Source organism: Melanerpes formicivorus, unplaced genomic scaffold, assembly GCF_026170545.1.
Source record: "Melanerpes formicivorus ecotype bairdi unplaced genomic scaffold, bMelFor1.0.p_v2 SCAF_37, whole genome shotgun sequence".
Lineage (NCBI taxonomy): Eukaryota > Metazoa > Chordata > Aves > Piciformes > Picidae > Melanerpes > Melanerpes formicivorus.
In genome coordinates this window covers 4,263,946-4,408,124 of record NW_027142389.1, presented here as the reverse complement: position 1 = coordinate 4,408,124, position 144,179 = coordinate 4,263,946, and the positions used below count along the sequence as shown (strand labels likewise).

General features: G+C 43.4%; 2 long non-coding RNA genes across 2 annotated transcripts; both read left to right on the top strand.

The window, feature by feature from the left end:
* Positions 1-8,746: 8,746 nt before the first annotated feature.
* On the top strand, positions 8,747-50,970 carry LOC137450764 (uncharacterized). Its single transcript, XR_010989628.1, has 9 exons — positions 8,747-9,028; positions 10,500-10,574; positions 12,685-12,758; positions 12,854-12,987; positions 42,230-42,545; positions 42,651-42,714; positions 45,201-45,283; positions 48,239-48,451; positions 49,917-50,970. It is a non-coding gene; the product is annotated as an uncharacterized lncRNA (long non-coding RNA).
* A 29,511-nt stretch (positions 50,971-80,481) lies between these two features.
* LOC137450680 (uncharacterized) lies at positions 80,482-128,232 on the top strand. The gene is made up of 3 exons (XR_010989615.1): positions 80,482-80,658; positions 127,642-127,746; positions 128,008-128,232. It is a non-coding gene; the product is annotated as an uncharacterized lncRNA (long non-coding RNA).
* The last annotated feature ends 15,947 nt before the right edge of the window (positions 128,233-144,179 follow it).

Sequence of the window (144,179 nt, the reverse complement as noted above, 5' to 3'; positions counted from 1 at the left end):
CCTTGGTCAAGGGGAAGAGATTCAGCCCCCTATTTCCCCTTTCACTGAACTTTTAACAATTTGGGGATCTTGGGCACAATCCTTCAAGATGCTGAGTACTCCCATGGGCACGTAAAGCAGGGTAGCAGATGGCCTGTGATACTTCCTAGGACTGGGGGCTTCATTAGCTGCAATTTAAAACACAAAATACTTTAAAAACACTTCTCAAAATATTTTTCTTGGCTTAGGAAGTATTTTTGCCCTTTTTATGAGAGGAGCAACTGCAGTGTCTCTTAGCTGCTGTGACATTCGCTGTAAGCCTAGCTGCACACAGCAGCCCTGGTACGTTCTTTCTGGCTATTAAAGGCTCATTAAAAAAATTAAAGTCTCCACAATTTACAATATTTTCCATTGAAATAGCATGTTAACACATTTCTTTAATCAGTGTGTAACTGTCAAGGGAAAGAACAATTCATCTAGTATATGCATACATTAGGAAAAAAAATGATCAGATTTAATGTTATTTGTTTTATATTCAGGGCTTTTTCTTTCCTTTTTTTTGGGGGGGGGGAGGGGGGAGGGGAGAGGGAAGGAATTCCTGCAGGGAAATGGTTAATCTATTTTTAACTAAAGCTTACTTTTGTAATCTATCCAGTGCTTAGAGTTCTGTCATTGATCTATGATTTATGTGATTTAAACCACCTCTTGGCTGTAACATTGGTTTCTATCCAAGATGCTGAGCTGAATACTAATTACGAGATCAAATTTATGCTGTTGGGCTAAGCAGCTGAAGGAGCTTTCCGTGCAGGACTCCCTTAAACCATGCCACTGTGGAGCTGTAGTGAAATATTTGGTGAGAGGGGGGAGGGGGATAAAATGCTGGAAAAGGCAAAAAAAAACCCAACCCTATATATATATTGTAGGAAAACCAAAGGTCTCCTTTGAAAGCTTTCTTTTTAGTTCTCCTGACTGGCCGTGCAGCGCTCCATGCAGATATTCAGTGTGTGTAAGCCTGCGACTAGGCACATGGCTCTGTTTTTACAGCAGAATCTCACTAATTCACCCTAACGATTGGGAAACCCACTGAGAAAAGCCAAATGGCACGAGTGAGCAAACAAATAAATAAGATTGAGGATATTTTATTCCAAGATGTATTTTATGCCTTTATTTTGACAAGTATCATGTTGTCAGAATGATTTATGGTATTTCATAGCGTACCAGTAAATGCACTGTAGTATGGTTTCTTACAGTAAGGAAGTCTTACTAACAATAGCTTTGCTTTACCTCTCCTTAAAGCATTTTTAATGAGAAATAAGCTGAGACTACCAATTTTATAGAAAACATAGGTCTTAGGCTTTCCTTCAGTGAGGATCCTTCCATTCCTTTTCATCACCTTTGAAGAGGAAGCCTGAATGGCAGCAATTTTCTTGCGTGTAGGGTAGACAAAACACGTCCCAAGAGCTCTGAATCCAAACCCCAGTTTAAATAAAAATGAAATTTTCTATGGGAGTTTTGCTGATTTTAACCAGATTTGAGAGGAAATGTCTCCCAGTGCACCATTTGACTTTCATCTCTGTTGGTATAGTGTTGAAGTGTTTCATGCTGCTGCTGCTGAAATGGTTTGATCTGTTCAGCTTTCCTGGGTTTTAAAATTTAAACATTTTTATTTACAGTGTAGTTCTCCTGCTTGCTGCCTGCTCTGTCTCGTGTTTTGCTACATGTGGGCAATGTGAGCATCTTCAGATGACCACTGTGCATGATTAAAATGGAACATTTTTGCTATTCTGCTCTCGTGAGACCCCACATGGAGCCCTGCATCCAAGTCTGGTGCCCCCAGCATAAGAGGGACATGGTGCTGCTGGAGCAGGTCCAGAGGAGGGCCATAATGATGATCAGAGGGCTGGAAAACCCCCACTATGAGTACAGGCTGAGAGAGTTAGAGCTGTTCAGCCTGGAGATGAGAAAGCTCCAGGGAGACCTTAGAGCAGCCTTCCAGTACCTGAGAGGATCCTACAAGAAAGCTGGGAAGGGACATTTTGCAAGGGCCTGTAGTGATGGGACAAGAGAGAACAGTTTTGAGCTTGAGGAGGGCAGATTTAGACTGAAGATTAGGAAGAAATTCTTTACAGTGGGGGTGCTGAGACACTGGAACAGCTTGTCCAGCGGGTGTTCAAGGCCAGGCTGGAAGAGACCTTGAGCAACCTGGGCTAATAGAAGGTGTCATTGCTCATGGCAAAGGGGTTGGAACTGGATGGTCTTTGAGGTCCCTTCCAACACAAACCATTCTTTGAATCTATGAATCAAACATTTTCACAGACTTCAGTTTTGCAGGAACCCTTTAAGATTTCATTTACCTTCTGCATTTGTACCAATATTGGAATCAAATAGAACAGAAACTCCAGCTTGTGACTATTTCTCCTGTCTTTTCACTTTGGAGTTGTGCATGCCCTTAGGGATCTGGAGACACAACCTTGGCCAGCCTATATAAAGGATGCAAGTGGCATGGTTGGATGTACACAAGGACAAGGACTGGGGTCGTCTCTTGTGGATTTGGAGCTCTGTGAGGGCTGTGTTGCCATCAGTGAGAATCATTGCCTTGAAGCTCTTGGATGGGCTGTGTGTGCTCACTGCCTTTCCCCTGGCAGAGGTCACAGCAGTGTGCCTGCAGGCAGCAGGCCATCCCGCTCCGTCCCTAGGAGGCCTGTTAGCAGGGAATTAGTTCCCTTTTATCCTCATCCTTGCTCACTTTAAAAACAAAACCCAAACCAAACACAAACAAAACAAAACCAAAAAAACAAGCAGAAAGAAAACAAACAGAAAACCTTGACCAAGTTTTTTCCAAGGGCATTTTTAGACTAAGAATCTCTGCTGTGTATCTGCTCCTTGTTATCTTCCTCATCTCTCATTTCTCTCATTTTGTAGCAGGGAGTAACTCGTATTTCAGTTGCAGTTGCTTTTGTTGGGGTTTTATTTTGGCTTTTAAATTTATATTTATTTATACTCCACTGGATGTCACATTTGCTCTTTAATGTGCATTGTTGTGAATCTGTGATGCAAATAATGCACATTAGGTTACGTTTGGGTAGAAGTTTGTGACTACATTTGTGTGTCTGTGATGCTGCACTGAGATGTGCTTGGGAACAGTTTGATTAAGGGGAGCCACAGTTCGCAATCCCATTTGTGTGCCTCGCTCTCCTGTGATGCCATCCTTACCCCACCTCATTTATAGGTACAGCAGCCTACAGGCCTAAATGCTGCCGGTAGGAAATGCAGTGAATTGCCTGACAGCCTTATGTCTGCAAAAGAGAGGTTATTAATCAAACCTGGGAGAGCCCAGGGACGCTGAAGCCTCCGCACGTTGTGGCTGTGATTGCAGCGGGGTCACTTTGCCTGCCGACGGTAGCTGCTGGGTGTGAGACACGTCCCCTTCCTGCTTATGCAGGGAAATAATTTGTACCATCAGAGATGTTGTTGATCTTGAAGAAGAGTAGGTAAAACAATAAAAGTGAAGATGGGTCTTGGGTTAATTGCTGTCATGGTCTGAGGGACTTCAAAGGAATTATTTTACCGCAAGCCTCATTAAATGGATTGGATTTTTTACTAAGCTGAACAGGTGGCTGAGTGCTCCAAAGGGAAAAGTTTGAAGATGGGAACCACCTCCATGACTCCCCATACCCATGAAGTTGCCAGGGTGAAGGGAAGCTCCCACTCCAGAGACACCCAAGGAGGGCTGAGGGGTAGCCATGTGGCAGGAGGCTTGAGGAGCTGCAGAGTCCAAGTCATCCCAGAGGTTTCCACATCCTCAGCAGATGGTTTCTCATTTTTGGGTTTCTTTGAAGTGTGGGCTCATGGGACTGATGCTGTGGATACCATACAGGACTTTGTGGCCTCAGGGCAGTTGTGCTGCAGGGCCAGGGCTCTGGATGCTATGGGAGACTTTCTTCCCTGCCCCAGGGCTTGTTTGATTACACTGTGTCTTTTACAAAGCTCTTACAGAGCAAAAAGGAGAGAAGTGCTATATAAAATCTAATAAAGTAACATTCTAGAGTAAACATCTTTCATATTCTGAATATATATATATGTGCTAAATATTTGTTCTGCTTTCCCTTTACTTTGCTTGCAGTAGAACTGCTAAATTAACAATTGTGCTTTCGACAATAATGTGGGGGGATCCCCCCTGAAAGCACAGGAGCTAAAATCATGTTGATTTAACATGTAAGTGTGTTTACACAGGTATGCTTGAAATGTCATTTATGCCTGCTGGACAAAAGGCTATTTTGTGCACCTCCACACAGACAAGTGTGTAATTAGTGCACAACAGAATTTAGGGGAGGGGAGAGGATTTTGGAAACCTGGAATAGATTGCGGTAAATTTGAGCTTCCCTTCCTCTTGGTGCTGGGAGGTTGTTTTATACCCTCAGGAGAGCCCCATTATATCCTTGATAGACTACTTCTCCCTGGTTGGGAAGAGGAATTTAAGGGATTCTTGTTCAGTTTTGTTACTATACTCCATAAATGTGGTCTGGGATGTGCTTGCTGGCTGCTGTTGGGAAGCCTTGCTGACATCAAATATCCCATGGCTCCGTCCCTCCTTTCAGAAGCATCATGTACATGAGCTCTAATGTGTCTGGTGAGGCCTCTCCTGTTCTTCCCACCTAATGCCAGTTTGTCTGCACAAAGCTATCTATGAAGCCAGTTAAAGCTTTGTTGAGCTGCCACTTTAACCTATTAAAACACAGTAAATTTTCTCCACCTCACTTCAGGAAAAGCTTTGGAATGGAATTTCTACAAACATCACATTTTCTGTTCACCAACAACCCTGCAGCTGAAGTTTGGACAGTCTGCTGCTGAGTGGGTTTGCTGGAGCGTGCTGCTTGCTGTTCTGCTGCTGAGTGGGTTTGCTGGAGGGTGCTGCTCGCTGTAACACCCAGTTCTGTCTTCCTGTAACACCCAATTAGGCTCTCGTTTCATAAGAGCAAACAAAATTTTGCTCTTCCAAAACTTCTATGATTTATGGAAAAGGGAGAAAACCCCCACGCTGGATGATGACACCAATGTGCTGAGTGCTGCTCTGCTTTCCTTCTCACTCATGACTAGGGAAGTTCAGACCTTCCCTGTTTTTCACTACTCAGGGATGCTTACTGTGAAAATGTAAAAATTCTTGAAGAGCAGAAAGTTCAAAGAAACTCAGGCTGCTGAATGCTCAGAAAGAGAAAGACCCACTATACAAATCAGTTGCTTGCCCTTGGGAATGCAGTTATCATCACCATCATCAACAACAACAAAATGCCTCTAGTTAAGTTCCAGAGAAATCTAAGCTGCAATCAACACGGCAATATTTGGGATGCCCAAACGTAAGTACCAGCACCAGAAGACCTGATGTGTTTCTAAAGCACTCAGTTTTCCCAGAAAACAGGTACAAGTTAGGATATAACTTATAAATAAGCATAAGAGCTCTGTAATTTTTGCAAGCCAGTGGAAATTAATAAAATCTAGGGCTAGGCTATCCGACAGAACCGAGCAGCCAAAGTGTGTGTCACCACCCGCAGAGTGGCTGACATGATCAATGATGATGGATCCCAACTCCGCCGAAGTTCTTCAGGGATAATAGCAGCATAAAGGAATTTCTATAGGGTACATGAATGTGCCTGAAACAGAACAGTATATTGAAGGCTGTGTATTATGCTGAGAATGACAAATATTTATGATTGGAAGGACTCTGAGTTTGGGGTAATCGAATTTTGTTTGCGTTTTGTCAGTTCTTTAATCTCCTGTCTTAAGGTCCCATCCAGAGCTTAAAAAAGAGAGGTTGATTCTTATAATTGTACTACACAGTTAGTGAACACCCTCTTGCCTCAAGAAAATCAGCAGTGCCTGGTATTACACAGGTGGCTTTCTACTAGAGTAAAGATTGTTCTCCTAAAGGAGCAGCTGGTGAAAATGGAGCCTGAGTGGCAGGGAGGGCTGCAGCTTAGCTCAACTCAACCCTTTCCTACTAACGGGAAAGAAAGATCCCACCATGCAGTGCCAGTTGGATTTAGTGAGCTTGGCACTCATGCAATTGCAGATGAGGTTCAGAAATTTATTTTTACAAGTGATTAATAAAAGCCTGTGGCTGTAGTATTTGTGGCTAAATGTGGCAGCTGAAGAAAAACATGGGTGTAAGTACACCGAGTTGACAGAGTGCTGGTCTCTGTGTGTCTTGGCTTTGCAGGGTTAGAACCCTGGGCATCAAGGATTAAGGACTCAAACCAGGCCATTAGCAGCTTCCAGTCAGCCAGGAGCTCAAACTGGGAGGGCAAAAAGCCAGGACAGCTGCCCCCAACTAGCCCTAGCTGTTTCTCAGATTGCTCAATATAAAGGGGAAGTTTGCTGCTGATGGGGGGCTCCTCCCTTTCCTTTTCTCTCTCCCTCTGGAGGGGCTCACTCACCATTTGCTACCTGAGGACTGGGGTTTGTGACTGCTGTACATTCACCAAGCTAAGTATTACTTTGCATACTTTATACTGTCATTAGTTTTGAAGTGAGTTTTGCTGTTTTGTTAAGCCTGTTTTAGTTTCAGCCCCTGGGTCTTCTTTCCTTCCCTTATCTTCCTCCTCAGCTGAGGAGGAGTCATTGAGTGCTAGAACAGCTGCTATAGAGTGTGCCTGGATATGGGTTGAAGGTAGACATTGTGTAAAATGCCTCTGCTGCAGAGCTTCTGCCTTCCAGTTGTCTTTTTGTCTCTGGAGTGTTGTAGTCTTGCTTAAAAGAGAGTGAGAGATTCGGATGAAAGTTTCTCCAGAAGTTTGATGAATCCAATCTGTATTTTTCTCAGGTTTGGAAGAGGAGAAACTTTTGTGCAATGCTCAGATTGATTTGCAAGACCTTAAGGTTTCCAGCTTTCCCTAACCTTTGCTCACATACTGCAGCAATCTGCTCTTTGAACGTGTTGATCCTCCTAGGTCTGTAAGAGCCTTTGAGGCAGAGCTAATTTTTCCAGTGTTGACTATAGAGGCTTGTGATTTTAGAGCTGAATGTCCCTTTTTCAACCCTGCTACCACTGACCCACTGCATAGCAAGTATCTCACATTATAAAGTGGTTATTCACAGAGGGTCTGACCAGTGCTATCTGGAGGGTGGGAGATGCTTTCCTGGCAATGGGATGTGAACATTGGGGGGGCAGATCTTCATTCAGGATAAAAATCCTGCTTGGTCACTGCAGCTCAATGGATGTCTGTTAATTCATGTGGAAAATGCATGACCCTAGTGAGATCACAAAGTTCAGAGTCCTTGACAGAGTGCAATACTTTGCAGTCAAGATTGAAATGTCTTTCTCCCTGTATTTCCCTTGACTTTTGATTTTTCTGTGAGTCCTTTAAATTGTTTTTATGGCAAAACCTAGGATATTATCCAAGAAACCTTTGAGGAATGTTCTGTGTTCTTGTTTGTTTGTTTTTCTATTGGGTCATCGTATTTCCATATGAGTTGAAATACTGAGCTCTGAGAGCTCACCTGGATCCTCTGCTCATAGGCTGTTTGTGATGTGCAGAGATTAAGCTCCACTGATTCTGGTATAGATATTATTACTGCAGTGGCCATTGAGGACTTGATTTGCTTATTTTTGAGTGGTCTCAACCTTTTAATTTAGTTTTATCAAGATTTTGAGGTGAATTCTCCTAGTTGAAGTAGCGTCCTATGTCTGCAGGACAGATCAAGGGGTTTCTTTGCCTGCTTAGAATGTGATCTGAGTACTTTTCTTTTGTGTTTTGATGGTAAATTGAAATGTGGAATTGCCTTGTGCTGGAACAAATTCCCTGAGCAAGAGGATTTGCAGAGCTCCTTTGCATTGGTTCAGTGCTGCCAAGCATAGAATTGTAGATTCCCAAGTTGGAAGGAACACAAAGAATTATCTAGTCCAACCTTTCTCATCAAAAGCTAAAGAGACAAACATCTGGATAAGATGACCCAGCACCCTGAACCTTCAAAGTATCCTGTGCTGGTGACTCCACCACTTCTCTGGGGAGATTATTCCAATGGCTGATCACTTGTGTTGTGAAAATCAGAATCTCCACAGGAGTAACTTTTACCTGTGTTACCATTCATCTTTTCCATGTGACTTCTTGTGAAAAGGGAGTCTCCCTCTTCACTGTAGACACTCTTCAGGTGGTGCAGCTTTCCTCCACTTCTGTTGAGAGCAAGGAAGGTGTAGGGAAAGATGAATCAGCTGCACTTTGCATCCAAACTGGCTCAAAATCTTTCCTCCCTTTCTGCAGGAGTATTCTTCTCTTTGGGGCATCAGACTGCAATTAATACTACATCTGTTGTACACCTCACAAGGCAAAGGTAATTTGACTTGAGTTAAAAAACCAGTTCCCAGTTCAGCTGTGGGCTGTGTGCTGGGATAGGAATCACTTCTAGCAGACAGTGAGCCCCTGTGGCTGGGAGAGGACCTGCTCTCTGCTGTTCACAGGTGAAAGGTTCTAGCTGGAGTGAAAGCCAATCCTTTGTGTGCCACTGCCCTCACAGCAGTGGCGTTTCCCCCCATTATGGAATGTCTGGTGAGCCCATCTCCTCTGCCCTCACTGCCTTTGTCTCACCATCGAGTCCCTGCTCTGGGTTAGATCTGGGTTAGACCTGAGAACCAAGATCTGTTCCTAGCAGTAAGTCCATCAAATGTAAACTCTTATACTTATTTGGGAGCCATTTGTGGGGTTAGCAGGGTACTTAGAGTGAACACTTGTAGCTGTAGGCACATAATTACCCTGTTCACAAACAGAAACCCAGACCATGTGTTCTTCATACAGATTCCTTCATCTTTTACATAAATAGGAAGACTTTAGCTCCAAGCCAATGTCAAACCTGTGATCTCCTGGTTTACTTCACATTGTGTGTTTTCTTTCTGCTATTTTTACCTTCTCCAGCAGAAGGTGTGGTAGCCCTTCAGTGGAGCACTGTGGATGTGACCTTGGGTTCTCCTTTCTGAACCAATGAGTGCCCTGTTTGAGAAGCTTCCTTTTCTGCTTGCCTAAAAATAATTGCCCTGCTCTCTTGCACTTGCAGCTATTTGGTGAGTGAAGAAGAGACCTTCTTGAAACCAGCAGGCTCTACTCTATATCCAAGCTTCCTAGATTCCATTAACATTTTGTTAATGAAATAGTGCTTTGTCAAAGAGTCTTGGAAACTTAAAAGGGTATTTAAGCTTCTTCCATGAGTCAATACCATGTAATGTCAACATTACCACGAAGGGATAATTCAGAGATGTCACACAAAGTGTGTGTTATGCCACTTGCAGTCTAGCAAAACAGCTCAGCATTTATGTTGTTTAATCCATCTTCAAAAATCTTTTGTTCTGAAAAAGTTTGAGATCAATCTTGTCAGTATTTGCTGACACAAAGCTGATGTAAGTCTCTGGGCTCCTGTTGACTCTATCTGAGTCGTAATGATTTACCCCAGCCCTGAATTAAGCCCAAATTAGGCATATGAACAACTTGCTATCAAAGTTTGAAGGAATATAGAGCTGGAATAGCACACAGCCTGCCAATACAAATGTGGATCAAAGCAGAGGGAAGAAAACATTTTGCAATGATGTGGGGCAGTCCAGACACAATTTTAAGAGGCCTCAAGCAATTTGATGCTAAAGGGGCCTGCAGGATAGATAGAGAGGGAGTTTTTGTGAATGCTTGCAGTGATAGGAGGAGTGGCAATGGCTTCAAACTCCAAGAAGCTCAATTTAGAAATTCTTCACTGTGAGGGTGATGAGGCCCTGGAGCAAGCTATCCAGAGAAGTTGTGGAGGCTCCAAGCCTGGAAGTGTTCAAAGCTGGGTTGGATGGGGTCTTGAGCCAACCTGGTCTAGTAGGAGGTGTCCCCGCCCATGGTCAGGGGGTGTGTGTGTAATTAACTGATTAAGATCCTTTTCCACCCATTCTATGATTATCTAAACTCTGGATTTTTTGAGACATGTACTTCCCTGGCTAGAAGTCAATAGGGAGATTGAGCTCTAGCAGTGAGGTTCAGTGTGGGGACATGGGAGTTTATTACCAAATTGTACGTGCTGCAGGATCCTGAGTTTATGCTGCTGTCATGATGAGTGTGATCAAGGTACATGAATTCTCTCTTATTTCCCCTTCCTTTCTTTCTTTTTCTTTTTTAAAGTAATTCCATCATTGTACCTACCATGTAAGGGAGATTTTTCATCCTCCTGGTCATGGCAGTAATGCTGTTTGTTTGTTTTACCTTCTTACTTTTTAATCTCTTCCATTAAAGCTCTGTGTAGCTGCTGCAGTTGAATGTAATGAAAGGTAGCCTCAGTGCTCTTTGAAGAAAATAGACAGCCTAACTTCATACTTGGCTGAAGCCAAAAATGTTTTCCCATGATTATTTCTCACCTGCATTAAATCTATCCTGCTTCAGTCTTCCCAGATATATGAGCTCAGTTCTGCAATACATAAATTGATGTAAAGCTCTAAACATAATTCACACCTTTTGGTGGCAAAGGTTTGTATTTCATTCACATCCAGGATTTTTCTTTCCAACCAGGCATTTGGAGACCAAAAACATCCCAGACCTGCTAGAGGAGCTCAGCAGGAGCAGAGCCAGCACTGCACCAACCATGTGAGTGAGGGAAAATAGTCCTGATGTTGTGTTGCTATTGGTGGGTCAGACACACTGAGGTAATTTGCAAGTCCTTTCTGAGTAAGGGACACTTTCTGGCTTGATTGCACACAGCAGGAAGAAAAATAGTATGAGGCTCTTCATTTGTACTTTTGTGCTGTTTTACAACCCAGGAAACATACAGGGAATAAACCAATTGCTCTTTCTGGGAAGGCCTGTGGAGGGTTTGCAGTCTCATTGCTCCAGGTGAGGTCACTGCAGGAGCAACACAAATGTGAATAAAATAGGAAAAAAAGGAAGCACACTGCAAATACAGGCTTTGAAAAAATCTGAAACCAGGTTATACAGTGCAGTGTTTGTCCTACCTGCTTTATGCCCTGAAAGGGTCTCAAAATTTAGATTAGATTTAGCTCAGACAATTAGGAAGAAAGTTTCCTCTGTGGGTTGATGAGGCACTGGAACAGGTTGCCCAGAGAAACTCTGGAGGCACCAAGGTTAGAAGTGTTGCAAGTGTGGCTGGATGGGCCCTTGAGCAACCTGGTCTAGTAGGAAGCATCCCTGCCCACAGCAGGGGGTTTGGAACTAGATGATGTTTGAGATCCCTTCCAACCTAAACCATTGTGTGATCCTTCAAAAATGATTAGGTCTTCTTGAGAGATGCCTTGGAGCAAGCTATGCAATGTGTGAGTCTATGTAGTGCACTAATCTTACAGTGAAGTTAAGTTTTGGAATTGTCTCCTGGAACCCAGTCAATTTGATCAGGGCCTTAGAAGGAACAATGCATTTGCTGAGTAGAAACATGTGACAGACCACAAATATTACATAAGAAGTAGAACCATACATAAAGTTTATGATCCACCTTGGCCTTCTGCTGCTCTAAACCAAGCTGGGAGCAAGCAAGCTGAATCCAGAACACCACAGTCAGCGCTGCAGTAAAATGAAGCAGGTGGCAGTGGATGCAATGTTGAAATGGAGTTTGGAAGAAAACCAAAGCCAGGTACTTCTAAAATTGATACAGGGAGCATTGTAACTGTGGATGTGAAGTGCATTCAGACAGACTGTCCTAAAGGCTTTACAGCTTTTAAAGACAACCACAATACAGCTAAGAGGAGCCTGAGAGAGCAGTGTAGGATGTTATGCATTTTAATCTATTAGTTAAAAAAGGAAAAAAATAAGTCCTTGAAGACATTGAAAAACTGTAAGAGGTGGTAGAAGCTGCATCCAGAGATGGGGTTTGTATCTGCAGCAGTAGATGGCTAAAGGAAGTGGGAGATGGCTAGTGCCAGAGCTGTGATGGCAACGTGAGCAGGGATAGACCCCACTAACTGGAGGCAGTGGGATTAAATCCCATAGATGCAGCTGGCTCCTCTCTGTAGCCAGTTTGAGACTTCCTTGCATATGCAGAGCCACTTACACCTGGTGTTGCAAAGATTAAATTGTTTTGAAAAATAGCCAGGTGTCTGATAAGAAGCCTCCACAGATCATAGAATCATGGAATTGTCAGGGTTGGAAGGGACCTCAAGGATCATCCAGCTCCAACTCCCCTGCCATGTGCAGGGACACCTCACACTAGATCAGGTTGCTCACAGCCACATCCAGCCTGGCCTTAAAAACCTCCAGGGATGGGGCTTCTACCAGCTCCCTGGGCAACCTGTGCCAGTCTCTCACCACCCTAACGGTGAAGAACTTCTTCCTAACATCTGAGACCATTATATTCCTATGATACTAAAAAATCCATTTCACATTTCCTTAACTTCATCCATGACAACTAAACCTCTGTTGGTCTGCTTGTACATGAACCTGCATCTCTCCTTCTCTTAGTCCTCCAGGTACAAAATGGGAGAGCAGTGCTTTCTTCCATGCTTTTTGACATTTCTTGTGTAAAGGATAAATCTCTGGGGAAAGAAGCTCTAGGTTACTCTGTTTAGGCAGTACCTACCACATTAAAACCCTTGTGTTATCTAAAGGCTTCCAGGTCCAACCACAGCACAGGCAATTTTAACTTCTGAACCAAGGAGAATATTTCCTCTATGGCATTAAATTGAAAGAAAATGTTATTGCCTCCTTGTCATATATTAAACAACTGCTTATTCTAGCTTCCTTGTTTCAGGTGGTTTGAACAGAGGCCCATGGTAGTCCAACTTGCTGGAAACTTTTATGTTCAAACCAGGATGGATCTTATCTGTGAGTAAGTTTTTCTGGAGGCCATAATGTCTCCTGCAGTTTTGTGGGGTTATTTTTTGGTGTGTTTTATTTACTTATTTTTTTCCCCCCTAAAGGAGACATTGCTCTGTATGAGCCTGTGTGTGAGGGAGGGAGAGAAAGGGCGATGCCTAGAGGGTTTCAGCTATCACGCTGACTAAATATCCCTGGTTTTTACTTGGAGTCTTCTGAATATGAGATCCCACTACAGGTAGGTGAAGTGACCTCTTCGGGTTTGAATCTGCTCTTCTTTGGCAGATGCAAGGCTGGAGCTTTGAACAGGAACCCCCTCCTGCTCCATGCAAAGCTCTTTGAATTGCCCCTGATACGCTTCTAAGGCTCCCCGGTTGCGTGCCAGGCGCTTTGAAGATGAATGCCCCAGCATAAGGAAAACATGAAACAAAACCTACTCCCTTATGTCAGAGTGTGAGGCAGATTTCTCAAAGACCTTCAGTACAATGGTTGCTCTTTGGTGGGTGAGAGGAAATAGGCTGGTTCACCGGCTTCTAAAAGCAGAGCAGAATTGCACAGGGCTGTCCATTGGGTGGTAGATCAGGCAAAAGGGAGGCGTTGAGGGGGCCTCCACAATGTTCAAGTCTGGAAAAACTTATTTCAAGTTGACTTCATTGGATCTTCCTCGATGAAAATGAATTTATTATTGTCATTAATGTTTCTTCCTCCTGAAGTTTGCTGTGTTTTCAAGTTAACAGATATACCATGTCCTCTTGAGGGGGAATATTGTTTTTCTTTCTCCATGAAAATCATCACAGCCCAGCTCCTTAGGCTATATGTAACCATCATAGGTCCTTGGGAGAGTTGCAAAACAATGGAAATGTTTTCTTATCTGTCCTAGTATCAATACTTGTATGACAATTGGCATTAAACTGTCTGTTATTGTGGTTTTCAAACCCTACAGATCCATTCTTCTGACCCAGATGAGTGGTCAGCTATGATGCAAAAGTCTTCATTACCATCAAATGAATGAATTCATTTCCTGGAGGGGTTAATGTGTTTATAGAGTGAAAAATGGAAGTAATGTTCCAGGAGAGACTGGGTGTAGAAACAGAAGGGAAGAGGAACAGCAAAAGAGATTAAAAAAACCCCAACAAACCCCCAAAAGAATAAAGATTAGTTAATAGATTGGTGATACTCTTCTCATCTCTTTTGGATGACTCCTACAATGCAGATGCTTGAACTCCCTATAGAGCAAATGGAGAAATGCAGACCTCTCTGGGCCACAATTCTTTTCCATATATGATAGATCCCTCTTCCTTCCAATCAATTAATTGCCTCCTAAACCCATCTATTTCCCACCATTGACTTTAAAGGGATTTTAGATGACTAGCTCAGATATAGCTGTCTACACAGTAAGTGATTAAAGTTAGGTTAGATGAGCTGGCACACTACATGGATTTTTTTTTTATATATATATATTTTTCCCCCTTCTTTCATGCAAACCCTAAATCAAAAGGCATCTCATCAGAGTATTATAAAATACAGCCTGCAGAAGGGTAGTCTTCTGCTTCCATATTCTGGCATCTGAAGGGAGGAGGGAGACTCCCATCAATTTACAGAGAGGTAAAGATTTCATCTCCCTCTAGAAATCATGTATCTAATGGGAAATTCAGACATTTATGGGATTTGCTAAGCCAAGGCATAGCCAAGCATGTGGCTGTTTCTGCTTCTTTACAGTATTTTGGCAAAAGCAGAATAAAAGACTAAATTAGGATGTTTTGTTCTTCCCCCTCCACCTCTTTTTATTAAGCTAATGGCCCAACTTGTACCTGGAGGGGCAGACACAGTCTGTGTGACCTTAACAACTGAAACCCTCCTTCCCACCCCTCTCCCTGTGACTGCAAAACAAACACCTGCAGTTTGTCCCTGTTGATGAGGAACCACTCAAAGAAGAATTGACCTGTTTTCTAGAGAGAAATTCCCCCACAAAAAAACCCCAACCAAAACAAACAGGCCCAAACCCAAAGCAAAATCAAACAAAAAACCAAACCCACAAGCTGTGCCTGGTTTCTGTTTGCATGTTAAAAGCAGGTATGGCTCAAAGAGATTTAAGCAAGTTCCTGGCAATTGGCGAATGTTTCCCTCGGGTTTCAGAAGTTGGCAAACCTGATGCATTATATATATAAATATATCTATAAAGTTAATATGAATGTCAAGTACAAGAGAGAGCAAAGCAGGGGATGGCTTATTTTAGCTATAAATCAGGAAGGGACTCCCTGGGACACTGCATGTCTCTGTAGCCTCTAAATGTTAATTTCTTGCCATAATGGGTAAAGTCTCACATTATTATTTAAACATACAAATAAAGTGAGTGTCCCTTTCCCTATCTGTAAGTAATGTTCTTCTGCCAAATGATAGGCATGGCCATATTTTTTCTTAATGGAATCCACATCTCTTTTCCTCTGATAGTCCACTGCTGAATATTGATGGCTGCAATAATTGGCTCTTTATTGGTATATTGTCTTTTCTCTGGGATGCTTCCATTTATTTTTTTTTCTGCAGTAAATCTTTTTTTTGAGCTTTCCTTCTTTTGTGGTCTGGTACTTGGGGAAAGTTGATGATTCTGGAGCCAAGTGGAGAGCTGTGAATAAGTCTTGCTGCTTTGATTTGTTGTGGAAGTGATGTATTGGTAGCTGGTATCTCTCATTTTATCTTTTCTGGTGGAAATACCTCAGTTGCTGCTGACTATATTTAGCAAACGAGCTCAGCCTTCTCTCCTCTATCTGTTTTCCTCTATTTGTCTCTAGCTTGAAGGGTTGGTGGCACCCGATGGTGGATAAAGGCAAGCAAATCTAATAATGCCTTTCTAATATACCCATTTATCTGGTATCATACTTTATTTTAACTCTTAATGCAACTGTATAATCATTGCTCCATTACTATAATTGGATTTCAAAGTATATTTGTGCCATTTAATTACATCTATGGCGTTTCTATAAGCTTATTGAGAGTAATTAGTAATCTTATGATTTTTAGTGGAACCATTTTCTATCCACTGCGCTCATTTTTCTCTTCAAATTCTTCAACACATTTGCACCAATTTTCCTTTTTTACATCAGAATTTCTGGCATAAATAATCATTAAGATGATTTTTTTTTTTCTCTCCCCCACTGTGAATGTGAACAGAGCCTAAGCCAGCTTTCATTGAAGCCAATGGTAATCTTCTCATTTACTTCAGCAGAAACTGGATCGAGCTAATAGGTTTCAAATTGCATTCGAGGCAAAGTCACATCTTATCATGGAAATCTTTGTGTGGATGGAAGATCCAAAATGGATGATTGTTCCCAGATACTCTTGCCAGATACTCTTGCCAGATAATTTAGAGAGTCTCTTACCCAACTTTAACCCACAGCAACCCCATGCAGCGCTTCAGGCTGGGGTCGGAGTGGCTGGAGAGCTCCCAAAGAGAGAGGGACCTGGTGGTGCTGATTGACAGCTGGCTGAACACGAGCCAGCAGTGTGCCCAGGTGGCCAAGAAGGCCAATGGCATCCTGGAATGCATCAAGAATAATGTGGCCAGCAGGAGCAGGGAAGTCATTGTGCCCCTGTACTAAGCACTGGTTAGGCTACAGCTTGAGTACTGTGTCCAGTTCTGGGCCTCTCAGTTTAGGAAGGACATTGAGACTCTTGAAGTTGTCCAGAGAAGGGCAACGAGGCTGGGGAGAGGCCTTGAGCACAGCCCTGTGAGGAGAGGCTGAGGGAGCTGGGGGTGTTTAGCCTGGAGAAGAGGAGGCTCAGGAGAGACCTCATTGCTCTCTACAACTACCTGAAGGCAGGTTGTAGCCAGGAGGGGGTTGGTCTCTTCTCCCAGGCACCCAGCAGCAGAACAAGAGGACACAGTCTCAAGCTGTGACAGGGAAAGTTTAGACTCGAGGTGAGGAGAAAGTTCTTCACTGAGAGAGTCATTAGCCATTGGGATGTGCTGCCCAGGGAGGTGGTGGAGTCCCCATCCCTGGAGGTGTTCAAGAGGGCATTGGACGTGGCACTTGGTGCCATGGTTTATTCACGAGGTCTGTGGTGACAGGTTGGACTTGATGATCTTTGAGGTCTCTTCCAACCTTGGTGATTCTGTGATTTTATGAATGTCTAGCCCAGAAGTTATGGCATTAGAAGAACTCTTAATGTATATTAATATATATTAAAAATTTTAAAAAATTTTACCTGATCTTTCTGACAAATTAGAAACTCTTCCAGTTAAAGATTTTTATAAAGGGCCCAGAACTTTGCTTTCCAGGCATCAACTTGGCTATCTCTTCACCTCAATCAGAACACCTTGAAATGGGGCATTTTTTTCAGCTTTAAAAAAAGTATCTCTTTTTTTTTTTCTTTTTCAATTGAAATCCAAACACTCCAAATTTTCTTTATTTTTATTTATATATATATTTTTTTTTAACATCCTTTCTCTTGTGTCATTTCAGGCCTGGGTCAGGTCGTTAATATAATTGGTCCTCTTGCTGCTGAACATGAAACCCTGCAAGAGCTCCTATCTAAAAGTGTGATTCCAGGAAACTGCTTTCCCAAATAGGCACACATTTCTGGTGTTCCCTTCTCCCACCGTGTTCATTTTGCAGCGGGGAGGTGCAAACTGGAAGTGCCAAATCACATTCTAGTCAGTTTTATCTTTTAAACTACTGCGACTCGCTTGTTAAGGAGAGATTTTTCTCCTCTGCGCTGCTCCCACTCTCTTGATTAGAGGTTTGTTGCTTTGGTAATGTGTCTCTCCTTCAAGCAGTTAATGATTACACACAGCTCTCTAACCTGTAATTTTGGGGGAAGGTTATTAGGAAGGTGATATGGCAACAATTGTTTCCGTAGCTTAGAAATGTCCTTAGTCTTTGCTGGCCAGGACCTGGGGTTTAGAGTGGAAGCGATGCTGGTGTCAAGGATTAAAGATACTTTCCTGGGTTATTGATTCCCAAATCATGCCAATTTGTAAAGTTAGAAAGAATGTTGTGCAAGATGGTGAGTTGGTATTTAGTTCTCAATGAAAAATGAGAATAAATGGTGCCCAGGGAGAAGGTGACCTGCGGAGGCTCGAGGGTGAAGCCCCTTGGGCACCCAGGGAGAGACGTTCAGCTATTGGAGAGGTGTCCTATAACTCCTGGCGTGGCTTTTGAACCTCAGGAGCTTTAGCAAACTGGAGCATCTTTGGTTTCAGATAGGTGGACAATGGTGATTCATTTGTCCAGCCTCTTGATTAAAAGTACAGCACTGGAACAATTAGAATTAGAGATTTTGTCATTCTTTTAGCTCAAGACCCCAACTCAAATACTGCCTCCAGTTCTGGTGTTGCCAGCAGAAGGAGGACATGGAGCTGTTGAAGTAAGTCTAGAAGAGGCCATAAAGATGATCCAAGGGCTGGAACACCTCAGCTATGAGGATAGGCTGAGGCAGCTGGGGTTGCTCAGCATGGAGAAGAGAAGGCTCCTAGGGGACCTTAGAGCTGCCTTCCAATAGCTGAAAGGATCCTACAGGAAGGCTGCAGAAGACTTCATAGAGATAACACAAGGGAGAAAGGTTTGAAGATTAGGGAGAGTAGGTTTAGATTGGATCTTAGGATAGAAGTTCTTCAGTATGAAGGTGGTGGGACTGCAGAACAGGTTGTCCAGGGAGGCTGTGGATGCCTCCTCCCTGGGGCTGTTGAAGCCAGGTTTGAGGAGGCCTTAAGCAGTTGAGAAGTGTCCTTGCCCATGGTGGGGAGGTTGGAGCAGATGATCTCTGAGGTCCCTTCCAACCTATGTTATTTTATATTTATGAGCCTAGAGTGGAAAAGAAGCCCTTAACTTTAATAATTTCATTACTAATCATTTGAATGGAGGAGTGTGACCACCCATGCACCTGAAATTCAATCCCTAAATACTGCACTTATTAGCATGTTGAATGTCAATGCCTCTAGCACTGATAGGAGCCAGGTTCCCACGTCACAGGAACTCTCCCTGTCAGGGGCTGGATTTTTCCAGTGGATGCTTATTAGCAATTTTTACTGAAATTTTGTCAAAAAAAAACCAACCCCAAAACAAACAAAAACCTACTGGTGTTTTGCTACTTTAAAACCATGGCAACATCACAATGTTCTTTTAGAAATGACTCTATGAATTAATTGCAAATTACTTATTAATGAAACAAATATTCAGCTGTCACTTGAACTAAACTGCACGATATGCTTAATGATTATTTTTTGAGAAAACACTTTTGTGTGTGTTTGATCTGCCTGGTGCTAACAGCAGTAGAAAAAGAGGAAAACATTTGGTGTCAGAGCAGAAACTTGAAACTGGCGAGAAGGAGAAGGAAAACATCAATAACTGCAAAATAGTTGAAAAGCCCAAAGGAATGGTAGGTCCCTCATAATTATGTTGGAAACGTCAGAGGGTTGTGATCAGTGGTGCAGAGTCTGACTGGACACCTCTAGCTCAGTGTTCCTCAGGGGTCAGTACCGGGTCCAGTCTTCAACATCTTCATCAGTGACCTGTACGAAGGGACAGAGTGGATCCTCAGCCAGTTTACTGGTGATACAACACTGAGAGGAGTGGCTGAGGTACTGTCAGGCTCTGCTGCTGTCTACTGAGACCTGGACAGGCTGGAGTTGGGTAGAGGAGAACCTTGTGAGGTTCAACAAGGACAAATGTAGAGTCCTGCTCCTGGAAAGAAATAATCACTGCATCAGTGCAGGCTAGGGGCTGACAAGACAGAAAGCAGCTCTGTGGAGAAGGATGTGGGAGTCCTGGTGGACAAGTTCACTATAAGCCAGCAATGTGCCCTCATGGTCAAGAAGGCAAATAGTCTCCTTTGGTGCATTAGGAAGAATATGGCTAACAAGTTGAGGGAGGTTCTCCTTCCCCTCTCCTTTGCCCCAGTGAGGGCACATCTGGGCTACTGCATCCAGTTCTGTGCTTCTCCCCAGTTCAAGAGACGTAAACTGCAGGAGAGAGTACAGCAGAGGCTACAAAGATGATGAAGGGACTGGAGCATCTCTCTCTAAGGAAATGTTGAGAGGAAATCTGGCAGCAAAGGTTTTCCCAATGAGCAGGAAAGTATTCCCTTCATAGGTGTGGCTAAATGTTTGCAAGCTTAGGGATGTTTAGGGTGTCCCTAAAATGTAATATCATCTGTAATTCTGCAGGAGATAACAAAAATAAGTGCCACTAATTAGGGAACATACATTCCTCATGGCTCTGGTGTTAGAGACAACACCTCTGTGCTTCCCTGCACTGATCTTCCATGACCCACATGAACAGTGGTGACCCAAATGGGACCCTTTATGGGTCACTATGGTGTAACTGGTGGGGGGATTTTTCCTTTCCATAGGAAGCTTGCTGATGACCTGCATTTGTCCCCATGTGCTCTTCTTTGCAAGGGGCAGGTATAAATAAGCAATAAAGGCTTTCTGCTCCTCGCTGTGCCACTGATGCTGTTTACAAGAGCAGGAACATGGCGTGGTACACGAGCTAGGCTGGTCTGCCCGTCTGTCTTCTGGAGACATCTCAGGTGTCCTTCTGCTGGTTTTGCTGAATTATTTACCGCTTGGTAAGCATGTGCCTGCATGAGATATTTAAAGGGGGGAATCTGAGGTGAAAACCCCATCCATTTACCCAGAGCTGACAGTGGAATATTCATTATCACATTAAATCTAACCACAGTGAACACGATGGCTTCTGTTGATTATGTGCCTGCACAAGAGACTTCTTTGGTGGTAAACCTGTGTGCCAGGGATCTGAACAGAAAATCTAGTAAGTGGAAACCATTTTCTTTATGGCAAATTTGCCTTCTTGGAACTTATAGGACTTGACAGGTTTAAACTACACTTTAAACCTGCGGTGGATTATATGTTGTTTTTTTTTCTTACTGGCCACAAGCGATACTAGATGAGGACACATCACACACGTGCCCAATCCCAGCCACAGGCATGAGCTGAGATTTGTTATGCAAAGAAAAAATAAATGCAGATTTGGTATCTGGAGAGTGGCATGTATTTGTCTTGGGCTAATTCCAGTTTTGCAGGATTGGTGTGGAGGTCTCCTCTCCAGGAGAGCTGGGGCAAACAGCCCTGTCTGCAAACTCCTCCTCCCCCTTCATCCTGAATATGTGCTGGAGTGAAGTTAGCACAGCTTGGTGAGGTGTTTGAGGAACCCTTTGGCTATGTGATTGTAGAAAAGTTCAGTAAGCTGTGTGGGACTGACCCAAAAAGAGACATGGGGTATTTCCTCTCTCTTTTCATCCACCCCTCGTTCCACCCCTGGCATCCCCCTCCGCCAGCGATCCTGTCAGATTTAAAGACTGACTTAAATCTTCTCTGCGAGGCAGAGAAAAAAATGATGAGATGAAACAATTTGAAAGGCCACCTCTTGGGCAAGTTCTCGTCCTCCCAGGTCTGTAAATGAATTTTAGACTAAAATGGCATAGCGAGGGCTGGGTTTGGTGGGAGGTAGGCATGTGGAGAAATGGAGGAATAAAATATGTTTCTGTTAATGTTAAGACTGATGATTCACTCCCAATTAGTAATTCATTGAGATACGCAACTGATTGCATCAGCACAATGACTATAAAAAAAGGAGGGGGGGGGGGGGGAAGGTAAAATTAAGTTCTTCCATCCCATAATACTTACAGCAGACTTTTTCTTTTTGCTTTGACAAATGACATGTAAGGAATGATGTGACCAGAAGCCATGCTTGCCTAGTCATTAATGGCTGTTGATAAGGTTTGATTTGGAGTGCCGTTGCAATGAAGCTGTTGTCTTGCAGAAAGCTATGAGCTTTTTTCCCCTCAGAATGCTGGAGATACTTTATAGCTCATTCTTCTCCTCATGCCTCTTGTTTTCGTCTTTAGTTGGAAATGAAATGTCCTCAGTGAGGTAGAATAAAACGTGAACATACAGCAGAAACATATAGCAGATACAAAAGTGCCAAGCGCCTTCAGCTGTCACCGATGGGTGCATAGATGGGAAGAAAATGATCTGTAACTGCAGTTGAGAAGCAAAAGCCCCCTTATGTTTAATCAATATTTAAAGGAGGAATTACATGTACCACAAATCCCCTTTTATGTTGTACTTAAAATCTCCTTACCTGCTCTTCAGTTTTCATGGTTTTCCCTGTCTTCATTGCCCCTTAATTGTGTTTCAGCAGGATTTGCTTCCTCGCTGCCCATCTCCTCTTCTTGATGCCAGAACGCTATCCCAATATTTCCCTTCTACCACACTTTGATGCCAGACACCAGGAGATTCGGATTTTTTTTTCATCTGGGGTTTAACAGAAAAGAAAAATATCTGCTTTGAGGAAGTGCCAGACACTATTTCAAAGGAAAATGCCCAGAGTTAGGGCAAGGGAACAACAGGAAGAACACTCAACTCCTATTCAACTCAACATTCTACCCTGAGTATTGGTCGTGGCAGAGCAGCATTGCTGGGACTTGATGGCCATGATCTGCTCTGCTGCTGGCCATAGCAATGCTTCTTCTGGCTCCAGGGATCCAGACAGTGCTCTGCACCAACTCTGTGTTAGCAGGAGATTCATCCTCTGAGAACACCAAAAATACCAATCAATGACCAGAGAAGGCAGAGCTGTGCTCTCCTCTGGAGACCCACTTTGCTTATGTGAGTTGTCCGGTCTGTCTAATGAATTAGAAGCATCATTTTGAGCCTCTTCTTGAGTTTTATTAATCCTAGACACGTTGATTTGGTAATCTTTGTGTGTACATTTATCATATTTTCAGAGTTAAGGAAGACATTGTGTATGTGTCATACTAGTTTAGGAGCATAATGGTGGGTAAAGGCCTCCTTGAAAGGGGAGAATATTTTTTTCTTTCAGTTTCTTTTCTCTCCCAAACCAGTTATGTGCTGCCTTCTGTAGTTCATCTTGTAACTGTGGGTTAGTTCTTGGATCACTGACTGGAAGAGGTCTGGGAGCATAGCTGGAGATATCATGCTTTCTCTCACAACACTCTCTCTTGGCTGGGCGTTGAGCTTTCATGATAATTCATAAGAAGACATCCAATGTCTGCAGCAGCTCTGTTCTTGAGTTGTTTTTAAATCAAGCACAAAGTTTATTTTCTTGTATTTTTTTATTAATAAGTTTCCCAAAGTGAAGTTAATCCAAATTGTGCTGAATCTGTGCTGGTGGAAATTGGTCTTGCTTTTTTCAACTAATATCTGCATCATATCTCAAAATGCTGAGCATGGACCTGCCTTGTTGCAGAGAGCCAGAGAGTTTCCATCACAGTGGTGAAGACCACAAGCTCAGAAGATGCTCATTCATGCTCAGTGCTGTAACAGCAACATACATCAGGAGCTGGATATGCTAAAGCAGTGCCAGAAGTGCCAGCAGGGTTATGCCCTCTCCATCTCAAGGATGACTCTTGACTTTCTTCAGTCTGGTGCTGCATGAGCTGGTGTTGGTGGGAGCACACCAGAGGGAGATGTAGAAGTGGAGCTCAGGCAAGGGAGGGTTCATGGTGTGTAGGCAGGAGAGAAGGCAGGGGGATACCTGGAACAGGCTCTCAAAGGACGAGTTTAGAAAGAAATGGTTGAATGCTTGGAGGAAGATTAAAGAGGTCTTCAAGACACAGACGAGACAGCAAAAGGGAAGACATGAGGGAAGGCTGTAAAGAAGGCAGAAGGGGGTGGAGGAAGCCAAAGCAGAGGCAGTTGCTGAGGCTGACAGCTTGAACAATAAGAGGAAAGAGCTTGTTTGACTTTTGTTTGGTTAATGACTATGTGACAAAGAACCAACCACATGGCTAATTGTCTGTGGGGGAAGAGGCTTGAAATGGAAGCATGGGGCAGGTGTGTGAAGCAGATGAGAAGCTGCTATGAGGCCTGTCATGGAACCAGCAGAGATGGGGAGGTTAGAAAAGGGAAATGGCTTTAGAGTGGAAAGAAGATTTAGCAAGAATAAGAATAGTATGAGCTGGATGGAAAGTGTTGTTGTCACTATTATTATTATTTGAAGGTTGGCTTGCTTTGAATGTTGCAAATAACTTCTGTCAGAAAAGTATAACAAGTTTTAAACCTTGACTTTTAATTCTACTTCGTTTATTAGAGGAAAAACTGTTAGTTTTGTGTTCCTAATCTCATGTAAGTTGACAGGGTGAGAACATTCAGTGTGCTAGAGGTGGTTAAGATGATTAAACCACTGAAATCTGGTTCCACACTGAGCACATAAGGAGGGGGGGGGAAAAAAAGGCAATTAGTACCTTACCATACTAACAACACTACTAAAGGTAGTGATAATGCTTGTCTATTATTTATGGTTAATTTTAGAAGAGAGAGAGTTCACTTTTAGCCCAAAGCAGTAGGCAAGAGCATTGAAAAGAGAGGAAAAACCTTTTAACTGAGTAGAAATTTCAGTTGTGAGCTGTAGGGAAGTTGAGCTGGATGTTGAGGAAAAACTCACCAAGATAAAACCAATTTCAGTTTGGTAGCTCTGTACCGGTTCTGCAGTTTGGCAGCTGTCAACATCTCAAAATATCATCTCACCCAAACCGTTGAAAGAAAGAAACCCTTTGATTTTCCCCTTGAGACGCCCAAGCTGAAAATGGACTCTTTGTAGTCTCAGCCTCATTTCAGACAGTTTTCCTTTTTCTTGTTTTTTTTTTCTTCTTTTTCAACATTCTTGCTGGCAGAAACAACGAAATCATAAATAGAGTCTCTGTTAATTAAATAAGTTTTATCATTTTAACTTGCCTTTTAAAGTGGGGGGAAAAAAAAGTAAATCTCTAACATTTTCTCTTTTTATTACAAATCTTCAGGGACTAAGCATCACATTTCTTGCATCATTAATAATGCAAATTAGTTTTTGTTTGGCTCTCACATAAGTTTATAGTTAGAAGTAAATATTTAATGCCCAGATCTGGGAAATCAAATCACGTAGAGCAGAAATTTTACTTTATAGTTATTGAAAGCGAATGTAAGAAAGATGGGAGGCACCACACTTTCTGTTTGTTTAACCTTTCTTGCTCTTGCTTTTCTTTCACTAGGACTCTTTGTAACTTGTCATTAAAGGCTGTTATAGTCCTGCAGTATCTGTTTGTACTATCTTTACAGTAGCCACAGCATCCAGCATTTGGTATCATTATTAAGTAAAGGTTAAACGTATATGATCTACACAGGGTTGTAAGGATTATATTTTTGGTCCTGAGTAAGGACAGGAAACCAGGTGATTATTCAAAAGAATGCCTAGAAAGTTGTGGACTTTGAACACCTTTTTTTGTTGTTTTGATTTGTTTTTGTTTTAAGATTGCTTAATGAAGCAATAGTCGGATAGCCAAAATAGATTAAACTTCTCTCTGGGCTTCGAGAGGGTAAAATACTTTGACTTGCTTACTTGTTAGCACAAGGGTAGGCTGCAGTTAATGCATATATCCTATAGCAGGCTTTTCTGCTCTGTGTGTTTGCACATTATTCCTGCATATATTGTACCTCTCTCCCTGTGAAATGTCTGTGGGAATGAGACTATTGCAGACAAATTACAGGCGTTTCACCATGACATCTGTGCTTTCTGTGGTGATCCTTTATTTCATGTGGCTGTGTGGTGGGGAACAGAAACTAATAAGCATCCTGGTATTTTGTGTGTGAAATCTGATAGTGAAAAAGACACCAGAGAGCATTCTTCAGTGATAAAAAGTTTAAATAGACCAATTTATCAATCTGACAGAGATTTGACCTGAAAGTTAAAGTGTTTGAGTTAAGTGGGGATTGTGTAAAGAAAGTTGAGGCTGCGCTGCGGAGAGGCGGTTGTTTTCGTGAGTTATTAAATCAAAATAAAAGATATTGACAAAGCAATAAATTGCCTGAATCACCCCAGCTAATAGCTTTGGAGAGCACTGAAGGCATTCTCTGCTCTGAAGATGTGTGAAGCTTTTCCCTGTCTCATACTTTTGTACTTCTGCTCACACACGCTCTCGCCCTGGTTGGTTTCATAACAGACTTGGCACCAGATTGTTCCTGTGAATGCTTTGCTGGAGAACTTGCTCTGAGCAGTGTCATGGGGAGCAGGAGCAGTGGCATTGCTCTGCTCTCAGCAGGATTATTGAACTGTGCAGGTGGGCTCCTAATCACTCTCATGGGCACTGGAAAAAAAAATTAAAAAAAAATAAAAATAATGTCACTAATATCTTTAGTGGGAGAAGGGAGAGCATGAATCAGTGCTCCTTGCGCTCCTCGGGGGTCCTCAGCACCATTTCCAGGCTGCAGCTTTGTGGTATTTGGAGGGCAAGCAGCATCTGACAGTCCCCTTGGACAGGGATGCTTTGGGGAGCCATGAAGCAGTTAATGCCACCTGCTTAATGATGTCATGTAAACCCTTCACAGTGGCCATCACCTTCCTTGGAGAGGGGCTGAGTTTGCTCAGGAAGGGGGAAAGCAAATTGCCGTGGGACCTGCCGGGAGCGGGTGGGAAGCAGCTCTTTGCCCTCATGTTCATTAGCTGGGACCTGCATTTTCCTCCTACTCTGTAGGGTTGAGGGGTGAAGGGGGGGGCATACCCCCTACCTACAGCTTCCCCACCGAGGAGGGAATGAGGCTGGCTCTCTTTGGCTTGAAAACTACACAGATTTGAGACTATTTCCCCTCCTGCAGATTTTTCCACGGAGAGGAGCATAGAAGACATTACTATTTATAGTGCACAGTACGTGTACACAGCATGACATCCACTGGCTTTTCAAGCAAATATCCTACCAGTTTGAAGGGGGCAGGCTCTCCATCTCAGTATCCCCGAGGTGCCCTGTCCCCTCTCCTGAGGAGGTGGGCAATCATACAGGGGCAGCACCCATCCCTTCTTGTCTGGAGATTTCTTTCACTTCTTTTTATATGAAAATACTTGCCTCCCTGCTGTGGAGCTGCTGCTGAGGCTCAAAGTCAAAGCAACTTTTCAGTACAGATAATGTGAGTTTTAACAGAAGGGTGAAGGACCCAAAGCAGTGAAGCTACAAGGGGGCTGAAGAGCATCTGCAAAGTCTAGTTTGGGGATGGAACACTTATCTGTATGGGGGAAACTGAAGATGGAAAAGTGTGCTAGCTTAATCAAGGAGTTTGGGGGATTTTCAAGGCAATGAGGACTAAGAGTGGAGCTTGGGTTTCCCCACTGCCTGACTACTGAGTGTCATGACATCTCTTTGTATACAGATTCAGGAAACATCTTCATCTGAGCTCGATCCTTGATACAGAAAAGAGAGCTGATCATGGCAATAAAAATACCAGTGAGCAGTTGGGAAGGCCCAGCTCGAATTGTGCTCTGCCAATAGCTTTGCAATCTGTATAAATATGAGTGGAAAGACAAACAACTCTGATTTCTCTTTAAGAATGTGAGTATCCACTGTCAGAGATTTAAACTAGAGTGGTTTACTTGCACTGTATGTAAATTCCTTCTTGGCAAATAACCCATGTCCACTAGTACATGTGTATTTTGGGTCTTGTGTAGTCTTTGGGTCTTGGCGAAATACAATGAAATTTGATAGCACAGAGAAATACTTGCACGGAATGTCAATTTGTGTGTGTGTGTGCGTGCTTCTCACATATCCATAAAAGAGTTTACACATTTCTAATTACTCATTCAAAAAGAGACTTTGCAGCACTTTTAAAAGAGAGCCAATTTTTCTCCCTCCTGTGTTCTGTTTTTACAGCTTGTGGAAAGCTTATTTAACGAAAGTTTAAGTAATCAGCGAAAAGTCATTTCTGAGAAGAGACTGACAGATATGAAGCCTCTTTTCACACTTCATAAGAGGTGGAGATAGTAGCGATAAAATTTACAGCTCAATAGTACTCTGTTTAGCTTAAGTTATAGAATTATTAGTGTTTCGGGCACGTGATAGATTTTTAGGGTGGTTGGGTATTTTAAATGATTATATATGCTTTGTGTGGCTGAGCTGAAAGTGTGCAATACTAATAGCAACCTACTCTTCCAAACCCAGCAACCTGCACTCTCCCACGGGGCTGATGTTGCGCTAAAAATATGTGTTTGCAGCTGACTTTGCTTCATGATATATTAATAACAATACTAGTGATACTTTCCCCTCACAGAGGCTCACCCCTGGCTATGAAAGTATGAATTTGAGGGCTGTAGGAATGAGCAGTCAAGGTATGCCAGTAAGAAAGGAGTTGGGGGGGAGGGAGGTGGGGGTCAGCATGATCAGCATCTCTGCCCCAGCTCCTGCAGAGCAGGGACACACAAGTTTTACTGTGTGAGAGACCTTGCTTATGGGGTGGCTGAGAATAAGCAACTTCTTCTGCAGGTCATGACCAATGATGTGTTATAAAGAGCTGAGTAAAAGAGGAAGAAGTTGGCTGGATGGTGAGCCTTAAAAATGAGAAATCTCCATTTCAGCTCATAAAAATGGGCATTTTCGAGACAGTAACCTGCATTTGAGTGTGAGTCTTTCCAAATACTATGAGCTGCCCAGCTGTTATTACAAGTGGGTGGCACATAGAAATACTTAATGGTAACGTGTAAATAAGCAAACAAAAGCAATTATTAAAGGCAAGTAAATGTTACATTTTCTGTACCATCCTTTCAACCTTTGATTTTTAAAGTAGTTCTGTAGATGTGGCTGGCCACCCAGGGACAAAGAGCAGAAAGACTTTCATCATTCCTTAAAATAACATACATTGGGTGAGCTGGACTCCAGTCCCACTGCAGCTACTCTGAGGTTTGCATGGCTTTGAGTAGAGCAAGGACCAGATCAGGGAGGCATCCTGGTTGTGGCACACTGTGCCAGTGTGTGGGTTAAATAGGTGTAGTGTCACGCTTATATATTTTTATGCCATTGTTTATGTGTGCCTAATGCAGCCAGCCTCACTCTCACATCAGGTCAAAGCAGTGTCTTCACTGCATTTGCTGGTTGGTTGTGAATTGTGGGGACACTTTGTTATTGTACACAAACTGGTTTCTGTGGTAAAGGTTTGAGTTGTGAGGATGTTCAGCATTATCTAACCTAATGGAGTTCAACAAGGGCCACCCCATGCAGTGGTATGGGCTAGGGATTGACCTGCTAGAAAGCAGCTCCACAGAGAAGGACCTGGGATGGACTAGTTCCCCATTAGCCATCAATGTGCCAGTGGTCTTCTGGGGAGTCTTAAGAAGAGTGTGGCCTGCAGGTAGAGGGAGCTTCTCCTTTCCCTCTACTCTGTCCTAATGAGGCCACAAGTGAAGTACTGGGTCCAGTTCCAGGATTTCCAGTTCAAGAGAGATAAGGAGCTACTGAAGAGAGTCGAGCAGAGGCAACAAAGATGATGGACTGGAGCATCTCTCTGAGGAGGAACGGCTGAGCTGTCTGGGGTTGTTTAGCCTGGGCAAGAGCAGCCTGAGAGGGGATCTTCTCAATGCTTATCAATATCTAAAGGGCAGGGTGCAAGAGGATGGGACCAAACTCTTCTCAGTGCTGTCCAGCAACAGGACAAGGGGCAACAGGCACAAACAGGAACAGAAGGTTCCATCTGAACATGAGAAAAAACTTCTTATATGTGAGGGTGCCATGGACCATGCTGCCCAGAGAGGTTGTGGATTCTCCTTCTCTGGAGAGATTCCAAACCCATCTGGACTTTGTGATCCTGGGCAACCTGCTGTGGGTGACCCTGCTTTACCAGAACCTCAGACTAGATGATCTCCAGAGGTCCCTCCAACCCTTGCTATGCTGGGATTCTTGATCTCAGGCATAGTGCTAAGCCTAGAGAAATTACTATGAGGTACATTTTTATGTCTGCCACATCTGTGTGTGTTCAGGGTACCATGTGAGAGCTGATACAGCACCATTAGCTGCTGTACTAACAAGTGCTTTAAATACACAGCAAATTCTCCTGTGTAGTTATGCAGTGCAGGAAAATTGCTGCTTGTACCAGCCTGAGAATTCTCCCTGTTTGCCTCCAGCTTCACTTGCAACTCAGCCTAAGGTTTTCTGGGTGTTGAAATCTTAGATTTCAGGTAAGAATGCCAGTTCCAGGAGAAGTGCCTTGATTTGTCAGGCCCTACAGGTTTTCAGCTTGGCTTGTGAATACCAACGTTTCCTAAAGCCTGTTCAGCCGGCTCCAAGAGCCGTATTCGGGAGGCGTTCAGCGCGCCTGCATTCAAATGGTTAATTTGCACTATGTTCTGTTAAAGAAAAGGAAAACTGTCACCCTGTCATTTTAGAGTCTGACACTAAGCTTGTCAAAAGAGACAGCTGTTAAACTGAATTACTGTTGACATGCAGAGAAACGGCCCTTGCCAGATGTAAAGGACATCTGCGGCAATGAAGTGGTACAGGGTGGCTTTTAAAATGTGGTCATACTGGTATTTGAATAGAGCGTCTATGGCATTAAAACGTGGCCTTGACTCAGACAGTTTAAGGCAGCGAACCAGAGCCAATGGGAAGCACAAAGAAGGGCTGATCTGTTGCTGGATCCATAACTTATGCATGAATGTGAAAACAGCGCAGTGTCAAAGCCATTAAGCTCTTATCATGTATCCAGGAGGATGCGGGTTGGAAACACAGTAGGAAATATTTTGCGTTTCTGGGTCCTTGAATGCGTGGGTAGGTGAGGTGTAAATTCACAAGGTGGATTATGTGGGGAGTGAATAGAAATAAGGCTTCTTGTCTTTGGCAAACAACTGCTCTGACAAGGCTTGCAAAGGGCATTAAGCTTGGGAAGTGAGGGCTGGATGTGCCTTGTCCTTGTTTCCGATAAGGCTGCCAGCGTGCAGCACGCATGGGTGGGTACTGGGGAGGTTGTCCTTTGCTGAGGGGAGCAAATGGAAATGAAAATAGCTGCATGGAAGGGGCCTGGAAAATGTTGCCTGTGTATCTTAGCGTGATTTTTATTAAAAAGAGTTGGGATGTCAAAGCCATATAGTAAAAAAAATAAAACCCAACCAACAAACAAAACACAACCAACAACAGAAAAAGTAGATACGATAAACATTTTATAACATAGCAATGGAACCCAGAGCAGGGAATTCTGCACGTTATATAAGTGCCAGTCTTTGCATGTTTTTAGGGTAGAAATAATGCTATGTTGGAAAAGAGAGAAGAGAAAAGAAGAAGAAAAAAGTCTCAGTTAAGCAATTTTGCTAAGTGTGTGAAAAATGGAACATGTAGTCACTGCAAAATGAAATTGATGTTTGAAGCCCCAAAACCAAAATATCACAAAATAATTCAGGCCAAACATCATTTTGACTATGTTAGTGGATCATATCTTGATGATTTATTTGTATGTTTAGTGGTGGCAGAAACCAAGGGGTTTGCCATCTGTGGGAGAGAAGGCAAATGATATTTCTAAATCATCTAGACTAAGCTGCTCCATTCCACAAGAAAGCAGCAACAGCAACTTGCTTTAGGGCAGCAAGAATGCTAGACTCATAGAATTATTTTGGTTGGAAGAGACCTTTAAGATCATCAAGTCCAACCACTGAACCAGCACTGCCAGGTCCACCCTCAGCAGCACATCTATATGTCTTTTCAATCCTTCCGGGAATAGGGACCCCACCACTTTCCTGGACAGCCTCTTCCAGGGCTTGACAGTCCTTTGGGGGAAGAAATTGTTCCTCATGTTCAACCTAAGCCTCCCCTGGTGCAACTTGAGGCCATTTACTCTTGTTCCTTGGGAGAAGAGGCTGACCCCCAGCTCGCTACAACCTCTTTTCAGTAGCTGAGTGTGAGAGGTGTTTTCTTCTATGTAAGAGGAAGGTTTGCTTTTTTGAGCACTCGAGTTTCTCTGTGCAGAAAGGCTGATGCCAGATGGGGTAAACTTATTCCTCTTTGTTTTCTCAGAGGGTGGTGGAAAGTCTTTCAGGAGCTGAGATGATTTTAGCTGGTGTCCCTGCATTGCTCTGAGAGCATCCCTTTACCATGGAGAGCATTTAGCATCCCATGCTCCCCAAACTGCTTTGCTAGTGTTGCCCACCACACAAGAGCAAGAGGTGGAGGAGGTCTGTGCCCATGGTCCAGCTGGACAGCCTCCAGATTCCTGAAGTGAGGTGTGGTAGCACATGATTTATGGAGGGAACTCTACACAGTATGGAGAGCTGCTGGGTAATGCTTCTGTCATGTCTGACCAAAGGGCCACCTGCACATGTAACCAGAGAAGCACCCACTGGTCCAGATGGCCATGGCTGGATGGGTCACAGCAGGAGGCTGCTTTACAATACAAATATCTGTGATCTAGCACAGCCCATCATGAAACTGCATTTATCAGCAGCTGCCAGAGGTCTGCCATGTACAAGGAGGCAGTGAGTAGTGTCAGCATTTAACCATGCTGGCAGGGGCAGCAAGCAGAGAGTAGCTGTTGTGTTTGTGAAGGCTCCAGGAGTCAAGGACTTGTGCTTTGTCCCATTTTCTGTGAGGCTTTTGAGTGGAACCCTCAGGCTGACCATGCTCTCCTGGGGTCGGAGCACATCATTGTGTTTCGGGGCTCACAATGATGAAGAGTTTGTCCCCTGGAATAATTTTTATATGGAGAAGTGGAGAGCATCTCATTTCTCATCCCTCTGCGGACCACTGGGAGATTTTTGAGCTTTCAGCCTGGTGTGTTAAGAGCAAGACAGACCTAGGAGGAAATCTCAGGGAGTTTCTGCCTTCCTACTTGGCTGCTGTGTGTGCCCTTGTCTGTGCTGAGCCAGCACATCAGTACTGATGTGTCTGTAAAGGCAGTGCTGGGACAGGGCTCGGGTGGTCACCTTCACCTTGCCAATCTTACAGGAGCTGTTTGGGCAAAACATCAAACCCCTCTTCAGAAGGGAGTGTATGCTGCAACAAAACCAGCTGAAATCTCAAGGTCCATTCTTCACTGGTTTGGTGGAGCTGCAGCACAGTGTCTGGGGCTTTACCCAGTGCAGACTCACCTGCTAAAGTGTAACTGTGCTGTAATGATTAACTTTTTACAAACAAGCACAAGATGAAGCATTTAACCAAACAGGAACAAGCTTATTATTAGATGACAGCTTGCTCTGCAATAGCTCTTATAAAGTCATCATTATTTTATTAAAGCTCACCATGAAAAATCTTTCTCCTAATCTAAGCTCTGCCATACAGCTTCCAGTTTTGACTGACACCAAAACAGAGTAACTAACCTATAAATTATAATGTGTGATTTAAGTGATGGGTAAATACATTATTTGGAAGTCATCACAAGAAACATCACTCTGCAACATATGCTGTTTTAAGGAAGGAAAGTACACTTTACCAAGATAATAATAAGGCAGAATGAAGCTCTTTTGGTGAATACTCTCATCACATGCTTGTCTTAATTGTAATAATCAAACAAACCTGAGGGGGGAAAAAAAGACAATATCAACAGAACTTCACCAGAAACCCAGCCCCAGGTCAAAAATTAGGATCTGTGCATTCAGCTCAGAAATGCACCTCAGCTTTTTAAGTTGTTAAGCACATTTCTGTCACTGGAATCGCCTCCAAAATTCAGGTTTGTAAAGATGCTCCTACTCACCTGCTGAAAATGCATCTCTCTGGCTGGCTGGCACTCTCTTTCTCTTGTTTTAATCAAGTCAAGAAATGAAACTTTCTGGGGTTTGAGCATTGACTAAGAGATGCTCTCTGCCTGCTGTGTGCTGACACAGTGAGCAGGGCTGAATTTCTCCAGCTGATGATCTACCCCCAAGCTTTAGTTTCCCATTTCAGTATTACAGACAGCATGGGAACTAGGTCATTGAAGACAGAAAATAATGCACAATGGCTTGTTATAATCCATCCATTTGTCTGGGAAACTAGTGCTCTCCAGGGAGGGAAAGGACTTCTTGCTCTGTTTTAAACACCCTATTTCCAGTTTGGTCCTTGATGAGTACCTTTAATGGACTTTAATTTGGCTGTACAGGTCTTGGAGTGTAAGATGTGGCTCTTGCCTCTAAAGGTTGGCAGTATAAAATGAGTTAATATCATGTTCTGGGCTAGATCTGAGGGCACCTTATAAAAGACTAATGTATTTCTTGAATTCAGCATTTCTTCATGCTCAGATTGTGCTTTCTGTGAAGATTTTTCCTACATAAAGGTATTCTTCTCTTTTTCTCTTTCTCTGTGGTATGAATGGAAGAAAACTATATTTGCAAATTGAGGTGGTGGTGGTTACCCTTCCTCCCTTGGATCTTCGTGGCATGTATCTGGCCAACATCTAAAATTCAGTATCCAAGGCTGTGGACAGTAAAGGGCATGTCTCACAGAGATAAAATGAGACCAATGCAAATAAATAGCCTCCCAGCACGATGGGAACACTTTTCAATGTTGGAAACCATCAAAGGAGCTAAGCTATGCACGTATGCCATTGCTCCACGTACAGTCAAAATACGAGGCACCATTTACTCTGGAGTGACACAGTTTAACACTGCAGGGAATTTGGGATCTTCATAAACTATAACCCCACCTCCTCCTAAATATTTTTAGTAGTGCCAAATCCAAGCTAGTTCACGGTGTGACAAGGCTCAAGGTAAGTTGATGAGGAATCATTATTTTTCTTTAGTGTAGTTTTCCCCCTGTGTATAATTCTTGATGGCCAGCTGTAAACTTTTTGCTGACTGACTTGGTAAATGATGTTCTGTATAAATATATTGATATATACCTGACGTGGCTTAAGCTAAGGAAGAACCTGAGATGTGCCAAGGAGGAAGGTGGCTCCTTTTTCACCTTTGCACTGAGCATATTTCTTCTTTCAGTGTCTTTTTCATTAGCATTTAATCTTTCTGGAAGCACTGTGAAAAGCCAGGTAATATCTTTAGATCTGGCCCGTGCCCATAAAAGTGTTTTAAGAGGAGGCTGAGGGGAGACCTCATTGCTCTCTACAACTACTTGAAAGGAGATTGTGGAGAGGTCAGTGCTGTTCTCTTATCACAAGTAATTAGCGATAGAGCAAGAGGGAAAGACCTCAAGCTGCCACTAGGTAGGTTTAATCTGGACATTAAGGAGAATTTTTTTCATGGCAAGAGTGGACAGGCACTGGAACGTGCTCCCCAGGGAGTTGGAATCACCAGCCCTGGAGGTGTTTAAAGGTGATTTGGATGTGGTACTTGGGGATATGGTTTAGAGGTGAACCTTGTAGATTAGGGTTCTTGTTTGGACTTGGTGATCCTGAGGATCTTTTGCAACCTGTGTTTCTGTGATTAATTTCATGGATGCAACCCACATCTCCAAATATCAGCCTTACTAAATTAGAATGGGAGCAGCTCCTCCCCTCTGCTGTGGTGCAAGCCTGCCTGACTTAAAACAAATCTACAAGAGATAGGAGGAAATTAGCAAGGGTGAGCAGTGAATCAGGGGGAACAAACCATGTTCTTCCTGCTTTGTGTTCTCTTTATAAATGCTGTTTATTACACTGAACCAACTGACCATGCACTGAGTAGACTTTCTCTCTAAATTAAATGGGAAAGTAATTTTGGGTGTGCATTTCCTCATATCATTAGCCATCACGTTGTTATCGATTACCTGTTTTCCAGCAAAGGAACAAAAGTTTGGAGTTAGTTTTGCATTTTCTATGGGGATTTTTTGTATTTTAGAAGAGCTGTAGGTACAGGGAAGGATGAGGGAAGAGAAGTGCAGGTGTTGGTAGTGTTCACTGAGTAGATGATTTACAGATAAAGGAGTCCCTTGGGGCTGACTTGCAACCGGATGACCATCACACTTTGCATTTTATTTATCTGGCTACTTAGGGCTTCTCTCTGTTTCTCTTACATGAATTAATTCATGCTATACAGCACTCCTTGCTATAATCAATGTCTCATTACACCAAAACCCCGCAGGAAAGGTGAATTAAATGGAAAGTGTACAAGGGGAATGTTCAACTTTTATATTTCTAGTGACCCAGATATGCAGTGCTTGCTTTATGCTGAGTTCTTGTGGGTTACAGGAAAGGTTTTTACCTTGAACCACAGGGAGTTCAGATGGCTTAGAGTGTAGTGATATTTCCCATCCATACCAAATCCAGTCTATTTGTCATCAATATCCACAGGAAATAATAATCTGTTTATACATCACATCTCTCTGAGCTCTGTGAGGTTCTTGTTATGAATTCCTTCCAGCTGCTTTTCTCATTCCCGCAGAAGAATTGCATGTGAAGGGTTACCGCTCACCCATCAGTTACTCTAACAATTATTGACTGATAACCACTGGTAATTCCAACTCTCTGACAATCTTTGATAAGGATTTTGTGTAGTTATTATGCTCTAAAATGTCGCCTTGCCCATAAAGGTCTTGAACTTCAGGTTGGGTAGCTGACACCACCACCTTTTCTGGATCCTTGAATAGAGAGAGGTTAATAATATGGAACGTGGGGCTTCTACAGCTACAGAAAGGCTGTGGAAAACTCAGAGTTCAACTCCTGCAATCAAGGTTCCTTTTATTCTGCCCAATGATTTTTGAAGAAAGTTAAGAAAAGCCATGAATTAAAGCAATTAGAACAAGCTTAACAAAAAGCCTTATGGCTAAGCTCCTTTCCTTGGCATTCTTTGCACTGCTGGTTTTGCAGTACACCAGCTTTCAGTCCTGGTTTGTCCCCCCCCTCAAATCCCTGTTTGCCTCTGTTAGTTTCCTTGCATCTATTGTGGATTTATGTTTCTTTCAAGATCAATATGTCCCTGCATTCAGGCAAACTTGCACCATAGCAGAGCAGAGGAGCTGCCCCTGTTCCAGTTTAGCATGTGATCAGCTGCAAGACAGAGAGATTTCCCATGCTGGAAAGGGTCAAGACATCTAAACCAACAATAATTATTTTGCTTTAAAAATAATATGGTGGTAAAGGGAGAATAAGAAAGAGAGGAATGATTCCCTGTGCCTGGGAGGTATAATCCCCTGCACCAGTACAGGTTAGGGTCGACATGCTGGAAAGCATCTTCACAGAGGAGAACTTATGGATTGTGGTGGAAAAGAAGTCCACCAGGAGCCATTAATGTGCCTTTGTGGCCAAGAAGGCCAGTGGTCTCCTGAGGTACATTTGGTAGAGTGCAGTCAGCAGGTTCTTCTCCCCATCTACTCTGACCTAGTGAAGCCACATCTGAAATCCAGTTCTGGGCTCCCAAGTTTAAGAGAAACAAGGAGCTACTGAAATTGTGTAAATGTGGTGCTGAGGGTCATGGTTTAGTGGTGACTTGGCAGTGCTGGGTTAATTGCTGGACTTGATGATCTGAAAGGTGTCTGCCAAAAACGATTCTGTGATTCTATGATGCTGGTCAAGAGCTGATCTGTAAATTCTCAACTCACTGGAAACTCTGGCTGTTGTTTGACACAGGGGACATAATCTGGTCTAGTGGAGGGATCAGCCTCTAACTGATGTGTAGTCCCAAATTGTATTCTGCAACATACTGTTGGGCATTGCGTTTAGAAGAGGCCACTGGAAGGAGCAAGAAAGATGGAGAAAGTTCCAGGCAAGAGAAGCATGGCTGAAGTTGAGGAATAAATGGTTTTCTGGTGATGGGATGAAGAACATCAACTTGTGGAGGAGAACTGATGCTTAAAATGAAGGATTGCCACATCCTGAGTCAGCAAGCACTTGATGATTTCAAAAGTAACTATGAAGTTGAACCTGGGAGGACCTGGAGGCAGAACAGCAAAGTCACCAGAGAAAGGCAGCAGAGGAATTTGACAACAAATTCTGGAGAGAAAACACGGTGCCGTGAAGCAGGAGGACACTCAGGCACCTGTTGTGACAGCTGTGGCTAAGCATACAATGACCAGATCAGGGTGAATAATGAGAGAATCTGCTCATTTAAGAGTGTATATACAAACCCAGCAGGGACATGAAACTGTTTTGCTTTGTTTTACTGATAATGTGTTATTGGAGTCATGTCTCTGACTGTGTCCTAGAGTGGGTTCAAAACAATTACTTATATAACACAGGATACATTTAAGTCAGGGAGGACTGGGAAGGGAGAAATGTGTGTATCTCAAGTTCTAGTTAAGAAGCAAAATGAAATTATGTTTTTCTGAATAGATTCATTGATTTCCATTTTTCTGACACAGGGATATCCATCTCCAGGGCTGAATGTCCCTTGCAAAATTTGAGCTGCGTAGTAATTGGTGAATCAGATTAAGCCTCATATAGATACATCTCTTGCCAGCTGCTGGTTCCTACCCTGACCTGACCTGCCTTACTCAACACAGCAAACTCCTTAGAAATAAGCTCAGCTGTTGCCACCTCTTGAAGCTGGGGCTGACCTCTGGATGGCTCCAGCCTGGTCCATGATGTTTTGGGCTTGACTCTGTCCAGGGCAGACAAGCAGTCCCTGGCACAACCCCTCGTGTGCCACCTTCTTGTAATGCTCTGCTTTAGAAGCAGGCAGGTATCATCTGGATCAACTTTGGGGTTAAAGAGCCTGATTTTGAAGTGGCAAATTCATGGCTCTGGCAAAATTTTTTTCTATATGTGAAAGAAAATTACGTTTAACTGCTTTAGTAGAAGGGCAGGACTAGAGCATCTCCTGAGGTCCCTTGTAACCCTCACCCTTCTGTGAGCTGCTTCCCACTTAGAGAGCAGAGTGATATGCAGGACAACATCAGGGAAAACAAAAGGAAAGCTAAAACCCAAGACAGAAGTTCTCTGGGCACCAAGAAATAATATGGTCCAAGGCATCTGCCCTCACTGCAAAGCTGATCCCTGAATCGTGGTGTTCTGTGCAAGAATAACTGCTGCCACTTTCCTTTCAAACCAAAACCATGCTGAGGAACTTTGAATACAAAGGCAAGATTTGCAGGGTGTAAATACCTGGTGGGTGCAGCCAACCGGCACAAACTGTGCTTAGAGGGAGCTGGAGCTCACTCCCGCCTGGAGTGCGCTGTGCTTACAGATCATCACGTACAAGGAATAAATTACAGCAGAGTTTGTCAACTAATTTGGTGGAGGTATGAATTCTTTATCTATTAATCAATGTAAGGAAGCATGAAGCACCTATAAACCATTCATCTCACTTTAGCTTCTTGTTTAAATTTAATTAGAGTTGTTCTGGTTTGATTGGGAAAAATGGAGGTAGTTTGGAATATAGAGGCGTCAGGTGGAGTATTTTAGATAGCACACACTGCTGGGAGATCCTCAGGGCAAAGGGTCAAGTGGGTTGAACTCCTCTCCAAAATGAACAGCCATAAGAATCGCTTGCAGGGTAAGAACCCTCGCTCACAAGCAAATAAAGAAGATGCTCACAGTGCCAGCACTTCACCAAACTGAATGAAGGTTCTAACAGTGTGAATTAGTTCGTGTGTCTCTTATGCCTGCAGCAGTTCTCTCCTCTTTCATCACTTTCTCCATTCCTTTATTGTTACACATATGCACAAGGAGGATATTTAATAGGGAATCTTCATTTCTCTCCCTTTTATCCTTATCCTAACTTTTTCTGCTGCTATCAGTGTTCAAAATTCCATTACCCACAGTGGGAAGAGAGTCAGATCAATGCCTGGGTGGCTTTTTTTTTTTTTCCCCTTTTTTTAAATCCCTCACAATTTTTTTTTTTACCTTTTCTTCCTGTAATTTCCATGGGGATTACAGATAAGGCTGCAACACCTATGTGTAGTTATGGTGTGCTTTATACCGCACGTGTAGTACGTGGTACAGATAGTAGCAAGCATAGAAAGCCCCGATGGGTCACTTTCATTTCAGTTTAGTTTGACTTTAAATTGGTGACATGTGCTTCTTGGTTTGTTGGTTGGTTGTTTTTTTTCCCTAAAATAATTCTTTCAAATGCTTTGTAAAATGGAAATTCATTGCTGAGCCTCAGAGTCCTGCACACACAAACTTGAAAACTGCAGCTTGGACTGAAAGCCATGCAGTAAATGCGATATACATCGATGCATGCCTGTGACAGATAAATAGTGTTCTCTAGGTGATGCCTAGAAATCGTAATTAATTTCAGATCTGCCCTATTTTTGCCCACTTATGCAGATTTCAAATCTGTGCCTCTGCTGGTTTTGACACTGCACAGTGATGCATCCGAGCTTTCAGATGTCTGCCTCTTAGACTTGTGAAACGATAAAGCAAACAAACCCAACCGTTTCAGCCTTGTCAATCTAGTTCTCAGTGGACAGATGCCCCAGTGCTAGAAAAGCATCATCCCATGCAATACCTCTTGGCAGTGTCAAAAAAAAAAAGAAAGGAAAGAAAAAAAAAAATAGAAAAATAGAAAAAAGAGAAGCCAGAGACCTTCTAGATGTGAAAGCAAGCCTGGCTTCTCATCTCAAAAGCAAGCATGTTTAGGGCCAGGTTAGAGGCTCCTCGGGAAATGTGCATCATGACCTCAGCACGGGCTGTGCTCTTTTCTGCATGAGTAAGTGATTTCTGGTCTCTCAGATAATCAATCTGATCTGCTTCTGGAGCAAGCTGCCTCTGCAGAGTGATGGATTAATGGGTGAAGGTCCAGCTTTGTGCCTTGCGGTTTGCAGAATGAGCTGGCCTCGTCGTTAAGGTTTTGTGGTTTGTATCATTAATTAATTAAATGGTGTCATTAATTATGGATTTAAATATTTTATTAGATACTTATCCAGTGGGTATTGACTAAACCTTCTAAGAAAATGGGAGGTTTGGATTCTATGTTGGTACACCAGCAGGGACAGCCCTGTCCCACTGCTGTGTGGCCATGGCTCTGTACCCTTAAAAGCTACCACTGGAGGTCCCAGCACAGCTCTCCTCTTGAGCAAGGCATGGGAGGGGCAGGAGGCATAGGGCTGCTCTTCCTGAATACTGGGTTCACTTTTGGGCCCCTCACTACCCTGCTGAAGTGGGTTCAGAGAAAGGTTACAAAGCCCCCAGAGAAGGGTCCAGAGAACAAGTCTTGTGAGGAGTGGGATGGGGGTAGATGAAGGTACTGGAGTTTAGTTTGGAGAAAAACAGGTTGAGGGGAGACCTCACTCTGTACAACTATGTGAAAGGATGTTGCAGTGAGATGGGTATGGGTTTGTTCTGTTAAGTAGCAAACAATGGGATTAAAGGAAATGGCCTCAGGTTGTACCAGAAGAGGTTTAGCTTGGACATGATGAACAATTTCTTCTCTGAAAGGGTTGTCAAGCCCTGAAACAGGCTGCCCAGGGAAGTGGTCCAATCGTCATCCCTGGAGGTATTTAAAAAGATGTGTGGACATGGTGCTTAGGGAAATGGTTCAGCAGTGGACGTGGGAATGTCAGGTTAATGGTTGAACACACTGATCTTAAAGGTCTTTTCCAGCCTAAACAACTCTGTGGTTCTATGATTCCTGGCAAGTAGTCAGTCCATGTTCAGCTGGGCATCTGGAGACATTCTTGGTGAGGCACAGCTCCAGCCCAGTCCAGCCTCCTGAGGCTGTAACTGCTACTGTGCACGAACCCAGCCTGAAGGTTTCACAGGCTGGGTTTAAAACCAGGTAGAATGCTCTGGATTTGTCACACAGAAAACTGGCTGTGGCTGAGAAAGATGCTGAATTGGTTTGGTCCAGATGAGGTTTTCTTTTTGGCTAATGATTTGTTTTTAATGTCACACATGGTATCATGAGAAGTTGCAACATTCAGGCATTTTTAATGAATTCCTATTGCCTGCATATTAGTGAGAATATTTCCACTGCAGCAAACACCATAAACAGTTTCCACACCGGGGTATGTTATACTGCTACCAGAATTGGTTCCTCTGATGGTTCATTTCTTTTATGCTGAGAATTCAGGGCCAATTCAGCTTGGTTTTATGCATCATTAGAGATTTACAATTACTTTGCTATAGTTTCTTTCGGGAAGCCTATCTCTCATGGCTAATGCTATGGGAGCCCTGTTGTGTAGGGGTTGGTATCAGCCACCTTATAGCAATAAAGCATTTGAGGAGGATTTAGAATTATGAGTGGCTAAATTCTCCATGCAGTGACTGTAATGCTGTTATCCCTTGCTGAGCTTGGGTTGAAACTGGTATTTTTTTTTTTTCCTCCTCAAATTAGGAGAAAAAATAAAAGCTGTTTCTTCAAGAGGTTTTGAATCATTTCCATGTCACTTTTGTTGTTGTTGTTGTTGTTGAACTGCTGCAGACAGAAATGAGGAATTGTGAGAAATTCCATTTGGATTTTATGATGCCACAAATACGTTTAGATTGAGGAGGCCTTCTTCTTCTTACTTACTAATACATGTTTTTATCTCACTTTTAAAAGGTATAATCATTATTTGGCACTTTATTTTGGTTTTTGGGTTTTGCATGCGCTGCTACAGTCAATAAATAATAATAAGTCAATAAATGGAGTCAATAATTTCGCAGGCTCTGCTTTTGCACGCGGAGCAGTGGATCTGTGCGCCTTACAATCCACATCATTCACGTTTTGGACAAACACCACTGTTGTGCTGAAACAAACATGATAGGCAGTGAATAATGGTGGCCTGATCTAAAGGCCATTAAAATCAATGAAAAGATTTCAAATTAACTTTTACAGCCTTTAGATCAGGTCCTAAATGGGCAAATTACAGTTATGGTGTTTCCCATTTACATACCTGTGTGCTGCATTTAATGTATTTTATGGAGCTGAAATTACTTGGTGCTCTTTTTCATGCTTTTTTAGGATAAGAATTTGCCAAGGGCATCAACAGCAGTTTTCCCAGGCTTCAGCACAAGGATTATATACTCAAGCCACAAATGACTCAAATCTCTGAAAAAAAAGAGGACATGGTTATCAGCCAGGCTTTGACGACAGCAAGGACGGGAGCACTATCTGCCTTCCTCCATCAGAGATGCTCATTCCCTCTCATTAACATACTCAGGACATCAGCACCAGCCATCGCTCCCGGGGGAATAGCTTCAAACTTTTAAGGGAATATGCACAAAACCTCCCCCCTGCATTATTTCTAACAGATCAAATCGCATTTGTCTTGTGTGAGGTTAGCAGAGAGGCTGGGGCACGGTGGTGTGAGGGGAGGGATTGGAAGGTTGCGGGGAGTTTTCAAATCCATTGTTAGAACTCAGGCACCTTTCTTCTTTTACAGGGTTCTTCAATCCCGTTGAGGATGCACAGAGCTGATCTCTAAGTCTGTGATATCTGCTGCCACTGTAAGTGTGAAAGAGAGATGCCTCTACCTGCCTTTTCTTCTTGCCCTCTAATGAAAAACGATTTTGGAGCAACACTGGAAATAAGCCATCAAAATATCTGATTAAACCTCTTAGGAAACTGTCACTAATCACCTTCCCTGCTCTTGATGGAATATATTTATGCATTATAAATACACTTACTATGTGTGTGTGCTCAATAAATCACATTCAGCCCTTGTATGTGATGTATAAGCACATTCTATAGAATACACACAAATACAGATGCCAAACTCCCACAGAGTTCATCACTGGAAAATGTTTGAAGGGTCTGATCCTTAATATTTAATGAGCAAGATGCTATTTCCTTCCTCAGCTTTTATCTCTGGTTTGGCATAGTCATTAAATTTGTTGTTTCCTTGCAAGATTATATAATTTATGACCTAATTTTAGACTTTTTGTGTAACCATGCTAAAATACTCGTGGCGCATCCGGCTTTCTTCATACAGAGCGTTGCGGCGTTAGCCACCAGCTAGAAGCTCAGCTATGAGCTTCCCATCAGCAAGGAGTTACATGCATTAAGGGAAAAACAGCCCAACAATATGCAGAGAGCATTACAGGATTAGATTGTGGTTTATTTTCTTTTTTTTCTCTGTAAAAATATGATTTAGCAGCGTTTCCAAAGCCCACCCTGTGCGACGGTTGGCAGGGATCCCCAGGTAGGTAATGCTGTAATTGCCCAGCAGCTCTTATTGCTTAAAATATTTTCCTGCAGCAGCTTCCGACTTTCTAGATGGCTCTGGGATGAATTCAGACAGCCTTCATCACAGGGAGGGATGTTCAGAGCTGGGGAAAGCAGGTGAAGGATGACACTTAGTGCTTCAAAGTGGCTGCCAGCCCCTTGCACTGAGAAGAAAGCATTTCTCTGCAGCACCAGCCTGGCTGGGGGGATTTTTTTGCTGCACAAGGTGTTGCCAGATAACTCCTAAACGAATTACACTAAGGCTACAGGCATATTATTTTGTGCCTTCTGCATGTCCAAGCTAATTCAGTGGTGTCATAAATAGTGCCATGAGTTTGGGGTGTTCTGTCAATTTAAAGCATATTGTTTGGACCAGTCTTTCATCATATCTAATATATTGCCTATTGCATTAATGCCTTTTGAGAGCACTTCATTCTAGTGTTGAAGAGGGAAGCAGCTCATGGTTGAGGACAAGGTAAGATTCTTGCTGTGTGGATGCAGCACAGTTAGGAGGTTTTTTCCCTCTTCTGTTGCCTCTTTGCCCCTGATGTATCTAACACAGATGCCAGAGGTAGGGTGCTGTATCCCTAGTCCAGAACCCTGCACAACAAGGACCATGTGCCCACAGCTCACTGCATCCCTCCAGCATGACAACTTAATGCAGGGTATGGGCTGAGGCAAGTGCCTACAGAAGGGGAAATAGTCCTCCTGCGAAGGTGACATTGTTTTTTGGAATAAAAAAGGTTGGAAAGTGTATCTGCTTGGCTTTAATGGAGCAGTTCCAGGAAAGCTGCAGACACCAAAGTGTTTTCAGTATCACATAATTCAAGAGTAAAATCATAATTCCTGTTACCATTTCAGCTGTTTCTGGCCTTGGGAAACCTATGCTAATATTTATTATTGTATGCCTGACCTATGATTTCTTCATCATTTACATTAACAGCTCTGATATTCATAGTAACATCCTTTAAATCATATAAGCAGATGTCAACAGTGCATGATGAAGTCATATCCTGCTGCTTTTTTATTTACTTAGTCCTTTTTTTTTCTTTTCTTCCTCCCCCCCTCACCCCCCCCAGTAAAATAACATTGTGAGATTGCATAATCTCACCTCCACCAGGCCTCCAGGGGCATATATAACCAGGGAATGTATTTTCTATAATCTCACAAAATGAGTCAATTCTATCAGAGGTACAAACAGTTATACAGAGTCAGTATTTCACTCCCATCACTGCCTGACATCATCTTCCACACAGTACATGAAAATATTTACATAGCTCTTTGACATGAATTGCCACAAAGCTTTTGGAGGAACAACAACACAAATGAGGAAAGTGAGGAATTAAACCAGCATAATGTCGTTTAAAGAATGTAGCTCCTTTTCTGGGTGCAGCATTTTGAGCTGGAGCTTTGTCAGATGCCCTCTCACAGTCTCCTAACTGGCCATAGACACCTCTAATCTCTGCTCTCCAGTGAAGTGCCTATCTACTGCACACAATCAGAGAGCTGTCCAGAATATCCACAAGCTGGAAGCTGATCCTCTTTCTTCATCATCCTCCAAATGTTTTCTTTGCCCAAGTGAGTTTCTTTGGGTGAATTAAGATACTGCATTTATTTTCCAGGCGCTTTCCTGAGACATTTCTGTTTACCATGCAAAGTGCCACAGAACAGGCAATACTTGACAACATCTTATTGTTCCATATGAGCATTACCAGCTGTAATTCTTATGAGCCCTAAAATCACTTTCTATTCCTTCTGCTTTTCCCAGCACAGAGGCAGCAGTGACAGGCTCTTTGGAGTTGGACTGATGGATTTCCATCCGGAGAGCACAACTACTTCTGTACCACACAGGTGAGGTGCCAAGGGCAGCCTGGAGCTTCTCAACATCTTCAAGTAGAGTTGATATAATTGAATTTATCCACAACTGACAGTAAAGTATTTTTCAGATTGTTCTGGTGATGTATCAAAAATGTTAGCTCTTTCTTTGTCTCCCATACCCATTACTCATCTTCTTGCCTCAATTCAGCTCCTACTTTTGTTCACCTCCAGAGAGCAGAGCCAAGTCCTTTTCAGCATCTCGTTGGGAAATGTGCCATGTTAGTGGAGCTCGGGACAGTGGGACCCATCAGTGATGGCCAGACAGAACGGCCTTTGATTGTCTTTGCCTCTCATCCATCACTGCTTTACTGCATCTCCTTGGCAACTGTGCCACGTTAGTGGAGCTCAGGACAGTGGGACCCATCACTGATGGCCAGACAGAACTGCCTGTGATTGCCTCTCATCCATCACTGTTTTACTGAAGTTAAATTCTCCTGAACTTACGTTGCCTTAAAGGGTTTACCTGGCTCAGCAGGTGTCAGGTTTCAGAGAATTTGGGGATCGTTTTGAACAAGTTTTTCAGGTTTCTGGCCCTTATACAGCCTGTCAGGCAGGTGAAATCTTTTCTACTCTCCGGGCATGTAGCCCTGAAAACGCCTTCTCATTTCTAGAGGTAAAAAGGTCAGGATAGTCCTAGATCATGTTTCTGAAGATTGCTGGTGTATAATAATTATTAACAGCTTCTGTAACAGTGCAGGTTACAGACATGAGACCAAACACCTGCAGTGAACCTCCTCAGGCGAAGTTCTCCTCAGCTTCAATCACGTTTTTTCCGGAGACGAGACCGCTGGCTGCGCTCAGGGCGATCTGCCTGTTCCTGGCTTAAGAGGCACTTCTAATCTACTGCTAAGAGACTTATTAGCAATGTAAAAATGAATTTGAGGCAAGAAAAGTATTTCTTCCTAGCAGCAATATGTATGTTGTGAAATCAGTTTTGCTGACAGAAGTAATTGGGCTAACTCCTTGTGACTATGGATGTTATTTGTTGCCCCTTATCTTACTAAAGCAAAGAGTGCCAAATACTTTGAACTTTGTAAGTAATTGTTTCCAAAGTGGTGTGGGTTTTTTTTTTCCTCCTCCCTATGTAAATTCTTTAGAGGAAAGCTGGCTTCTAATCCTTTCTCTTCCAAAGCTTTTACAGCTCAGCTTGTTCCTACTCTAGATATCTTTCATTTTCCCTCTTAGCATTTTAATATTTCTTAGATATTATAAAAGCCTCTTTTAAGGGTAAATCTAGAGCTTTTGCTCAGATTGGAAGAGTCATTTCTAAAGCTTTAATAAACCAGAGAGAGAAAATACAAAAACCCCATAAACCTAAAAGAAACAAACAAAAAACTCCCAAACAATAACAGAACTTTATTTTGACCTGCAACAGATGCTGGGTCTGGAGCTTGGAGACACGTGCTGAGTCTTCAAGTAAGAAATTGAAGGTAGGAGGCTCCCATAATGGAATCCCACCAAGGTGGGGGTTTGAAAGAACCTCTACAGATGATCTAGTCCAACCTTTCCTTCTAAAACAGGGTCATCCCCAGGATGTTGTCCAAGATCACAATGTCCAGGCAGGTTTGGAATCTCTCCAGAGAAAGCCTCCACAACATTTCTGGGCAGCCTGTTCCAGGGCTTCAGCAGCCTCACAAGAAAGAGGTTCTTTCATGTTCAGATGGTTCTGGATTGTGCCCACTGGCCCTTGTCCTGTCCTTGGGCAGCACTGACAAGAGTCTGGTCCTAGCCTCTTGACCCTCATCCTTTAGAAATTATAAGCATTGATACAATCATGACCAGGATGAGAACCATTGGTAAGATCAAGACCAAAACTGATCTTCCTTCCTTCATCTCCTTCCAAGTCAGCTGTTTCTGGGTTTAGATGCCACCAGCAGCTCCCTGGGTGCTTGGTTAGTGCTTTGCTTCTGGACCCAGCTGAAGGGGGAAAGAATTTTAAATTCTCAGTAGTTATTCTTCCTAAAAAAAATGAAGAAGAAAGAAAAACAGTCTCTGATTTTTGAGAAGGCACCTTCCAGCAGAGCCCAAATGGGAATGTCTGCGTTCACTACCATCCATCAACGCCACGACACACAGGGAGCAGCTCCTCCAGCTCCTCTCATCGCGGTGGACAGAAGGAGCTGTCAGGGAGCCGCATGCGGCCGCCGTGCCGAGCAGGGTGGGAGCCGTGCTGGCAGAGATCCCTTCGGCACAGGGGATTTCTGCTCTGACAATTTTTGGCTCCTTTAGGTTACTTTGGAGCTGCACGGAATGTGTAATGTTCTGCGCTCGCAGAGGGGCTGACAGGGAACTTAAATACAGATTGCAAAGATAGATCATCTCCCTGCATCACTTTGTTTTCCTCTGCTCTAAAATCATTTTACTTGTTCCTGCAGCTACCATAAAGCCAGAAGAGCTCTCTATATTTGCTTCCCGGATGCCTTTTTCTCCTCTGTTTACAACTATAAAAACAGCTTTTCATGCTCCAAATCAGAGAGCAATGAAATTGCTGCTGAAGAAATAATACAGGAGGCTAATCAAATGGCAGCACAGGAAGCAGCCTTCAGCCAGTGCATTTTTTTGCCTGCCTTTTTTTTTTTTTTCTTTTGGTGAGAGCTATTTTTAGAATATATTTTTATTTTGTCACTCCATATGGGAAGTCAGACCCATATGGTTTGGGAGAATGGAAGGGTTGTGCTTTTATAGAGATCTCACAAACCCTCCCTGCTCAGCCCTGTCCTTAAACGTGTGCTTCAATCTGATTGTCTGCGACGGGACTGCAGCACATAAACTCCTCCTGCCTGGGGACTCGGGCCCTGTCTGAGGTTGTAGCAGTATTATTCCTGCCTGAGATGTAAAACTATTCAACCAGTCTCCAGTTAACTTGGCTCTTCTTAATTATGACTTTTCTCATTCATGCACCTTCCTTTCTTCCCCCCATGTCCTCAGTTTTTCCCCGCTGCTCAGATGCCCTCAAGAATACGTTCTGTCCAGTACCAGCCAGGATGCGAAGCTGAACAGCCACAGCCATCACTTCTGCTCATCACAGGAGATGTTACTACCCTGCAAATATCAAGATTAATGCTCTGTTGGGGAATATTCTTCCCACACCACCACGTTGCCTCCTGAGTATGCTGAGAGAGCAAGAATTGGCTGGGAAAGGTATTGCACTTCTGACAGACAAAGCTTACAGAGGAAGTCTTCTTCTATGAGGACAGGCTGAGAGAGCTGGGGGTGTTCAACCTGGGGAAGAGAAGGCTCCAGGGAGACCTTTTAGTGGCTTTTCAGTGCTTGAAGTCTATGAGAAAGATGGGGACAGATGTTTTAGTGGGGCCTGTTGTGACAGCACAAGGGGTGATGGTTTGAAACTAAAAGTGAGAGATTTAGACTAGAGAGAAGGAAGAAATTTCTTTATGCTGAGGGTGGTGAAACGCTGGCCCAGGTTGCCCCATCCCTGGAAATGCTGCAGGTCAGGTTGTTTGAAGCTCTGAGCAGCCTGCTCTACTTGAAGATATCCCTGCTGACTGCAGGAGGGTTGGACTAAGTGACCTTGGAAGGTTCCTTTCCATTGGAACCATTCTGTGATTATCTAAATTAAATGTGCTAATCCACCAGAATTGTGGCTTAGGTTATTCCAGCAGATTTAGTCAAAAAGTATGATGCTTGTAAGGAGTTCTGTGGGGTGATAAAACCACCAACAGGAAGTTTCTGTTCTGGTAAATTTCATGGGATCATTTTATGAACATTTTCCCCTTACAATCTTGCAGTTTCTTCCCTATGCAGTTTCTCAGCAGGTGAAATTCAAAAGACCAAATTCAAAACATGTTTTAGTGATTGCAATTTGAAAGGCAAAATTTCCCTCAGCCTATGTTCCTTGTGCTCCCAGCTCTATCGCTGGCTGCAGTAGTGCAGTATCATTTTAACAAGGGATGCCCCTGGAGCAGGTGCCCATGTGATTCCAGCCATGAGGGGACCTGACTGTTTCAGTCTTAGCAAATCCTCAGAGGTGTGGGTGGCCAGATCAGCCTGGCAGCTGCTGAATGCCCAAATCTATAATTAAAAATCCCCTTTGAAGTTCAGAGGGTTCCTGAGGTGCTCTGTGGGCAAATGTTTGCTTCCTGTGCTCCCCCCACCCCAAACTGGCAGGCAGGAGAAACACAACTGGGGAAAGGTTTCATCCTGTGGTTCACCCCAGCTGTGTACCCAGAGAGCTCAGCAGTGCCATGTGGCAGGAGGGAGGCAGAGCCAAATTGCATCTCAGTCAGTACAAAATGCTTGAACAACTATTTCAATGTGTCTGAGGGGATAGCTGACTGTTTACACAGGCTCTGCAAGACACAGCAAAATGCAGCTGGATGGTTTTATACATAGGTTAATGAGCTCACAAACTTGGATGGTGTGGGTTACCCAGGTTCAGGTAGCAAGCACCCTCCAGAAGTGCTCTCTTGACTGGAGAAGTCATTTTATGTGGTACTTTTGATTCAAGACTTGTATTTGGCCTCAGCATGGAAGAAGATCTGAAGAAAAAGCAGAGCATTGGCACTTAATATTTGTATGCTTCCCCCTCCACACCCCCCTTAGGAAATAATTCTCCACACTTCTTTTAATTATTATTGTTGGTTTTTAGAAGGTGCAATGGGAGCAGGACTGAGCAGAGAAGAATTGCCTGTGGCAGAAGGACGGGAAGCATGGAGATTTCTGAGCTGGTTTGGATGCTGTTTCCATCAAGTAGAAGGAATGTTATACTGAAATTGTTCATCAAAACTGAGGCCTCAGCTGGATTATTTTATTGGGAAGCCAAGAAAACAACTACTCATTCTCCCCCCAAAAAACCCAACCAACCAACCCAACAGAAAACCACAGAGATCTTGGGTAAAAGGAGACAGAGTTAAAATAACCAAGCAGTAGAAGGAGCTAAAAGGAAGAGCCTGAGGTTATAGCTGAGAGAAACTGTCTAAAGTTTTAAATGAAACTGTATGAAGTTTTATTGGTATTCAGAATCTACAGCCCTTTTGAAAGCAAAACAGCTATTGGTAGATTATTTGTTTCAAGTAACTTTATAGTCAGATTCCCTCCCCCATCGCTTGTATTCCACTCCAAAAGGATGTAGTCTGTGCAAGTCTGAAATCCCAAAAGACAATAAAGATCACCTGGATGGATGATGCTTGGGAGTATTGGAATTAGAAGCAAGGAGCAGGGTTCTCCCAGAAATCTTGTTCTGGAATATTTGATTCACACAACTTTTGCACCAGGGGCTTGGGCAGTGTGTGTGACACGAGTACACAAGCGCTATGAGATGGAGTCACGGTGTCACTGCAGTTCCTGTGCATCACTTGGCAGCTGAATACCGTGGCCCCGGTAAATCTAACCAAGCATTTGCTGATGACTTCAGTGGAGCCAGAATTCCATCCCAGGCCAGGAACAGCTGATGGAGCAAGCCGCAGGCTGGTCACCTGCGGCAATTTGACGTTGATGATGTAAAAATGAAACAATTCCTTCAGACAACTGATTTGGTTCTCAAATACCACTTTGAATTTCCCACCAAGGTTCCATTCATATTGCCACTATGTAGGTGATATGTTAAAGCCTTATCCTTCAAAAAGTAAAGAATTAACTCCTTTAAGAGATGGGCAGTTTGTGGAAGGCATTGGTGTAATTGTGCATTCTAAATGTGATTTATGTTCATAAATAAATTTGCATAAAATCTCCAGCTCTCGATGTCATGCTTCTATTTTATCCTTCATTCAGATGCTCAAGGAATGTAAACTATTTTATTTTTTACAGCTAAATAAAAGCTATACAAAGCTGCCAGGAAAGAGTAAGGAGATACACATTGTGCCATGCAGCCATGATAAATCCAGCAGCACCATGGTTACAGTCAAAATGGGATGCCATCCACAGCCAAGGAATATCAGCACATATAGATTCCTCTGACTAGATTAAGCAGCCTAATGTTAACTGAGGGAGCTCATGACACTAGGTCAGCAAGGGAAAATATTTGCCTGAAAGACAGACAGGCACCTGAGCTGAGGAGGAACAGTTGGTTTATGTGGCAAGGGTTTGTTATAAATTTACAACCTCAGCTGTGGCTGGGCCAGGCTCTGCATGTGTGCTTCATAGAAACAAAGATATCAGCCTTGCTGCCACACGGTGAGGCTTGCAAAATTATTGGTGGGTCTGCTAGTGACAGTATGGCCTTGTAAAACACACCTTGGTCATGAAGATGGCACCAGTGAGAAGGCATATCTGTACCCCTCTAGTCTTCATGGTAAAAGGCTCCAGTGCCATGGCTCTGGACTGACTAATAAATAGATTAAGAAATGGATTTCCCTCATTAGGAGTTACAATGGTCTTGCTTTAATTAAACTCAATGTTGAGGTCAAACAGCTCCAAGAGTGGCTTCCCAGGAGTGAGGGGACTGCTCCAAGGCTCTTTGCAGGAGGAGATGTAGAGAAGACCAGCAGTACTGAAGGACTGGACATTTCCTGGATAACATAAGATGTTTAGAAGAAGCAGTTGTGGTGAACTCTCTTGTAGTGCCTAAATGTTTTTATTGACTTTAAAACCAAAATCTATTTATTGGAGTAGAATTTCTTTCCTCTAGAGCTCTCATTATCTAATTGTACTTTGTGGCAAAATGTATGAGGTGTAGAGCAAACTGTGTTTTGGAATCTGCTGCTCTTCACCTTGGACTTTCCTCTCCCAGACTAAAGAGAAGCAGCAGCTTGCTGGTAAGTTTTATGCTGACACCAAATAGGATGCTGCACAATCCTGAACATCTCATCCAGAAGGTCCTAAGCCTTTTCAGCTCTGTGAGTTTAAGGGCTGCTGGGTCTGCTGCACCCTGAGGAATTGAACTCTGTGATGCTACACAAGTTTGTAGTGAATAGGGGCAGCCTAAAACTGGAGTTAAAAGATCCTCTTTGTTGTGCAGTGAATGTGTGTGAGTCTTGGGGAGCGTGGGCAGGGCTGTTGACTCCTAAGGACCACTCATGTGCCTTAATTGAGTATGTGCATGAATGCTGAACTGGTTGGGACCAGCACAAACACCTGTGAGTGTCAAGCTCTTTTCTGTGTCTGTTTTGTAAAGTTAACGGCCACCAGGCATTAAAAACCTGTTTCTGGTCTTTGGAGATGCTGAGGCTTCTTAGTTCATATTTTTAAAGGTGAATGCCTTCACCTTAAAATAGAATGTCTTTATTTCAGAGACACTGGAGCATAGAAAAGTGGAGAGCTGTAACTTAGCATTCTTTGGAAGCTTAAGATTTCCTTTGAATGCCCATAACTTAAAAGAATCTGTGAATCTGTGATTCTGTGACTCGAATAATGCTGCTCAAAACAATTTAAAACCAAAAAATCGTGCTCAGCAGACAGCTCTTGTGACAAGGCTCTGCCCAGAGTGTGTTTTTATGCTTGAGTTATAAACCCTTGAAAAATGGGGATCCTAATGCAAAAGCTGACACAGCTCTAACGAAGGCAGCTCCAGTAAGTGCTGCTATAATTATTTCCTCGTTAATTACAAATTTTGCAAGACACGAGAGTAACACAAATTGGAAAATAGGAATAATTATCAGCAATAATGCCACAGAAGCTGGACACATTGAAAGTATCTTTCCTCTTTAAATTTAATAATAGCAAGACAGCCAGGAAACTAATAAGAAATACATAATTGAAAATTAACCTTGCAAATCCGCTGTTAATAAACCATGGTACTCTTGCGTTACAATGATTTTACAGAGCCTTTCATTTGCATCTGAAGTGTCATTCCAGGTAATACTTGGTGTGTTCACAACAATTAGGATGGCTCTGCATTCAAACAACAAAAAAAAAAAAAGAAAAGGTAAAGCTGAAAATGCCAAGGCAGGATCTGGAGTGGCTGAGGAGGACAGCATAGTCCATACCGTAGTTTTCAGCAGCTCAGCGCTCGATGGCTGGAACCCGGGCAGACAATGGTGATTTTTGTGCCGGCTGTCTCGCCTGAATGCTGTTTTGTTGCTGCTGAATTCAAGTATTGTGGTGTTTCATGCTTTCATCCTCGACTTGTGTAAATACACCAGTTGGGCTCTTGGGTTGCTTGCCCCTCCTCAGCCTCCCAGGCGTGATGAACGATTACTTGGGATGCTTGAAAGCATCCAGTGCCTCGGCCACAGGTAGCGTATGATCCTTGAAGTACTCTGCTGTGGTATCTGCTTTGGCTTCTGTGTTTGAGTAGGTTTAACTGTTCTAACAGGGGCAGGCTGCTGGAGGCACTGGGGTTTGCTAGGCAGAAGTCAGCTGCCAGTTTAAAAGGGAGGTGCTGCTTTACTATGGGGTTGGCACCTTGTGCCAGAGGCTTGCTGAGGGTTCTCCATTCAAAGGGAGCTGGTGCTTCCTTATGGATGTTTTCTATCTCTTGCCAATCAGCAGAAGTCTCTAAAAATCAATTGGTTTGCAAGTAAGGAGGAAGAGAATTGTTTATTCAAAGCTCAGGCTGACTCAATTGCTCTTGCTGAGTATCTCCCACTCATAAAATAAACCTGGTGCATGTTGCTGCTGCTCCTTGTGTTCAGTCACAGAAAACTTGCATATCTCTAGCCAAGAAATGTTTTACCAGTTTGGAGCTTATATCTAGCAAGCTCTGAAAAGAGAGGATGGACTGTAACAAAGAGGACCGTGCCTGACTGCAGGCTTGTGCTTCCATCTCGGTGTTAAGGGCAGCAGAGGTGTGTGCAGGGTCTCCAAGTTGTGTATGGCCAAACAGCTTAAAAAATAAAAAGCAAGCAAGAAAGAAAATAACCCAGAGACCTACAGTGTTTGGCATCAGAGAGGAGGAACATTTGTACACAAACAATTGGGTTAAGAGTGTGCACTCCAAACTGTGTTTCTGCACAATTCCAAACTCCATCAAGGGCTGCATGTAAAATGTTGGCGGCTTTGTGCAAACCCACAAATCCCAGGGAAAAGGCCATCGGGGGTCAGCAATTCAGCTGTTTGTCTGCTCACTTTATGTAAGAGGTTAGCAGCAGTATGCTTTTTGTCCAAAGCCAGCAATAGCAGGAACAGCTTGTTTCTGAAAGGGCTGTGGCTCCCCTAGTAGTGACAGAAGAAGGGGTCCTGAAATAAACCTTGAATGTGGATAGTCTTTGATTTGACCTTTTCTCCATTTCTTTAGCTGTAAGTGTGTGCTTAGCACAGTGTTTGACTCCTGCCACTCACTTCCCCCGCAGCCTGTATAACTCAAGCACCTCCACCACAGACTTTTCTCCTCCATTTCATAGAATCACAGACTCCTTTTGGCTGAAAGAGACCTTTCAGCTCAAGTCCAACTGTTAACCCAACACTACCAGGTCACCATTAAACTGTGTCCCTCAGCACCATGGCTACATGTCTTGTCTATCCCTCCAAGGATGGTGACCTCACCACTGCCCTGGGCAGCCTGTTGGAGGTCTTGACAACCAATCTGGGGGAGAAATTATTCCTTATGTCCAACCTAAACCTCCCCTGACAAGAGCTGAGGGTCTTTCCTTTTGCCCTACCGCTTGTTGGAAGAAGAGACTGACCTTGCTCCAACCTCCTCTCAGGGAGTTGTAGAGAGATAGGAAGTCTCCTCAGAGCCTCTTTACTACAGGCTGAACAACACCAGTTCCCTCAGCTGCTCCTCAGGACATTCATTTTCTAGACCTTCTACCACCTTTGTTGCTCTTCTCTGGACATGCTCCAACACTTCTTGTTGTGAGGGGTCCAAAACTGAACCCAGTATTTGAGATGCAGCTTCACCAGTGTCCCCAGCTCCTGCTGGCTGCACTGCTTCTCATGGAAGCCAGGTGATCATTGGTCATCTTGGCCACCTGGGCACATGTGGGCTCATATTCAGCTGACTGTTGACCAACACCTCTAGGTACTTTTCCACCTAGCAGCTTTCCAGCCACTCTTCCCCAAGACTGGAGCTTTCATGCAGTTGTTGTGACCTGAGTGTAGGACCTGGCACTTGGTCTTGTTGAACCTTATGCAGTTGGCCACATCCCATCAATCCAGTCTGTCCAGCCTCTCTGAAGAGCCTCCCTAACTCCAAGCAGAGCAACATACCCACCCCTAACTTGGTGTCACCTGCAAACTTGACACTTCAGTATGTCTCAGGGAATTTGGAAAGCACTGGAGCATGTGACAAAAAGGTGTTTTAGTTACCAAAGCTCTTCCTTCACAGGAGCTCAGGGTGCTAGATGGGAAAAAGCAAATGTCCCATCTTTCTGTAACCTCTGGTTTTGCAGATCATGGTGGCTTTAGCCAATAGGAGGAGAAGATGGTTATGTTCCCCTACAAATACCTTTGAAATCCATTTGCATATTAAAAAATACAAATATGACTTGAAAGTCTCTTCTGCTTTGGAAGCAAATGATGAAATTTCTCAAAGCAGTGGAGTTTATTTGCCTCAACTCAGTGGGTCCACGTCTGACTTCAGATGTGCTGATGTGATAAGTGTTTCACTTGAACCATGAAGCTTTGTTGTGGAAATGGAGCAGAGTGAGGATGGGAGTTCCTCAGCTTAGTCCTGGTCAGGATGTAGCTATTGCATCTGTGAATGTGAGAACTGAGGAGATCACCCAGTGAAGGACTGCTGAAGACTAGTCAGAGGCAGCTTCCCTTCCATATGTGTTGGCAGATCCTATTGGCAGTTCCTTGCAAGACCAGAGCAAGTGCTGGGACTATGCAGGACTTTTCATGGCAGATCAGATGCTTGGGCAGCCTCTCAGCCTGAAAGGCACTTAGCAGAGATATGTCCTAGGTGCAGAAAGCATTGGGAGCTGGGTAGATGAAGAGGAATGGGGAGCAGGCTGTTACTGCTCCAACCTTGAGAGGAAGGAGATGGAAAATACCCTCTGCTCTCTCTGAAAAACAGGAGGTGGTGGGAAAAATGTATCTCTTAATGATGCTCCTGAGGCAGCCTCCACTAGTGATTCCTGATCTGTATTCTGCTCATCATTCCTTTCTCAAGGAAAGACATAGAGGAAAAACTTAGCCAAAAGGAAGCTATTTTTAGAAGATTGATTCCCCCCCTCCCCATCCTGCTGTTATTTATGTTATGTAGTTTTTGACTTATTTATGCAAAGTGGGATGATGTTTAATGTGTGGAAGGGTGGTGAAATCCACTCTACAGCTGTCCTTGCTATTCCAGGGCTGGGCTTCGCTAGCCCTTCCAACCTGCAAGTGGAATGGTGCTTTTTGGGTGTTATCAGAGTGGTGTTGACTGCCAGGGGTAGTTTTACCTCCAGCTCCTTTGGCTTCCAGTGCCCTGGCCATGCTTCTGCAGTTGGTCACTGCAGCATATTTCAGCCTGCCACTCAAGTCACCCATGTGCATTTGTAAAACACTAAACAGCAACTGATAATTCAAACTCTGTTCCAAGGCAAAAATATAAAATGCTAATACTTCAATTGATTGGAGCTAATTTATGTAAACTGGGCTCTGCTGGCAACTGCAGCAAGGTATAAAGGGTGACATCATTGAGCATGAGCTCTGCCAACCTGAGTTAGAATGACAGTGGAATGATTTAACTGTCATGATCTCACTTAATATTTCATCCTTACAGTGTAGCCCAACCTGTACTTCAGGATTCTGTGAAGTACACATTGCAGAGTGGTTGCAGAGCAGATTTCAATGCAAACTTTGCTGTTAAAATAAATGTTTGAGTGACAAACCCCCTGCATATGTTGGTACTCTGTAAGGCTGCTAGAAATCCTTCCAGAAAGGCAAATTGACTGTGGAATGTTTTCAGTTTCATATGGATGTGTGTGCGTGCATGCAGACACGTGCTCACAGAACGGGAGGGGGGTGGCTGCAAAGATGCTGAGGGTCCTGGAGCTTTTCTGTGAGGAGGGAAGGCTGAGAGCCCTGGGGCTGTTTAGCCTGGAGAAGAGCAGTCTGAGAGGGAATCTTCTCAAGAGGATGCAGCCAGACTCCTTCCAGTGGTGCTCAGTGATAGGACAGGTGGCAGTGGGCACAGAGTGGAACTCAGGAGATTCCATCTTCTTTACTGTGAGGGTGCTGGAGCCCTGGATCAGGCTGCCCAGAGAGGTTGCAGAGTCTCCTTTTCTGGAGGGATCCCAAACTCACCTGGCCATTGTGATCCAGGCAACCTGCTGTGTGCACTCCTGCTTTAACGGTGAAGTTGGACTAGATGATCTTCAGAGGTCCCTTCTAACCCTCACCATGCTGGGATTCTGTGATTGCTGTCTTAACCTTTCTGGTAAGAAATCATCACAGGAGGAAAAACTAACTTGGATCAAATAAATAAAGCCTGTCACCCTCACAAGACCAAACCACTCTAGATGTGATGAGCCAGGAGCTAGAACTTTTTGCAACATCTTTAGTTTTCAGTCTCCTTTACAGAAACAGATCTCAAGTGAGCTAACATTCCTGGATGGAGGTACTGCAGCTGGTCTGAACAAGCATTAAGTAAAGCAACAGGAAAAGCACAGCTTTTTTCAATTGGCATTTTGGCACCCAGGTGTGTAGTTGATGGGGAGGGACTTGCCTCTCCTCTCTGTGCCTTAATGGAAGCCTTCAGCTGATTTGCTCTTCTCACACTCATTATTTGTATAAGAATCAGAAGAAGAAGGTGTCCTCTTTTTGATTGAGATAGAGCTGATTTTCTTCCTAGTAGCTGGAAGCTACTAGGTATGGTAGCTTCCCATACTGTCTGATGTCATGCTTAGTATATAAACTGAGGGGACAGCTGTCTGGGGCCTTATCCATCCATTGGGAGCTGACCAGGCATCAGCCAGTGGTAAGCAATTGCATTGTACATTACTTGGTTTGTATATGGTAATTATTTTACTATTAACACCATTATTACTATTTTCTTCCTTTCTGTCCTATTAAACTGCCTTTATCTCAACCCAAAAGGTTTTTTTCCCTCTTGTCTTCCCCATCCCACAGGGTGGAGGGAGTGAGAAGCTGAGTGATGGTTAAATATTGGCTGGAGTGAAACCATGACACAAGGTTTTCCTAGTTTAGTGCATGATGAGGGAAGGCAGAACTTAGGCTGTGTTGATGGAGGACAGCATCTAACATAACATCTGAACTATAGGACAGTCTGACAAAAAGGCACTGGTGGTCTTCTAGTAAAAACTGTAAGCAGATGCTTAAACTTCTTTAGGATGAAACAGTGGAGATAACAATAAACTGCTAAAACTGCTTAGCAGGTTCCTGGTTTGGAGTAACTCTGTGCTACAGTACAGGTTGGAGAAGCAGCTTTGCAGACAGACCTGAGGGTCCTACAGGAAAAGCTGCTCATGAATCACCAGTGCATCCTTCTAGTGAGGAAGTCACTGTTCAAAGCTGGAGTGGAAGAGGCTCTGCCTTTGAAGCTGACTCTATTTTCAAGAAAAAGCTTCAGCCCCACAGCCTTCAGAAACTCCATTCCAAATTAAATGATTCTGTGATTAGTTACCTGAGACTTCAAAGAATAGGAAGGAATCACTTGGGTCTAATGTGATGTTATTTGCACCTGCAGTTCAGTTCAGTTTAAGATTTGCAGATTCCTCTGTTGTGACCTTAAGGGTGGGTGCTGCTGCTCCTCTTTGGGAAGCAAAGGACAATATGTATCCCAGGAAGAGTGTGGCCAAGCCTTGAGTCTGCAAACTGTTTCACTGTCTAGGAAAATGGCCCTTTTTTCCTTCCAAGACTGTCATGTTCTGCTTCATGAAACCAGGTCTGGTTCTCATTGGTGGCCACCAGCAACCCATATTTGAAATCACCTTGCAGTGGTTAGCTCAATGTGTCTGAGGCCGAGGCATTTCATACTTGGGCTTCGTTGGGAAGGTTTTTTTGCATGTGTTTTGCCAAGACATATTCCATGCCAACAGAATGACCTTGTCCTGCTACAAACACCTACCAAAAGCAACCATTATTTGCTCAAGTGTTTAAAACACAGTGATCTAGGAAGCATTCATCAGTATGAGACTTTCAGTTGAATTAGTCTAAGAAAAGGAAAAGGGGGTTGGAATTCCAGAACCCTAGAATTTTTGGGGTGGTTTAAATGCTGCTTTAGGATCTCTTTCAGTCCAGAATGGATTTCCAGGGTTCCTCAAAGCTAATAGAAAATTCTATAGCTTTTCAATTGGAATCAGTTTCAGCCACTAGAAAACATCCTTTGTTCCTATATTGATAGAAACCCTGTATTCTTGCTTCCTGTTTGGCCTCCCCTGCTCTGGAGGCAACGGGAGTAAACACAGTGGAAGGATTTGTATTAGCAGCAAAGCAGAACAATTGCAGCAGTGTTGAAATTCACAAGGTTGGAGGATTGTAATTGGAGTTTATTTGAGAGCAGGGGATGTGTGTGTGCGCGGCTGGTGGGGGAGAAATGTTTGTCCTGCTTCATCTTCAGGGGCTCTCCATTTGCCTTATCCATGCTTATCACACAGGGACAAACGTTTTTCCATAGGACTGCAATGATTCTGATTCTATTCCAAGAGAGCCTAGAAGCCCTGAGATTCCCAGGAATGGGCTCCTCCCTCTAGTGGCAGCAGAAAGGAAGATGCAGAGCTCTCACACCAGGTAGCTTCACTTTATTTCTCTTTTTTTTTTTAAGAGATGCAGATGAGACCTGCTGGGGTTTTTTACAACTTCAAAGAAAGATTCATATGGCACAAGATATCTTGCAACTTCTTTATGGTTCCTCTTAGTCGTTGAACTACTTGTAAAACCAACACAGCGAAACAAGGAGGCTTCTCTAATCGTTAAAGTCACCTTGAAGGCTCAAAGCACAGTGAGGCAGTTTGATAAACACAGGTGCCAATGAGTTTGGTGTCATAGAATCACAGAGTCAGATGGGTTGGAAAGGACCTCTAAAAGTTAGCCAGTCCAAACCCCTTGCAGTCAGCAGGGACATCCTTGACTAGATCAGGTTGCCCAGAGCCTTGCTGAGCTTCACCCTGAATATCTCACCTTGAATATCTTGATGGGAGCCTTACCCACCTCTGTGGGCACGCTCAGAACAGACCCTGTACTCAGGAGTAACTGCTGGAACTGGCTCAGCATCTGCCCCTGCAAATCCTGCCCAGCACTAGGTAGCCTGTAAAGAGAGAGAGATGGGGGATCAAGATCAGGCTAAGAGAGTTGGGGCTATTCAGTCTGCAGAAGAGAAGGTTCTGAGGGGACCTTATTGTGGCCTTCCAGTATCTGAAGGGGGTCTACAAGAAAGCTGGGGACAGACTTCCTAGGGCGTCAGGCAGTGATAGGACTGGGGGGAATGGAAATAATTAGAAATGGGTAGTTTCAGATTGGATGTTAGGAAGAAATTCTTCACCATGAGGGAGGTGAGACACTGGCACAGGTTGCCCAGGGCGGTGGTGGAAGCCTCATCCCTGGAGGTTTTTAAGGCCAGGCTGGATGTGGCTGTGAACAACCTGCTCTGGTGTGAGGTGTCCCTGCCCATGGCAGGGGGGTTGGAGCTGGATGATCCTTGAAGTCCTTTCCAACCCTAATGATTCTGTGACTCTATGATAAGGCTCTGAGCAGCCTGCTTTAGTTGAAGATGTCCTTACTGAATGCAGGGAGGGTTGAACTAGATAACCTTTGGAGGTCCTTTTCCACCCAAGATGTTCTATGGTTCTGTGCACTTTAGAGAATTGTCTTGGTGAGCATTTGAATCCAGTTTGAGGCCACCAATCTAGTTTGGTACTTAAAATGTACATCCATGTGACTAAATTAACATTGTATCTATAGGCAGAAGAGCCTGACCATTGGTGTGAGCCAAACAATAAGCACAGTTAACCAGACCTACCGCTTTATTCCTGCTTTCCATCACTTGCTGATTCTTCTACTACCTGAGAAGATCATGAACCCACTAATACTTGTTTTAGGCTTGGGCAGGGAGGCTGATCTGTGCAGGGAGGCTGGTTGAAATGCATGATCCCTATGAGTATCTGTTGTCAGTAGTTTAGTTCCCTTGACTCAGTCACTGCTTCTTGTGAGTCTATTTCAGTAAAGCCTTCCATTAATAGAAGAGATTACATGATGAGAGGAAAGGTTGAAACAGCATCTTAAATTCAGGGACAAGGTGTCCTTCAGGCTCCATAATGCTGAAAATACTTTCCAGCTAAAGGATGTGAGCTGTTAACAAAAGAAAACACAAGATGCCTCCAAGCCAAACGTGGCTGGGGTGCAGCTGATGGGAGGTACCAGGTGGTGAAGGTTATGTGGGGTAGCAGAGGTGCCCCTTGCTGGTGTAGGGTGGCATGTGTGCAAGCTTGCCTGTGTTCTTGGTAAGCTTCACCTGGGCTCTGGGAGTGAAAAGCTCTACTTTGGGAAGGCCCAAGGAGGAAAACATGGCCAACATCTGTAGTGCACCTTATTACATGCATGTGTCCCCTGGGACACAGGAAACTTCTACCTGACCTGTAAGGTCATGTGCATTGGTCCATGAATTGAAAGCCTTCCATCAGAGAGGGGCTTGGTGACTTCAAGAGTGAAATGCAAACTCCTTCCCTTCCAGTTGGGGTTGTGAATTGTCAAGGCAGCCTAATTGCAGCTTCTGTCTGTGAAAATTAGCAATATTTCTTTTGCCCTTTCAGAAGGCTCTTGCTTTGGAACCTGTTTCATGTTAGGACTTTCAGAGGAAAGGACCTGCCGTAGGAAGTCTTGATTCTGGCAGACTTGTATGTGCCCGCTGGGTGGTTGTGGCTGCCTCAGTTCGCTGAGGTTAGCAGACCTCTTGGCAAAGGGTCATGTTTGCCTGTCACCTTCTCCTCAGGACCAGGTCAGCTTGTTGCAGATGTTTGCCCAGCAGCCATCATCACGCTGTCTGGAAGGTTCTTTAGGACATTAATTAACAGCAGTGCAGAAAACACATTGGAACTGACTCCTTCCATGCTGTCATCTTTGGTGAGGCACTTTACATCTCAGCTACTTTCCAAATCACAAACTAACCCCTCAGTCTCTTAACATGGTCACTTCTTGGATGATGTGTTTCCCTGGATCTGGCAGGTACTTGAACTGCTTTTGTTTCTGTGCTACACCTGGAAACTGTTCTAATTTTATTTCACCTCCCTGTAAAGTTTCCTTCCTTTCACTGCCTTTGCTTTTCTTACTGCTTTTTACTCTCTCAACTTCATTATGCAATTGTTCCAATCCTGCTCTCTATTTGATGTTTTATAACTCCTCTCTGCTTTTTTTTGTGGTTGTTGTTTTCCCCCACTGTTGATTACTTTTACATGTCTATGTTCCTTCACACTGACTTTTAAAAACAAAGCATTAAACCCCAACTGGAACGTCCCCTGTGCAATTACTGCGAGGTGGTTCGCATAACCCCTGGGCATGCATTAATTTATCTTTGAACACTTTATTTCCTCCGTGTCCTTTCTCTCCCCAGCTTTATCACGTTGAATTTCACCCTGCACTTAGTCTCCCAACTTTGCTCTGCTAAAAATCTAATCTTGCTTGTTACCTAACTTGTAGTTGAACGTTAGTCCTAGAGAAATCCTCGAAGACTGCAGCCTTGGTTCTCCACCACACTTGCCACTTGTAATCATAGAATTGTTGGGGTAGGAGGGGACCTCAAGGATCATCCAGTTCCAACCCCTCTGCCATGGGCAGGGACACCTCTCACTAGATCAGGTTGCCCAGATCCACATCCAGCCTGGCCTTAAAAATCTTCAGGGATGAGTTTTCCACCACTCCCTGGGCAACCTGTGCCAGTGTCTTACCTCCCTCATGGGGAAAAACTTCTTCCTAACATCCAATCTGTATCTACCCATTTCTATTTTCTTTCCATCCCCCCTAGTCCTATCACTACCTGACATCCTAAGTCCCTCACCAGCTTTCTTGTAGATTCCCTTCAGATACTGGAAGGCCACAATAAGATCTTCTCAGAGCCTTCTCTTCTCCAGACTGAATAGCCCCAACTCCCTCAGTCTGTCCTCACAGGAGAGGTGCTCCAGCCCTCTGCTCATCCTTGTGGCCCTAATTGTTGTTACAGAAGCTTTGCTCAAGAATTACTCCTCAGAGAGCCATTACCTTTCTATGCATACTTCAGATGATGAAAACAATACCTGCAGCCAGGTCTCATTGTCGTCTGTGCACAGTGAGGGAATAATTTTTACATAACATCCACCAGTGTTGCTCACATCTTCTCTGGAGAGATTCGAAACCCACCTGGACATTGTGATCCTGGGCAGCCTGCTGTAGGTGACCCTGCTTTAGCAGGAAGGCTGGACTAGATGATCTCCAGAGGTTCCTTGCAACCTCCACCATGCTGTGTTTTATTCCACTCTCCAAATTTTAGCCTTTCACTTGGACATGATCTCAGCTGAACCTTTAAACATCTGCCTAACTTTGGACAGCTAAGCAAGCAGTTACAGCTCCAGTTGTTTCCCTTGCATCAGGAATGTTAGTAATGCAAGGAATGAAGAGGTTTTTATGTGTATGAGATGTAGCTGTACCTGGAAGAAAGGCAGTGGTACATGCTGTGAGCAGGAGCAGCAGCTGGTGAAGGAAGGGACACTAACTGCTATATGACTTCTTGGGCTAGTGGATGGCCAAGCACTCCACTTTAGGCACTTATTAAAGCTGTGTCTGAGGTACCTTCAGCTGGATTGTGAAGACAGCTCTGTCCCAGCAGCAATGATCTCTAAACTATCACATTCTGGAGGACTGGGTTTCCTACCAGACTCCTAAGGGCTGGCAGGACACGACAGTGACTTGTGGCAGGTTAGTCACTGCTGGTCAGCCGCATCTGCAGTGCTGCCCCTGGAACTGGTGAGCAGCAAGACAGCAGGAATCCATGTCAGAGGGAAGGCAGCACTTGGGAGAGGCAAGGGGACCTGGGTCTCACCACAAATATTTGAGTGTCAACTGCAGTTGTGACACTTGCATACATTCACTTTACAAAAGAGCTAACTTGGATTGATGAGTGTAAGGTGTTAGGCAATGCAAAGGACTGGAAATGGGCTCCAGATGGGCCCTGGACTTTTCTAGACACGGGAAACTATTTCCTGAATATTCCCAATGGCTACTTGAATTAAATGTGCTTCTCTGAGACCACTTGATCTTGATTGACTGAAACTTTTTGAATGAATTTGTATTGTTTTTCCATATCTTTATGTGGTCCTTGTGTTGTCATCTGTAATTAACACATCTCATACAATATTGACTTTGTGACCTCATCGATTTCATGGCTTACTAGGATCATTTTTTTTTTGTGGCTGGTTTTGTTTTGGTTTTCAGGCAATGTTCCTTTTCTTCTCTACTGAATGGTTACATTCATTTGTTTCCCATAATTTCTGAGGAGATATGTTTTGGAAAATCAAATTGGCATGCCAAGTGCTGAGTTTCTTAACTCAGGAGCAGCAAATGATGCCTCGGAGTGTATTTAGTCTTCTCATTATGAAGTGCAACATGCAAACATATTTTCACCTTCTTTGCTGTTTCTTTTCTATCTCCCACCTACTGCATTTTCCCCCAGAAAGGCAGCAGACAGAAAGAAGAATGAAGATTTCTTGTGTTAAACAAAAACAACTTGAGCCTCCTTTTTTTTTTTCCCCTTTTGCCTTCGGTGCTTAATGTGAAGTGAAAATTTGCAATCAGAAGGCAGGCTTTTGGTTCAGACTGAAACCATTCTTCACAAACAAGTATTTGTTTGGGGAGGGAGAAAGCTCTAATTGTAAAGCTCGGTTCTCACAATAAATATTTCTGTAGTGGGTTTGGTTTGATTAATCTGTGACTTCTTTCAGCAAAGTGCAGAACCGGCTCAAGCTGCATCTTGCTTATGCGTGCGACCAGCTTTAATTCATCATGAAGCTGCACTAAAAGCTTTGGTGCTCAGTGCAACAGACCCCTCTTGCACTTCCTGGGTAGTCACTTAGGGGAATAGAATTTAAGACAATTTATCTGGCATATCTGCCATGGCTGTAACCCAACCTCAACATGATAAGCTTCCTGCAGTAGAAGGATTAGCACTTTCTAGTTGCTTTTGCTTGGGTGTTAGTCTGGTCAGGAGTTCAACACCCCACTGAGCCAAAGTATTCTGAGATCTGAAATCAGTTGGTTGACCCGGTAAAACTCTTTCTGCTTTTGGCTGTGCTTTCCATCAGACCTCTTTGTGTCAGGTAATTCAGTAATGTTTCAGTCCAGAACACTGCATCTGTTTAGTTAGAAGATAAGAACAAACAACTGAAGGCAAAGTCTGAGAGAATTGGAGAGGCTGTATGTGAGACCAGGGGACAGAAGCTGTACCTGGAGAAAAGATGAAACAAAGACAAGTTCTTGAGGAAATCATGGGAAGAGACTAGGCAGATCATGATAAGAAATTGGATTTTGAATTGTAGTGAAGAGATTGGGGGTTTATTTTCTCCTTTCCACTGTCCTTAAGTTGCTGAGCTGCAGCAGTCCTGCAAGGTCCTATGCTGAAATCCAGGCCATCAATCTTAGTGCAGTTCCAGCATGGAGTAGTGTAGGTGATGTGACAGGCTGAGTGAGGGATTCCTCCAGGAAAACCTGGAGGAAGGAGCTGAGAGAAGTGCTGGGTAGGTTCCAGAGTGTATCAAGTTATTTTCTTCTGTCAGGGTGTGTATGAGGATATTTTCAGTGGTGTTTGGGCTGGGGTGCTGGGATGATGACTGACAGCTGTTTGGTGAGGAAGATGATGCTTAAAGCTGACTCAGCACCATTAAGCTTACTTTTAAGCAATTGATGCATCTTTCCAAACTCAAGTGCAACACTCAGCAGCAGCCTGGGTTGACAGTGCCTTTTGTGCTAAATGTGGAGAAACCAGGCTTGTCATGGCTCCAGCTGGGTTTTGCTTTGGCTGATCTGTGTTTACCTGGGTTTCAAAGCCGTCCTTATTGTGGAGTAGGATCTCTTCTCCAGCTCCTGCTGAAGCTCATTGAAGGTGTTCAGAAGGAGACTTGACGGGGTGCTTGGTACCATGGGTTAGCTATTTGGGTGGGTTGGATTGGTTGATGGGTTGGACACGATGATCTTGAAGGTCTCTTCCAACCTGGTTTGGTTTATTCTAACAAAGGTTTATTTATTCTTAGTGTCACTTACAAGGGTATGGTCAAGGTCAGCTGTGGAAGTGTTGGAAGATTTTGATTTTCTTTTTTCTTTCTGTTTTTTTAACCTGCTGCTTTCTTCTTTGCTGGACAGATGGGCAGAGTCCAACGGCATGAGATTTAACGCATCCAAGTGCCGGGTTCTGCACATTGGCCACAACAACCCCATGCAGTGCTACAGGCTGGGGTCAGAGTGGCTGGAGAGCAGCCAGGCAGAGAGGGACCTGGGGGTGCTGGTTGATGGTAGGATGAACATGAGCCTGCAGTGTGCCCAGGCAGCCAAGAGGGCCAATGGCATCCTGGCCTGCATTAAGAACAGTGTGGCCAGCAGGAGCAGGGAGGTCATTCTGCCCCTGTACACTGCACTGGTTAGGCCACACCTCGAGTACTGTGTCCAGTTCTGGGCCCCTCAGTTTAGGAAGGATGTTGACTTGCTGGAGCGAGTCCAGAGAAGGGCAACGAAGTTAGTGAGGGGCTTGGAACACAAGCCCTATGAGGAGAGACTGAGGGAGCTGGGTCTGCTTAGCCTGGAGAGGAGGAGACTCAGGGGTGACCTTATTGCTCTCTACAACTACCTGAAGGGAGGTTGTAAACAGGCAGAGGTTGGTCTCTTCTCCCAGGCAGCCAGCACCAGAACAAGAGGACACAGTCTCAGGCTGCGCCAGGGGAAGTTCAGGCTGGAGGTCAGGAGGAAGTTTTACACGGAGAGAGTGATTGCCCATTGGAATGGGCTGCCTGGGGAGGTGGTGGAGTCGCCGTCACTGGAGGTGTTCAGGAGGAGACTTGACAGGGTGCTTGGTTACATGGGTTAGTTGATTGGGTGGTGTTGGGTGATAGGTTGGACGCGATGATCTTGAAGGTCTCTTCCAACCTGGTTTATTCTATTCTATTCTATTCTATTCTGACTCTGGCTTTCCTACTTGCACTCTTGAGCTCTGATGCTGCTTGAGATTAATTTCTTGGCACAGAGAGGGACATGCTGCACATTGCCCATGTCTTCATCTTCTGCTAAAGAGAGAACACTTAAAAAAACCCAACCAAACCAAACCCAACAAACCATCACAACAAGAGAAAGACCCAAACCAAAGCCCCTCCAAAAGTAGAGGCTGCATTTTTAATGCTCTCTTGAGTGTGTGTAGTCATCCAAGGCAGTATCTAGAAGGTTCATTTTTTTGGAAGGGATTAACAAAGAATATTTTAATATCTCTTTCATGTAGCGTAGAGACTGCTGAGAGGAAAAACAGCCATCCAGAGGCAGTTCTGCTTTCACTCATGCCCAGAATTGAAATACTGCTTGATTTTTATTTTTTTGGCAACTTTTCTTCTTGAGGAAAGAACTTCTGAGTGCAATCAATTAAAGAAAGGATCTGATTTGCTTTGTAATTGTTTTTCTGTCTGTATGAATGATGTAAGGGTATATGGGAAGAATTTACTTCCCTACTCTGTCTTTTCTAAAATAACAGGTTTACTGGTTGATTTATGGGTTGTTTGTTTTGTTTTTGTTGTTCTGTCTGTAGGTGAGAAAAAGGTTAATTTGCTTGAGAAATCATGTCTATGCCAGAGAAGGTCAACTTATTCCATCATTGTGTACTGCCATTGGAAGCTGACCTGAACCTAAACACAGTGGTTTAAGGGAAGAATTAAGCATCCTGTTTTTCTGCAGGCTTTTCCCAACACTTGTTTTCTCCTCTTTGTTTCCTACTTTCTCAGAAAAGGCAGGGGAGTGTGACTCAGGGGTTGGTTGCTTATACCCTCCCCAGAACTCATTCTGTTCCCTGTAAAGTCAGATTTTCAGTGCCCTGCTTCCAAAATGTCAGTTTTGACTGGGCTGTGCCAAGCTTATGGCATCTCTCACCTCCTGGCTGACCAAAAGGCAAAATAACAAGAAGTCTGTCTGTGAATGTTGCTAAAAGCTGCAAATAAATGGGAAAGAAAGGGAATATTAAATTTGCCAGAGCTGTCCATAAGCACAAGGGCACAGGGGCCAGCGTGGTTCCTGGGGATGCCCAGAGTTCCTCTTCCTTGGCTGCTTCACTGAATTTGCTGTAACTTATAGGATGTGGACCACAAACGAAGGACAGAGGCATGGTTGGATTGTAAACCTTTTGAAGTACCACAAAAGCTAATTAAAAGAAAGGATTTTCATGTTGCCTGCTTTTTTCTAGTAGCAGAAGTTTAATATTTATATACCAGAACCAGATGTCTGCTTCCGTTGCGGCAGCTGAATGCAGAGCATCAAAGTATTTGAGTTTCTTCAGTTTAATCTGGGGGTTTCTGCTCCTTTTTTCTTTCTCTTCATGTGTTTAAATTCATGAACACAATGCATATTTTCAATGGGTCTGTTCATTGTGTGTGGGAAAGCATAGTGGTGGTTGTAGAATAATTTAGTGATAACTTCAGGGAGATGTTAAGTCTTAGAGACAAATAATTGTTTCTGTTTTCCAGCTATCTGGTGAGATTAAAATCTGGTTATTTGACTTGTTCTGCATATCTTGCCCCTGTCCATTTACAAGTTTATCTAAGTATCCTCACTATGTTTTGATTTCAATATGCTTTCCCCCTCTAATTTTAGGTAGCTAATTGCAATAACTCTGTAGCTTCATTCCTCTAGGCTAATTATTGACTTGTCTTCAATTCTGGGGAGCTGTGCTCCTGGTTTAAACAGAGTAAATAAGCTCTGAGCATCACTGTCATGCTCAGAAAGTGCATCTCAGTTGGAAAGATTGGCTCCAAGGAGTCTGATTTAGGAAGGCAAAATAAAATATGCAGGATTGTTAAAGCAAGTTCACCACAATACTAATTGTCTTTATATAGTTCTGGCTACAGTTCGTGTGGATTTGGGGTTCTAGCCTCTGTCAGTTGATGTCTGTTCAGTTCCCGCAGTGCCCATGGGCTCAAGCAGATCCTGTGAGCTGAATCTCTGCTGCACTCATCCTGCAGCAATCCTGGCAGCATTCAGGTCCTGCTCCTGGGAGCAGTGGGGCTGCAGAGCCTGTGTTCAGTTCTTGTCAAGGGGAAATACTGTAGGAGGTGATGAAGAAAGATGAGGCAACCTCCCAATAGTGTTTTAGCTCCAGCATTTAGTTGAGAAAATGTGTAGTTTGTAACTCTTGTGCTCTGGTTTGGATGTATGAAAACTCACGTTGGCTTCTTCCTCTTTTTCTCTCTTGTTCAAAAGTAATGGGAATCTGACTTGGAGGTTGTATATCTTGTGCTGACAGGCTCAATCTCACTCACTATCTTGGGGAAGCCATTTGGCTCCTGATTCTGTGATGCAGTTACCTGTTTAGATCTGAGGGAGAGGAAAGGGGTAGCACAAAGGAGTAAGAACTGAGCAGGGGATTGGATTCAGTTGGAAAGAGGACAGGGACAGGACACTGCCCGAAGGGCGAGCAAAGCAAAGCACTGTCATCTCCAGAGTCAGAGGAAAATTGCAAGAGGGCATACAGGCAATGGAGTGACCGCTTCTGTCCTCTCTAGGTAAGTCTGCTGCCTCGTGAGCTTTTTGTGTTGACCACAGGTATCTTGTAACTTGTTTGTGGGCTCTTTGGGTAATCCTCTCTGATCAGAAGTGTGGTTTTGTGGTAGTGGACAGCCAGTCTCTGCTGGTGTGAGAAAGTGGATGTTGACTTCAGTTGGAATCTGCATACAGCCACAAGAGCTTACTTGCTCCTCATCTCTTAGCTAGCTGTGTACTCCAAGGTCAAGAAAAGGCAGACCTGTTGGAGCTTGCCAAGATAAGAAAAGCTGTTGCCTCTCTTGCTCTCACATTTGCAAGTGCTGGAAGGTGAAGCAAAGGTCTAGGTTCTTCTTGTGCTGTCCCTTCTGCTGTTGAACTGCAAAAGCCAGGGAAGGGATAGCTGCTGGCATACCTTGGCTTAGGCAGAGATGCTTTGTGATGGGGCTACAGAAAGAATGAGCAGGAGGATGGTGATTCTTGAGGGAGCTGGATAGGCAGGGTAAGAATCAAAAGGGGATTAGGAGAAGCATGTCTGAGCTGGGTGGTTCTGCTATTAATTGTAAAGTTAATGGAGTTCATGTGTAAAACCAGAATTATTAGGGTAGAACATAAATTAGAGAGCAGTATGGACATAGTTGTAAGTTAGCACTGAGGGGGAATGAATAATAATTCATAGGATATGGGGGAGATGTTAGTAGTGTATGAATTTGAAGTACAAGTGAGCACAAGTCTCTTGTGTGCAGGTGTGTTTGGTGTGGTCTGTGTTGCCTGCAAGATCCACAGAGAAAAAGCAGCAGCTCAGGAAATCTGAAAGATTTTTCCAGCTAATCTCATTCCAGGGGTCCTGCTTAGTGCTTTTGTGGATGTGCTATTAGTATGAAGGTATAAGGGATGCTGCAGTGGGAACTGGAAACAAAACAAGGATTTTTATTCTCCCTTTTACTGCAAAAGTATGTAAAATATGATTGGAGTTTGTCAATATGGAAACAAATGTCTTAATTTACTTGCAAGGGCTCTCAAGACTTGAGGATCTTCAGCCTTTTCAGGTACAAAACCCCCTGCAGTCAGAAGCATGTTTAGGGGATTTTTACATAATTTACTGGGTTTTGATGAAAGTAGCATCAAAGTGACACCTGAGGCACCACATCCATTACCCTTTGATAAGAGATGGAAGTTGGTCAATCCCATTCTTGTCATTTCTTGCATCGATTCACAGGGTGAAGAAATGAGAGTCAGGAAGGGGTAGTCATAGAGAAACTTCTGAACTGTAGTGGCAGAGCTGGCATGAAAGATTCTCTGCCTTCCTTTAGGCTTCCTGCGCATCAGTCCACAACTGTGAGGGTCTCTTCACAAACATGCAAGCCAAAGCACTTCCTGTTTCTTCCTTTTTGGTAGATTCTTCTCTGGTTCTTTTGAAAATCCTGTTTCCTGAGGTAGCTCTTTAGACCTCTTGGAACAAGAGATTAATAAAAAAGAATTACATTTGGAAAAGAATTATAGTTCAAAACATAGTTCTATTTGCAAATCCACTCCCAGTTTTGGGGGTCCATGGCACAATACAAGATGGTTCCTATCACGGCTGCTAACAAGATGCAGAGTTGCTCTTTTGCTGCCCCCCTCCTCTGGGCAGATGATAATTTGCACCCTGTTTAACTCCTCCAAGATGCACGTGAAGAAATTTCACGTCTGCAGAGGCAATCAGGCCTCTGCCTGTCCTTGAGCCTTCATGGAAAGGATATATGAGTTGGAATTTTCAGCTGTGTATTATGGAGTTTATTGCCAGTGGAGTATGCATAGATCAATATTCAATATAGCTGTAAACATACGTCCTTCAGACATACACTAGACGCCCTTCCTTGCTTGCAGCTCACTGAAATGCCATCTTACAGCAGCCCAGCATCATCATCTTTCTGGTTGTCCTAGCCCAGGGTGTATTAAAGCAGGTGGCCAGAGGAGTGGTTTTGTACTGCTGAACCACAAAGACCTGAAATTTGATCTTATTCTATTTTTTTTAGGGTGAAATATTTAGCAGGGAGAAGGTCTTTCCCCAGCCTTTCATGGAGGCTTTGCACTGCTGGAATTTATTACCAGTTGTTGTTCTCTGCTGGAGGAAAAAGGCAGCTAGGATGCTATGTGGAGATCTTCCTGCTTTGCTAATAGAGACAGCTCATGGCTAACCAGTGTGCAAGGTCAGCTGGGGCCATGGGTGTCCTTCTGTTAATTATCATCTTCTGAGGAAAAAACCATCAGAAGCCTGAACTTTCCCATTTAATAAACTACAATTAAATCATGCCAAATCTTTGGGAGAAAGGCTTCTTTCAACACCCCTCCCCCCCCCCCCCCCCCCCCATCAAAAAAAAAACAAACCCTCATCCTTATCTTGCCTCTTAGTTGAGGGTTACAGTTATCTTTCATCTAAAAGTGAGGGGGGGGAAATTGTGGTTGGTTATTAAAATGGTGAAGGTTAAACTGCTGTGTATGGAGGGTTGGGGGTTTTGTGTGTGTGTGTTGCTGTATGATCTCTCATTCAGTTTAAGATTGCTTTAGATTGGCCAGCGAGTGTTTGTAGGGGTCTGAGGGCTGTCAGTGCCTTGAATGTTGTTCTTGTTATGGAGAAAAGGCTTTATCCAATTGCTTATCATGAGCTAGAAGGGGCTGTGCATGAGAAATAATTGCCAGGGAATAAAACCGCTGGCAGTTCTCATTTAACCCACTTCCATGGCACATACTTCAAGTGCCACAGAAGCCTAAACAAGACTCCAAATAAAACAGGGATTTGTTTCCTTCTGTGTGAATTTCCCAGTCTGAGATGTCTTGTCAGGCAGGCAGAAATAATTATTACTGGGAGAAGGTGGGAATTCTTCCCTCAAAGATACTCATTCATTCATTCACCAGGAGAACAATTAGTGACAGCTCGCTAATGGCTGCAACACTTTATTTTCTATTTCCAGTGGCATGTGCAGAGCCAGGCTTCCGAGTGCCTGGGTACTCCCTGCCTGGCCCCAATTACTTTGGCAGGGAGGCAGGGTGTGCTGTGGGGACCAGTGCTTCCCCCAGCAAGCCCGTTCCAGCCAAGAATAGGTTGGAGCTGCTGGCATTGAAGTAATGTGTATGAGGAGCACTGGGTAGGAGAAACCACTGATTGTTTCCAGGGAAGGAATGGCAGTTGTGTGTTAACTATGTAATTAATTACCACGGATCTGCGGGGGGAGGGGGGGGAGAGTATTTGGGTTTCAGGGCTGAGCAGGAGTAAGGGAGACTTCCTAATTGTTGTCTTAATTTCCCTGCAAGATAGCACCAAAAGGAAACAGAAGGATCTTTAAAATCTCAAGAAAATAGAAATAAAACTGCAATTGCTCTCTGTCTAGCTTCCTTGCTGAGGTTTAACTCTGAGCCTGTGGGTAGAACATTGGTTGTCAGTCAATCTCCCAGTATTTAGCAGTCTTGACTCTGCATTTCTACTGCTTTCTATACTATTTATACCATTCTAAGAGTGACTTTACACACACTGTGTTGGGTCAAGCAAAAGACAGGGAGGCTGGCTGAGGTGGGATGAAACAGGGGTCTGCAACTGTCTGTCATGCTTATGCAAAAGAAATTATGCCTGTGCTGTAGCTAGGGCTTTAATCACTGAATCACAGTGTTAGGGGTTGCAAGGGATCTCCAGAGATCATCCAGTCCAAACCCTCGGACAAAGCAGGATCACTCAGGGCAGGTCACAGAAGGATGCATCCAGGTGGGTTTTGAATGCCTCCAGCGAAGAAGACTCCACAACTTCTCTGGGCAGCCTGCTCCAGGGCTCCGACCCATACAGAAGTGTCTCCTCCTGTTGAGGTGGTACCTTCTTTCTTCCAACTTGTACCTATTGTTCCCTGTCCTATCACTGGGTACCACAGAAAAGAGCCTGGCATCTTCATCCTGACACCCACCCCTCAGACATTTATAACTTTTGATAAGATCCCCTCTCAGCCTTCTCTTCTCAAGACTAAACAGCCTCAGCTAATGCAGGGCACCGGTCTGCAGCCTATGGTTGGGAGAGACCAACATCCCTTGGTCTGTTTTACTGAGCTGGTGACCCAAAGAAGCTGCAGACCTGGATTTGAAAACAGCCACTGGGTCAGCCTGGAGCCTTGTCTCCTGGTTCATCCACCAACCCCATCATCAAGGAAGGGAGGATTAAGCCACACAACACAGCCTGTTACTATGCCACTGGTGTGGTGCAGCAGTGAGGAACCAATGACTTTTCTGGTGACAGCCCAGAGATGTGTCCAAGCCTTCCTCATTACTGCATTGTTACAAAAGTGGCTGGGAATTGTGTCCAAATTAAAATCCTGTTGGATAAATTGAGTAGCTTAGTATCAGGGATATCAATGGAGGCTGGGAGTTTTCATGTCTGCTGAATATGTTACTTTTAATGCATTTCCTCTTCAGACTTGAAAGCAGAAAACCCAATGCCAGCAAATAATGAAATGATTAGCTGCAATAATAAGCTGTGCATTTTCGAAGTGAGCAGTACAGGTGTAGGCAGAAGTGGAGTGAATCTATACATTAATGCATACACAAAGCATGGTTTATGATTTAATTGCAGTTCTAAAAGCAGCAATCCAGAGGAGGAACAGAATGCCTTGATGATTGCTTTACTCTTGCACAAGGAAAGAGCCAAAGCTAGCCCATAACCTACATTAATTAATGGCTTTTGTGTAATTTATTTGTTTCTGTGCTGCCTTTTCAATTACACTGCTATGGCTGGTCTTGGGAAGAGAGTCTGAGTTCAGGAAGGAATCACTCCTCATCCGAAAAGTGCTGCTGTAGCAGAAAGAGCCTTTGATCCCAGAGGGATGGTTGTGAGATTTAGGACTTGCAACGTTCCCATTGCTGAATATGTAATTTAGGTCACTGAACTATGTTTTGGTGGAAGATACTTATCTATTCCACTTCTTGCTGATGTCATGTGCTGGGAAATCAGATGTTAGAGTGCAAAAATACATGAGAGGCCAGACTTAAAATGGCATCAAATATAAATGGCTCGGTGATTGACTGCCTGAAGTTTGCAGTCGTGCTTGTAGGGGATGAAGGTCACATCCCTTCTGCCCTTCATTCTCCTGCTCTATCCAAATCCTGATATAAAATAGAAAAAGAGACTTATCTCTGTCTTTGATTTTTAGCCTCTATATGTACAGAGGGTGAGCAGAAGGCCCAGAGGAAATATTGTCTCCTACTTGCTATGTAGGATTTGTCTCTCTGTTGTAACACCTCTGTTCAACTGGGAGAAGCTGAGAGGGTGTCAAATTGGAGTGTTTCCCCATGTCTGCGACAGGGATATGCAAGGCTCATGCAACCCAAAACACCCCTCCTAAAGAAAATGGACTTCTAGATGCATGATAGTGGCCAAGAAAACCATGGGAGAGCTCAATCAGGCTACCCATGGGTACTTTAATTTGGAGAGAATTAATTAAATCATGTCATCATTTACCACAGTCATTGGCTACTGGCAGGCACTCAGCAGCGTGGGGAAGCAGCGCTGGTCTGGAAGTGAGCTCTGCTCTCTCAAGACTCAGCTCTTTACTATAAGGGTGGTGGAACACTGAAATAGGTTGCCCAAGGAGATAGTTGAGGACCCTTCCCTGGAGATATTCAAGGTAAGGCTCGACAGGGCTCTGGGCAGCCTGATCTGGTTGGGAGTATCCCTGCTGACTGTGGGGAGCTCAGGCTAGATGACCTTTGGAGGTCCCTTCCAGCCCAGACCCTTCTATGATTTCTATGGCTTTCTGCATGCACTGCATCAGCTTTGAAGTAATGTGGGCTTGACTGACTTGCCAGAAAAGTCTACTTGGTTTTCTGCACTACTTTTCTCTCTTTTCTGCCTCTTTGTTTTTGTTTTTTTTTTCATCTGGAACCTACTAAATTTTGACTTGAGGGAAATTGCTAACCGGGAGCAAACTTCAGGAAGATATGTATTTGCTTACCTTAATTGCAGAAGCATTTAGAAGTTCAAATAATAGCAATTTAAAATCTACAGAAGTAAGAATAAAATAATAATAAAAGCCCCACAACCTCACCCATGGGTTAAAGCAGGAAATTGTAGCTCCTAGGTAATTCAACAGGCAGCACTCAGCAAACAGCAAGAGAAGAGAATAGAATAGAATAAACCAGGTTGGAAGAGACCTTCAAGATCATCGCAAGTTCCTAATTTTTTTTCATGGTCCAATAAAAACCAAAACCCAAACAAGCAGTTTTCTTCTGCCCTCCACAAAAAACTCCAGGCATAGTGATCAGTACTTGGAGCTGTGAGAAATAGCCACTGCTTTTGCTAGCTAGTATTAGAAACACTTTAACTCACAGCAGCAGCCAATGCCCAAGCAGGAATCTGGATTTTGCAAATCAGTCTTTGGAGCTGTAGCTGCTGAGATTTGAAATCTCAGAACCAAGTTTACATTTCCTCCAGGTTTCTTTTGGGGGTTTGTTTGTGGTTTTGCTTTTTCTCCCCCATCAGATTCCAAACTTACTGTACCTATAAAAGCCACCAACTCTCTAACACGGTGGGTTTGAATGACATATTGAACAATATCAATCACTACACCTAGAAATCAACAACAGTTCAGATTTTCAGTGAAAATTTCTGGAGATTTTAACAAGTTAGGTGCAGGATTTGCCTTTGCTTGTTCTTCCCTCCCTTCCCTCCCCCCCCCCTTCCTCAAATATTTACATACTGTAAGACTATTTGCATAAATAATATATCCATCTCTAAGCCTTCTATACAAGTGCACATATTTATGTTTGCCACTTCTTGAAAGTACTTATTTGTACTTCCTAATCACTCCTTAATTTGGCAAAAGCTCACCAAACTAATGATGTACAGGACATCAAATTGTGCCCTAAATCAAAGACACTGCCCTAGAATTTACTGGGAGATGTTAATTGCTGAGGTTATCAAGTAGAAGGTATCTGCAGCTTGGCATGATTTGTCATTTATAGCAACTCTTCCCTTACCCCAAGTTACAGGATTTACAGATGAGTTGATCCAGATCACCTTTGTACAGCAGTTAATTATTAGCTCCTGCGCTACCAGCTTTCACTTGAAAATTACCTTCCTGCTCATTCAGTCTTCCTTTTAAAAACAGCTTAAGATTATGGAATATATTAGCTGCCAAGGCTGCTGCATTTATCTCAGGCAGTGGTGACTCTCCTCAACTCTACGCTGAACGCTTTCAACGTACCTCAGAGTGAAGCTGTCGCTCTGAATTTGTGTCTCTCAAGAATTGATTAAAGCGATAATTCTTCAGCAGTTGGGGCATAAACACTGCTGGTGATCTCCCTAATGACAAAAGGCACAAATAGCCACTGGTTTCAAATACATTTACAGAAGTTCCCTTTTCTCCATTAGCTCGTGATTCTGCAATAAAGAAAAAAAATCATGCCCAAAATAATTAGCGACCGCCAGGAAGATTTCCCCTGCCTGTAGCGGGCTGTGGAATTCACACAGCGCTTCAGAACGTTCCTCTGCCTCCCTGAACAGACCCCTGGCTGCACACAGCCCTTCTGCACAAACATCCATACCATGGGCTGGAAAAGAAACACTGCAGACTGTTCACCAAAAAGCAAAAAAGAAAAAGGAAGATAAAGCTCCTGTTCAATGATTCAAGGGTGTAGCTTTCCTTCCGAGGTGGGGAGGGAGAACCAGCACACCCAAAGATTTTTCTGTTTAGCACTGCAGCTCTGGTTCTGCTATCTTGCAAGGAAAATGTGCTTTGGAATATTTGAACTCTCAGGGTTTGTTATTTCCCCCCATGCCCCCCCACATTACCATAACTTTTTGTTTGCCTGTTGTTAGCTACTTCAGTTTTCCTACCTAAGTGGGGAGGGAGAACCAGCACACCCAAAGATTTTTGTGTTTGCCACTGCAGCTCTGGTTCTAACTTGAAGGTAGATTTGCTGTCTTGCAAGGCAAGTGTGCTTTGGAATATCTGCTCTCTCATTTATTGTTTTTTCCCGGATTACCATAGCCTTTTGTTTGCCTGTTAGTTACAGTGGTGAGGAGGCAGAAGCAGCACACCCAAAGATTTTTTCTGTTTAGTGCTGCAGCTGTGGCTCTAAGTCGAGCATAGATCTGCTATCTTGCAAGGAAAATGTGCTTTGGAATATCTGACCTCTCATTTATTGTTATTTTTCCCAGATTAGCGTAACTTTTTTGTTTTGCCTGTTGTTAGTTACTTTAACAAGTGAGATATATTGAGACATAACTCAAAATGACAGGAAAGGAGTAACCAATATATGGTGCAGAAATGACTCCCTGTTAACATGTCACATATTACATCCTTTATTAAAAGCAGCCCCTGCTCCATGTCAGCAAACAGCACTTACAACCAGCACCCCAGCTCAGCTTGGTGATGGAGTCTCTTAAAGCTTACTACTATGGGAAGTAAAATATGAGCATCAATATAAACTTACAGCATTGTTTATTTCTTTCTTTAGATTGTCTTTGTGGGGATTTGCATTCAAACAACCTTTGTAATCACAGCTCATAGTTTGAAACAGGCTTCTTGAGACAGCCTGGAATCTGAACCTTGGAGGTATTTCAGCATCCATCTTCTGTACAATGAGTCAGTTTGAGGGTTAGGGCATACCAGACACACTGCTGTCTGCATACCTGCTTGCTTCAGGTCTGCAACTTTCTTGCATCCCTTCAGCTACCTGAAGTTTTCACACAGCTTCCCTTGAACTCAGAATAGTAACTTTTCAAACACTGCTTTTCCTTCATTATGACATTTCTCATCCAACTTTTCATTCTTGGGGGCTGAGGAGATGGGGAAATCAGTCAGTGCCTAAACCCTGAACTGATTTATGAGGCATTCAAAATCCCCACAACCTCTGTTCACCTTTACCTTCTGTACTTGACTGACTCTGTGCTGAAACTGGAAAATCCTGACTCTTTATTCCAGTGTTAGAGCAACAGATGTCTCGAGTGTCATCCTCAGCTGACTGCTCTGAAGCAGCCAGTGAGCAGCACGCTGCTACGGCTGGAAGAGGCAGGGCTAAGAAGAAAAGTGGTGTTTGTATACATGAAATGCATATATTTGTGGTGTCTTCATGTTTGCATGCAGATGCCAGGCATTGTTTTAAAGCTGGCTGTTAGCATCAACAAGGGTGTTTGCTATTGGTTATGATAAAGCTTTCATCGGAAAATAGGTTTTGTGAGGGCATAATCTTTACAAACTCCCAACACTCAGCCTCCCTCAAGGGGTCTGTAAGCATGGGGAAAAGGGTGGGAGGAGAGTGCAGAGTGGCTGAGGGTCCAACAGCAGGCAGTACAGGTGAGGGAAGCCCACCCTGGGGCATGCTGCTGGCAGTTCTTCATCACACCGGGGCAGCACCACTGAAACAAATGCCTCCTTCCCTTGGTGAGAAAGGTGGTGGCATGTTTATCACCCAGTGCAGAAATAAATGGTAGCCATTACAAAGGTGTATAATTCAGCAATTAGTTATTTGTTGTTTCGGTTGTGTTTGTTTTTTTTTCTCCTGACACCCCCTGCAAACAGCTATTGCTCCAGTCAAACATAATTTGATTATCTTCTTCTATATTCTTTCTTTCTTTTTATTTTTTTTTTCCCTGGTACTGTACATTAACAGGGCAAATAAAAGGGAAAATAGTGCAGTCCCTTGTAATAAAGAGAACAGCAGCAAACTATTAATGCTCTTTGAAAAGAGTAGTTTTAACAAAGTAAGCAAGAATCATTTTCTTTGGTTGAGTGTTGATTCCCTAGTGTGCTCTCAGTAAGTAATTAGAATGGCCCAGTGAATGTCAGCATCAGCTTGTTTATTCTCATTATTTTATCATTTTAAAAACCCTCTAGGTGATGAGACATGCAGTATAGAACATAATTACCATTATTAGCATACTAATTGGACACAAAAATAGGCCAACTACAAGGTAGCCAACTGAATAATTTCACATTAATCAAACACCATAGTGAATAAGCCTATTGTTAAATTGACAGCTACAATAATTGGCAATATTTCCCTGCGAAATAGGAGAAATTCCTTCTAATACCTCTGCCACGTTGCATGACTTGGTAATTTCCCATATTTCCAGCCCTAACTTTGTACACCTAGTCCAAGTTCGTGAAAACATCGTGATAAGATTATTAGCCTATTATCAAGTGGACAAAGTATATAAAGAGCTGCTTGTTAGCATTCAGGAGTAGATCTGCACGATAAGGAAACAAAAAGGCTACCAATTTAGTTACTTGTTGCTTCAGCACTGAACATGCATAAAGGTTCCTGATAAGATGATTTTTTTAATTATTATTGTTATTTTAACTGTATATTAAAGGCCAACTTGCATCTTCAAGGAGCGTGGAAAAGGGTAAAGGAATTTAAAAAGCAAGTGCTGAAATACCAAAAAAAACAAAATAGGAAAAAGAAAAGAAAGAGTAAAATAAACCCAGGGGGAACTGCAACTTTCATCCTCAAGGATAATTTTCTGGCCATGGCTGGTTGGTTTTCAGTTGTGTGTTTGTCTGGTGCCATCCCTGTCTTGTTTAACAGCGAGCTGGAAAGTTGCAAAGCTACCACCAGAAGAGAGACTTCATGAAGTACTCAATTAAGAGCAGGCAGGAAGGGAAAACTGGCCCGAGCTGTGTTTCGCTTTGAAAACCTTGGGGGAAATGGGACAGGAAAGGAGTGAGTAGAAAGGCGAGGAGAGACAAAGACGGGGAAGGTGGAAGCGGGGGAAAATGAGGCTTGTGGCAGAGGGAAGGAGCCTGATAAGGAGAGCAGAACCAGATGGTGAAACAAGAGGAGCAGAGCTAGGAGAAGACGAGAAGAAAGAAAAACAGTGAGGAAGAAAGAAAATAGTCATCAAGAAAAGGGAGGAAGAGAAGGTAAGGTGAGAGTCGGGGAAGGGAGCGCAGATTTGGAAGAGTATGAAACAATGTTCTGCTTTTAAGAATTCAAAGGCGAGGGGAAACGAATCTCTCACTGAAAGCGGCGTTTCCTTCCCGCTCCCCGGGCTTTCGGAGATGTGGAGAGTGGGAAGAGAGACAGAAAGGATTCACTTTTAAGTTTTTGTTTTGAGAGGAAAAATGTTTCTTTGTAAAACTGATGTAAAAACTCTCTCTCTGAAAGTCAGTCCCGCAGGCAACGGGCACTCATTAAGGATGGGGCACACAGCGGCGGTGCCGGTTCCTAGCCCCTCAAACCTTTCTGGGTGCCCTGTTTCTTGCAAATGCATTGACAGAAGCTGGAACTGTGCAAGCAAACTTAACTGGTGGCATATAACTTTAATGAGAGGAAAGGGAAGGCGTGTCAGAAAGAGAAACAAAATGTTGATGTGGCTTTTCCCAAGTGCCTGTTTCCACAGAAGCAGAACTGGCCCCCACTTTAGTCACTCCCAGCCCTTGTATTGGCCTTTCTTGAAGCATTTGAAGAAGGGAGACGGCACTGAGGGTGGGCCAGCAACTGCCTGAAATATCATTGTTTCAGCTAAATAATTGAATTATTTAGTTTCAGTTGCCAACGAGGTGATTTTGGCCACTGAGTGGTTCTCGTAGAGGCGGCACTTGAGACTTGCTGCCAGTTTCATTAAAGGCAGAAGCAGCTGTCTGTAAGGAGTGACCTCTACCCTTATGTCAAAATTTGGTGCCTTATTTTGAATGAAGCTGTAGGGGGGAAAAAAGCACTGCCTCACAAGCAACAACAACATATTTTTCCAGTTGTTCCTTGCTTATGAATCTGATAATGGATAATGCTGTGCTAATGATTGGGGATGCCTGCTAATATATCACAATCCCAGTTTATTGATTACCTGTTTTATTTCCCTTTCTGTAGCCAGTCCCTTCAGTAGCAAACCCACTGTAAAAAAAAAAACCAAAATAATGTAAGGCTGTACTTCAAATATCTCTTGGTGCAGAGGGAAACTGCCATGGGACATTTCAGATCATGCTCAAGTCAGCTTATACGTGCAGTATGTGCTCAGACTTTGTTTTAAGCGTGAGTGAACAAGCTACAACTTTGATTTACTCACTGAACTCCAGAACTACATCTCTGGACACTCATTGCTGGGAAGTCTCTTTCCTTTAGCTAACTCCATAGCTATAAATGAACATAGTACCTGGGTCAAGGGGTCTCTCAAACTGATATCATCCACCTTTTATAGAGGGAAAACTTGCAGCAGGAAAAGGAAGCATCCTCTGCCAGGTTGACAGCAGAGTTAAGGCTAACAGCCAAGGCCATATTTTTGCTAATACATTAGGATGGCTCCAGAATGTGCCAACCCCATAGGTTGCAATAAAGAAAACGACAAAACTGAAAATATCCTTGACAAGACATCTCTCTTAACACGTTAAGAGGCTGTCCAAACTGCGAAAAAAAATCCTCAGCAGTTCCTCTCCTTATGTCAGAGAGTCTGTGCTTTGGTGGGCGAAGTTGCTGGGCTCCTCTGAGATGCTGCATGTTAGATTCTATGTGAGTAACAGCTCGTGGACAGCACGGTTAACATGCAGCCTGCCTCACCTGCTCCTTCAGAGGCCAGCCACAGAGGGCAATGCAAAATCCCCCCCAAACACCCTGGTTAACACTGCAGCTAGTTCTGGGCAGGGGGCTTGCCGTAGGCACGCACTTCCATGTATGTTGTTAACTTTATCTGTTATAAAGACACTGCAAATCTATTTTCTCATCCATTCTACCCACCAGGGTGATTAATGAAAGCCAACCCCAAAACCAAAGCCCACAGCTGAAAGTGAAAGGAAAGGAGGATATTGTGCAGATTCAGGCACAATAAACATTGAAGAAAAACACTGAAAGGATAGTTGTTGAATACATTTGAATAACAAATACATCTGAGGAAATCCCACTCTGCCTGGGGACAGGGAGAAAGAAAATAAATTCATCACATTATTCATTGGAAATTATTTGTTCAGCTCTGCTCCTTAATGTGTCAGCTAAAGATGATTTCTAAGAGTGAAGATTTTCTTTTCATGCTCAAAACGACTCCAAGAAATGAATATTCCAGCCACCAAGTGAGGTTAATATATGAGTTTCATAGCCATTTACTCAACACTGCTGTTCCCTGCAGAGTAATGGCACTGAGATGCATTCTGGGATTGCCAGGGGTGAAACCGTAGTAGATGTTCTTGAATAATTTAGCAATGTATGAAAGCTTATTTCATCATCATCAACACAGTAATACCTTGCACCAATGGAGTGCTTTACATTCCTGGTCTCCAGAGCTGTGCAAGTATTCTCATTCCCATTTTTCAGGTAGGGAAACTTGAGAATCAAAAATCCTTTTCCAAAAGGGGCAGACCCAGGATAAAGATCCAGGTTCCCAGGAAGAGGATTCCATAATGTTTGGGTTGAGCTCTGCATGGATGAGGGGGTGTTGCAGGTTAGGCCTTCAAAATACATATGTGGGCTTTCTTATTTTACTTTTCTGGTAAAGTAAGAATTAAAAGCAGAATTAAACTGCCAGAGCAATTTAAAGTGAAATATATTGTTAATATCTGAATTGGAACTTAAATACATTGTTTATACCTGAATTGGAACTCAAACACATTGTTAATACATGTGCACTGGTGGCTGTGTAAGTGGCAGAGCAGGTTCAGATCCAGTTCTTGGGACCACATTGCAGAGTTATTCTTGCCATCAGGCTGAAGGAGCAGAGAGACTCTAGTGCTTCTCTCTGAGCTGTTTACACATGCATGTAGTTGGTAACTTTTTGTGTGTGTGTGTTTAAAGAGCCTTAACAGCTCATCAATCTTATTCTTCCCTGAATGTAGATTGGTCTTTAATGAGATCAATGAATAGAGCTGGTACTTTGCTGGCCAAAGTTGTAAATGTGCTGTTGCATTTCCCATTTCCCCTGTAGCGCAGGGATTTCAGCACGTTACTGCTAATGTGTTTTGCATTCTATTGCACTCCTACAAAATTTATGGCCAGAGAGAGACTGCAGGAACAGCATGGGCAGCCAGAGCTAGGTTGTGTTCTCTGTACCACACTCAGATTATCTTAAAATAAATGGTTTTGAAATGGTTGAAGGAAGGGAAATGCAGAGCAAAGAGGGAGCTGGGAACTGGAAAGAATTTCAGATCAGTTCCATAAAAACAGGACTTTGGTTTCTGAGATGTTTCAGAGATGGAAAAAAAAATAAATGTGATTTAAACCAGCATAAGGAAAAGTGATCTTAACAGTGAGATGCAATAGAAGTGCCTTTAGCTATCCCAGGCAAAAGGCAGGAGGAGACAGTAGGCTGTTGGGCAGGGAAGTTAGTGGTGGAACACTGTGCTTGGTTCTGTTCCCACTGTGCATTAACCTCTATTATGGACACTGCCTACTGTAGGCTTTGTTTCTCTAATGTGGCTGCTCTGGTTAGAGCCTTACATACACCCCAGAGTGCTGACTTCTTCCTGCATGGCTTTACAGGTTGATGTTGACGAAGACATCTATTTGAGTGTAAAGGTATGTGTTTGACTGTGCAGTTGGGAGCTCTGTCTTTTATTTTCTTTTTATGGGGCATTGATCCTTGACAGGTGTTCTGACCGTCCATGGTCATGCATCCATGACCTCCATCCTGGAGCATCTTCCAAAGAACTTGTGTGCCCAAAGGAGCTAGGCCTAGGAATTCTCACTGTGCCAGTGGGAAGGAGTTGTTGTTATGAATCCTTTACCTTTTTATTGTAATGATGTTCCAAAGCCAGGTAAAAGCTATAGTCCAAGGCCCTGACCTGACTCTGTATCATATGGGAAATCAGTGCTGAGAGTTGGGTCAAGCTTGGTAGGCTTCTCCTGGCCCATTTGGGCCAAATTGCATGCTGAACCCTATTTCATACTGACCGAGAGCTTCACCTCTTGGTGTGTACAGGGGTGACAATCAGAGTAGAAAATGTGGAGGATTTAATCTAAACAGATGAGTTGGACTCTTCAGAGGGAATCTGAGAGGTCTGAAGCAAGTTGTGGGCAAGAGCCCAAAAAGCCTGAAGGAAGCAGAAGCTGTGTGTGGCAAAAACCTTAAAAAGATGAGAGATGTCCAAGAGATAAGCAACAGGAATTGCATGTGTCAAAGACTAGTTGGAGACCTTGCCTGCAGATGTATAGGTCAGCACTGCTCGTGTCACCAGGGGATGTTCTCCTGAGCTTGCCCTTGGGGTGAGCAGTTTTTCACCCTGTAGCTCTGGTATTTTCCAGCTCTGTGCCATTTCTAAATGTCATTAGCCTCGCTGTTATTGTGCCATTCCCAGTGACACTGCCTGTGAAATAGTGCCCAACAGGCGGTAGTAAGGCTAGACAGGCTGTTTGATTAACTCAGTGGAATGATTTCTGGAGCTCCTGCCTCCTAGATGAAATGCAGCGTGGCTGCTCAGGGACCCTACAAATATGCAGGTGGCAAGCACAGTACTGCTAACCCTGACCAAACACCAGGCTGTGGCATGTTGTATCTATTAAATCTGTCTTCAAAAGGCAGGCAAATGCTCAACCATGGCAAAATCAGCTCTGGAAACTGGAGAGAATGTTATTGTAAGTGTTACAGAATCTTGTAAGTCTGTGATCTATTATCTGTCAGAAAAAGTGGCATTGTTCTGAAAAGGACAAAACTGCAGGGGAAAAATGACTCTGCACATCCCAAAGCCTGGACTCATTGCAGTTACACATGGCCACAAAAATCAGAGACTGGTGAAATCCTTCAGCTGTGCTTGATGATGTCAAGCCCCTATAAAGCCTGTAGAGATGATTTTTTGAGACCTACCTTGATAGCAAAGAGTAGGCTGCTATCTGTTCATCTCTTTGGTAAAGAGTGAGGGTCTTGGATGTATAGGACAAAGTACAGAGCTTGGGCGTGAAAAGAGTGTCTGTGGCCTTCTGCTCATTAGAAGTGGTACAGAGGCACGTGGAGGTTACACGTGGGAATGTGCCATTTACAGGAACTTTTACTTCTATGTCCCTTACACCAAGGTCAAAAGGTGGACTAAGCTTGGTGCTTCCTTTGCAGATTTGCCAGGTCAGCAATGTTGTCCTGCAGACCCTGTCATTTCCTGAGTTCAGTGAAATGATGGAGATGGTGGTAGGAGAGAGAAGGCAGGTAAAAACGTGAAGAGCTTTTTTTGGGGAGGTGTCCCAGATTTTGCTCTTTTTTTATAGTGGTATAAATATGGAGTAACTCCATTTGGATCAATAATTTCTTCAGAGCTCATATTAATCTCAACTGGTTATAGTATTTAGCCTTCATCCTCTGAATAATTTGGCTTTCTGTGTGCTCCTTCCGCACAAGAATTCCATGTTCTATCCTATGCTCCTCTCCAAAGAGCACATTTTCTCTCTGCTGCTTTAGCCAGGGTTTAAGTGCACACCCTCCCTTTAATCCTGCATGCCTCTTTCTTCTTAACAGTCTGTCTTTCCATCCTTAAGTATCACTGAGTTGCCAGATTAAACAGTTATTGTTCCCATTACAAGAAGATTGTAATGGATTTATATAAAACTCAGGCAGTGCCATTGTTCTTGAAGTCCATTTTATTGTAATGAAGTTCCACTCTTAATATTCGATGATCTTCAATGTCCTTTACAAGTAACTTTTTATAAATTAATCTATAATAATCTAATTCAAGTCAGTTAAAGTGGATAACTATACTCCAATTACGATATTGGGAAGAGTTTTTACATAATGGGGGCTCTTATATAGATGGTTAACACTAATGCTGTAGTTTACAACATACTGTATGAATCACTAATTAAATGCCTAAGTAGCAATAATGGAAGTGGAACTATCAATACAGAGAAGATATCAATGATGTAAGGCATTAATAAAACTTTATGGTCCCATTTAATCTTTTTTTATAGGTACTCCATTATGTCAGTGAAAAGAAAAGGCAGAAAACAAGAAAGTGAGAAAGAGTGAAACTTAAAGGGACCAGGAAATGAATCACAGAATGTCAGGGGTTGGAAGGGACCTCCAAAGATCATCCAGTCCAACCCCCTGCCAGAGCAGGACCACCTAGAGGAGGTCACACAGGGCGAAGTCCAGGTGGGTTTTGAATGTCTCAGAGAAGGACACTCCACAACCTCTCTGGGCAGCCTGCTCCAGGGCTCCAACATCCTCATAATGAAAAAGTTTTTCCTCATGTTCTTGTGGAACCTCTTCTGCTCCTGCCTACACCCATTGCCCCTTTCCCTATCACTGGACATCAACGGAAACCAAAATGTCCTTTTCCTCCTCTCTTCCCCACAAAATGGGTCAGATAGAAATCTAACGAGGAAAAACTACTTAGGAGAAGTAAATTTATCACAGTTCTAAAAATGCAGCGGTTGATTGCAGCTGAATGGTGTCAGTGCTCCTTAAATAACCTGCATTCTGTGACATAAATGAAGGGCAGCATGAACAGTGTCTTCAAAAGCAGAATACAAGTTTAGTAACATGCTGACCGAAAAGGAACAGCTCAACTGTTGTTTTCTTGCTATTGGCCAGCAGAGATGACTAGCAGGGTAAATATATAAACATTTATATTGGAAGGAAAACCTATTAACAAAGGTATTTTATTTTGAAGCCAAAACACAAGCTTGGCTCTCAGTGCTGCCCAAGGACCATTCGAGGCGGCCAGGCTGCTCTCCTGACAGGACATCTCCTCTGTGTTCCTTGGACAGCATCCAGTGTCCCCTGCAGGAAAGCAAGCTGCCCGTTTGCATATCAAAGCAGAGGAATAAACCAACCCCAGTAGACCTCTAAAGGGAAGTGAGTGTATATGGGAATTTTTAGTTTTAACAACTCTCAATAAAATAAATGAAAAAAAGAGAGAGAGTGAGAGAGAGAGAGAGCAGCTCCTTGCCTTTCGTGCAACGGTCACTTCAAATGCATTTGCAACACGTTTGAGCAGAAATAAGTGTTTAACCCTTCAGATCCCCTCACAAGGTCTTGCAGTCCTGGGCTGCATTTGGACAAATAAAGGGGAGAGATTTCTTTCCCTGAAAAACACGCTGAATGCCAGCTCTGCACAGTGCTTTGGAAATGATTGCCCTGAGACCTCCAACACACCTTGAGGTGCATTAGAAGTGTGCAGCAGTCAGGCTAGTGTTTCATGCTCGCTGCTGTTGGGATGACATGTTTATTTAGCACGAGATTTCTTGCCTCCTGCCTTTCTGTGCCTCCTAGGAGGTATTTGCCATCTTCTGCATGGGATCTTGTTGCTGAGGGTGGGCTCTGAACTCTGCCTTTCCTGGGTGTCCATTACTGGGCAAAGTGGAGCTGACAACCTGCCATGCAACTTCTAATAAAAATAAATCTTTCTGTATTATTTTAAAACTATGACTTCAATATGAGTAGATGAAGAGGCTATGAAAATTCTTTGCCAATATCAGTGAAGATTAGATTCGAGAAATAACGTCTCCCTGTGATAAGAAATTCATTACTCCCCTTGCCCATCAAACGCAGCTGTTGGCAACCCTCTGCCTTGAGTACAGGAGAGCTGAGGACATCAATAATCCTGCAAATCTGCAAGTGAAACCAACCCTTTGTGCAGACCCCCCCACACCCCTCCTCCTGTGTATTGCTTCATTTCACAGCCACCACCTCTGCTCTCTTCGAATACCTTTGAAGAGCTGCTGGAGTTTAACTTAACTATTGCATTTCTGGTGTTTGAAGCTAACCCTGCTTCCACTGAATGGAGTTTGTGGTTTGTTGAACACACATTTAGCTGAGCTGCATGAACAAGTACAACTCTGTCTCTTCATGCCACCAAACCAAGTCCTAGGCATGGTGTTAGCAAACCCATCAAACCTGGACAGTGATGAAAAGATCCTAACAAAAGGAGGTGGGGTTTCCCACAGGTTATAACCTTGCCCTGCATCGTGGTTGTCATGTAAGAGCTCACCCATGGGTACTTTTTTTCCAATGTTACTCTGGTTTATCAGCAGCTACTTTGGAGCAACCACTGTCTACTGGCTGCCACAAGCAATCAGGCATGGAATAAAATTGTTAAAGACATAACCATCATTCAGATGCTTTGGACTGACCAAAGGCTTTTTCCTAGACTTACACAGGAGCCTGTGATTGTCCTGCCTGTTCTGAACTTCAGTGAAAGAAACAAAGCTTCAAGTCCCTCAACCTTTTCCAGTCTTTCAATAGCTCTTATATTTTCACTGGCCTCTTGGTAGAACATAAAGAAAAAAGGAGATAAGATCAATGAAGGTTTGCTGCAGTTTAATAGCTTTAGCCATACAATCTTCTCTCTTCTGATGCTCTTGTCCCTTGTGAGAGCTGAGCGCTGGATTGTGTAACGTGCCATAAACCTGGGACCCCATCGTGGCTTGTTTCAGAGCTCTAGAAATGGCACTAATGGACAATAAAAATAAAATCAATGGGAGATATGGAGGCTCAGCCACATCAGCAAGAACGGCTGGGGACCCTGAGTTGAGCAGAGGGACTGCAGCAGGACCTGACCCCACTTTCCTCTGCACATATTTGTGCAAATGACCATCACAACGTGCAGCCACTCTGGGGTGAAACAACAGACTCGCTTCTGCAAGCTGAGGCTGGGACCTAACTTGCACCTACAACTTTTAGATCAATTTCTCTTCTTTTGTTTGTTTGTTTTGGCATTGTGTGGGGACTAACATCCTTTCTGCCTGAGAAGGTCTGCAGGCTGTGTACACCATGAAAATCTCTAGGACACTTCTGTCATTCAGCTGGGTGAGAAACTTGTTTGTTTGCCTGCTTGCTTGTTTGATTTGAAGGATGCTCCAATATACATTGAGGCTTTCAGTGCTGCTTGTTGGGCTGCATCCCTGTTTCCCTTGAACACACCTCCACACTCAGCATCACCTCCATTTGGTTTATCGTGCAATAAGACATCACAGTTCATTTTATTTATGGGTTTAATATTCAAGTTTTTCACAAGTAATTTTGCCCATATGGTCCCTTAGAAATATGTTAGTAAAATCCTCATGTACTGCTGTTAGGAGGAATGCGTTAATAAGGAGATGAGCGTCCTGCTGATGGGCAAAAAAATCTGGTTTCAGCCACAAAGCGAAGAGTTTACAGTTTATGAGTGCCTGGAGCATTGTAATACTTTGTGCACTATCAAGTGCAATGCCTCCTCCTGTATTACAATTAAAACATCATCTTAAATATGCATCATTGAGTCTCCTTACCTCTGTAAATAGGCTTTTTAGCCTGGTTTCTCTCCCTGGAGAGGTGCTGTGCTCTTTTGAGCTTGGCTTTGCTTGGCCAGAGCAGGGGCGATGCCTTTGGGGTCAAAGGGCTCCTTGATTTCAGCTTTCTGGGGCAGAGCAGGAACTTTCTGGGTTTTGATCAATGCCTTTGCACAACTATGAATGAATGGAGCTTGGCTGGTACAGCATTTTTTATATAATTCATCGAGAAGCAAATCTGGCAGAGGCACCTGATCTGATGAGAAAAATCAGTTTTCTATGCTGGTCCCTTCCCTGGCAGCCTGTGATATCTCTGTTGGCTGGTAGAGCTGGTGCTGTCCTTGAAGGGTTGCTGTTAAACTTCTCACGTTGTACAGGGCCGTGTGTGTAGGAAGCACCACTTTCAGAGCACTTTAGCTCCTTCCTAAGTGAAACCTGTTGCAAGTTTAAGACTGGGATTGACAGGGTAAGGGGAACAGCTGTGATGTTCCTCTAAAGCTAAATGTTGCTGGTTTTGCATAATCTGCAAAAATATGTTGTCAGGAGGAGAACTCCAGCTGGCTCTCTGCCACCTTTCCCCTCCACAGTGTGTGCTGTGGGAGCAGGATGCATCATCTGGAGAGCGGAAGGTTTATCCCTGGCACCAAGATGTCAACCTAATACAGAAAAATAAAAATACAATCCAAGGGTACTTTAGTAACTTGCAGCTTTCCTTGCACAAGGCCTGCAAAAGGAGGAACAAAGGGAGATGCAGTTTCCAGGTATGTGCTGCTGCAGGGTTAGATGGAGCCGTGGTGGGAATAGGGGAGCTGCATGCTTGCTGCGTGCCATGGTGTTAGCATATGCACACCACAAGCTTCTTAATACCCATGGTAAATCCTGCTGTCTGCTACAAGCTCTGTTTTGAATGTTAGGCTTGTTTGCCTTCTGTTTTTTAAGCTTATAAACACTTTGGGGCTGAAATTCCCACAGAAGGTGACAAGAGCTATGTGAACCCTCTGCAATGGTCTGGTTAAATGAGATTATCTTGGGCAAGTGGGGCAAAAGGATGGAGTGAAACGGCTGGCAGCTGAGTGGGTCAGCTTTGGGGCTGCACTTACTCTAGATTTGTGTGTTTCCAGCAGCACAGCTCTGTTGAATTTGGTGGGGATTTATGGCAAGCAGATGAGGAGCAGATGACAACAATTGTGAGTGATTGACAGGTTGATGTTGCTCATCTACTTAAACCCAAGGGTCAAGAACTGTTGTTTACACCTGAGCTCTTATTTTCAGCAAGATGCTGCTGCTGCTTGTGGAGGCTGAGGCTGTGATGTGAGTTTTTCAGGATTATGTTCATTACTGTTCATATATAAGGTTTTTGTGATGTTATAAAATGCTCTTATGCTCTGAGGAAAATGAAATTCTGATGGAGGTTGCAATCAAGCAGGTGATCAGGCTCTTTGTTCCTGGGGTTGCACCAGAAATCCTCTGACTTTGGTGGAATAAATAAGGAATAAAAAAATTCTCAGCCTGAAACCCTTGCCATAGTGAAGGTACACTCCATTATTATTGTTAGTTAGTATAGACATGCTAATATCTGCATCTAATTTACATCTTAGCTCAAAATGCTATTGGTTTCAATAAATGTTAAGTGGAAATATAAGCTGAGAAAAAAATAGGAGAGAAGGTGTGCTGACCCAGCCAGGTGGGAAAGAAAGTAGGTTGGACTTCTGTGGTGGAATTCATAGAAAGCAATGAATATAAATCCTGTAAGAAGGATTCAGAAGTGAATTCAGAATGAAAGAATTGCTCTAAAATGTACTTTGCTGTTGCTTGTCTCTATTAATAAGCAAAATTCCTGAAATGGTGTCAGTTTGATGGGTGGTGGGTATGATTTTCTCTGTGCATGTGTAAACGCTAGGTCTATGGTTTGAAGAAGAGGAGGAGAACAAGTGTAACAGGCTGTGTCCCAAGACAGGGCAAGGAAATGCTTTTCCCTGGAGAATGGGCCCCTCAGTGAAATGTTCCACAGTTAAGGCTTCCAAATCTGTGTCCATGGACATGTCCCTGCTGATCAGGTTGGGCTTCGCTTCCCTGCACACATGCCTGCACAGTCAGTGCTCCTGGGGCTCTCTCTTGTACTCCAAGGGAAGGTGGCAACTGCTAAAATGCTCTCTGAACACCAAAGATGGATCCTACTTTATCTTATCTAAAGTAACAGTGATTCCCTTCTTTTCTTCTACTTCCCTACCCTTTACCTACGCATTGTGCACATATGTCTGTTGGAGTCTGCTTAGAGATTGCTTGTTCTGGATTGGGAGGAGGCTAACAGCCAAACTTTCCCCAAATCTGTGCATTCTTCTTGTGGTGATTCTTGTAGTCTGTTTTATTTGCTGCCAAAATATATATTTAACCTGATGGAAACATGCATGGCTCTTTATTTTTATACCTGACTGATTTCCCTCCTTTGGGCTGTTTAGCCTTCAAATGTGTATTAAAGGGATGAGGGAAATATTTACTGAGCTGTTAAAGAATGGGCCATAATCAGGAAAAAGTAAATTCCCCATCCTCCCTGGGCAAGTGTACTTCAGGAGATTTCCTAGTAAATCACTGCTATGAATTGAAGGTGTGAATTACACCTGCTCGTGCACTACAGGATGCTTAGAGAGTGATACTGCCAGAAGTGGGGGTTGGAAGAACTGAGTGTTTACTGGTGCAGGCAGTTCTGGGCTCCCCAGTTCAAGAGAGACAGGGAACTACTGGAGAGAGTCCAGCAGAGGTTACAAAGATATTGAAGGGCCTGGAGCATCTCTGTGAGGAGGAAAGGCTGAGAGACTTGGGGCTGTTTAGCTTGAAGAAGAGAAAGCTGAAAGGGAATCTGATCAATAGCTAAAGGGTACGGGGCAAGAAGATGGGGCCAGACTCTTTTCAGTGGTGCCCAGTGATAGACAAGGAGAAATTTAGAATAAACCTTTATTTAGAATAAACCAAAGCAGGTTGGAAGAGACCTTCAAGATCATCGTGTCCAACCCATCAACCAATCCAACCCACCCAAACAGCTAACCCATGGCACCAAGCACCCCATCAAGTCTCCTCCTGAACACCTCCAATGACGGCGACTCCACCACCTCCTTGGGCAGCCCATTCCAATGGGCAATCACTCTCTCTGTATAGAACTTCTTCCTAATATCCTAATTGACACAAAGTGGAACACAGTAGATTCCATCTAAATAGATGGAAAAAATTCTTTGTTATGAGAATGCTGGAGCCCTGGAGCAGGCTGCCCAGAGAGGTTGTAGAGTCTCATTCTCTGGAGAGATTCCTAACCCACAGGGACATTGCAATCCTGGGCAACCTGCTGTTGCTGACCCTGCTTTAGCAGGGGGGCTGGACTGGATGATCTCCAGAGGTCCCTTCTAATCCCCACTGTGCTGGAATACTGTGTGTGATTCTGTGTTTTCTATCCAGGCATTTTAGCTTGAATTATCATATTATTACATAGTTGCATATACTTATTATGTTATCATTCTATTACTATAATGCAATTAACTTGCAGTTATTACATTATTGCATCCAGTGTTATAATGCATCAAGGACTGATTTATAGACTATTTTAAAATCCAAGAGCAAAGGAGTCTACCAGAGCTTGAAATGGAAGCAGGTGCCTGAGTTTTGTTGAAGGGCAGTCACCTCCTTTATGGCAGAGAAAGAAGCAAAAGAAATGAGCTTCAGGTCATCAGCTCTCTTCAGGTCTTCATCTCTAAATCCACCCCAATCCAATGCCATGATACAGAAAATAACCAAGGTCTGATTTTATGTAGCTTTTTGACAAAATTTTATGCTGAGGTATCTCATGCTTCAAACAGTAAAATTGTTGTTTGTTTGGGGCTTTTCCCCTTTCAGTTAGAAATTTAATTACATGCCTATGCTGAGCAGTTGCTGTTAAGATTAACAGTTTCTGTTCTGCCTGCTCTACACTCTCTGAACGTGGAGGTGCTGGTCCTCATTTGCAGATAATTTCAGCATTTCTTCCTATCTGTGAGGCTGGGAAGGACGGATCAAAACAAAATGTGCTTCCAAACAGATGCCTGCAAAAACAATCGGCTGGTAAACAAAGTGACGCAGGAAACGCAGTTCTTTCAAACACCCCTCTTATCTGTACTACTTGCTAAATGTTTATTAGGAGCTGATAACACAGCTCTTTAAATACAAACCCCAGCAATATCTCAAAACACTTGTAGAATACCCCCCGATGCTTTAGTGTAATGATCTGAAACAACAGATTTTAAGAGCATCTTTCACCATCTCCAAGGAAAGAAGTATTTAGGGTTGGTTTGTTGGGTTTTTTTTCCCCAATCAATTCTTACACCTACCACCTAAACTGCTCCCAAAGTTGTTGTTAAATTAAATAATGAAGGATTGAAATGTTGAAAATGAAATTAAATGGAGAGAAGCCTACATCCACTATTGTTCCTTCCACTGGACTGTGCTTGGTGAAGTAACTTCAGCTTTGTTCATTTATTTAATACATCTCAGGTTGGTATCTGCTCGACTCATGACTGCTTACCCCTGCCAACAGGCGAGCTCGGCAGAATTTACTGCAGTAAAATGCAGGCATGCTTCACATAGCCTTAATTTGTTTTGAGATCCCATCTTTTATCTATGGAAACCTGCTCTCTCAGCAGGATGAACTTCTCTGTGAGAAAGTAAATTGCTTGTTACGTGGCGTGGGTCGCAGCATGCAACGCTTATTACGGCTCTCCCTTCCGCCGCCTGGCAGGAGCGGGTGGAAGAAAGAGTTAAATCAGCCTTTAGCATCTCCTGTAATTATTCCTGGCCAATTGTCTCTGACTGGAAACTCACAATTTGTTCCCACTTAGTTGGTTTTGGTGAATGAAGAGGATTCATTGCTTTTTGCCGCTGTTCGGATCTTTTGTTCACAGTTTGGAGAGAATTGCAATCTCTTTTCTTGCTACTGTTCCAGCTTTAGCCATGCTTGGTTAAGTCAATGCTCAGCCTGCTCCAGACTCACATGCACTAAGCTGGGAGCAGGCAGAGAGGGGTGGGTTTTTTTGCTTCTTTGGTTTGTTTTTCTTGTGTGTTTTATTTCCTAAATGGACTCTAGCAGAGTGGTTTTTTTCAATCTTCATATTTTTACCCTGGTTCCACTTCCTAAAAGTCCCCAGTCTTTATGGGGTGGCTGGTTATCTGAACCATGCTAAAGTTTTCACAAGAGGCAACATGAATAGAAACCAAACCACTGGTATATGCACAGGGTAATAGTATGGATGTGGCAGCATTCACTGCGTGAACCAGCATCCATGTGCTCGTTTGTAGGTGGGTTAATGTCGAGTGGTGTTGGTAGCTCTGCTGGGCTAGGCAGCGATTGTGTCTTCATGGAAAAGATCCCAGAGAATTTAGTAACTGAAGGGTTATTTTTTAACATGGTGAATGAGTTCTTGCACACTGATTCTGGTTTAAGCAACTGTGACAGATGGGAATTCTCTTTAAACCTGGGGTAGAGAAATTAAATTCAAGGTGGCTTAAGAACTCCTTAAGAATTGTTGAAGGCACCTTAAAGAAAAACACCAAAAAGCAGAGCAGAACACCTTTGAAGTTTGCTTTGTCTGCTCTTGCAAAGGCATCTCTGAAGATGAGGAGCCCGCTTCTTTCCCAGGCAGTCACAGGGACCTTTCCACACAAGCGCAGCTTCCAAGGTCTTTTTAGTGTGCTGTAATATCTGCCAGGGAAATCTGTCCAGTCATGCAACCCCCTTTTAACCTAAAGAATAGCAATTTATTACCATCTGAGGAAATCATGCTACCCGAGATAAATGTTTTGGGGCCAGGGGAGAGAGTTATTATATGTTTTCTAGGAGACTGGCCAGCTGAGTTCTGCAAAACTTGTGCCGTATGTCTTTTGAAAGCTTATTTGTGGGGCTGGGATCAATACAGGAGGGCTGAGACCTTCCCATTGTAATTCTCAAGGCATCGATTTGTATCTGAGATTTAAAGGGATCTCAATTTACCAAGGCAAAACCAGCTGTGTTGGTCTAGCTTTATACTAACAGCCTATGAATAGTGATATATTCTTCTTCAGCAAATTGAATCATCATAAAGTATAAATATATTATCTCCAAGTTTGACTTAGTGTCACTCTGAAGACATCTGAATCTTGCTGTACAGCCCAATGAGATTGCTTAAAGCAGGGTGTGAAGCCTGAGATTGAGCAGAATTTGCCTTTCTTTTTGTGATAGGGGTATGCAACCTGCTTTGGACAAAACTGCTTTGACAGGAGAGTTGGACTAGAAGATCTCTAGAGATCCCTTCCACCCCTTCCCACCAGTGTGGGAAATCAAATTGTAAAGATTTGGGACACATTTGCTGCTCACATTTCCACTTGGGAATGCACAGAGACGAATACCCTGTACTTGGCGCTGCTGAGGCTCATGTCTGGTGGTGATCTTAAGTCTGGCGGGGTCTTAAGTGCAGTGTTCAGTTCTGGGCCCACTGCTACAGGAAAGACACTGAGGAGCTGAAGCAGGCCCCAAGAAGGGCAACAAAGGTATTATAGGATCTAGAGAACAAGTCCTCTGAGGAGGGGCTGAAGGAGCTGAAATTTAGTCTGAAGGAGACTTGGAGTTATTGCTTTCTACAACTACCTGAAAGGAGATTGTGGTGAGGTGGGTGTTGTTCTGCTCTCCCAAACAACAGGATGAGGGAAAACAGCCTCAGGCTGTGCCAGAAGAGGTTTAAGTGTGACACTAAGGAAAACTTCACTGAAAGGGTTGTCAAACAGTGCGAGAGGCTACCCAGGGAAGTGGTTGAATCATCATCCCTGGAGGTATTTAAAATGCATGGTGCTTAGGGACTTGGTAGTTTTAGGTTAATGGTTAGGCTTGATGAACTTAAAGGTCTTTTCCTGCCTAAATGATTCCATTCTATGATAACAGGCTTCATAATTTGCATTTTTGAAATCATGAGAAACCAACTTGTAAGAGGTGTGGGAGTCACCTGAACCTAGCTGGTAGGCCAGTATTTGCCTGATTGTCCCTAACAGATCAAGCACAAGGTTGTGCCTGCACAGGAGTACTGCTTGTAACAAGGCTGACTCTTTAATATCAAACCTTGTACAAAGGGATGCATCCTGGTGGGAGCAGAGTACATCCCCATGCTGGAGCAGGAGTTTGAATTCTTCCCTGTACTCCTATCCCTGTCCTTTAGCTGATGTGCATGTGAAGAAGAGCGTGAGTCAACAGCAATGGTGGGATGCACAAATCCATATGGTTTGCCCAGCTTCTCAGAGTGACTCTCTTGAGCTATTACTCTTGGTGTAGCTGGTCTGCTCTAGTATAAACATAAATCTCTTTATTTATAAAACATAGTGTTTCAGCTATTTTGTGTTATCTTGGGGTCAGTGCTTCCAATATGATCTCTTGAAATTGCTTTTGTCAGCTGAGAGTTGGAAGTGCATATCTATTTGTGTGTGTACCTTTTTGTTTCACTCTGTGCAGGCACATGTATTTGTACCAGGTACTGTTTGCAATGAAGTTTTGATCCAATTCTTGCACTTTTGTTATTAGAAACCAGAGCACCATGCAGAATTATTCTCAGCACGGTTTTTAAGGCTAGTTCTGTACCTCATTGCTAGCTGTGAGGTTTGAAACACACCTTGCTTTGCCTAGACACAAACAAGGTGTTCATTTTGCCTTCTCTGGTTGATTTGGCTGATTCCTCTGGAGAGGTTTCTGGGGTTTGTGTTCACAGGTGTTAGTTAGAAATACCTTTTTTGGTAGGTGAATAATTCTGTCATGAAAGACAGCTCTAGGGGAGAGAAGGAAGGTGTTGTCTTGGTTTTCTGGTAGTGACTTTCTTTTTCTGCAAGACTTGTGCACGTGCAGCTATTCCAAGTAATCCTTTTTTGGACAGACTTTCCTGTGTTGCCCATGGACCACACTTGAGAGCTGTGCCCCTTCTGATTTAGTATTCAGGGGAAAAAAACCGATTTAATAAGTTAAAGTAATATATGTTAAAAATGTGAAGAAATATTCCCAGGCTGTTGGCAAGTGTTGCTGGAGGCTGCTGTTTGCTACCAGCAGTGCTTTGTGTTTGCATAGTTGCTAGTACCCAGGAATGAGTCCCTCATAGATACTGGCTCAATCTCACTGTGTCTCAGGGGAACAGGTAAATATTGCTGTGCTTAATACTAAAATGGGCAAGTAGAGTCCTAGCACATATAGGTGTTGTGTCCAGCGCTCTGTAAAGCTGAGCTGTGGCATGAGCAGGAAAAAAAGAGCTGGTATGCATCCTTTCTCTGCTGCACACATATGAGAGGATGTGCAGCATCTCCAGCTCTGCAGGTGCTGATGGTCAAGAGACACACACCTGCTAGAAACCATCCTAAGCCAAGAAGGCCAACAACATCCTGGCCTGTGGCAGACCTAGCGTGGCCAGAAGGACTAAGGAAGTGTTTGTGGCCCTGTACTTGTCACTGGTGAGGCCACACCTCAAATACTGGGTTCAGTTTTGGGGTCTTCACTACAAGCAGGATATTGAGGTGCTAGAATGTGTCCAGAGAAGGGGAATGAAGCTGGTGAAGGGTCTAGAGCATGTCTTATGAGGAGCAGCTGAGGGAATGTGGTTGTTTAGTCTGGAGAAAAGGAGGCTCACAGGAGACCTTATTCCTCTCTACAACTACCTGAAAGGAGATTGATGGAAAGTGCGTGTCAGCCTCTTCTCCCATGTCAGGATGAGAAGAAATGGCCTCAGGAGGTTTAGGTTGGATATTAGGAGCAATTTAGTCACTAAAAGAGTGGTTAAGCCCTGGAACAGGCTGTCCAGGGAAGTGGTGGAATCATTGTCCCTGGAAGTGTTCAAATGCAGTGCAGATGTGACATTTAGGGACATGGTTTAGTAGTGGACTTGGTGGTGCTGAGTCAACAGCTGGACTCAGTGGTCTTGGAACTCTTTCCTAACCTTAATGATTCTGTGATTGCACAATCCTGGTCCTCTGGATAGTGGCATCACCCATCCTGTTACTCCAACTCCTCCCTTCTTCCACTACCTATTAGCAAGAGCTACTCTGCAGCAAGGAGTCTGGTCCTGGAGTCAGGAGCATCCTCTGATCATCTGTGGCTGCACAAAGGAAGTGCTCTGTCGGCTCAAAGCAGCATGCTCTGCTCAACTGCATGGTTCAGAGTGGCATCCTGTAACCTAGTAACAGCAAAGCTGGGTGCCTTTTATTATTTTTAATGCTTGCAGAATGATTTATTAATATGTATTTTGGATCTATGTGAACATCTTGTGCACGTCACGCAAGAGTATCACAACTGTTATCAGGCAAAGCAAGCAGCCAGCACTGATTGCACTCGGAGTGGTACAGCACAGTGTGATGGTTGTGTTCATGGCAAGCATTTGTAGCCTGAGTTTTAAATACATGATGGTTCCCATGAAATTGTTGTAATCTGCATTTTGAGGGGTTTAGGAAGAAATTTGACATTTGGTGGTTGTTCTTCTATCATGTGCTCTTCAGAACCCAGCTGGGTGTGTTCCAATGCAACCTGCCCTAGGGGATCCTGCTCTGGCAGGCAGCTTGGACTCATAAAGACCTTGGAGTCCTAGCAGACAGCAAGTTCTCCATGGGATAACAATGTGCCATTGTGGCCAAGAGAGCCAGTGGTAAGCTGGGGTGCATCAAGGAAAAGTGTATCTAGCAAGTCTAGGAAGGTTCTTCTCCCCCTCTGCTCTGCCCTGGCAAGACCACACCTGGAGTACTGTGTTCAGCTTTGGGCTCCCCAATTCAAGAGAGACAGAGATCTGCTGGAGAGAGTCCAAGGGAGAGCCAGGAGGATGATTAGGGGATTTGAGCATATCCCCTGTGAAGAGAGACTGAGATCCCTGGGGCTGTTAAGTCTTGAGAAGACTGAGAGGGGATCTGATCAATGCCTATCAATATCTGAGGTGTGGGTGTCAAGTGGAGAGGGCCAAGCTCTTTTTGGTGGTGTGCACTAATAAGACAAGAAACAACAGGTTTAAACTTGAACATAGGAGATTTCACCTCAGCATGAGGAGGAAGTTTATTACAGTGAGGGTGACAGAGCACTGGAGCAGGCTGCCCAGAGAGGTTGTGGAGTGGAGTCTCCTTCTCTGGAGACTTTCCAAACCCACCTGGGTGTGTTCCTGTGCAGACTCCCCTGGGTGATTCTGCTCTGGCAGGGGGGTTGGACTGTAACATTCTGTGATTAGTGAGATGGTGATCATATATCCATCTTCATGTGTTGTGCCAGTTCAGCATCACTGGTATTTACTCTGATTACCCTGATGGAGAAAATACATTATCACCAAGTGGTCTTAAGTGGGAAGCTTTTTACATCAAAGCCCAGTAGTGCTAATCTGATGAGATGTTGTGAAGTGTTAATATGCTCAATAATCAATATTTAATAAGACTTATGGAAACAGTTGGTCTTATGAGAGGTATTTAGTGATTGTATTTTATTTTGGCAATTGGTTGCTAAGAGTGTTTGATTATTTATTTTCTCTTCTGTGTTGAGAGTGTGAATTCCTCCTCCCCACACCCCCAAATCCTGGTCTTGACTAATCCTTCTGCAAATCAAATCAACATTTTTCTCTCTGCAGGCTCCTGTGGTTCTTCAAAAATCTTGTTTTCTCTTTTCACCCCCCACTTTCCTTTTGATTTGCTGTAGAGAGAAGATGGTTCAAGTCATGTTTCCCACCTTTAGCGTGGCATTTATGGGTGGTGAGTGACTGGAGGAGATGGCTGTATAACAAAGTTCAGCTTTATTTGTCTTCTACCTGCACAGCAAGCGATAAGTGCTACTGGGAGACGGGAAAGTTCATTCTCTCTAGCGAGGTTACTCTTCTTGATGAGCATTAAAAGATAGCTTAAAGCCATTCACAATTATGACCTTGACTAGGAAAATGTAAGTTAATAAGGCTTCAACAAATTATGGTCTTTTTGGTCGATTTGCCTAGTGAACTGTTAATTGTAAAACTGAAAGACATTATGTTCAGCTTTCTCTATCACATCTTTTGTGTTTTAACAGTGACACTTCATTGAGTGCAATTAACAAAGCCTAGGAGATTTATTAACACACTTCTTCATGGCCAATGATCCATTCCACTTAAGACATAACACTGTAAAATGCACATTATCTCCTTTTGGCACTTACAATAATGCTTCATGAACTAGGAAGGCATATGTTAAAGCAGATAAAATAGCATTATTAGCTGACAAATCTTACAATTTATTAGACAGTTAATTTATCAGCTTAAAAGACACTTAAAACAGCTGTGCATTTAATGTCTTTTTAATGTATCCAGTAAAACTTGCATAATTGCCTGTAGTGCAATTTATTTTTAGCTATGTTGCAAAATGTCTGCATTTACTGTTTACATCTTCTTTAATTTTTCCTGCAAGGCTCATCACATCTAGGCACAAGCCCTAACAATGAGGGCAGATAATCAGATAAAAAGGCTGCCTTGTACAAATGGCTGCCCATGAATGAACTATTCAAAAGTACATGCTGAGCTGGACCAAAGAGTTCTTGCATTTTATCTCCACCCCAAGGGCAAGAGGGAGGGGAAAAAAAAGCCAGGGGTGCCTGGTAGGCAGCGCGGTCATGGGCTGCCAAGCACGGCACATCAGAGACCTGCGATGTCTGCCTTGACTGGCATTAGCATTTGGAGCCCATTCGGAGCCACATGGCTGGGGTGTAAACTAACCAGGCTTGGAGGCTGCCTTAGCAGAGGTGTTTCACTTTATAATTAAGGTAACTGCTCCCTGCAGATCAATCGTAGCAGACCTAAGTAGTGTCTGTGAAGGAAGTGCTGGAGAGGATACACATTTAATGACTCCGCTGCATAAATTGGCTGTGTTTGTTTATTGCTCTCTAATTTAATGGAACCTTTTGTTAAATCTTCCTGGCATTTTTTTTCCTCCCCCCCCCCCCCCCCCCCCCCGCTCTTCTTTAACATACTGCAAGTAATGATTTCTGTGGGAACAAAGGGTGGTGCTTATTAAAATAAAAAGTCAAACATTGCCGTTTCCATTAATTAAATGTCAGATTAGCTTAATCTTTTTATAAATATTGGATATAATCTATTTACAGAGCCTAATCAGATCTGCTGGCGTGCGGAGTTGAAGTGTAGAAAAGCAATTCTTGCTCTGTAGAAACTGGCAGGTGTGGGAGCTGAGGTGGTCAGACCTATCTGCGGCTGGGCTCCTGACACAAAGCAGGAGGGTTACAAAATGTGAGGAGTGCAGGGGTGTTGCTAACTTTTCTGCAGTTGTAAGTGACTCCTATGAAAGGCAACAAAGCTCTTCTGGAAAGCTTCCAGAGTCTGGGAGTAGCCACATCTCAAAGTCATAGAATGGTCTGGGTCAGAAGATATCCACCCCCCCCCAGAGGTCATCCAGTCCAACCCCCTCTGCAGTCAGCAGGGACATCCTCATCTAGATCAGGTTGCCCAGAGTCCTGTCAAGCCTCACCTTGAATTATCTCCAGGGATGGGGCTCCAACCCCTCCCTGGACAACCTGTTCCAGTGTTCCACCACCCTCACAGTGAAGAACCTGTTCCTAACATTCAATCTAAACCTGCTCTTTTCTAGTTTGAAGCCATTGCCCCTCGTCCTATTACCACAGGGCTTTGCAAGCAGTCTCTTTCCATCCTTCTTGTAGCCCCCTTCAGGTACTGGAAGGCTGAGACTAGGTCACTCCAGAGGCTTCTCTTCTCCAGGCTGAACAATCCCAGCTCCCTCAGTCTGTCCTGGTAGCAGAGGTGCTCCAACCCCCTGATCATTTTCATGGTCCTCCTCTGGACCCACTCCATCAGCCTGGAAATATGAAGAATTCACTAGCACGAGCTAGTAAATAAAAGGAATAAAACTGTTTTGAAAGGAAGAGAAGAATAGAGATAGGGTTTTCATCAAGCAGGGCAATCTTAATGATGTAAGAATCAGAGCATCCAAGGCTAAAGCCTCCTAAAATCCTTTCATCCTGTCAGGATGCCCTTTGGTTTTCCTTCTAACTGTAGTCACCGGTTCAGAGCGACCCATTCGATACAAGTGTACAGAGGTGCTGCAGATCTGCAGTGGCAGCACTGAAGTCCTCGTTAGCCTGTAAATTGCCATCAAAAACTTTCCCCATAAATGACTTGCATTAGTAGTCTGACAATGTGATCAATTACCCGAATGAGTGGATGTGAGGGGGGGGGGGGGTGGAAAAATGGATGAATTATTGAAGTTGAGAATAACAGAGGCATATGGATACCTATATTCATTACAAGAAAATTTTATGTATTACATTTAATTAAACCTAAACATGTAACAGTGCATTATTCATGCAGAGAGAGTCATCTAATGAGAGCTGCCTCACAGTTTGATTAGTGCAGCATTGTTGACTATTTTATTGCTGTACAGTAAATTGTTGGAGAGTTGTCCTGGTCCCAATTACAGCTGAATTCTGATGACATCAGGTTTTTGGTGAGGAGTAGCCCAGTTGGCAGCTGGTAATATTTAAGTCGCAGACCCTTTTATGAGTGTTTTCAAAGGCTACCACTGCAGAAGTCTTCCCTCATCTCTATTTTCCAGCAGGTCATCATCATCCAGTTTGTGTTCTCCCAATTTGTCATGAAGAATTTAATTTCCATTTATTTAACAGTAAAATATACTACCAGAAATATCTGTTCTTATTTTGGCTAGCACGAAAGTGAGGCAATGCTGAAGAGCAGCCTCAGATTTAAAGTAGCATTTTCTTATGAAGAGCAAAATCCCAACCTTTGAATTCTTGCTTAGGCATAATCCACCTTGTTACAGTAATAATTACTTTATGGGCTCCTGAAGTTATCTCATTTTGTGAGCAGCTTAAAAATAAGCTCATCTGTAACCACAAACACTTGAGAATCTTCTCATATTCTGTGTTAGGAAGCTTCCTGACCTGGAAAGAAGATGATTCATTGCAGGATGAAGGGTTGAAAGTACCCTTTTGCTCACCTGCAGTGCTTTCTGCTATTTAAGAAACAGTAATTTTATAAACAGATAAAGCTACAGACCTAGGAATGTGAAGAAGTGATTTTTGATGGTTGGGGGGGAGGGTGTTGTAGTGGTGGGTTGTTGTTTTGATTGGTCAAAACATTGAGAGCCTTTCTTCCCAAACCTGGTGGGTCCTTATGAGTGACTCTGGCTGGGGGGGTTAGCTGCCCAGATGAATGAGACAGGGGGTATGCCTTGAGATGGTGAGGCCTCACCTCGAGCACAGTGTGCAGTTCTGGGCCCCTCACTTGAAGAATGATATTGAGGTGCTGGAGCAGGTGCAGAGGAGAGTGATGAGACTGGAGAAGGGACTGGAGGGAAAGTCTGATGAGGAGAGGCTGAGAGTGTTTAGCCTGGAAAAAAGACGACTCAGGGAGGACCTCATCACACTCTACAACTACATGAAGGGAAGCTGTAGTGAGGTGGGGATCAGGCTCTTCTCCCAGGCAACTTGTGACCAAAGGAGAGGCTATGGCCTGAAGCTGTGCCAGGGGAGGTTTAGATTGTGTTTTAGGAAGCACTTCCTCATGCAAAGGGTAATTAGACACTGGAATGGACTGCCCAGGGAGGTGGTGGAGTTACCATCCTTGGAGGTGTTCAGTGCAAGATTGGATGTGGCACTTAGGTGCCATGGTCTGGTCAGATTGGATGTGGCACTTAGTGCCATGGTCTGGTCATAGGCTGGACTTCATAATCTCAGAGGTCTATTCCAGCCACAGTAATTCTGTGTGATTCTCTCTTCAACAGCTTGTTTCTCTCATGAGCTCTGGTGTTCTCTCTGTGTGTGCGTGTGTGTGTGTTAAAAGCATGTGTTGGTTCTGAAATTCAGACTTTTCTATAGATCTGTGGAACTCCTTTCATCTGAGAGGTAAAAAGTCTACATAATCTGTAGACAGTTCCTCTTGGCATGAGAGCATGAAAAAAACTTGACACTGGTGCTTCTGACCAGTCGGTCCGCAGAAGGAACTGAGGAGCTGTTGGCAATGGCTCTTTCCCTTGTTCTGTAATTCCACAAGATTACTCTTCCCTGTCTTGCTATTTTGGGACCATGCACTACTAATCTGGAAAGAAGTTAATGCTTCCTCCCTGGGACCATTAATGCATTAAGCCAAAACTTTCGTCTCCTCTCACGTGGGGCAGTTCACTCTCATAAGCTAATTATTTAGACCCTGTGTCAAAGCCTGCCTATAGCTGGCTTCACTGTCTTCTACCAACATCTCATTTGAGATTACTTGTTAGAAAAACAGTTTAATTTCAAGGCAATTATGCCACACCTCCCTGCCTTATTAGGTGGGATTTGCCTTCCCTGGTGTGTGAGATACCTCTCCCAGATGTCATTCTCTTAGATTTTTTTTATATGTATACATATGCATTACTGCTATTTCTGAAAGCCTACATTTGAGCAGATATTGCTGGTTTTAGAAGGAATGCATTTGGTGTTGTGGGGAGCAGTCTCAGCGTGCAAATCCCTGTTGGTGCTGGAGCCTTTCAGGGGAAGGATGGCAGGGGACCGGTGGTGCTCTGAGCATGGGACTCTCCAAAGCGTTAGTTACTGGTACAGCTCTGCTTGCACTCAAACACCCGAGGAGAGAAAACACAGCAGCTCTTCCCATGGGTTTTACAGGGAGCAATTAGAAAACCATATCCAGTGAGCTTCCCTTACAAAAATCACTGGAAGCCTGCTGTACTGCGGGTTGATTATCTCATTCCACCCTCTAAAGTAGGAAAGAAACTTCTGTCCTTCCTTCTACTTGCCTGTGAATTTAACCTGCCCTTGTAGAAGATGAACCTGTAGTTAAAATTACTTTTGGATCATGTTGTTTTTCCCCTTGAGCATCAGAAACCAGATGTTTTCAGTGAAGAGGAAATTAATGGCCTAAATAATGAATATATTGAGGTACAGTAGCTAAAGTCCATCTGCTGCTTTAGGCACTGCTATTAATGAATTGGGATCAGACTCTCTTAATTTTTGCAATATATTTATATATTTCTTAAATGTGAATAACAAAAGAGAAAGATTAACCTACTCTGTGTGTAGCTGTTAGCTTCCATCCTTTGATAGGAGCAAGGAATGATGTAGAAGAGGTTGTACCATATGGGAATAGCTAGAGAAGCTCTAGGGACCCCAGCTCTCCACTGCAGCACCTTGGTGCCCTGAACCATCCCTGCAGACCAGGGGGGACTTAGAGCAGGTCCCTCACCAGACCTTGTCTGCCAGCCAATGTTCCAGCAATGTGCACCCAAGGAACACAGGGAGCCCTCACATTTATTTCTAAGAATGTTGTTTTTGTTATGACCCAACAGGAAGCTGAAGCAACCATTGCAGAGCATCCTGAGAATAATATTTTATATAAAAAGCTGTGTGGGAGGAGAGCTGGGGAGGCAAAGACACCATAATAGAAAATGACCACAAGGTCTTAATTTTCCTTTCCTGGAAGATTTTTCTCTTAAAGTGTATGTGTGGGGGGGAAATGTTTATCATTATACCTGGAAACTCCCACAGAAAGGAAGGATCTTTCCAAAGTTCAAGGATGATGAAGCATTGACAAGTGACATTCTTTCCAGCTGGTCCTCTGACAGCTTGGGTGCTTCACTGAAGCACTGATATGCTGCATCCACGGCTTGATTCAATCACTCTGATTTCCAAGCCAGTGAAATTTTGCCCTTAAACCTTGGGATTCACATCTGCACATTTCCTAGTCTAGTAGAATTCTACCTGTCCACAACCTTTATATCTGAACCAGATGCAGGTATTTCAGCTTTTCATCTTCAGAGGGATGCTCCAGTCCCCTCAGCATCTCTGTAGCCTCCACTGAAATCTCTCCAGTAATTCATTGTCTTTCTTGAACTGGGGAGCTCAGAGCTGGATACATTGCTCCAGATACGGCCTCACTAGAGCAGAGGGGAAGGAAATCCTCCCTTAACCCACTGGCCACTCTTCTCAATGCACCTCAATGACCTTTCCAGCTGTTACGATACCAGCCCAGTAATAAAGGAACAGAGTCAAGGGTAAAAAGAAACTTTTCATTTTAATCCTCTGCACTAAACACTGTTGCTTATAGAGGTTGGCAAAAGTAAATACTTTTAGTGTGCTGGGAGAAAGATCTATGAGACACACACAGGTATAAAATAAATTGAGAGTCTTGCAGTATATAGTGTGTATTTATATTCTTAAAACATCAGGGGGTCTGCCTGGGCAAGGAACTGGGTGCTCTAGAGAGTGGGAAAAGAGGGACAGTAATTCTTCAAAGTGTTGGTGGTTTGGAAGTTGCAGGAAGGGAAGAGGTCTGCCTCCTATGGAGAGAAAATATTTTCTTGCACCAGGTCAGTGATCTCCAAATGAAAAAAAATATATATAAAAATAATAAAGCCCCCTTTAAGTAGGTTTAGAGAGATTGGAATGGAATATCTCCTAAGAAATGATTTCAGAGAGCCGGCCCAGTAGTCTGAGTCAACAACATGCTTTTAATACAGCCACGGATGTGGCGCTGATGCTGGAAGAGCTCGGGCTGCTAAACAAGCTGCAGTTGGGGAAAGATTCATCTACAAGCTTGCACCTAAGAACATTTCCACAGTCTGCAGAACACAGACATGAAATGAAGGTGAGCCAATGACATAAGCCAAGGGTGTATTTAAAAAAAGAAAAGAAAGGCAACACCAGAAGTGGGGATTTCAGCTGGATGATTTAAGCTCTCGTTCATGCTCTTGTACCTTTCCCCTGACCCCAGTTTGGTTCAATTGGTGCTAGGGTGTCAGCCTGGATTTTCAGTCCATTTAATCATCTGCCTCTACCTTTCCCCTTGTTTGTTTCTATCTCCACGCTGAAAAGGCTGCTCCTAACGTGTTATTGAATAAGGCAGCGCTCTGCATGCTGCCGAGCACTTTCCCTTAGTGGTGATAAAATGGTGATAAAAACGCAAAGTGACACTTCAAACACCGGCCCTCTTTGGAGCTTCAGTGAGTGCAGATTGCTTTCTCTCCCCCAAACACAACTCTTTTTTTTTCTTTTTCCTCTCAACAACTGATCATTTTGAAAGGGAATAAGGCTGCACATATGGTATGGCAAAGGCTCCCCAGTATCTGCTGGTGCGATCTGCAAGAATGATGTGACCCATCAACATAGCTGAGCCTACAGCAATGCAGAAGATACTAATATTTGGAGTGAGTATTTTCTTTGCTAGAAAGGTTTCCATCTCTGCTGCTTCTGTGGGCTGGTCTCGCCAGGATCCTGCAGCTGCTTTGTGAGGTTGCAGAGCAATGCTAAACTTGCTTGGATTTACCTCTCTGTGGGGTTTGCAGCAGCTTTGCATCACCAAAGATCTTAATTTCAGGTGCGTCTGCCCTTCATCTCCCCTCCTACTCTTTCTCTGATGGCCTAAACCAGAATAAGAGTTGCTACATTAATTATTCTCTCCTTTTTCAATTAATTAAGGAGGCTCAGAACATGGATGTGCTGAAATCTGGCTGCAGGGATGGTTGGGAGAAAAAAACACAAGCTGAGGGAAGTCTCTCTTGGGAGGCTCAGCAGAGCTGCTCTGCTGTAACACCACTGAAACGGGCACAGTGCCTATCAGCTGGGGCTCCTCACAGAGACCTGAATCTGTTTTCTTTGCAGAGCTTCTCCAAACCTTGATTTTTACCCTCTCTTCTTTTCTTTCCTTGCATCCACACATTAAGCTTTTTGGTTGTCTAACAGTTTATATTCAAAATAAGGGAATGCTTCTTTGCTCCCCATTCCCTTCCCTCACTTCCTAAAGCTGGGGATCTGCATGAAGCAGTGCTGGGAAGTGATGGGAAAAACATTGTCCGCTGTAATTTGTTTTGAAGCTATTATTTTTAGTCACTTCTCTTTGCACTTAAAACCTTTTTCCAAGCTGCCTGTACTGTTTTTCTGGAGGCAGGGCAGGCTCTTGGTGCTGCTGTGGGCTTGGCAGCATCCATTTTTAAACACTGTTCTTTAAGGATGCTGTGCAGGAATCAGAACTCTGAAGAGGACCAAAAACTGATGAAAGATTCAGAAACAGTGAGTTGGAGACAGGGCTGAATGAGCTGGGTTTGTGTGGCAGAAAAGTCAATATCTGCTCTCTGTTGGGCTTAGGAAAAGAAGAAATTAGCTTACTTTGCAGCAAAGATTTTGGATAAAAAGGCTACTTAAACATTGAGACAGCCCTGCTAGGAAGATTAAGAATCCACTTTCTGGTGTGGTTTTGTGAGCAGGCTTGTCAAAGTCCTGCTGGGAATCATGTAGGAGAACTCCATCCCCCTCAGTGGGCAGGGAAGCTAACTCTGGTTCCCTACCACCTTTCTCTGCTTCTCGTGCCCATATAAACATGAGAGCAGCAGAAGATTGCCTTTTTCCACACAGAGCTAAGGAGAGAAAAGGGTAAAAAAAAGGTCTGATGTGCTTAATATTTTAGCACTACTCCAAGCTACAAAAAATATTGGCACTGCTTCCTAAGTTGTTCAGAAAGGATGGATCATTTCGAGCAGTAATGTGTGGACCAAGCCATCTCCCACTCTTAGAACCTGGCAGGTTGAAATGATGCTATATGGACAAAAAGTGGCTATTTTTATTTACCAGGGGGGAAGAAGGTTGGTGAGAACAGGCACAATTCTCACAATAACCTTGCAGAAAACTTCATTAATGTCTATACCCCACAAAAGTGCTCAAAACTCTCCTTCTCGTGCTGGGCATTCAATGCAGTGGCAGCCCATGGCGAGTAAAAATGCAAATATCACTTTAGAACTCAAAATGGTGTCTAAGTATGGTGTCTGACATCAAGTTATGCTGAGGTCTTGTAATAAGATGTTCTTTAATGATTTAAAGTTGAGAGTGCTGTTTGCCATTGTTTGCTGGTGCTTCTCAGTGTCTTCATCAATGACATAGTAGGATTGAGTGCTGCCTCAAAGTTTGAAGTTGACAGCAAACTGAGTGGTGAGGTTGACAAGCCGCCTGCCATCCAGGAGAACCTGGACGAGCTTGAGAATTGGAACTGTGTGAACCTCATAGGGTTCAGCAAGGTCCTTAACCTGGGTTAGGGCAATTGCCATTATCAGTGCGAGCTGAAGCATGTAGGGAAGGAGAGCAGCCCTGCTAAGAAGGACTTGGGGCCACTGGTGTGTGAAAAGTTGGATATGAGCCAACAATGTGCACTCAGTCCAGAAGTCAACTGTCTCCTGGACTGCAACCCTAGCAGCATGGGGTGCAGGTGAAGGAAGGGGATTCTGCCCTTCTGCTCTGCTGAGGCCCCACCTGCAGTGCTGGGTCCAGCTCTGGAATCCTTGGCACAAGAGAGACATGGACCTGTTGGAGTAGAGTGCAGAGGAGTCTCCACAGAAATGGTGTGAAGAATTGAACCCCTGTGCTGCAGAGACAGGCTGAGATAGTTGTGGTTCAGAACAGAAGGTTCTGGAGAGACCTTATTATGGCCTTTCAGTGCTTGAAGGGGACCCCTAAGAAAGATTGGGACAGACTCTTTTGCAGGGCCTGTTGTGACAGGACAAGGAGTGATGGTTTTAAAGTAAAAGAGGGAGATTTAGACTAGATAAAAGGGGGAATTTTTTCTTCCTATGGGTAGTGAGACACTGATCCAGGCTGCTTAGAGAAGTGGTATAAGCCCCATCCCTGTAAACACGCCTGTTGAGGTTGGCCAGGGCTCTGCACAACCTGCTCCAATTGAAGATGTCCGTGCTGACTGGAGGGGGTTGGACTAGGTAACCTTCAAAAGTCCCTTGCAATAGAATCACACAATGGTTTGGATTGCAACTGTCCTCTCCTTCCGCTGTGTGCCTCTATGCATGTCCCCTCCTCAGCCCTCTCCCACAAGCGCCCTTTTTATGCCCACAGCTAACCCCACTAACCTTAACCCTAACCCTACCCCTATGCCCCAGCAGCTTGAGGTGAGAAAGAGTAGCTTTTTATTACATGCATATTTTATTGGTTTAGTTCTGACATAACCTTACTGCGGATCTGAAGCTGGATTTTGCAATTCATGATTTGTTCTTCCCACACAGACGCACACGCACGTATTCCCACTCCCCCTCAATGAGGTAATTGCATGACAACTAGATTAATATCTTTTACATACTTATTAAACTCAATAAGTGGTCCTGAGCAAACAATTGATATTTAATTACCGTATTATCATCCAACTAAACTTTAATTGCTATTAATTTAAAGTACCTCATACGTTATCATTCACGTTAGTGCGGATTTGTTTCTCTGTAAATCCCAACTTTGTGCTGGACTAACCTGCAAATTTGGGTTTCTCAGCGTGAGGGGATGGTAAATGCAGGCCCAAGGCATTGCAGTGTGCTAAGGGAAGGGAAAATGCAACCACCAGCCAGTACTGGGGGCAGTGGATTTGAACCAGAACTTGGCAAAGGTTGAATGACTTTTAAATCACCTTCATCTTAAGAGATCTTAAGCCAGGAGAAATGCAGATGAAGCAGCTGACAATAGGCTGATTGTTAAGAAGCAGAACAGCTCCAAACTTGGTGAGGAACCTTCAGGGGGAAAAAAAAAAAGCCTAAAATCACAATGCCATGGTAAACTTGCCTCTTCCCCTGATCATTGTTTTTACCTCTGACAAGTATCAATTGTCTAAATCTCATCTATGAGTCACTTAATTACTCCTCAGCAAAAGGAAAATACATTCTAATTTTTGTAGTGGAAAAACAACCTCCTCTGATGGTAAAAATCGTCACACCTTGTCAGCTCCTGCAGGAGGAGGCAGGGGGTAGGGGGAGGGGGGAGTCTTGTGATCTAATTTGGTTCGATCTCTTTGGTTTTGTAATCTATTGATTGAGGATAACTGAAATGAAAAGGAATTATTTTTCTTCATTTCTATATATAAGACCTGGTGTGGCTGTTGATGACTCTCCCGAGGAAGGTCATATGCTCTGAATCAGAGCACTTTGCTCAGCTCCTTCTCGCTGTTGCACTCATTGAAATTGAATCTCTTCAGATAGCTCTTCAGCTCCATTGTGCTTTTCACAACCAGGCACGTGAAGCTATTAATATCTCCATCCTGGCAGCAACATTTCCCAAATTTCTGCAGAATATTTTTTCCCCCCTCGTTTGTTTTTTGTCCAGTTTCTACAGGGGTACTTGGTCCCATCTATTTCTTTTCATTGTAGAAAAAATGAGACTCATCTTGATGCATATAAAACCAGAAACCTCTGAGGCCATTTTTCCACCTAAAACATAGATTGAAGAGGGAAGTTTAGCAACAGCTTGGAAGAATGCTTCTTCCATATGATTTGGTACTTTGAGGGGATTCAGTTTTGTGGGCTTATTTTTGTTGCTTAGTTATCTTCCAGAAACTATCATGTAAAGGATCATCTTTATCAATATGCTAAAAATACATATATTTCTTTTCTACTGCAACCAGGAGATTTTTCTTAGGCAGTTGTGTGACTCAGTCCCATAAGCTCCAGTAATGACTTTACAGCCTGTCAGTGATATATAACCTATTGACTTTCCTTTGGTTATAGGACTATTACTTTTGTGATTGATTTAATCATTCCTTGCTACCTTTATTTATCTCCTTCCTTTTATGAAACTCTATTGACTAGCCAATCTTTTAAGGACTAATCCAAGGGCAAGCAAGGGATGTTCTCCTCCCCCTCTACTCTGTGCTACTGAGGCCACATCTGGAGCACCGTGTCCAGTTCTGGGCTCCCCAAATCAAAAGAGAGACAGGGAACTACTGGAGAGAGTCCAGCAGAGGCTACAAGGATGCTGAGGGGCCTGGAGCATCTCTGTGAGGAGGAAAAGCTGAAAGACCTGGGGCTGTTTAGCTCGGAGAAGGGCAGACTGAAAGGGGGTCAGATCAATGCTGATTGATAGCTAAAGGGTGGGTATCAAGAGGATGGGGTAAGACCTTTTTAATGATGCCCAGCAACAGAACAAGGGGTAAGAGGCACAAACTGCAACTCGGGAGGTTCCATCTGATCATGAGGAAAAACTTCTTTTGCTCTGAGGGTGCTGAAGCCCTGTCTGGAGCAGGCTACCTTGAGGGGTTGTGGAGGCTCCTCTGGAGAGATTCCAAACCCACCTGGCCAGTGTGATCCCAGGCAAACTGCTGTGGGTGACCCTGCTTTAGCAGGGGTGTTGGACTGGATGATCTCCAGAAGTCCCTTCCAAACCCCACCATACTGTGATTTGGTGAAATCAGGGTGGAAGACAGTCCTCAAATCTATCTCTTGGATCTTGCTCCTACATGAGGCTGACATTACTCACAGATCAGTTCCAGAGCAGTCCTCTCAGTGTGATAAAGCACTAAGTATATATGTTCCTATCAGCATGTTTATCACAATGAAGAGCAGGCAATTTTCCCTGTTCACAAACCATCAGAACTGGCCTCCTGAGGGAATTATTGCTTTATTAATTATGCCAGGATTCGTTCATATTTTGCTCAGGCAAACAGCCCCATTCCCTTCAGGTGAGTTTATCAGCATGAGTTGTGTAGTGTTTCAGGATTGGCATTTCTATAAATCAGTGAGCAGTGCTGAGTTGTTTCTAGCCTGTGCATAATGGCTATACTAGAGCCTTAATTTCCTTAGAAATATTCCCTGTGCAAACATTTTCACAAGACAAATTTACTTATTGGGATGAAATTCGTGCCGCGTACTAATGGTAGGAACTATTGAACTGAGCCATTTAAACCAGCGCCGGACTTTGCTGGAGATGACCCACGAGGGACTAAAGATAAAGAGCCCAGGCACGGTGAAATCCAAGCCCATTGCTGGTGAGTTTGTTTGGCCTGAATGACAGCAGAGGCAAATTTAGTGACCCGGGCTCCGCTGCGCTCAGACCCCACGTATTGTAATTTTTATAACACATATTCACTGGAACACTTTAACTAAGAGAGTTTGTGTATTAAATGATGTTAGATTACGATATTTAATGGCTTATAGGATACAGCCAGTACCCGGGAGGCTAATTTGTTTGCATTAGTTGGACGGGTCAACTGCTTCAAACATGCAGATTATAGAACTACTGGTAGATTGCATTACACAATTTAAATAAATAGTAGCAATTTGTCAATGTCATCTTAGCTTCAACATTTTCCTTTTTAAACCCCAGGAAATAGTAGTTCCAATTAAATTGACCTTTTCTTCTCTGCATCTTCATGTTATTAGTAGATAATGCTTAGTCTTTTAGCAAGTTTAAGAAAAAAAACTAAAAGAAATAAAAATACTGCAAGTGCATTGCTGCTTGGGAAGTAAACTTTCCAGACAGAATTGCCCTCTCTGTAAACAAATGAATCCAATTTAACCACCCAGTAAACCTTACAAGTCAGATATACATGTATATGCCAGTAATAGATTAAGACACGTGAATTGTTGCGTCTCAATTCTTAGGTCTTTGGTTTCAGAAGACAATTGTGGGTTCTTGCTACTGTAAGGCTTTGAGTTGTGTTATTCATTTCAGAGGCACAGGAAAAAAAGGGCATAATGGTTGAAACATCTATACAGGAACCACTCTAGCAAATCCCAGATGTCTGGAGTGCTAATGTGCTTGTGGGAGCCAAATGTAGACATCTACTCAGTCTTGTAGCAGCAAATGATCTAGATTTGACAACCTGGACCTGGGTGTCTTGCAGCCAAGTACAAATGCTAAAATGCTTACGTGGTCATGGTACAGAGAAGAACTTGGCTACAGGCACCACCCATGTGGTGCTACTGTGCCATACATGGGTTTCTACATCTGCATAGGGAAAGGCCACATCTGGGGTGTTTGGTCCAGTTCTGGGCTCCCCAGTTCAGAAGACAGGGAACTACTGGAGGGAATCCAGCTGAGGCTACAAAGATGCTGAGGAGTCTGGCAAGGAAAGACTAAGAGACCTAGGGCTGTTTAGACTGGAGAAAGGCAGACTGATAGGGGATCTTCTTAATGCTTATCAGTATCTAAAAGGTGGGGGCAAGAAGATGGGGCCAGACTCCTGTCAGTGGTGCACAGCAACAGAACAAGGGGCAAGGACACAAATTAGAACATAAGGTTGCATCTGAATAGAAGGAAAAGCTTCTTTACTGTGAAGATTCTAGAGACTGGAGCAGGCTGCCCAGAGAGGTTGTGGCTCTTTCTCTGGAGAGGTTCCAGACCTACCTGGACATTTCAGTCCTTGGGCAACCTGCTGTGGGTGACCCTGATTTAGCAGCAAATTTGAACTAAATAACCCCCAGAGGTCCTTTTCAACTCCCACCTTCAAGTCTGTGCTTTACTACTTTGTGTTCCTGGCAAACATCTGCAGAGAGCATGATGGCATCAGTATCAGAATTGTCCCTGATTTTGGTATTATAGATAACTTTGAAGATGTGGCAGCCTGAGGTTTGGGGCAATATTCAGCTGGAGGAAGATACCTGAAGTTTTCTCAGTGTTTGGAGCAAATTACTGGGACAGGAACTCCACTACAGCTGCATCCTGGTGGCTTTCAGTTGTGAAAGGGGTTAGGTCTCTGGTAGTAGAGCAGCTCAAAACTTCAAGTTTTGCTGAAAAACGTTGGATTATTTTCAGTTGATATGGATTGAACGTGGTTTTGAGCTACAGTTTTTGTTTGTTTTCAGTTTGGGGAGGGTGGTGTTTGCTTTGGTGGTGGTTTGGTTTGGTTTTGGTGGTGTGGGGGTTTGGTTTGGTGGTTTTATTGTGGCAGGGGTGGTGGTGGTGGTGGTGTTTTTACTGAACAGTTTGTGACTAAAGTAAGAACAACCAAAATGTGAAATAATAGAGTATAATTTTTTGAGGAAGATGCCAGCCCTCTCTGATGGATTGAAAAACAAAACACAAAACTCCCCCAAAAGCCCAAAGCAGCTCTAGTGAGGAAATTCAGATTGATCTCAATTATCTTTGCTTACCTACTTTACTGCAAAATGTATCTGATTGCACTGCCTTGCTTTCGGATACTGTGCTGGGCATCTCTCACTTATTCTGTTGCTTTCCATCGTTTTAGCATTTAGGATGATAGGTTTCTATCCAACCCTCATGCCAAGCAACAATAGATCCCTGAATCAGAAATGAGCCAATTTCTTGCGCTACCCTTCATCACACCTTCTGTTTAGGTGATAGTTTCTCTTCGTAGTGTCAGGAGCACCATCAAAGTTCATCCTTGCACATCAGCAGCTTTTTGAAGGTTACAATAGCATTGGCTTTATATACTCACCTACTAATTAGAAGAACTTTTTTGTCTTCTGAATGTGTAGAATTAGCACATCCCAAGGCTGAATTGTACCAGCACAGAGCAGAGGATATTTAAAGTTTCCCTTTATTTAGTATGCAGTGTGTATCTTTCAGCAACCACTGCTTGAAAAGAGGCCAGAAAGCAATTTTAACAATATCACATGCGAGAAAATGATTCAAAGTTTAGGGGAGAGAGAGAATTCTGTAATCTCTGATCTAAAACTGAACAAAGGACGTGACCTAACATACTGAGTACAAGACAAACAGATTCCTGTTGCTTTCAGTTCTGACTACTCGGAAAGCAGACGCAGTAGGCATGGAGCAAAGCTCGTTGCATTGTAACAACACTGAACTGAGGAGCAGATCCTCAGCAATTCAAAACAGCCCAAAACAGCAATGCAAAGCAGAAAGTGGGTGGTGTAAAAGGATCAAGCTCCCTCTTCCCACTTTTGGTTTGAGAGACACCCCATTTGAGGGGTCCCCAGGTGCAAGGTAGCAGTGTAAGGACTGGGTTGGACGAGATGACCTTTAAAGGTCCTTTCCAACCCAAACCATTCGATGGCTGTTCAGGCTTCTGGACATGTTCCTGTGGCTCTGAGAAGTCCAAAGGGCAGCTGGCTTTCGCTGGGATTGAAAGATGAAGGACAATCAATTATTTTTTTTTTTCCTTAAATGCAAATCAGGGCAAATATCATAGAATCACAGAAGAGTTTGGGCTGGAAGGGACCTTTAAAGGTCATGTAGTTCAATCACTCTGCCGTGAGCAGGGCCAACTTCAACCAGATCACGTTGCTAAGAGCACCATCCAACCTGCCCTGGGATGTTTCCAGGCATGGGGCATCTACCACCTCTCTGGGCAACCTGTTCCAAACACAGCTAGAAAAATGTGAATTTGCAGTTTGAGAAGACAGCTGCTAACAAATCTTTTAAGGATATTTGGAGAATTTTGGCTTGGATGTTCTCAATGTACTATTTAATATTGAAGATGACAACTATGCCTCCTCTTAGCACCTTCATGTGAGGAGTTTCATCAATTACACTCATTTTATTTGAATCCAGATTCTGACATGCAGTAATAAGTTGTTTTGCTTTGGCCTTTTTCATGGATGTGACAAACTTCTCTTTTGTGAACTCTCCATGAAGACTTCTCAAATCCCTTTCAGAGTAGTAGCCACATAGCCAAAGGGCAAGAAGAGATTAATAACACTTAGAATGCCAAAGCTGGCTGCTTTTGAGCATTGTCTGTCCTTGTCTGGTGAGTGTTTTGTAGGAAGACTCAAGGATTCCCCAAGCACAGGGTGGCAAAAAATGTGCCACATTTGAAGAATTATTTCTGAAATGAGTTTTCTTTTTGCTTTCTTTTCCCCCTCCTTTGGCTTTCTTTTTCTTTTCTTTTGCTCCCTCCCCCCCTTTTTGTTTTTTCCTCCTCCTTTTCACTGGCTGGCACATTTCAGATGAAAATCTTGTTCATTTCTGCTGTGATCTGAAAAATTTGAGCTGCGAGCTCAAATGTGTACCCGACAGATAATCGATGCCACATCCCTTTAAGTGGCTGCTCTGGCTGCTGGGTATCAATAGCAGCCTTTGAGGGCTGACACTTTCTCCATTTGCACATGCTGCGGATGGACCTCCTCTATTCCCAGGCACAACGCTCTCTGCCTCAGCACAAACCCCGTTGACTTCAGCAGAGACAGATCTGATTTGCAGGGGAATTAGCTAGCAGAGAACCAGGTCCTGTGGATACCACAATGGTTTCATGCCACTCTGCTGCTGTCACTATTCATTGCCAAAGAACTATATCCTTTTATTATCAGCTGGCAACAAAACAAGAGAGATGCCTACTACAGAGCAAAAGAAGTCAGAACCAATTAACATTTGTATCGTTTGCCGTCCTCTAAGCATTGTTTGAGGATAATTCTGGAAATTCTGTGGTTGCTGATTATTTGTGCAATACTCTGCCCTATTAACCGCAGGCAACTGAGACTGGAGCAGAGATGTAACCAAAATGCAGCAGCAAAACCACAAAGGTTAGTCAGCAAATTAACTGTGTGTGTGTTAATTACTCAATTCTGTCAAGTGACTCTATACTGCAACAAAACTTTGATAAAGAAAGTCTCTTCTGTTCCTCATTTATTTTAGTGTCTGTGTATCCAGATAAAATGGAGCACGGCACTGCTGTTGGTTAGGGAGACGAAATCCACATAAATCAGGGGGTTTAATCTCTCTGAATTTGTTTGAAAACAAATTATTTTGGTGTCTTTCTGAGTATGAGTGAATGTAACAATTCTAATTTCCCTCTGCTGCCAAAGGGAAAGTTTCTCACTGCAGGGAATGAGAAAAACAGTAGCTTTTGCTTTCTGCATCATTCTGTATAAATGAACTATTTTAATTGATTTTTAAAATGCAATTAAATAAAAACATCCAGAAATTGGTAGACACATCCATGGCTGCAAATTAAAACGGGGCTTGCTTGAGCAGGTTTCCTTCTGGTAAACATCATGATGTCAGAGCCTTTGATTTTTTACCAGAACAAGAGGACACCGTCTCAGGCTGTGCCAGGGGAGGTTTAGGTTGGATGTTAGGAAGAAGTTCTATACAGAGAGAGTGATTGCCCATTGGAATGGGCTGCCTGGGGAGGTGGTGGAGTCACCATCACTGCAGGTGTTCAGGAGGAGACTTGATGGGGTGCTTGGTGCCATGGGTTAGTTGTTTAGGTGGGTTGGATTGGTTGATGGGTTGGACACAATGATCCTGAAGGTGTCTTCCAATCTCGTTTATTCTATGGTATGAAGCAGTTCCCTCCAGAGCAAGATGGAACTTCACTCAGGCACACCAAAGCTTTCCCACCTTCTGTTTCAGTGGACAATAATTGCAGTTGAATATGAGTAAGGATCTTTATGAAACCTCTATGTGTGATTCCTTAAATACATGATGTATGTAGATGTAGGCTAGATGTGAGGAGGAGGCTCTTCACCATGAGAGTGGTGAAACCCTGGAATGTGTTGTCCAGGGAGGTGGTCAAGGCCCCGTCCCTGGAGGTGTTTAAGAGCAGGCTGGATGAGGCTCTGTCCAGCCTGATCTAGTGTGGGGTGTCCCTGCCCATGGCAGGGGGGGTTGGAACTAGATGATCCGTGTGGTCCCTTCCAACCCTGAATGAAACTATGAAACTATGAAAGTTGTGTGTTGACCATAGATCTGCAGACAGTCTGTGATCTAAGGCAGAAGGGTTGAACTAGGTGACCTTTAAAGGTCCCTTCCAACCCAAACCACTCCATGGTTCTTTGATAATGGACATAAAGCGTGTATGGAAATGCAGGATGCTTGTTGGGTGCTTGGACAAAGGATGGATCAGAGAGTACGGGGAATTAGTGGAAAAAAACTGCAGATTGAGATACTGGTTTCCATCAGTAGAATCCAGTCAAGAGTTCAAGCAAAAATGCTCTCAGTTCTCTGGTGCATCTGCTGGGTTGAGCAACCCACCCAGGCAAGCCCCACACTGTGCTTTGCCCCTGGGTCCAGGGGAAGCAAGCTGGAGAAGGTAAGGTAGAGGACACAGGGAAGGGGCTCCTGACAGTAAGATGGGAGACTCTGGGAGCTTTTTTTACAAAAAGAGGAGGATTCCTCTCTCAGGTTTTGCTGTGCAGAGAGCTTTTATTATACACTCAGAAATTCCTCCTGGGGGTTGGATATGTCTATACAGTGCGTGGGTGTGGTGGATGTCCCTTTGGGTGAGAAGCACCTGAAGGAAGAACTCTTCCCACACAGAGCAGGGAACAGCCAGGCTCAGGGAGGCTGGTGCTGACGTGTGTTTAGACACTAGCTCAAGGGACACGAAGGCTGAATACAAATTTGTGCTCTTCATAGTGCTCGCTGGTCCCTGGCACTTTACTCTTATGATTCATACATCTTTTCATGTTGATAGTCATTGCCAGGGCCTGAATTTGGATCTATTGGTTATGTAGTTCTGTTACTGTCCTTGCTCTGTATGAAGATGCACTGCAGGGGTTTTTTATTGTTATTGTTGAACATTTATATTGATTATCTTTTTTTTAAGAGTGCCTTTGAAAGAATTTCTCCTCATCAGCCATGCTGATATAAAAGCATAGTTACTCTAATAATGGCCTTTGAATATTGTCCATTAAACTTTGACATTTAAAATCTTTACTGTGAATCCATATTAAGTTTCTCATTAAAGGCAAGGTCTGGCTTTCTTGATGTGACTCTTAGATTAAATCAGCCTAATCCAAAATAAATACAAAGATGGAAGTTTCATAACAAGCTGCCTTGTAGATTCTCTGTGTGCAAAGCAGCATCTGCTTTTGTGGCAGAGAGATTTCATTTCAGTGTCTCCTCTTTAGCCCTCAAGATGGGGGGGGGGGGAAATCTGTTGGTTGTGTATAAAACCTTTTGCACTTTGACATGAGTCCTTCCAGCAGAATCCCCTCTTTTTCTTTTTTTTTTTTCATTGAAAGAAACTTAAACCATATTCCATTTCACAAAAGTGAAATGTGCTGAACATGTGCTTTTTAAAATAGAAGCATGTGCATCAACTCTTCCACAAGAAGATACATTCTGAGAGAAGTCTCCTGGGAAGGTCCATTACCCAAGATCCAGGGAGCACAGGAAAAGGGTGAAACACTATTAGATCAAGCTTTACTAAGCTGGATGGCCCAGGCTGTGGAATAAGTGATATTTAATATGTGCGCTTGGAGGCTCCTGTTGAGTGCCCTGTTTGGTAACCCGGATCAGGATGCTTGTTTAGTGGATAAAAGTGTAACTTTAGAAATTGGCAGGAACTTTCTGTGCTTGGCCACCTGTACTCTCAGCCAGATAGGGTGGAAGGAGACTCAGACAAGCACACTTTTCAAAGTTGGTTCTGTTTCACTTCCTTACAACCACCAGGTTCAAAGAAGCATTTATTTAAAGAAAAAGGAAAGAGGAAGGGAAAGGAGGGGAAAAAAAAAAAGCCTCACTCAGTTCAAAGTTGCATTTATAAAGCTCTCCAGGCTTTATGATCAAGCTCATACTTTGTCTTCCCATTACTAAAATAATACTTTTATCCTGCCCTCTTTTTCCCCTCTCATCTGTTTTGTTATGAAAGCATAACTATAATGAAGGTCCCAGGCATTGTATTCTCCAGACTTATGATACCATAAGTAATACAAAATGAGATTTTTTTTATTATTATTATTTTGTGTGTGTGGAGTTTTTGCTGTCAATAATAATTGTATCAAAAATAATGTGAACTCCCACCGAAGCTTGCATAGTCAATCAGCATAAAGTATTAGCACTTCAGGGACACAAAGGCTCTGAGCCTGATAAAAGAGATTGGACTGAGAATTTTGACCTAAGAATATAATAATGTCTTCCAAGATCTCATTATGCCCGTGCCCATTGGAAACCATCTGGGGCCCAGAATAATAAGAGGAGTGGTGTGAATTTATGAACCCACAGATCTAACCATGCCCCCTTGGATATTGTGTTGGATTAGTAGATTTACTGCTAATCCAAACACTGTGGGCAAAATTATGTCTTTACATCTGCACTGCGGATCGCCCAGAACTGCAGTAAGTTAAATGTTTGAAGGGTTGACAGCAGCTCCCCTGCTTCAGGCACAATCTTCTGGCGCCCTGCCACCTTCCCAAAAGTGCAGCTCCTCGGATGCACGTCCTCCACGTCTTGCCGTGGCAGTTCTCCAAGGGGAGATGGAAATGAAAGGGGGCTGGTGAGCAAAAAGTCCCCGCCGCTGCCTCTAACAGGTGGGAGCAGTGTCAGCTTGGTGCAAATAAGGCACAGTTGGCACGGGGAAGATTGATCCATCTTCTTCAAGTTGCCTCAGGTGCAGAGCCTGAAGAGAAGAGTATAGGTTTAATTGGGGGTGTCTTCAGCTGAGTAAAATAGTCAGATGCAAATCCTTTTCCTAAGGGGCAGTCATGTGGACTTGTGACCTTTCTTTGAATGGTTTGGAGCCCAGAAATCAATGATTACACTAAATCCATAATTATATTCTTTTCATCTGTGGCAGGGTACTGATAGTGTGACAGATGTGAGACCTTGAAAGCATGGAAACTTCAAAGACTGTTGAGATGTGTTAGACACCATGGACATGTGGAGGAGTGGAAAAAATAAAATCAAAAATAGAAAAAGACTGCTCTACCAAGGCTTTAGGTGCTCTACCACTGCTTTAGGTGCTCTCTCCTTCATCCACGTGTTTTTGCACAGGACTTGAGCCCCTGGAGTCCCCAGGGAGGAGGAGAGGCAGTAATTGCCTGGCCAGCTAGGAGAATTAAAGATTTTAGTAGTTTTGGCTCAAGAGGCTTTCCAAAGAAAGGAAGGAGAATGACTGGAGCGCTTCATTTCAGGAAGAAAGGTGAATATCAGTTTCTGATGTTCCTGCTGAGCTGGTTTGGTCTGTTAGATGTTTCCACAACACATATTTTTGGCTTTAGAGAAGCAGAACTATGCACTATGGTCATTTTTGCATCTTGCAGTAAGATGTTGACAGAAGAAATACCGGGTCAAGGTGAGAGGAGTGGTTTGCAATGGGCTGTAAGGATGGCTCAGCCTGCCCAGGCAGAATGGTGCAGGTTCCTACCTGGGGAAGATGGTGTTTGGGGATTCATGACCCCACAGACACTCCTTGGAGAGGGCTGGTGTGAAATGAGTAGTTAATCACCAATTAGTGATTAGTCAAATGTGTAGTTAATCTACCTGTGACAGATAGAAACTTTTAATTGCATTTCTCCTTCAAGGCATGAGGAAACTGCAAGGGTTCTGGTCAGTTTAGTTGCCATGGGAGTTTAGTACCATAAAAGAGATAAGGAGTGCAAAGAGAAGAGACTACTTGTGTTATACCCCGTTGCATAAGAAATCCAGATGCTTGGGGGCATACAGGATCCTCACATCTTCATAATGTGTTGTCCTGTGGCTTCTGGCATGGGGAACACCACCTGCCCATCAGCACTGCCCTGGCCCATCTGTAATTACAGCAAATTTAGGCACACCACCTTCTTACAGCTGGCAGAATTCTTGCTGACAGAGAGGATTGATACTTGCAGAGGAAAACAAGAAAAGAACAACACAGGCAATTTCAGAAAGCCTTGGACCATCTTTTTCCTTGCCACTCATGGTTTAGGATACATGTGAGCAGGAGGACAGCGCACAAAGTGGTTGGGGGACTGAAAAGTGAATGATTAAGCGACTCATTACCTGCCAGGGGTGAAGCTGAGTCCAGGTACTCTGTAACTGACAGGAAGTAAAAGTCACCAGGGGGAGAAATTGGTAAAAAAGAAACAGTGTTTCCCAGGGATCCTAGATTCCAAATGTTTGGTGGTGGTTGTTGTTATTATTATTATTATTACTATTATTATTATTAACAGTTTAATTTTTATTATATTTTATTATAATTTCTATTGTTCTTTTATTATTGTTATTGGTTTATTAGTATTATCTTATTACTTCAACCTTTTAATTTTTATATTTTATTATAATTTTTGTTCTTTTATTATTGTTTTTTGTTTATTAGTATTATATTATTACTTCCTTATTTTATTATTGTTATTTAATTTTATGATTTACCATTATTTTCTTACCTTTTATTACTATTATTAATATTTTCTTTTCTTTTGTTGTTGTTTTATTACTGTCTTATTACTTTATCTCTAATGTTTGGTTTTATTATTATTATTAATTTATTACTATTTATTGCTAATATAATTTCATTATTTAATAAAAATATTTAGGGTAATGCCTGTTAGTCCTTGCAGGGGAAGAACAGCTGGTTAAGCAGGGAAATGATGTCCCCAATATTTCCTTGGGATCTGCAGCTCTGGATGTAAATAACTTCCTGCTCATCACAGTGCAATAGTTGAGGGGCATGACATGGGTATTTTTTATTTATCACAACTTCAATAAATAATAACACTCTTTAATATTAATCCCTATTACTTATTAATAATGTTTGCTGCTTGAAAAATTCTGTGTGAATTAGAAATTTGGGGAGTACTGTTTAGAAGTTAATTTGCCTGAACTCTGCATGTCAGAGTGTGTCACAAGCACAGGGTAAATGCAATTATTGGTATGTTGCTGGTGTTCTGTGGTACATGGGTGTTTGTAACTGTAAATAATGGATCAGGAAGTGATGGTGTGAAGTGGAGGGATAATGTAAGCTCAAGATTTATGGTGGCTACTGTCAATGCAAGAAACTTTATAACCATCCTATGGATCTATGAATCTGTAGAAAACACAGTTTATAACACAGCCAGAATAAAGCATAATCTGTACAACAGTCTCTACATAGGTGAGGAGAAAGTTCTTCACAGAGAGAGTTGTTAGCTATTGGAATGTGCTGCCCAGGGAGGTGATGGAGTCCCCATCCCTGGAGGTGTTCAAGAGGGGATTGGACGTGGCACTTGGTGCCATGGTCTAGTAGGCATGAGGTGTTGGGTGACAGGTTGGACTTGATGATCTTTGAGGTCTTTTCCAACCTTGTTGATTCTATGATTCTATGGACTAGAGTCTCAAAAGTAATTTCTTAACATTAATATAGAAAAGAAAGTTGGAAAACATGAAGATGTTTCCTTTCTGTGAAATTCTGAACTTTACTCTTGGCATGTTTTTCAAGTTCCAGTGTAGAAATCCCACTTAGAAACTAAATAATTGTTGTAACATTGGGAAGGTTTCACACTTCTAAGTGTTTTTTAAGGCGAAAATCAGATTCTTATCCTGAGAGCACCAAAGACTGGATCCTCACTGATCACAGAATGCCTGAATGCTAACTTGAGTTAGTGCTTTTCCTTTCGAAAGCCCAGATTTGGAGGAAACATTCCTTAAGATGATGATTATTTTGTTTTTCCCCATAAATATCTGTTGTTTGAAGCTGGTTGGATGTCTCAAAGAGCAGAAGTGCCTCATCAGAGGTGCATTAATAGGCAGCGTGTAGGAAACATAGCCAAGTGCACGCTTTAGCTCATAGCTGTACAATTCATGGATGTCATAGAAACATGGAATTGTTTTTGTTGGAGGAGACCTTCAAGATCATCAAGTCCAACTCTGCCAGGTCGCCACTGAACCACATTCTTCAGCACCCTCTCTGCCTAACTAGCAAAGCTTTTGAAAATATCTGGATTTGAACGCACCAGTAACTCAGTTTCCACCCTCCCTATACAATCACCAATCTGAGACAAGCCCTTCCCACCATCCTTCTCCTTTGCCACTTTTGATATCTACTTGTAATTCATTTTCTAAACAAGCTGTCATTAGTTTCTCTCCTCATTTCACAGAGTCACAGAATTGTCAGGGTTGGAAGGGACCTCCAGGCTCATCCAGTTCCAACCCCCCTGCCATGGGCAGGCACACCTCACACTACAGCAGGTTGCCCAGAGTCGCATGCAGCCTGGCCTTAAAATCTTCCAGGGATGGGGCTTCCACTACCTCTTTGGGAAACCCCTTCTCCTTTGCTTCTGTTTCTGCATCATACTAATCCAACAACACTGCTGAGCACAACCACTGAGCATTTCTCATCCTGGTCACTGAAGCATCATCTTCTGGAAGGCCACTCACGTAAAGCCAGCCAAATACTTGTGGAGAATTTAAAGCTACTTGGGCAGAGCCAATCACTTACATCTCTTAGGTCTGCTTCTTCAAGGCAGATTAATTGTTGATGTGATTCACCAGTTGCATATATATTATATAGTCATTTTATCACATCTGTAGATGTCTATGAAAAGAGTATCATGGCCATTCCTCAAAATATTCAGATCTTACCTTTTCTGACTAACACTGGGGGCACCAAGATGAGCAAACTAGTTATACATGCATGGAAAGTAGCAAGCTGAAAGTAATTGCGTATTCAGTTTTAATGGAGCTGAATCTCCTGCTGAGATTTCAATATCTGACAGCATTGCTTTCATTGCCCCAAATGCCCAACCTTTTTCTAATGTTTGACCTTGGGTATGATTATATTTCTGTATGTATCTCAAACGATGCAAAATCATTTGCCTGTATCAGTCATCTCTCGCTGACAGTCCTGTTCCAGCTCATGGCAGGAGAGAACAAGTCTGATGGCAGTAACAATAGCTAAAATGAGCTTTGATAGATGCTTCTCCCCTTTCAATAAATACATAAAGCATCTCTATAATGTCATTTTGTTAACTGATAAACAACAAAAGGATGAAGGCATTCACTTTTAACTCCATTGCATGTCATTATTTCCTCGTTGCCTTACTTAGTGTGTATAAGTTATGTGACCTGCAGAAGAGAGGACAGGACTGTTGCTTTCACTGCTGGTTATTTATTTTCTTGTATATCCAGAGGCCCACCTGCTAAATGAGAACCATGCAGGTGTCTGCTAGGCTTTACCACAGTGCTTTTGCCCGAACAGATTGACCCACAAACCTGGGGCTGCTCTTGGTGTACTCTCAATGGGATTTCATGTAACTCTCAGCACCAGCTCTACAGTTCCCTGTGCCTGAGGTCACTGAGCTGTGCTGGCTCCTTGCAGAAATGCAGTTCTTTATGCTCTTCTCTTGCTTTTATTTTTCTCCAGCTGGTTTAACCCTGTCTCATTGTCAGTCTTGTACTACTTACTCTAGAGACAGAATTGCAGAATTGTTTGATTGGAAAAGACCTTTAGAATCGTGAAGTCCAACCATTACCCCAGCCCTACCAGGTCACTAAACCACGTCCCTCAGCACCACATCTACAAGGTTTTAAAATCCCTCTAGGGATGGTAACTCCACCACTGCCCTGAGCAGCCTCTTAAGAGGCTTGACAACCTTCCTTATGAAGATATTTTTCCTAATGTCCAACCAAACCTCACTCAGTGCAACTGGAGGCTGTTTCTCCATGTCCTACTTCTGTTGCTTCATGCTTAAAACCAGTATGCCACACCAGCTCCTCACAGAAATGTAACTTTGTGCTCTTCTCTTCATTATTTTCTGCAGCTGCTCTAATCCTAGCCCACTATTATCCTTGTACTACACTCTCTAGAGATGCTCCTGTAGAAGGGGCTGTGCTGGCTGGGGTAGAGATGGGCACAGTGCAGTGGATGTGGTTCCCAGATGTGTACAGTGGTTTGAAGGCACTATGACAACTAAATTACTGGCCTTAGGGAGAGAAGGGAGAGAAAGTTGCATCCTGTGCCTTTTATCCCTGCAGTGAAGTGGCCATCTTCCAGAGGAGCTGGGAGATGGCAGTGCTGGCAGCCTTGTGATGAAGAGGCAATTCCAGATAGATGGAGACAAAGGGACTGTTTTTTAACTGCAAGTCCAACAGCCAGCCTCAGTGTGATTAATGTCCACACACTGGTAATCAGAGAGTATCCCTAAAGAGAGAAAATTTGATAGTGGCCTTTTTATTTAGGTCTGTGTAAGCTGGGCACATTATTTTAATAGTACACCATTTCAGGTATTTATCTTAATTTAAAAACATAATATTTCCCTTGTTGTTTGCAATTGCCCACTAGAAATGAAATCCCTTTCCTGACCAAGTATCCTTTGCAATCCTGTGCTGGCTGTTATTGCAGGTTGCCTCGGGAATACCGAGTTACTGGATTGCAGACTGGATTGCAGGGCAGTTTAACGGTGTTTGAAAACACAGATAAAGGAATACATGGACCATGCAAACAGAAGTAAGTGGGATAAAAAGGGATGTGTTTGCTGCAATGGTGGGTGGGGGGGGGAAATGTAATATATAAAAAAAGAAGCCCACAAAGAAGGGCCTTGGTCTGCTTACCAGGCTTGTTAGGGATGCAGAGCACTCACCAAGTTCGCTGGAGTTTGAAATCCCCAGGGCAGGCTTGGGTTTCTTTCTGCGGACTCCAGAAAGTGATTTAATAATTCATTTGAAACTCTGCAAAACTTTGTTGATTTACTTTTGCTCTCTCTTCAAGGAGATTTTCGGGGTTTGCTCAGAGATATTAACCCGGTGGAGAGTTAAACAGATGGAGGTCTAAACCCCCAGACTAAACAGGGAGTTGCATGCGTGTCCAGATGAAGATGGACAATCTGACAATTGGTTTGCCTGAATTTGCAAAGAAAACAGGGCCCAGGCAGGCTGGGTGTCACATCTGCTGTTGCTGTTTACTGGCCTGACACAAGAAAAAGGACAAAGAAAAATTAAGGTAAATAAAGACCTTGACCTGTAAAAGGGGATAGAGACCACCTTGTGGCCTTTCAGTACTTAAGAGGGAGCTATCATAAAGATGGGAACAGACTCTTTACCAGGGCCTCTTGTGCCAGGACAAAAGCTGATGGTTTTAAATTAAAAGAGGGAGATTCAGACTAGAGAGAAGGTAGAACATTTTTATGCTGAGGGTGGTGGGACGCTGTCCCAGGCTGCCCACAAATGTGGTAGATGCTGTTCCAGGCCAGGTTGTTTGGGGCTCTGCTTTGGTTGAAGATGTCCCTGCTCACTGCAGGACAATTGGACTAGATGATCTTTAAAGGTCCTTTCCAATCTAAATCATTCAGTGAGTCTATGGTTCTAACCACACTGTGCTCTTGGTTAAAAAGAACACACAAAAAAATCAGACCAAAAGATTTACCAGCCACAGTAGGTAGCTGGTGGAGTTCAGAAACTGCTGTTCTGGATTATTTTCTATTGCCCTGTTAATTCTTCCCATTCTGAGTTCATTTTGGAGCTTTGCCTGTGATTATCCCTTGCAACCTCCAGGGTGGCCTTGACTTGAGCACTGCTGTGTCAGAAAGGCACTGCCAGGGGATGCAGGATGTGTGGCTGATACCCAGGAATGAGCCAAACCCTGATGCTGAGGTGATGCCTGCCTGCCTGTAATGCCTCTTTGACAGCTGGGCTGAGCTGCATGTCCCCTCTAGCATGGCTGTAGGGAGCCTGTGGCACAGGACTGCAGACAAACTCAGCCATATACCCCCCAAATATTGCACAGGCTGAGGGTTCCTTCTGCCAGCTGGAGAAAAGGAGGAGAGAATTGCAACTGCTGCACTTATCCAGGGCTATAAAAGGATGCTTGCTGCTTGAACTTACCTCAAAAGCCCTAAATACAAGGTGGGGCTTGGGGCTTCTGTTTGAGGATGCTGGTGCTGCTACCAGGATATTAATAGCTGCATCATTCCAGGAAAAAAATATCTTGCTTAAATGTAAGTGAAGTGTCAGCAGTTGAATAGATACAGTGCTAAGGTGTTAACTCTGACCTTGTAATTAAGTGTAAACACAGCACCAGAGCAAAGCAGAGGACTGTGTAAACAGGGAAAGGAGGAAATATGGCATGGTTCTTTTCTCAATGGCTTTGTTAGGAATGTAATGGTGAGAGAGGGTTTATCAATCAGAATAAAGGAGGCTTCCATGAAGAATTCATTAATTTATGCATTTTACACAAATGCAAGATATTGCCTTTGACACATTTCTGCTTTTACCTTCCATAAATGTACATTTAAGCAGGACATTTACTTCTCTCTGAACATTAGAATGCTTCATTACTTCTTGTTGCTTGGGTTTTTTAATGTCAACAGTCTCTCCTTCTGAGTGTCTTTTATTGCAGCACATGGTCTTAATAATTGGTGGAAAAGATGATGCTTCCAAAGAGATCAAAATGCTTCTTGGCCACTTACTCCATCCTCCATGCCTGCCTTGGTGGTGGCACTGTTCCTCAACTTGTGTTTTAAGAGAGTGTATTAAAACTGTCAAGCACTGAGGTACCAACAGCCACCCACAGCACACAAAATGATCCTGCTTTAAGCACAGTTGACTTTCTTCAGCTTTTTCTTCTCTCCAGGATATGAACCTGGCTTGCAGGAGGCAATCAAGCTGCACAAATTTCTACCAAATATATCAAAGAGGGAATCCATTTATAGCCACATCTTGGAAATAGACTTCTTCCTGCTGCTTTAAAGTCTTTCTCAAACATAAGGGGCTTTTATTTTACAGAGGAAAAACCTCTCTCTAGGTGATAGCTCAGAGTACAAACATTAAGACACTCAGTCAATGAGTAGCTGTTCAAAAATGAAATGCAGTCGGCGGCAGGTTTTTTAGTTGGTGGTTGTTGTTGTTGTTGTTGCATGCTTGAGTGTTTCTGGTGAAAAATGGAATCCCCTACTCAGAAAGTCAGAACAACATGTACAAGTGGCCCAAATTGGTTTTGATTAACAAGGTTTTCTGCCTGGAAGTCACTTTATCTTCATCCCATTAGCTGGACTCAGCAAAACAAATGAATTTAACGCATTAGGCTAAAACACCTCCTTGCTTGTACGAAAGCAGCGAGAAACCCTCTCATAAAAGCCACACAACCACCTCCTGTATGCAGTGCAGCTTTTCAGATTACATGTCCCATTTCACTTTGTATGAAGATAACTCAAAGTTTTTCACTTCTTTGCATTATGGACAGAGAACATGTGTGGTTTCTGATTTTGTGTCAGGTACGCCCCACACAATGTTGTGTTGTTGGGGCCTGAGGGTTCTGGTTGACAGCTGATTAAATACAAGTCAGTGGTGTGCCCAGGTGGCCAAGAAAGCCACTGGTGTCCTGGCTTGGATTAGAAATGTGGTGGCCAGCAGGAACAGAGGGGTGATCATCTCCCTGTACTCAGCACTGGTGAAGCCACACCTTGAGTACTGTTCTGGGCCCCTCACTACAAGAGGGACTTTGAGGTTCTGGAGTATGTCCAGAGAAGGGCAATGAGGTTGGAGAAGGGTTTGGAGCACCTGGCCTATGAGGAGGGGCTGAGGGAGCTGGGGGTGTTCTGTATGGAGAAGAGGATGCTGAGGGGACACGTCACTGCCCTCTACAACTGCCTGAGGGAAGGTTGGAGCGAAGAGGGGGCAGCCTCTTCTCCTTGGTGTCAAGCAACAGGACCTGAGGAAATGGTTCCAAGCTGCACCAGGGGAGGTTCAGGCTAAATGTTAGGAAATATTTCTTCACTGAAAGGGTTCTCAAACGTTGGAGTGGTCTGCCCAGGGCAGTGCTGGGGTCACTGTGATGTTCAAGCAGTGTGTGGACCTGGTGCTTAGTGACATGGTTTAGTGTTGACCTTCAGTGCTGGGTTGAGGGTTGGGCTGGATGATCTTCGAGGTCTCTTCCAACTGGATGCTTGCTGTGAGTCTGTGAATCATCTTGTGTGGTGTGACTTTGGGCCATTTGTATACCTCTTCCATACAGGTTTTGTAGCTCTTTTCCTTTAAAGGATTTGCTGGATTCTGTTTTGGGACAGATCTCATAAAGGTGATGTTTTTGTCATGGGATAATAAGTAGAAAAAATTGCTAGGTAAAAGAGTGGTCTGAGTTTCCTCAGGAGAGACTCCAAACCCACTTGGACGTTGGGAACCTGCTGTGGGTGACCCTGCTTTAGCAAGGGAGTTGGACCAGATGATCCCCTGAGATGAGTTCCAATCCCCATCATGCTGGAATTCTGGGATTCTGGGATTATTTTGAGCTGTGTTCTTTGAAAGCCAGGTGTTTTGTATTGCCCACATAAAAGCATGCTTTCAGGTGCTGCTTCTGTGACTGTATAGGAGTTAATCCAAATATCCAATTCCCAGATTGATCAGATGTATTTTTCATGACTATTCCAAATAATATCTTTTCTAAACTGCTACTAGACAGCTGCAATATGATTTTTGAGGAGGCAAGGGGAGTTGTGTGGCACTAGACCTCAGTATCGCTACTACAGAAAATGTACTTTGGTTCAAAGTTATCTTGGGGCTCATGAGTAACAAAGAATCCTACAATGGCTTAGGTTGAAAGGGACCTCAGAGATCATCTGCTGCAACCTCCCTGCCATGGGCAGGGACACCTCACCACCAGACTCAGCTGCTCAAGGCCTCACTCAATTTGGCCTTGAGTATTTGCTCTTGAATTTATTTGGTGTTCTGTATAAGTGAATATGAATACCCAGGCAGAGGCTATGTTTGTGTACCCTGTACAAGGCCTATTCCTGATTATAGGAAACCTGAAGATGACTGAACTTTACTATTGCATTTGTTTTTTTCATTTCTCTGGCAAACATAAGCCCTGGCTTCATTTTATTTTTAGGAGTGCAATTAGTGCTGGAAAAATAACAATTAGAAAGGACCCTTCCAAATCCTGCTGAACCAAGTGGTGATAATTTCTTACCAGTAACAGCAAATAATTGTGTGCTTCACCAAACTGCAGTGTCTGAACTGGGAATTAGTGCTTTTCTGATTATTCTTCAGCATATTATCTCTTGGCTCTTTGGCTTAGAATAAATTTCATAGAATCATAGGATCAACCAGGCTGGAAAAGACCTCGAATCATCAAGTCCAACCTATTACCTAATACCCAGCACCCAATGACTAACTAAACTATGGCTTCAAGAGCCACATCCACCCCTTTTTTGAACACCTCCAACTTCCCCTGGCACAGCTTGAGACTGTGTCCTCTTGTTCTGCTGCTGGGTGCCTGGGAGAAGAGACCAACCCCCACCTGGCTACAACCTCTCTTCAGGCAGTTGTAGACAGCAATAAGGTCTCCTCTGAGCCTCCTCTTCTCCAGGCTAAGCAACCCCAGCTCCCTCAGCCTCTCCTCACAGGGCTGTGCTCCAGACCCCTCCCCAGCTTTGTTGCCCTTCTCTGGACACCTTCAAGAGTCTCAATGTCCTTCATAAATTGAGGAGCCCAGACCTGGACACAGTACTCAAGGTGTGGCCTGAGCAGTGCTGAACACAGGGCAGAATGACTTCCTTGCTCCTGCTGGCCACACTATTCCTGATGCAGACCAGGATGCCATTGGCATTCTTGGCCACCTGGGCACACTGCTGGCTCGTGTTCACCTGGCTTTCCTTAGTGTCCATTATTGTGCTACTTAAAAGTTGCCCCTGAAAAAGGGAAGATGCTCATCGGAACACAACTAAAATCTTCTCAATAGAAAATGCCCAAAGCATTATTAAAGTTAAATATATATATATACACAATTGCAGCCATCACTGCTGTGTTCAGCTCCAGCAGGCACAGAATTGTCTTTTTGTTTGCCAAGTGGATAATGTCTTTACTTAACCAAGATGCAATGAATTGTGAGCATTAAGATGGAAAGAGTAGGTAGTTGGGAGGGAAAAAATATGTGGTTTACATTCTTACTCACTGTTAAGACTTTTTTTGCTTGTGTCATTAAAAATTACTGATAGCATTTTACCCTGAGGTAAAGGTTAGTCCACCAAAAAAATAAAAATGACCTGATGGATCTGAATAATTTTTGAATATATAAAAAAATGCAAATTAATACACTTAAAAATAAGAAACCATTCTTGCTCAGGCATAACTTTGCACAACGCAATTGGAGCTTTTCTGTTTTGTTCCTGGTTGTTTGTTTTTATTTTCATCTGGGATTAGGTTGTATGATTTCATAGTCAAGAAATCCAAAATATGCTGGATTGTTTTGGGGTTGTTTGTTGTTTTTTTTTTTATATCCAGTCTTTCAGGCTTAAATCAGAGCCAGTAAATTTCATATGAACTTTATTCTGCAGCTTCAATCTGGACTTGTACTTCACTGCATTTCACCACTTGATCCTGTTTATCTGCATAATTCAAATGCAACTCTGAAGGGTATAAATATAGTGACAGTTTCTAAACACACTTTCTGATAATCAGCACAAACTATTACTTGAACCTATTCGCTTACATAACACTGACAGACAGAATTCAATGACCCTCAATAACAGCAGATACCATCTCATTGTATAAAACTATATTATGACATGATTGTGTTGTCTTGAGTTATGACTTGGGCTGACTGCAATATGGTGTGCTTTTTTTCTTTGGGGGAAAAAAAAAAGAGAGAGATGATATTTATTGACACTGAGATTGTGCAGGATCTAAATTGTGCAGCCCAAGCTTCTGCAATGGAAAAAAAAAAAACCCAAACCAATCCCAAAGAGTAAAAAGATGTGTGTGCACAATAACAGGTTTACAGATTACTTTGGGTTGGAATGGACCCTAAGAGGTCATCTTGTTCAAGCCCACTGCAGTCACAGAGTCACCTCTGACTAGAGCAGGCTCCCCAGAGCCACATCCAGTCAGATCTTGAATGTCTCCAGTGATGGGGCTTCAACCACATCCCTGGGCAGCCTGTCCCAGTATTTCACCACCCTCATTGCAAGGAACTTTTATGTCCCACCTAAATCTCCCCTGCTCCAGTTTCCCCTGTTGCCTCTCATCCTATTGCTCCAAGCCTTTCTAAACAGACCCTCCCCAGCCTTCCTGTAGCTCCCCTTCAGATGTTGAAATGTAGCTCTAAGGTCTCTGAGGAGCCTTCTCTTCTCCAGGCTGAACAGTCCCAATTCTTTCAGCCTGTCTTTATGGGAGAGCTGCTCCAGCCCTCTGATCATCTTTGTGGCCCTCTGGACCTGATCCAGCAGGTCCATGTCTCTCTTGTGTTGGGAGCCCTGTAGCTGGACACCAGGAGACAACTAGCTGAAGTGACTTAAGAACATCAGGTTCCCTTAACTGTTGATTGAACTTGTATTGTTAATTAAGATGATAATAGTTCCTGGCCATGCTAGCCAATGTTCTCACCTTCAGTCCTTCCTCTCTTGGTTCCAGAGAATGTGGCACACTGTGGAGTTGGCATACTGTAGGATGTCTGGTGAAGTGCTGAAAGGGAGAATGGCACACAGGATACCGAACTGTCATGTGTACTCACCATCAGAAGCATTTGGTGAGGCTCCTGGTAGTGGATAAATGAGGAGGGTAAGGTCCAGGAGAGATTGCTGCTGGGGCTGTTGATGGGTGGAAGCCAGATCTGGCCAAGGCTGTGTGCTCGGTGTCTTGTAGAGTTGTGGATAGACGTTTCTCTGTGTGTGTGTGTGTGTGTCCTCCTTCTCCCTTTACTCCCAGAAAAAAATTCTTACAGCAATGAAAACAAAACACTCTACCATTTCTTAGCTTTAGGAAAGGAAATGCATTTTGATCTATAGTGAGAAACTTGCCAATGTCTCCAATCAGCCTGGGTGAGGTAACATAACAATTAAAAAGTGGCCAGCAGGGTAAGGCTCTTTCACTTTTCATTTGAGAGCAATAAAGGCTCTTGTCAAAAAGCCAGTGCTTCTGAACATTGAGATTCCTGGTGCATTCAGATGTGGAGAGGTTTGGATTTGTTTGCCTCTGTCGTGCAGTAGAGCCAATGATGGTCTAAAACTTCATTATTACAAGCAGGTTAGAAACACAGAGCTTGTTTATGAATAAATAATTCTGTATCTGTTCTGCAAGGTAGGAAGGACACTTAGGACATTCAACAGCTCTAAGGATGCCGTGAGCAGGATGCATATATGGCAGGAAAACAGATTTATGGGCAAGTAAATATAGGGAGAAAAAAGGAATGTACAATATACAGCAGTTCCTGGGTTTACATAGAAACACAGGAGTCATCACCAGTGCATGTATTCACAGCCTAACATTTAGTAGGGATAGAAAAGTGCAGTGTCTTGAGTGATTTTTATTACTGCTCAGATAAAATCACCATCCAAATATTCCTTGCTGGCAGCCCCCACTGCAAATACTAACCTGCTGTATAATATAACAATCCAATGCCATTGATGTGAGAGGGGATACAAAACTCCAAGCTGACTCAAAATAACAGCTTTGGATGTTTCCTTTTAAACTTGGTTTCCATGAAACAGTTTCTTGGAGAACTGTATGTTTTGTCTGTCTTTGCTTTGATGGCCTGGAGGTGCCCAGTTGTGGTCTACCATCCCTCCAGGGACTGCAGGGCGATGCTCAGCTCTCTGCTGCCACCCGTGAACAGAGAGAGATGCCTGGGAAGCGAGGTGTGGGATGCTGTGTCTGTAAGCGCTGTGCTCCAGAACCTCCTGCCCTCGTTTTTGGGAACAACTCGGTTAATGACAAGTTCTGTGGGGTGGTGGCACACTCTGAGTTTACACCCAGGTGCACACAGAGGTTTATCAAACCTGGAGAAGGCAGGGGTGCTGCGAAAGCCCAGCCCACCCACAGCAGCTCAGTACCGCAGCCCAGGGCTGCTCCACTCGTGCATAAATAGTCTCTCTTACCTCTGAAGTTTCTCCTCCTCTCCTAGAGCAGTGCTGGGGGTCAGGCACACAAAGGTGCTGTCCCCTGATTGCAGCAAACACCGCCATGTGTTGTATGTTTGATGAATTAAAAGGATGCTGCCAACTTAATTACACTGTAACCCTTCAATAAAGGAAGGGCAGAGCTGATTAACTAGTGAATAATTGGGGGCTGATTGATGGCTTTCTCCCTCACTGCTAAAGGCTGTATATATAATTATTTTGCCTGTGGGCCTAATTTTGCCACTGTTAGCTTCCACTTTTGTCATCAGCTGTAATTTATGGATGGGGCCTGGAGCCTTAAAAAAGGCTGGAAAATGAAATAGCCCCAAATCCCCAGATATGTCACCTGGAAATGGCCAGCAGGCAGCCTTTAACGTCAACATTTGCAGCCATTTAGCAGCATTAACACCTCGTGCTTAGCTGGAAAATAGTATTCTCATTTGTCAACAACTATCATAATATAGATTTTTCTTTTTAATTCTGTTGTTTTTTAAATTTTCCTGACGTGGAATAATGTTGCATCACTCACACCAATGACTCAATATAGGTTTTAAATGCAAGATCGATTTATTGTAACTGAACAGAAAATTCTTCTAGTAATGCACTTGGGGTGGGGAGGAGTGGGGAAGAGAGCAAGAGGAGGAAGAGCTATGTCCTTTCATTGCACTGGCAGGTTGGTTACAGAATTACTATGTAAGTCTCTAAAGGACTCCCCAAATCACTGTGAACTGAGATGGTTTGGGAAGCTTAGTTGGGGAAAAAAACCCAATAAACTTTGAAAGAGGCAGTAGCAGTTTCCAAGAAAATATAGTTCATGAACTGCTAAACTTCTCCCCATTTCACTTAAAAAAAAACAACCCATTGTGGGACAAGTTTCCATCCCCTGTCAATCAGCAGCCTGTACAGCTTCCCTGGTTTGTGTGGGATGTAGATCTGCCCCTTTTCCATTTTAAATGGAAATCAGATTTCTTCTGTTTTGTTTTTAATTATATATATATTTATTTTTTTTTTTGGTCCCTGTGACAAAAGCTACTCATTAATGCCACAAAGTGAGAGCAGGGAAAAAGCCAACCTGTTTTGAAGGATTGAATTGCTTCACTGGCAGAGGGGAGCCATGTCCCTCCTCAAAAACAGAAATAAAGCCTATTTTGGGCAAAAGCAACATTCTGGTCAGAGCTGCTCCAGTGGCCCTGCGTGCAGGAGCGCTCTTGGCTTTGTATTCCGCAATGATTTTTGGTTCGGTTTGTTTTTCCAATGAAGTAGTAACAACTTAGAGCCTTCTCTTTTTTTTTTTTTCTCTTTTTCTTTTTCTTTATTTTTTTTTTAATTGGTAACTCATCCTTAAGCACTGCAGAGAGGAGCCTTCTAATTTGTAAGCCAAGATATACAAATCCTCTCTCTCAAATTTCCTTTGTTGTTTTGTCCTCACGGAGGGCTCCCTCGCCTGTGAATCACATCAAGATTTGAAGAACCTTTCAGTCAAAGCTCAGTAGTGTGCCAGTGGGCACTGGCCAGGAAAAAGAGAGAGAGGAGAGGAGGGGGGGGAAGAAAAAAAAAGATTGATATTTGCCCTCTCTTCTTATCTGCACTTGATTTATAAGTCAGTGCGAGTATGCAAGAGAAATAAAGGCAAAGACCTTGATGCCTCCCTGTGGAGAATATGCACCATTTGGATTGAAGGCATGAAAGAGGAGAAATTAATGGTAAGCTGTTCATCTGTCACTACTGCCAGCCTGATGGTTTTGCAGAGAAGGAGAGGACTGGCTGACATGCCCTCCAGTCAAGGGCACGACTGCCCGCTGTTCCCGTATTATAAACACAGCGCTTCGGCTTTCCGAGGGATTTAAATTTAAATTATACTCTACTTTGGATAGGCAAATCTTTACACAAGTTTATTTTCTTCAAGTATTAACATGCAGGATTTTGCTGGCTTTGTGTGGGAGAAAAATAAAAATTGAGTCCCCCCCTGTTTGATAAAAAATGTGTAGCAGGCTCTTAAAGCGTCTCCGTGGTTTTTTAAGGCAGTGCGTTAGGGTGTAATGAGATTTAAATGTATATATGCCTTGAAGATTTAGGCACATGCATAAATAGATAAGCTTTAGTTATTCTGCTTTCTGGCACACAGGGCAAGATTGAAAAGTTCAAAATGGGAGTTGAATGTTGGGTTGGGAGGGGGCTGTGTACTTTTTTTTTTCTCCTATTAAAATGGTATCATACCAACTGCTGCTGACAACATTAGGAGTGCATCTGGGGGATAAAAACTGACACAAAACTTTCATGTTTTCTCATGACAAGAACTATGCACTCATTGCTCACTGACTTGTTTTCAGAGCATGTCGTCGTGTGCTGTCTTGCTGCTGTGGAACTGTTTCGATGCCACACCTCACCCAAGCGTTTGCTGCTCTGCTCCAGTCCTCAAGATGCTTCAGCAGCACCTAGGAGCCACGCTGTGTGCCACAAAAGGTATCAGTGCTCACACAGACAATTCGTGGTGCCTAGCACGGCACAGTTAAATTCATTGAATCCTAGAATGGCTTAGGTTGGAAAGGACCTCATAGATCATCGTCTTCAAGCCTTCTGCTGTGGGCAAGGACATCTCTCAACTAGATTTGGTTGCCCAAGTCCTCATCCAATCTGGCCTTCAGGGAAGGGGGCACCACTCTAGGCAACCTATTTCAGAGTCTCATCACCCTCTACCCTCTTACTGAAGGACTTCTTCCTAAGATCCAATCTAAACCTACTCTTTCAGCTTCAAACCATTCCCCCTTGGCCTGTCTCTACCATGAAAAGTCCCTCTGCAGCCTTCCTCTAGGATCCCTTCAGGTACTGGAAGGCAGCTCTGAGGTCCCTCCAGTATCTCCTTTAGTTTGAACCCCAGCTCCCTCAGCCCATCCTCATAGCAGAGGTGCTCCAGCCCTTGGATCAACCTCAGCAAAAGAGTTGCTTTGCACTGTGCATAAATTCAGGGTTCAGTCTATGTCACATTACCTCTGCTCACCCCCAGCAGCTATTTCAAACCCTCTTTGCTGAGCCCCAACAGTGAGCTGGGAGGAAAAAAAAAAGAGAGTGAGCTGCAAGTCCACTGGATTTATAGACAAGAAGATAAAATAAACTAAAATGCAAGACTCTCTTCCTTACTTCTCTTCAATTCTCCTGAGTTCAGAGCTAATTTCATTATTACTTGAGGCCTGAGTCATGATTCTTGAAATCCTGGTTTATGCAACAGATTTCAGTAGAATAATTATGCTTAAGTAAGCTGGAGTTTGCTCTTCCCATGGCAGAGTGAATGACTTGCATATCACTTCTGACAGAGCTGCAACTCTTCCACAAACCTGACAGAGGAGAATCCCTTCCAAACCAAACCATTCTGTCACCTTTAAAGATTATCTACTCCAACCACCCTGCAGTGAGCAGGGACATCTTCAGGTAGAACAGAACCCTGCCCAATCTGACCTGCAATGGTTCCAGGGATGGGCATCTACCACTTCTCTGGGCAACCAATCAGAGAGAAGATGGAAGCTGGAGGATCTCCAGGGAGGAAGAGGCATCCTTCCTGCCAACACAATTTACAGTTGCAAAATAGTATGTCTTGAGTTGTTATCTTTTTCTTTCTTCCCTCTACACTGTTGCAGGAGGGGTTATCCTGTCATTCGCTCCAGTGTTGGGACACTAAGGCTTTCTTCTGGGCTCTTTGGTTTCTTAAGCCCATCCATGCCATGCCCACCCATGCAAGCTTCTCTTTCATGTGCAACACAGTCCATTTTCTCCATAGCCTGTTGGGAAAACCCTCAACAGGGTGATTTCTAACACTGACTGACAAGGATGAAGGCATTCACAGCCCAAAATTATCTGGGTAGAGATATGGTAACCAGGACTGAGGAAAAATTCACCTTCAAAAATTTCCAGTAGCTCTTATCTCTCCATTCCTGAAGCATCTCCTCCGCGGTGGCTGCGCTTGTGACATCTGCCCAGCGCTCTGCTTTTTAACTCCCTGCTTCAATCTGCATAGAGTTTTGGCAGACTTCAAATGTTGGAGGTGCTGTTTGCTGTGCCAGCTGTGCATTAAGCATATTTTATTTGTTTAAAGTTTCTGCTAAAATGAGAGATGTTAAGAGATTGTGGGGCAAGTCTGCTCTGTCACGGACTTCCGAATGATTTTTCTGGGCAGCTCTAGTTCCCCTGGGCTTCAGAGCAGGTAGTTTGTTGCATGAGGAGGTTTCTGTTGTGGTGGTTGGTGGGTTTGGTTTTTTTTTTGTTCTTGTCAAAAAAACCCCCACAAACCCACAACTTCCTTTGTCCTCATTTGTATGCATGGTAAAAATCTGTTTGCACTTGCTGAGTCCGTCTGCACCGAGGCTGATCATCTCCTTGTGCTCCCATGCTGGTCGTGGTGCAGATACAGCACCCATACAGAGCATATCCTCTTGTTCTGGCTGGGTATCACCATGGAGCTGCTCTGTGTTGTGCCCCAGGAGGTAAAGAAGGGAGAATCTTCCCTTCTGCTCTGATATCACCTCTTGTTCATTCAGAAACACCATGAAACCTATGAATCTGAATCTGGATACATTCAGATCCCCTCTGGATACATTCCTGTGCAGACTACCCTGAGTGATCCTGCTTTGGGATGGGGGTTGGACCTGGTGGTCTCTAGAGGTCCTTTCCAGCCTCCAATGTACTGTGATACAGCAAGGGTGGTGAGACACTGGAACAAGTTGCCCAGGGAAGTTGTGTATGTCCCTCCAGAGCCAGGTTGGATGGAGCATTGAGCAACCTGGTCTAGTGGGAGGTGTCTGCCTACGGCAGGGGTGTTGGACCTAGATGATTGTTAAGGTCCCTTCCAGCCCAAACCATTCTATGAACCACAGAATGGTAAGGGTGGAAGGGACCTCCAGAGATCATCCAGTCCAATCTCCATGCCAAAGTAGGATCACCCAGGGAAAGTGATCCAGGTGGGTTTTGGAAGTCTCCCCTCCAGAGAAGGGGAGACTCCACAGCCTCTCTGGGCAGCCTGTCCCAGTGCTCTGTCACCCACACTATAAAGAAGTGTCTCCTTGTGTTGAGGTGGAACCTCCTGTGTTCCAGCTTGTGCCTATCACTGGGCACCACAGAAAAAAGCCTGGCACCTTCATCTTGACCCCTCAGATACTTATAGATATTGATCAGATCCCCTCTCAGCCTTCTCTTCTCAAGACTAAAGCACCCCAACTGTTATTTCCTCTTTTGGGCAAACACCAACAGACTTCACGTTTTCCATGGCTGTATTGATGAATGATCTGTAAAATCATGGAACACCAGGCTGGAACCCGGGCCTCAAGAATCATCTGTTCCAACCTTGGCCAAAAAAAAAGTCTGTCTACTGCCATAGATTACATTGCAAGCAAGGACACAGGAGGGGGTGTAACAAGTCTGGAGGGCTCAGTTTTGCTGATGAAGTGAAGGAAGGTTGTATGGTCCTGCAGGCTAAACACTTTAAAGTCTTGACTTTTTACTTGGTTTTGAAAGTGCATATTGAAAGGTAGCAAAAAGAATATGAAGGTTGTAAGGTTTCAGCACTGAACAGCAAGAAAATGCAAACACATGGATGTTTATATACATCTGATTCTCTGATTTATATATATTTATATGTACACATGCCACAGTGTTAGCACTTCCTACGTGGTGTGCACTGAAATGTGTTCATGTAACCTCCTCATTCTCACTGTTATTTCCTGATTGACACCCAAACTGTGGGCTTTTCCACAAGTTTCTTTACCTAACACTGCCTAGTTATGAAAATAGGACGAAGTTCTTCCCCATTAGTGTGGTGAGAGACTGGCACAGGTTGCCCAGGCAGGTGGTGGAAGCCTCATCCCTGGTGGTTTTTAAGGCCAGGCTGGATGTGGCTCTGGGCAACCTGATCTAGTGTGAGGTGTCCCTGCCCATGGGGTTGGAACTGGATGATCCTTGAGGTCTCTTCCAACCCTAACCATTCTATGATTCTATATTTGGGAATTCTTGGAGAACTGTTTTTATTCCTCTGCAATGAGAACTATGTTTTACCAGAAAGCCTGTTGGTTTTGTTTGGTTTTTTTCCTCTCTGAAGAAGACAAAAGTTTAGTTAGAATACTTTAGAATAGAATAGAATTAACCAGGTTGGAAAAGACCTTTGAGATCATCAAGTCCAGCCTATCACCCAACACCATCTAATCAACTAAACCATGGCACCAATCCCCCCATCCAGTCTCTTCCTAAACACCTCCAGTGATGGTGACTCCACCACCTCCCTGGGCAGCACATTCCAATGGCCAAGCTCTCTTTCTGTGAAGAACTTGTTCCGAACGTCCAGCCTAAACTCCCCTGGCACAGCTTGAGACTGTGTCCTCTATTAAACCAATTTGAAAGCAAGTGCCCTCTCAGCTTCCTAAACAGGGAGATATTCTTGTGTATAACAAGCAGTGAAGTGGCACTTTCCTTGTGGGATCATTGCCTTGCACCATCGTTGTCTCCTGTGTCAGAAACCAGGGATTTGCTTTCATTCTGCATAGCCTCAAACCCACCCAAAACACCTCCTCAAATACAACTGAAAGTCTAAATGAGACCAAAATTGCACTCAAAAACTCAGGTCCTGATTTGGTAACATGAGTGCCCACTAATATTTTCTCTAAACATTGGGAGTGTGTCTGGACTTAGTGCTCAGCTGCTTAATTGAGTATAATTCTATTGTTGGTTTTTTTTTTTTCTGGGCAGTTGATTAAAACTTAGGAAATAAATGTGGTTGGGTTTTGTAATATTTTGGTTTTGTTTTGCTTTTAATTTTTATCTCTGAAATATGATTATAAATGACCTTTGATAAAAAGTTAACAGAGAATATGTCAGGAAGCAGCTCAGAAGGGAAAGATTAAAAGCAGACAGTCTGGAGAGGTGTTTAATTTCAATTTTCTTTGTGGTCTAAGAAATCTGTAGATTTTAAAGCCATCGTGCCATAGTTACTTTTATCAGCAGGGCTCTTTTGTTTTGTTCTGCCACCTAATTCTTTTGATGACAATGAGTCCACAGTTTTCCAATGACTGATTTCGATTTGCATGTTATTGTCAGCCTTTTATATTTTATCATATCTCCACTTTGGTTTTTATGCAGATCCTCACATCAGAAGGCAAGGGCAGGCTGAGCTAAACAGCTGGCTGGATTTGCATGAGAATGGACTGCCCTTTTTCATTTGTTTGTTCTTGGGAAATTACAGTAGGTGAGTATCTGACTCAAATTTCCCAAACAAATAAAGATAAAACTTCACAGATATTAAAACTGTGGAGCATTAAACTGTATCATTTTACATATAAAAAGAAAAGGATTAAATAGAATTAGTCTGTTGAGCTGACTGAGGAGGAACAATGTGAGTGATGGTCTGAAAAGTAAAGATACAAAAGAACCTTGCTATCTTCAGGAGATTTCCCCCCCCCCAAATATTTTCCTTCCCTGTGTTTAAAGGCTAAACACTAACATAAATATTTTCCCTTATGAATTTAAGACATTTTTACTAGGGAAAAGAAAACCTGTGACCTGTTTTAAGTCATTCTAAATGTGCCAGCGCTCATGTATTTTATGTACATATGTAATACAGCAGCTCACAGAACCCCTTTAGCAGTGGATATTCTTTACAGCTCAGACTGGTGGTGTAAAGCAGCCAAGGTGCCGACACGACCAGGGGCAGATGACGTCAGGAAGCCTTACATCGTTTCCAAGAGGCCAAATCTGCGAGGGTGAGCTCAGATCTTTTATTGGACTGGCTGATAGAGATGGAAAAAATGAACAAGCTTCGGGGCACACAGGAACTTGATAGTTGACAGATACGAGCTTTGTAGATTCGAGCAGGAAGGTATCAAAATAACACATGGCACGGCTTGGAGTTGTCAACAGGCTTATAAATTATTTAGAGCATGTGTGCCCCTGTGTGCCTGCTAGCTTGTCCGTCTCTTTCCCCTTAGGCTGCTCAAGCTTTTAAAAGACATAACCCCTCCCTGCAAACCTTACTTCTCTTCTGCCTTTAGACTGTCTCAGAAAGAAGAACATGACTATA